The sequence below is a fragment of the Loxodonta africana genome, chromosome 6, assembly GCF_030014295.1.
Source record: "Loxodonta africana isolate mLoxAfr1 chromosome 6, mLoxAfr1.hap2, whole genome shotgun sequence".
NCBI lineage: Eukaryota > Metazoa > Chordata > Mammalia > Proboscidea > Elephantidae > Loxodonta > Loxodonta africana.
The window spans coordinates 43,174,501-43,318,679 of NC_087347.1; the positions used below are offsets into that span (position 1 = coordinate 43,174,501).

The following is a 144,179-nucleotide window of genomic DNA, read 5'->3' on the forward strand; positions in this document are numbered from 1 at the left end:
GCTTAGGGTAGGTGAGAAAAAAAAAGTAGAAAGCAGAAAAAAAAGAAATTTTGCTGGGAAATGTATCCATCTCCATATTCCTATTTCTCATTTCCAGATTCTATCTAGAATCAAACTCCAGAAAAACATACACCTGTACATGCATAATAAATAATCTGGTATAATTAGGGTTGTCCAATTTAGGAAGATAAAAAACAAAACAAAAAACATAGACTGCCAGCCAAATTTGAGTTCAGATGAAGGGTAATTTCATTTGTCTCATGGGTGTTATATTGTACCATGGAACAGATTTATAATAAAGTATGCATGGTCTCATGAGACATACATATAATAAAAAATTATTCATTTGAAATTCAAATTTAACTGTGTGTCCTATATTTTATCTGGCAACCTGGGTACAGTAAGTTATTCCCTCCTATGCATAGTAAATTTTCCTCTAAGAAAATTGTTGTTCTTAGGTGTCGTCAAGTTGGCTCTGACTCATAATGACCCTAGGTACAACGGAAGGACATACTGCCTGGTCCAGTGCCATCCTCACAATCATTACTGTGTTTGAGCCCATTGTCACAGCCACTGTGTCAATCCATCTCATTGAGGGTCTTCCTGTTTTTTGTTGACCTACTTTACCAAGCATGATGTTCTTCTCCAGGGACAGGTTCCTCTTGATAACATGTCCAAAGTAAGAAAACAGATCCTTTTTTTTTTTTTTTTTTATCGTGCTTTAAGTGAAAGTTTACAAATCAAGTCAGGCTCTCGTACAAAAATTTATAAACACCTTGCTATATACTCCCCCTAATGAGACAGCACACTCCTTCCCTCCACTCTCTCTTTTCGTGTCCATTCGGCCAGCTTCTGACCCCCTCTACCCTCTCAACTCCCCTTCAGACAGGAGATGCCAACATAGTCTCATGTGTCTACTTCATCCCAAAAGCCCATTCTTCACCAGTATCATTGTCTATCCCACAGTCCACTCCAATCCCTGTTTGAAGAGTTGGCTTTGGGAGTGGTTCCTATCTTGGGCTAACAGAAGGTCTGGGGGCCATGACCTCTGGGGTCATTCTAGTCTCAGTCAGACTATTAAGTCTGGTCTCTTTATGAGAATTTGGGGTTCGCACCCAACTGCTCTCCTGCTCCCTCAGGGGTTCTCTGGAAACAGATAGACTTCTTATCTTGACACCTCCTTCCAAGTTGGGAAGAAACTCGTGTTAACCGCCCCCACTCCCAAAAAAATACTATTTTGGAGTCATCCCTAATCTATCTTTGAAATCTCTTTTAAAGATCTTGCCTCCAATAAATGGATGATATCATAATACTTTCATATACAGCCAATGTATGGGTTACTGCTGCTATTCCAAGACATTCCCTGAAAACCTTCTCCAAACCACATTAATTCTGTGCAAGTATTTTCTTACTATTACACTACATTCTACTTGTTACATGTTTTTCACTTCTAGAGAAATTGGCTAACACAAATCTCCTCTCAAATGCTTTCTACCTCCTTGTGAATTCATTAAGTTTTTAACTACTTTTTGATTTGCTAAATGATTCTGATTCTTAGCTTCAAAAGCCTGGCTGTTTAGTGTCAATTTTCTTCTTTCAAATACAGTACAAACATTTAATGTTCTTAAATGATTAAACTAATGAGAATATTTTAAGCAGTATAATCACAAGCTGTATTTACAAATTGTAATTTACAATGTAGCCTTTCAATAAGAAATATTTACTGATCACCTAGTATGTGCCAGGTACATATCAGAAAAATTGTTAAGGAAATAGAATTCTGAGAATTCATTCAAAATCAACTCAAATCCCAGGCTTAGTTTATAAGTACAACTGGAAAATCATAACACGATTTTATGTGCATAACCCTACAATAATATATTTTTAAGACCTAAAATGTTACCTTTTCAGCCAAATAATTTTAACTCAGATTCTACCCATACTATATCAACTGACATTTTACAAACTACATTTGTTGACTAATTTTAACTCAACACACTTGTAAAGTAAGTTTCAATTGCCATTTATAAACTTTGTTTATAACTAAGTCAGAGTCAAATCCAAAAAAGTCACTATAGTAATGTACATTCTAAAAATAAAATGTTTATTAAAAACTTTTGATCTAACAACAAAATACTCATTATCAGTGAACTTTAATATATTTTGAATGTTTACATGTAGCTTAATTTTAATGTGTATATATAGAATTTATATGTATATAATGTCCGTGTGTGTGTGTGTGTGTGTATCAGCGTTTCTTAACTTTCACTCTATTGACATTTTGGGCTGGATAATTCTTTGTTGTGGGGGCTGTCCTGTGCATTGTAGATGTTTAACAGCATCCCTGGTGTCTGTCCATTAAATGAACTACCCGGTTGTGATCATGAAGAATGTCTGCAGAAACTGCCAAATGTTCCCTAGGGAAAGGGTCGGGGGAGATGGGAGAATCATCCTGGTTGAGAACCACTGAGGAAATACATAAATTATATGTATATAAATATGTGTGTGTGTGTGTGTGTATATACATATATATATATATATATATATACATTACAACCCATAATTATCTGGACAGACTGATCTGAAATAGTTTCATGAGCAAGCCTAGAAATCGAATTCCTCTCACTTGCATGAAACTGTTAAATGTAAATATGGTATATTATGGTCAGTAGTCATGGAGATGGTAGGAAGCATAGCTTCAGCACAAACACAATGGTAGATTCAGAGTACAGAAATTGTGTACTTTTCTGTCATTTACCCTACCTGTAGCAAAGAGCTCATTTTCCTAGCTACCGCAGTTCACTTCTTGTGCTGAACAGATTTACCTTTTCCCTTGGGTAAGAGTGCAGCCACTCCAGGGTTCCTGGGATCTTTCTTCATGAGGCAAAACTTACAAGGATTAAGTTAGTGGGATGAACTACATACACCCTCTGACACTGCAGTTGACCTTAGGGTTGCAACTGGTGCTCAACCTCTCCCTCTTCCATGAGTCATTCTAAATTCCCCTCATCCTTAACTATCACCTTATCAGGTCTTGGTGGGTTACCCAATTCTTAATTCCTGAGGCATCTGAACCCTTGGTCATAATATGATTCTCAGGATGTCATTGCTATACTTCTCCATTCAGTTACAAAAGGGCAAAGGAGTACCAAAAAGCACTCAAACAGATCATCTGGGTTCCACATGTAGTATTCCCTGCCCTACCCCCTCCTGCTGATCAGAGTCAATTACAATGCTGTCTCAGTTTTCTAGTGCTGCTATAACAGAAATAGCACAAGAGGATCCAAAAAAACCCAAACCAAACCCAGTGCTGTCAAGTTGATTCCGACTCATAGTGACCCCATAAGACAGAGTAGAACTGCCCCATAGAGTTTCCAAGGAGCACCTGGCAGATTCGAACTGCTGACCTTTTGGTCCGCAGCACTTAACCACTACGTCACCAGGGTTTCTGCACAAGAGGATAGCTTTAACAAAAAGAAACTTATTCTCTCACAGTCTAGGAGGCTAGAAGTCCGAACTGAGGGCTCCAGCTCCAGGAGAAGGCGTTCTCTGTCAGCTCTGGGGGAAGGTCCTTGTCATCAATCTCCCCTGGTCAATGAGCTTCTCAGTGCAAGGACCCCGGGTCCAAAGGATGCAATATTCCCCTGACTCTTGTTTCTTAGTGGTATGAGGTCTCCCCTGTCTCTGTGCTTGGTTCTCTCTTTCATATCTCAAAACAAATTGGCTTAAACTATAGATTAATCTTGTAGATTGAGTCTACATAACTGCTGCTAATTCCATCTCATTAACATCTAAAGACAGGATTTACAACACACAGGAAAACCACATCAGATGACAAAATGGCGGACAATCACATAATACTGGGAATCATGACCTAGCCAATTTGACAGATATTTTGGGGGGACACAATTCAATCCATGACACTGTCTCTTCTTGCCTGTTGGTCCCTAGAGGCAAGGACTCCAAAGTGTACTGGCAGCACCCATAGCTTGTAGTTCAATAAAAACTTTATTACCCTTCAGAAGAGTATCCTCCCTTTGGAGATCAAGACCTCCAATCCTGACGAGCCCAGAGTTGAGGAGATGGAAAGCACACAATCCCTCAGTGTGTCATGGAGAATGACGGTTAATAGGTCCACTCCTGATTCCACCCATAGTTCCTGGACCCATGTATTCTTCCTGTTGGAAACAGCACAATCATGAGAATTCTGATTTAATACATATACTATGTCTTGAAGGATGGCACCTATCCTTTCAAAGGGTTGCCTCTCAGTGAACGCTTCAGCTCTGCTGTTGGAAAGCCATTGCAGCATTCTATGCGTTTACTATCTTAATAAAGTGTAACAATTTCTTTAAGAAACAAACCATACAATTACCTTGCATACATATTTACTGTTGTTGTTGTTGTTAGGTGCAATCAAGTCAGTTCTGACAAATAGTGGCCCCATGTACAGCAGAAGGAAACACTACCCAGTCCTACACCATCTTCAAAATCATTGTTGTGCTTGAGCTCACTGTTGAAACCATGGTATCAATCCATCTCGTAGAGAGTCTTCCTCTTTTCTGATGACTCTCTACTTAATCAAGCATGATGTCCTTCTCCAGGGACTGGTCCCTCCTGCTAACATGTCCAAAGTACGTGAGTTGAAGTTTCTCCATCCTTGCTTCTAAGGAGCATTCTGTCTGTACTTCTTCCAAGACAGATTTGTTCGTTCTCCTGACAGTCCATGGTATAATCAATATGTTCTCCAACACCACAATTCAAAGGCGTCAATTCTTCTTCAGTCTTTATTCATCGTCCAACTTTCACATGCATAGGAGGCGACTGAAAATACCATGGCTTGGGTCAGGCATACCTTAGTCTTCAAGGTGATGTCTTTGCTTTTCAACACTTTAAAGAAGTCTTTTGCAGCTGTGCTTCCACGGGCTTTGATTATGCATCCAAGTGAAATGGAACCCTTTAGAACTTCAGTCTTTTCTCTGTTTATCATGATGTTGCTTATTAGTCCAGGTGTGAAGATTCTTGTTTCCTTTATGTCGAAGTCTAATCCATACTGAAGGCTGTAGTCTTTGATCTTCATCAGTAAGTTCTTCAAGTCCTCTTCACTTTCAGCAAGCAAGGTTGTGTCATCTGCATATATAGCAGGTTGTTAATAAGTCTTCTTCCAAACCTGTTGCTGTGTTCATCTTCATATAGTCCAGCTTCTCGGATTATTTGCTCAGCATACAGATTGAATAAGTATAGTGAAAGGATACAAGCCTAACACATACCTTTCCTGACTTTAAACCACTATGTATCCCCTTGTTCTGTTTGAACAACTATCTCTTGGTCCATGTACAGGTTCCTCATGAGCACAACGAACTGTTCTGGAATTAGCATTCCTTGCAATGTTATCCATAATTTGTTACGATCCACACAGTTGAATGCCTTTGCATAGTCCATAAAACACAGGTAAACATCTTTCTGGTATTCTCTGCTTTCAGCCAAGATCCATCTGACATTGGCAATAACATGCCTTGTTCCACATCCTCTTCTGAATCTGGCTTGGATTTCTGGCAGTTCCCTATGAAAGTACCGTTGCAACCACTTTTGAAAGACCTTCAGCAAAATTTTACTTGTAAAAAAAAAAAATTTTTTTTTTATGATATTAATGATATTGTTAGATAATTTTGGCATTATGTTGGCTATCCTTTCTTTGGAATGGGCACAAATATGGATCTCTTCTAGTCAGTTGGCCAGGTAGCTGTCTGTTTTTCAAATTTCTTGGTGTAGACAAGTGAGCACCTCAGCGCTAAATCCATTTGTTGAAACATCTCAATTGGCTTTCGTCAATTCCTGAAGCCTTGTTTTTTTACCAATGTCTTCAGTGCAGCTTGGACTTCTTTCAGTACGATTGGTTTTTGATCAAATGCTACCTCTTGAAATGGTTGAATATCAACTAATTCTTTTTGGTACAGTAATTCTGTGTATTCCTTCCATCTTTTTTGATGCTTCCTGTGTTATTTAATATTTTCCCCATAGAATCTCTCAGTATTGTAACTCGAGGCTTGAATTTTTTCTTCAATTCTTTCAGCTTGAGAAATGTTGAGTGTGTTCTTTCCTTTTGGCTTTCTGACTCCAGGTCTTTGCACATTTCATAATAGAATTTTGCAAGATCAATGACTTCTTTATAGCAATTACCTTTTTGCAACAAAATAAATGGTGACTATACATGCGGACCTCACTAGATGGAATACACAGGAATCAAATCAACTACATCTGGGAAAGAGACAATGAAGAAGATCAATATCATGAGTCAGAACAAGGCCAGGGGCTGACTGTGGAACAGATCATCAATTGCAAATATGCAAGTTCAAGTTGAAGTTGAAGAAAATTAGAATAAGTCCTCGAGAGCCAACATATGACCTTGAGTATACATCTCACCTTTATTTAGAGACCATCTCAAGAACAGATTTGATGCATTGAACACTAATGACTAAAGACCAGGCAAGTTGTGGAACATCATCAAGGACACCATGAATGAAGAAAGCAAGAGGTCATTAAAAAGACAGGAAAGAAAGAAAAGACCAAAATGGATGTCAAAAGAAACTCTGAAACTAGCTCTTGAAAGTCAAGCAGCTAAAGCTAAAGGAAGAAATGATGAAGTAAAAGAGCTGATTTCAAAGAGTTGCTCAAGAAAACAAAGTATTATAATAAAATGTTCAAAGACTGGAGTTAGAAAACCAAAAGGGAAGAACATGCTCCGCATTTCTCAAGCTGAAAGAACTGAAGAAAAAATTCAAACCTTGAGTTGCAATGCTGAAGGATTCTATGGGGAAAATATTCAGTGATGCAGGAAGCATCAAACGAAGATGGAAGGAATACACAGGGTCACCATACCAGAAAGAATTGGTTGATATTCAAACATTTCAGGGGGGTACCATTTGATTAAAAACTAATGGTTCTGAAGGATGAAGCCCAACCTGTCCTGAAGGTAGTGGAAAAAACAAGCCTCCAGGAATCGAGGGAATACCAATTGAGATTTTTCTACAAACAGATGCAGCTCAGGAGGTGCTCACTGGTCTAAGTCAAAAAACTGGAGGACAGCTGCCTGGCCAACCAATTGGAAGAGAACCATATCTGTGCCCATTCCAAACAAACGTGATGCAAAAGAATGCCAAAATTATTAAACAATATCATTAATATCACGCATTTGTAAAATTTTGCCTAAGATCATTTAAAAATGGCTGCAGCAGTACATTAATAGGGAACTGCCAGAAATTCAAGCCGGATTCAGAAGAAGACGTGGAATGAAGGATATCACTGCTGATGTCAGATGGATCTTGGCTGAAAGCAGAGAATATCAGAAAGATGTTTACCTGTGTTTTATCGACTATGCAAAGGCATTCAACTGTGTGGATCATAACAAATTATGGGTAACACTGTGAAGAATGGGAATCCCAGAACGCTTAATTGTGTTCATGAGGAACCTGTATGTGGACCAAGAGGCAGTTGTTCGAACAGGCCAAGGTGACGCTATGTGGTTTAAAGTCAGGAAAGGTGTGTGTCAGGGTTGTATCCTTTTACCGTACTTATTCAATCTCCATGCTGTGCAAATAATGCAAAAAGCTGGACTATATGAAGAAGAATGGGGCATCAGGGTTGGAGGAAGACTCATTAACAAATATGCAGATGACACAACCTTGCTTGCTGAAAGTGAAGAGGACTTGAAGCATTTACTGATGAAGATCAAAGACCACAGCCTTCGGTATGCTTTACACCTCAACATAAAGAAAACAAAAATTCTTATGCCTGGACCAATAAGTAACATCAGGATAAACAGGAAATACTGAAGTTGTCAAGGATTTCATTTTACTTGGATCCACAATTAACGTCCACGGAAGCAACAGCCAAGAAATAAAAAGACATATTGCATTGGACAAATCTGTTGGAAAAGACTTTTTTAAACTCTTAAAAGGCAAAGGTGTCACTTTGAGGACTAAAGCGTACCTGACCCAAGCCATGGTACTTTCAATCACCTTATATGCATGCGAAAGCTGGATAATAAATACGGAAGATCAAAGAATTGACACCTTTGGATTATGGTGTTGGTGAAGAATATTGAATACACCATCGGCTGTCAGAAGAACAAACAGATCTGTTTTTGAAGTAGTGCAGCCAGACAGCTCCTTGGAAGCAAGGATGGTGCGCCTTTATCTCACGTACTTTGGACATGTTATCAGGAGAGACCAGTCCCAGGAGAAGGCCATCGTGTTCTTTACAGTAGAGGGTCATTGTAAAAAAGGAAGACCCTGAAGGAGATGGACTGACACAGTGGCTGCAACAATAGGCTATGCATAACAATGATTGTGAGGATAGCATAGGACCAGGCAGTGTTTCATTCAGTTCTACGTAGTGTCACTATGATTCAGAACTGACTCAATGGCAACTAACACCACCACCACATATTAGGAGCAAAGTAAATATGTCTTAATAAATGTCAACAAATCCCTAATGACCACACTGAACTTTTATAACAATTTTGTTTCTTTGACTACAAAATATATTGTTATATTAGAAAATAGAGAATGTAAAGAAAAATATTTACACTATTCAAGGCTTTATCTATGCAAATATACGTTTTTTTCCCCACCGAAGAAGATGAAATAATCTTTCCTTTTCTTCACTTATTACATTGTATGTTTCCATGCCATAAAATATCCTGGGAATACAATTTTAATGACTGCACTATATCCCATCATATTGCTGCAATATCATCTGTTTGATTACTTTTCTATTGTCATTAATATTCTCTTTCTCTCTTTACTTTGGCTGTCATAAATACAATTGCAACCAACAACTTGGAACAAAACTTCCTTACGATAGGTTGCTAGAACTAGAATTGTAAGATTAAAAAAAAAAAAAAAAAAAGACCATTTTTTTAAAGCTCTTAATACATCATGTCAAATTCCTATCCCAAAGTTTGTCCTGATTTACTCACCCCACCCAATACACATTGAATTTGCAAGCTAAGTTTTGAAAATCAACAGAAGAAAAACAAAGAAATAAGTTTTCAGAGAATCTATATCACGTATACTCATGTTTTTTTTTTTTTATTTAATTTTTATTAAGCTTCAAGTGAACATTTACCATTCCAATCAGTCTGTCACATGTAGGTTTACATACATCTTACTCCCTTCTCCCACTTGCTCTCCCCCTATTGAGTCAGCCCTTACAGTCTCTCGTTTTGTGCCAATTTTGCCATCTTCCCTCTCTCTCTATCTTCCCATCCCCCCTCCAGTCAAGAGTTGCCAACACACTCTCCAGTGTCCACCTGATTTAATTAGCTCAATCTTCATCAGCATCTCTCTCCCCCCCACTGACCAGTCCTTTTCATGCCTGATGATTTGTCTTCGGGGATGGTTCCTGTCCTGTGCAATCAGAAGTTCTGGGGAGCATTGTCTCTGGGATTCCTCTAGTCCCAATCATACCATTAGGTATGGTCTTTTCATGAGAATTTGGGGTCTGTATCCCATTGGTCTCCTGCTCCCTCAGGAGTTGTCTGTTGTGCTCCCTGACAGGGCAGACATCGATTGTGGCCAGGCACCAACTAGTTCTTCTGGTCTCAGGATAATGTAGGTCTCTGGTTCATGTGGCCCTTTCTGTCTCTTGGGTTCTTAGTTGTCGTGTGACCTTGGTGTTCTTCCTTTGCCTTTGCTCCAGGTGGGTTGAGACCAATTGATGTATCTTAGATGGCCGCTTGTTGGCATTTAGGACCCCAGGCGCCACAATTCAAAGTGGGATGCAGAGTGTTTTCATAATAGAATTATTTTGCCCATTGACTTAGAAGTCCCCTCAAACCAAGTTCCCCAGACCTCAGCCCCTGCTCTGCTGACCTTTGAAGCTTTCATTTTATCCCGGAAACCTCTTTGCTTTTAATCCAGTCCAATTAGGCTAACCTTCCTTGTATTGAGTGTTCTCTTTCCCTTCACCCAAAGCAGTTCTTATCTACAGATTGATCAGTAAAAAGCCCTCTCCCTCCCTCCCTCCCTCCCCCCTTTGTAACCACATAAGTATGTGTTCTTCTCGGTTTTTTTCTATTTCTCAAGATCTTATAATAGTGGTCTTATACAATATTTGTCCTTTTGCAACTGACTAATTTCGCTCAGCATAATGCCTTCCAGATTCCTCCATGTTATGAAATGTTTCAGAGATTCGTCACTGTTCTTCATCGATGCGTAGTATTCCATTGTGTGAATATACCACAATTTATTTACTCATTCATCCGTTGACGGACATCTTGGTTGCTTCCAGCTTTTTGCTATTGTAAACAGAGCTGCAATAAACATGGGTGTGCATATATCTGTTTGTGTGAAGGCTCTTGTATCTTTAGGGTATATTCCGAGGAGTGGGATTTCTGGGTTGTATGGTAGTTCTATTTCTAACTGTTTAAGATAACGCCAGATGGATTTCCAAAGTGGTTGTACCATTTTACAATCCCACCAGCAGTGTATAAGAGTTCCAATCTCTCCGCAGCCTCTCCAACATTTATTATTTTGTGTTTTTTGGATTAATGCCAGCCTTGCTGGTGTGAGATGGAATCTCATCGTAGTTTTAATTTGCATTTCTCTAATGGCTAATGATCGGGAGCATTTTCTCATGTATCTGTTGGCTGCCTGAATATCTTCTTTAGTGAAATGTGTGTTCATATCCTTTGCCCACTTCTTGATTGGGTTGTTTGTCTTTTTGTGGTTGAGTTTTGACAGAATCATGTAGATTTTAGAGATCAGGCGCTGGTCTGAGATGTCATAGCTGAATATTCTTTCCCAGTCTGTAGGTGGTCTTTTTACTCTTTTGGTGAAGTCTTTACATGAGCATAGGTGTTTGATTTTTAGGAGCTCCCAGTTATCTGGTTTCTCTTCATCATTTTTGGTAATGTTTTGTATTCTGTTTATGCCCTGTATTAGGGCTCCTAGGGTTGATCCTATTTTTTCTTCCATGATCTTTATCGTTTTACTCTTTATGTTTAGGTCTTTGATCCACTTGGAGTTAGTTTTTGTGCATGGTGTGAGGTATGGGTCCTGTTTCATTCTTTTGCAAATGGATATCCAGTTATGCCAGCACCATTTGTTAAAAAGACTATTATTTCCCCAATTGACTGACACCGGTCCTTTGTCAAATATCAGCTGCTCATACGTGGATGGATTTGTATCTGGGTTCTCAATTCTGTTCCATTGGTCTATGTGCCTGTTGTTGTACCAATACCAGGCTGTTTTGACTACCGTAGCTATATAATAGGTTCTGAAATCAGGTAGGGTGAGGCCTCCCACTTTCTTCTTCTTTTTCAGTAATGTTTTGCTTATCCGGGGGTTCTTTCCCTTCCATATGAAATTAGTGATTTGTTTCTCTATCCCCTTAAAGTATGACATTGGTATTTGGATTGGAAGTGCGTTATATATATAAATGGCTTTTGGTAGAATAGACATTTTTACTATGTTAAGTCTTCCTACCCATGAGCAGGGTATGTTTTTCCACTTAAGTATGTCCTTTTGAATTTCTTGTAGCAGAGTTTTATAGTTTTCTTTGTATAGGTCTTTTATATCCTTGGTAAGATTTATTCCTAAGTATTTTATCTTCTTGGGGGCTACTGTGAATGGTATTGATTTGGTTATTTCCTCTTCGGTGTTCTTTTTGTTGATGTAGAGGAATCCAACTGATTTTTGTATGTTTATTTTATAACCTGAGACTCTGCCAAACTCTTCTATTAGTTTCAGTAGTTTTCTGGAGGATTCCTTAGGGTTTTCCATGTATACGATCATGTCATCTGCAAATAGTGATAACTTTACTTCCTCCTTACCAATCTGGATACCCTTTATTTCTTTGTCTAGCCTAATTGCCCTGGCTAGGACTTCAAGTACGATGTTGAATAAGAGTGGTGATAAAGGGCATCCTTGTCTGGTTCCCGTTCTCAAGGGAAATGCTTTCAGGTTCTCTCCATTTAGAGTGATATTGGCCGTTGGCTTTGCATAGATGCCCTTTATTATGTTGAGGAATTTTCCTTCAATTCCTATTTTGGTAAGAGTTTTTATCATAAATGGGTGTTGAACTTTGTCAAATGCCTTTTCTGCATCTATTGATAAGATCATGTGGTTTTTGTCTTTTGTTTTATTTATGTGATGGATTACATTAATGGTTTTTCTGATATTAAACCAGCCTTGCATAAAAACCTGGTATAAATCCCACTTAATCAGGGTGAATTATTTTTTTGATGTGTTGTTGGATTCTATTGGCTAGAATTTTGTTGAGGATTTTTGCATCTATGTTCATGAGGGATATAGGTCTAAAATTTTCTTTTTTTGTAATGTCTTTACCTCGTTTTGGTATCAGGGAGATGGTAGCTTCATAGAATGAGTTGGGTAGTATTCCATCTTTTTCTATGCTTTGAAATACCTTCAATAGTAATGGTGTTAAGTCTTCTCTGAAAGTTTGGTAGAACTCTGCAGTGAAGCCGTCTGGGCCAGGACTTTTTTTTGTTGGAAGTTTTTTGATTACCGTTTCAATCTCTTTTTTTGTTATGGGTCTATTTAGTTGTTCTACTTCTGAATGTGTTAGTTTAGGTAGGTAGTATTGTTCCAAGAATTTATCTATTTCTTCTAGGTTTTCAAATTTGTTAGAGTACAATTTTACGTAGTAATCTGAAACGATTCTTTTAATTTCATTTGGTTCTGTTGTGATGTGGTCCTTCTCGTTTCTTATTCGGGTTATTTGTTTCCTTTCCTGTTTTTCTTTAGTCAGTCTAGCCAATGGTTTATCAATTTTGTTAATTTTTTCGAAGAACCAGCTTTTGGCTTTGTTAATTCTTTCAATTGTTTTTCTGTTCTCTAATTCATTTAGTTCAGCTCTAATTTTTAGTATTTGTTTTCTTCTGGTGCCTGATGGGTTCTTTTGTTGCTCACTTTCTATTTGTTCAAGTTGTAGGGACAGTTCTCTGATTTTGGCTCTTTCTTCTTTTTGTATGTGTGCCTTTATCGATATAAATCGGCCTCTGAGCACTGCTTTTGCTGTGTCCCAGAGGTTTTGATAGGAAGTATTTTCATTCTCGTTGCTTTCTAAGAATTTCCTTATTCCCTCCTTGATGTCTTCTATAACCCAGTCTTTTTTCAGGAGGGTATTGTTCATTTTCCAAGTATTTGATTTCTTTTCCCTAGTTTTTCTGTTATTGATTTCTAGCTTCATTGCCTTGTGGTCTGAGAAGATGCTTTGTAATATTTCGATGTTTTGGATTCTGCAAAGATTTGTTTTATAACCTAATATGTGGTCTATTCTGGAGAATGTTCCATGTGCGCTAGAAAAAAAAGTATATTTTGCAGCAGTTGGGTGGAGAGTTCTGTATAAGTCAATGAGGTCAAGTTGGTTGATTGTTGTAATTAGGTCTTCCGTGTCTCTACTGAGCTTCTTACTGGATGTCCTGTTCTTCTCCGAAAGTGGTGTGTTGAAGTCTCCTACTATAAATGTGGAGGTGTCTATCTCACTTTTCAGTTCTGTTAAAATTTGATTTATGTATCTTGCAGCCCTGTTATTAGGTGTGTAAATATTTAATATGGTTATGTCTTCCTGATCAATTGTCCCTTTTATCATTATATAGTGTCCTTCTTTATCCTTTGTGGCGGATTTAAGTCTAAAGTCTATTTTGTCAGAAATTAATATTGCTACTCCTCTTCTTTTTTGCTTATTGTTTGCTTGATATATTTTTTTCCATCCTTTGAGTTTTAGTTTGTTTGTGTCTCTAAGTCTAAGGTGTGTCTCTTGTAGGCAGCATAAAGATGGATCGTGTTTCTTTATCCAGTCCGTGACTCTCTGTCTCTTTATTGGTGCATTTAGTCCATTTACATTCAGCGTAATTATAGATAAATAAGTTTTTAGTGCTGTCATTTTGATGCCTTTTCATGTGTGTTCTTGGCCATTTCATTTTTCCACATGCTTTTTTGTGCTGAGACGTTTTTCTTAGTAGCTTGTGAGATCCTCATTTTCATAATGTTTAACTTTGTGTTTGTTGAGTCGTTACGTTTTTCTTGGCTTTTTTCTTGAGTTATGGAATTGATATTCCTTTTTGTGGTTACCTTATTATTTGCCCCTATTTTTCTAATTAAAAACCTAACTTATATCCTTCTATATCGCCTTGTATCACTCTCCATCTGGCAGTTCAATGCCTCCTATATTTAGTCCCTCTTTTTGATTATTGTGATCGTTTATCTATTGATTTCCATGATTTCCTGTTATGTGTATTATTTTGTTTATTTATTTATTTTTTAGAATTAGTCTTGTTTGTTTTTGTGCTTTCCCTATTTGAGTTGATATCAGGACATTCTGTTTTGTGACCTTGTATTGTGCTGGTACCTGATATTATTGGTCATCAGGCCAAACAATCTCCTTTAGCATTTCTTGCAGTCTTGGTTTAGTTTTTGCAAATTCTCTAAGCTTGTGTTTAACTGTAAATATCTTAATTTCGCCTTCGTATTTCAGAGAGAGTTTTGCTGGATATATGATCCTTGGTTGGCAGTTTTTCTCGTTCAGTGCTCTGTGTACGTCGTCCCATTCCCTTCTTGCCTGCATGGTTTCTGCTGAGTAGTCTGAACTTATTGATTCTCCCTTGAAGGAAACCTTTCTTTTCTCCCTGGCTGCTTTTAAAATTTTGTGTTTGTCTTTGGTTTTGGCAAGTTTGATGATAATATGTCTTGGTGTTTTTCTTTTTGGATCAATCTTAAATGGGGTTCGATGAGCATCTTGGATAGATATCCTTTCGTCTTTCATGATGTCAGGGAAGTTTTCTGTCAGGAGTTCTTCAACTATTTTCTCTGTGTTTTCTGTCCCCCCTCCCTGTTCTGGGACTCCAATCACACACAAGTTATCCTTCTTGATAGAGTCCCACATGATTCTTAGGGTTTCTTCATTTTTTTTAATTCTTTTATCTGATTTTTTTTCAGCTATGTTGGTGTTGTTTCCCTGGTCCTCCAGAAGTCCCAGTCTACATTCTAATTGCTCGAGTCTGCTCCTCTGACTTTCTATTGCGTTGTCAAATTCTGTAATTTTATTGTTAATGTTTTGGATTTCTGCATGCTGTCTCTCTATGGATTCTTGCAACTTATTAATTTTTCCACTATGTTCTTGAATAATCTTTTTGAGTTCTTCAACAGTTTTATCAGTGTGTTCCTTGGCTTTTTCTGCATTTATCCTAATTTCATTTGTGATATCTTTAAGCATTCTGTAAATTAGTTTTTTATATTCTGTATCTGATAATTCCAGGATTGTATCTTCATTTGGGAAAGATTTTGATTCTTTTGTTTGGGGGGTTGGAGAAGCTGTCATGGTCTGTTTCTTTATGTGGTTTGATATGGACTGCTGTCTCCGAGCCATCACTGGGAAACTAGATTTTCCAGGTAATCAGCTGGTACGCTGGCTCCTAGTTCTGAAAACGGTCACTGTCTGCCCGTATTTGTTCGTTTTCCGTTTCTAAGTCTGTGCTTCTTGTTCAGAGTTCGTAGATTGTTATGTATGTGATCGATTCCCTTGTTTTTCTGAGTCTTTGTTGCAAGAGGGATCCGCGGTAGCGTCCACCTAGTCCGCCATCTTGGCCCCGCCCCCCTATATCACGTATACTCATGTTTTAACCATTATTCTATTGTTTAAGTTCTTATAATATGTTGCTTCCAGCACTATTGTGCTAGAAGATGAGCCCCCAGGTCGGAAGGCACTCAAAAGATGACTGGGGAAGAGCTGCCTCCTCAAAGTAGAGTCGACCTTAACGATGTGGATGGAGTAAAATCATATAGTCTACTATCTGGGAATGACAACTTGAAGAGGAATGGTGTTGCATCACCGTCAAAAAGAACATTTCAAGATCTAACCTGAAGTACAATGCTGTCAGTGATAGGATAATATCCATAGGCCTACAAGGAAGACCAGTTAATACAACTATTATTCAAATTTACGTGCCAACCGCTAAGGCCAAAGATGAAGAAACAGAAGATTTTTATCAGCTGCTGCAGTCTGAAATCGATAGAACATGCAATCAAGGTAATTACTGGTGATTGGAATGCGAAAGTTGGAAACAAAGAAGAAGGATCCATAGTTGGGAAATATGGTCTTGTTGATAGAAACAATGCCAGAGATCGAATGATAGAATTTTGTGAGACCAACGACTTTTTCATTGCAAATATCTTCTTTCACCAACATAAATGGTGACTATTACACATGGAACTCACTGGATGGAACACACAGAAATCAAATTGACTACATCTGTGGAAAGACATGATGGGAAAGCTCAACATCATCAGTCAGAACAAGGCCAGGGGCCAACTGTGAAACAGACCATCAGTTGTTCATATACAACTTCAAGCTGAAACAGGAGAAAATCAAAGCAAGTCCACAAGAGCCAAAATATGACCTTGAGTATATCACACCTGAATTTAGAGACCATCTCAGGAATAGATTTGATGCTTTGAACACTAGTGACTGAAGACCAGATGACTTGTGGAATGACATCAAGGACATGAAGAAAGCGAAAAGACAGAAAAGACCAAAAAGGATGTCAGAGGAGACTCTGAAACTTGTTCATAAACATCGAGCAGCTAAAACAAAAGGAAGAAATGCTAAAGTAAAAGAACTGGACAGAAGATTTCAAAGGGCTGCTTGAGAAGGCAAAGTAAAGTATTAATGACAAGTGCAAAGAGCTGGAGATGGAAAACCAAAAGGAAGAACACATTCGGCATTTCTCAAGCTGAAGGAACTGAAGAAAAAATTCAAGCCTTGATTTGCAATAGTGAAGGATTCTATGGGGAAAATATTAAATGATGCAGGAAGCATCAAAAGGAGATGGAAGAAATACAGAGTCATTAAACCAAAAAGAACTAGTCGATGTTCAACCATTTCAAGAGGTAGCTTACGATCAGGAATCAATGGTACTGAAGGAAGAAGTCCAAGCTGCTCTGAAGGCACTGGCAAAAAACAAGGCTCCAGGAATTGATGGAATATCAATTGAGATGTTTCAACAAACGGATGCAGCGCTGGAGGTGCTCACTCGTCTATGCCAAGAAATATGGAAGACAGCTCCCAGGCCAACTGACTGGAAGAGATCCATATTTATGCCTATTCCCAAGAAAGGTGATCCAAGTGAATGCGGAAATTACAGAAAAATATCATTAATATCACACGCAAGCAAAATTTTGCTGAAGATCATTCGAAAATGGCTACAGCAATGTATTGACATGTAACTTCCAGAAATTCAGGCCGCTTTCAGAAGAGGACGTGGAACCAGGGATATCATTGCTGATGTCAAATGGATCCTGGCTGAAAGCAGAGAATACCAGAAAGATGTTTACCTGTGTTTTATTGACTATGCAAAGATATTAGACTATATGGATCACAACAAATTATGAATAACATTGCGAAGAATGGGAATTCCAGAACACTTAATTGTGCTCATGAGGAACCTTTACATAGATCAAGAGGTAGTTGTTCAGACAGAACAAGGGGATACCGATTGGTTTAAAGTCAGGAAAGGCGTGTGTCAGGGTTGTATCCTTTCGCCATACCTATTCAATCTGTATGCTGAGCAAATAATCTGAGAAGCTGGACTATATGAAGAAGAACGTGGCATCAGGATTGGAGGAAGACTCATTAACAACTTGCGTTATGCAGATTACACAACCTTGCTTGCTGAAAGTGAAGAGGACTTGAAGCACTTACTAATGATGATCAAAGACCACAGCCTTCAGTATGGATTACACCTCAACATAAAGAAAACAAAAATCCTTACAACTGGACCGGTGAGCAACATCATGATAAACGGAGAAAAGACTGAAGTTGTCAAGGATTTCATTTTACTTGGATCCACAATCAACAGCCATGGAAGCAGCAGTCAAGAAAATGAAAGACGCGTTGCATTGGGTAAATCTGCTGCAAAGGACCTCTTTAAAGTGTTGAAGAGGAAAGACATCACCTTGAAGACTAAGGTGCGCCTGACCCAAGACACGGTATTTTCAATTGTGTCGTATGCATGCGAAAGCTGGACAATGAATAAGGAAGACTGAAGAAGAATTGACACCTTTGAATTGTGGTGTTGGTGAAGAATATTGAATATACCATGGACTGCCAAAAGAATGAGCAAATCTGCCTTAGAAGAAGTACAACAAGAATGCTCCTTAGAAGCAAAGATGGCGAGATGGCATCTTACATACTTAGGACATGTTGTTAGGAAGGATCAGTCCCTGGAGAAGGACATAATGCTTGCAAAGTACAGGGTCAGCCAAAAAGAGGAAGACCCTCAACAAGGCGGACTGACACAGTGGCTGCAACAATGAGCTCAAGCATAACAACGATTGTAAGGATGGTGCAGGACCAGGCAGTGTTTATTTCTGTTGTGCATAGTGTCGCTATGAGTCAGAACCGACTTGACGGCACCTAATAACAACAAAACATATGCTGCTTCAATTTCTTTTTAAGTCAAAATTGGGCATAAATAAATGTTACAGGTTTAAATTGAATAGCCAGAAACCGGATGTATAAGGAACTGTAACTTTTTTTTTCTATGACTGATCTTACCTTACTCTCAAACTTCCATTGCCACTCATTGTGGGAAAACTATTGATGTTTCTCATGAAAGGTATCACAGTCTCTTCCAGTTTAAAATATGGTCTATTTTAGGCATTCTCTGCCCTAGGGTGGCATCTGGGAGCCGGGAGAAATCTTTTGTAACCTCATGCCATTCATGAAAGTACATTTGGAACTACTTACCTCTGGTTTAGGAGTCACATTCCACATCCCTTTTGGTGTCTGGATATTGGTTTCTGTCAGTGATAATTTTATCCACTAATCATTCGATACTTCGCCTATAAGGAGAAGGAACCTATGTCCTCTCCCGTTGAACCTGGACCAACCTTCTGTCTACCTGGATGAAAAGAATGCGACTTCTGAGGCTAGGTTAGAAAAAGTGATACAATTCCTCCTGGCCCTCTCTCTATGAGGAGATGCATCATTAGATCTTACAGCCACCTTGTAAGACATTTAAGGCTGCCATACTGTGAGGAAACCCACAAGTCTGTGTGGAGAGACTACATGAAGGGGGAGACAGATGCCTAACCAGCCTACAACTGCTAAACAGCTTCCTGCTGTTCTAGCTCCAAACCGTTTTGCCTAACCGCAGTTGCACGATGATAAACTATGAGCCAGAACTCATCAGCCAAGTCATTTCTGAATTCCTTACCCACAGAAACACGAGAGATACAAAATTATTGTCATTGTTTTAAGTCACTAAGTTTTGGGGCGATTTGTCACACAGCAATACATAACTAGGACACTGTCATTGTTGTATTGCTATGGTTCAGTTTGGCCTACTTGGATCACCCTGTACTCATTTCCACTGAGGAGTGGCTAGTTCTCTCTGTTCTCGGAGTGTTATATTAGCACCTGCTCTTTGTTCTTCTTCTTTTACAATCTCTTGTCAATAAAAAAAAATAAATAAATCCCATAAATTCTAAAATACAACCCCTCCTCCCTAACCTCCCGATGACACAATATTAATTAGCTCTTGAGTACTTTTTTTACTTGTTCTCTTTCCTCAATTTCCTTAATCCATCCTCCATACTTCGAAGGATGTTATCATACTAAAAAGTAAAGCGGATCATGTTATTCCTCACTACATACACAATAAGGTATGGACTCAATAGAGCATAAAAAGCCCTTCACAATCTTCTGCCTTCTTAGCATAATCCTCTGCCATTCCCTGCACAATATCCTATGTTTCTGCCAACCTTAATTGTTCATCAACCTGGAACTCCCTCTTTGACTTAAAACGTTTTTTCCTTTGTTTGGATTGATAGTATTTTTCATACCATACTACAATTGGTTGAATGTACAACTGTCAACTACACAGTGAGTCCCCATGGGGCTAGGATTAGGTTTTGTTAATCTTTCTACTTCTAGCAAGTAGCATACTATCTTGCTCTTGATAAATATTCAGATCATGATTGGAGAAAAACGCACAACCAATCTGACCAGTCTCATCACCAAAAAAACTGAAGTAATCAGAAGAGAATTTTCATAGACTTTCGCTTTTACTCACCTACTATAGCATCTTTACCCACATAGGTAGTCTGCCTTGTATACACGCTCCTATCTAAAGCCAAACCCTTTACTTGGGAACTAGATCCCAATACTCTTCTCTTACTCAAGACATGTCTTTAGCAATTCTCTCCCCTCGACAGCTTTCCCCTGTCTATTCAAACTACTTTCCATTTATTTTCTACAAAGACACTCAAAAATCTTAAATGTGGACATTTCTTCATTCAAAAATATTTTCTAGAAACTTGGAAGAACATTTGTTAAATGACAAATAGCTCCTGGACTAAGCAGAAGCAGTGAGGTAAATAAACCAAAAATTTACCCCTCACTTTGAAACACTAAGATCTATAAACCTTCAATAATAATAAAGTACAGCTAAAAACTGCTTCTTTCTGAAGTGCCTGCATTTCTAGTCATTAGTCCCTTACTAGAGCTAGACAATATCTATATTCCCTGGCACTTGGTATTTTATGTTCAGACATTTGTAGTCTGTATCGGAATCGACTCAAGGGCACTGGGTTTTCTGGGTATATGAATTTGTATGCGTGTCAAACCTACATATGTACATTAATTAAAATGAAGGCAATTTCATAATACTAATGCCTAAAAAAGTGTTTTTCTATCTATCACTGTGAAACATCAATGAACAAAAAATTAAAAAATTCCTGACCTTGTGGAATTTATAATCTAGTAAGAGGAGACAAACTGTAAACTCTATTCTCCACACAATGGCCATAGTGATCCTTTTAAAAGGTAAATCAGATCATATTGTCATTTATCTGCCGAAAACCCATCCCATTTCACTTAGAGTAAAAGCCAAAATCTAGATTATGGCTCATAGGGCCCTACATGATTCCAACTCCCTATTAACTCTTTGACCTCATATCCTAGTACCCTCTCATTTGCTCACTCTAATCCAGCCATACCAGTCTTAGCGACCCTCAAAAATACCAGGCACTTTCCAAACTTTCGGTTCCCTCTGACTGCACTGCTCTTCCCTAGGTATCTGCATGGTTAACTCTCTTATTCCCTTCAAGAATTTGTTTACATATGCCTTCTCAATGAAGCCCACTCTGATTTCCCACCAACAGGTGGCAACAGCCCAACTGTCCATCAACAGATGAATGAATAAACAATGTTTGGTACATACATATAGTGGAAAATTATCCAGCTCTAAAAATGAAGTTCTGATACATGCTACAATGTAGATGAACCTTAAAAGCATGCTAAGTGAAATAAGGATACTGCATGATCCCACTTACACAAGGTTATCTAGAACTGGCAAGTTCAGAAAGAGAGAAAGTAGAATAGTGATTACCAGTAGCTGGGAGGAGGGGACAATGGGTAGTTATTGTTTAATGGGTACAGAATATCTGTTTGGCATGATGAAAAGGCTCTGGAAATAGATGATGGTACTGGCTGCATAACACTGTGAATGTATTTAATACCACTGAATTGTACACTTAAAAAGGGTTATTAAAACAGTAAATTTTATGTGTACTTTACCACAATCAAAAAAAAAAAAAAAGCAAAGTAAACACACAATTCAGGGTAGCAGATACCTTTGACAAGAAAGAGGGATGCGACACTGGTACTGGGATAATTCTTGAGTTGGTAGTCGGTTCATAGGTAGTCGTTATGTTATGAAGTTTTTAACTTAAACATATGTTATATATTATTTTGTGTATATAACATGTTAAACATATATGAAGAAATAATTGACCTCCAAGGGGGGCGGGGAACACAATGAGAGGTACCACTACACACCTATTTAAAAACCAAACCAAACCTATTTCCGTCAAGTAGATTCCGACTCATAGAGCCCTATAGGACAGAGTAGAACTGCCCATAGGGTTTTCGAGAAGCACCTGGTGGGTTCGAACTGCCAACCTTTTGGTTAACAGCCATAGCTCTTAACCACTATGCCACCAGGGTTTTCACACACCTATTAGAATGCCTGAAATTTAAAAGACTGTCCATACCAACTATTGGCTAGGATATAGTATATTTGAAATTCTCATACACTGCTGATGGCAATGAAAATGGTACAACCACTTTGGAAAACTGTTTGGCACTTTCTTAAAAAGTTAAACATATGTCTACCGTATAACCCAGCCATTTCACTCCTAGGTATAAGAGAAATGAAAGCTTATGTCCATACAAGGCCCTGTACACAAATGTTCACAGCAGCTTTATTTCTAATAGCCCAAAACTGGAAATAACCCAAATGTCCATCAACAGGTGAACGGATAAACAAATTGTAATATATTAATACAATGGAATACTACTCAGTAACAAAAAGGAATGAACTATTCATACACATTACCACATCAATTAATTTCAAAGTAACTGCAGAGTGACAAAAGTCAGATAAAGTTCATACTGTACAATTTCATTTACATAGAATTGTAGAAAAAACAAACCGATCTTCAGTAACAGAAGGCAGATCAGTGGTTATCTGGGGGTTGGAGGGTGAGAGGAAGGAAAGGGCGAGTCTACAAAGAGGTACAAGAAAATTCTGGGGGATGACGAAGATGCTCATTATCTTGATCGTGCTGATGGTTTCAAGCTGTATACATAGGTCAAAACTTATTAAATTGTGCACTTTAAATATGTTCAGTTTGCTGTATGTTAATTATACCTATATAAAGATGCTTAAAAACAAAAACCTTCCCTGTATGTGACTTCTACTCCTGTCTTCTGGTTTTAGCATTCTTATGCCCATATTACATTACCAAAGCTCTTCTGTATTAACCATACAATTTATTTTTTGCATGACATCACTTTAGCATCCATTAACAAGTGAGGTTTTTTTTTTAATTTTGATTTCATTCCTGAAGTTTAAGAACCCAGCAGGCACTGAATACTTGTATTATTTAACAATAGAATTCATTAGTGGCAAAAGTATACTAAGGCTATGTCATTATGCTAAGCTAATTAAGTAGAATTACAGATGTTTATATATCAAAACTATATACTTTTGAAGATGCTTGAAGTCTAAACCAGCTAATACACAACAGCCAATGCAAGCGCCCTTATGGAGAGACTAAGATTTTCTGTGGGCCTGAAAAATAATCACAGAGTGGAATAAAGCAAAGAAGCAAAACCAAACCCATTGCTGTTGAGTCAATTTTGACTCACAGTGACCCTATAGGTCAGAGTAGGCAGCCATGGCACTTAAGCACTACACCACCAGGGTTTCCAAAGAAGCAAAGCGGGAAAAAATTAACTATAACTCCTTTTTAAATCACATACTCTGTTATCACTCCTAAAATACAAAGTTGTGCTTGAAGATGTCACATTGTCAAAATGTGGGGACAAAAGGATTACTTATACCTTATTATATGCATTGTTTTAAAATGTTGATGGTTCGCTGTTTTGCTGAGTACTAAATGATATATGCATATATAGACCCAAAGCTAATGGTAATAGTAGTTATGCTTAAAACTTTAAATTTACAGGTAGTTATGCTCAAAATTTTCCAGGCTCCAAGCCAAACATAAATCTCTAGTCATAATTCTCAAGTATTAAAGTGTTTATTCAGCATCTTCAAGACGAAAAAAAAATAGCACCATCTCCAGGAAAAGTACAAAAAAGAAACTGACAAGTTTAAGAAAAAAATAACACAGAATCTTTTAATGAAAAAAATTACATTATAACAATGACATTATACATTAAGTTACAATATATATACGCACATTTTTAAACCTCTTTTTAAACCTGGTACAATTTAATAAAATCTTTCTCATACCCACATGATTATGTATTGCGAGAACATATAAAGAAAGATGAAACGCAAGCCGGTGGGCCTCAAAATTAGAAGCTCTAATGAAGCAACAGATTCCAAAACCTATGTTTTCTATTTCTTTTGTGCTTTTTAGGAAAGAGTTACCTTTTTTAAAGCATACTAACTGCTTACACAGAAAATTGCTATTGAGGGACTGGCCCACCGTGGCTGCGTTTATCTGTAATTCACTGTAATATACACAAAGGTCACTTGTAGGCTTGGAACATGAAGAGACAAGCTCAGCTGTAACTGTGACCTTCTGCTTATTCTGAACTTCCAACTCCCCACTACAGATATTACACCTTGTAATATATGACACAAAAGAATATATGTCACACTTCGCTGTAGAGCCGTTAGGAGAATGCCAAATACAGATACTGGAAATTTTATGCACAGTATTTAATTCCCTGTGTATTTAGGAAATAATTAAACATTAAAAATATGTAAACATAGTTTTTAAAAAGTGATGCTAAGCACCTCTAAACGCAATACTGATATATTTTGACTGAACATGCATTTGGAGGACAAATGACTTTTTAAAAACTCATTCAGAAAACATTTTTAAAGAGCTACTCATTGAAATACTTACATGAAAATATTGATAGCTCCAGTTTCTACCTAAAAACCAAAAGAGTATATAATTAGGGATTTAAACCTTTCTTCTTGTTCTCTTTTTTATTTTTTGTTTGTTTGCAGGGAGAATGCATTGTCACTTTGTTTTCATGATAAAAAAAAAACAGTATCAGAAGAGACGTTTACAGGGAATGAAGCGAGAGAAATATTTTTTAACTATGTTTTATTCTTGATCAAGTGTCAAAGTTTGAATCCTCTGACATCTCGCATCATCACAGATACCTGACTAGGGCTTATACCTTAACAAGCATTTCTCCTTAGTAACTCAACATCAGAAAAGGAATGTATCCAAAGAATACAGTTCAATGGGTGAAATATTTAATAGTAAATCACTGCCATTACTGAAAAGTGAAGATCTATTATTCTAAATCTTGAAAAGGTTTTTTATAAAAAGTATAAATAAAAAGTGAAAAGAATATTACCTATAGTGCATCACTAAGGTATAAATTAATGTGGACTTACTCCTTTTAGGCACACGTAGACTAAGAGAAATCTGAGCTTGAGGTAACTAAGAGATGTGTTTAACTTAGAATAGCATAATCAGGTTTGGCAGCCAGCCTTTATAAATGCCTACAACAAATATTTTCAATCCTTAGAAAAAAGAAAAGTAATTCTTATTAAATATATGAACTAAAAAATTAGTTTGTATTAAATAAGGTATAAATAATACACTTTATACTAAATAGGGTATAAATCTGAAGAACAAAGAATTTTAGAATTCTACTCACTACTTGGAAGAAATACAGCCAGAATGCTCCTTAGAAACAAGAATGGTGAGACTTCATCTCACGTACTATGGACATGATATCAGGAGGGCTCAGTCCCTGGAGAAGGACATCATGCTTGGTAAAGTAGAGGGTCAATGAAAAAGAAGAAGACCCTCAATGAGATGGACTGACACAGTGGCTGCAACAATGGGCTCAAATATAGCACTGACTGTGAGGATGTCGAGGATGGGTCAGTGTTTTGTTCTGTTGTACATACGGTCACTATGAGTCGGAATCGACCGGACAGCACCTAACAACAACAACCCATTTCTAATGTATCAGTGTTTTAAACTTACATACACTTCATGTACCTGAAATAAAGTGAATTAAGAACGGGAGACTGGATTTACAAACGTGAAAAGTGACTCATTTTTAAGTATGAAGGTTAAATTCATATTATATTACACATGCTTTAACATTAAACATTAATATATATTTGAAATTCCTTTTTTTAAAAAATAAAATTTAAAATATATCCACCAATGATTCATGGGGGGAAAAAGTCTTTAGGTTGATCTCTTGACAGTTACAGTTGACACTTCTAGTTTACTAACCTTCCAGAAAAGAGAGGTTATAATGAATTTACTGATTAGTACTTACGTAGTATTTAAAGTAAATATCCTCACTTAACAAGCAAATACAACAGATCAGTCATTTTAAAGTTTTAAAAATAACATGAACTAAAATTTTAAACTATAAATTCTTGTCTTGAAATACTGTAAGTCTTAAATGTATCAATTCAGTAAGAACTCTGAAAAATGTAAATACAATTGAAATTCTTTCCTAACCTGAACTAAATCTTCAATATAAAATAAGAAAAAAAAAAAACAAATAAACCCTCTGGCATCATCAAGAAGTTTCCCAAATTATCTGTAAATTTCAGGGGACTCTTATTCCATTTTCTCAAGTGTTACATCTTTCTATTCCTAAGTAGTATTTAACTAAAATAGAGTGTAAATTCATGCTGCATATATTTATTTCTGTTGTTTATCTGATTAATTCAAGTTAAAATTCTCAGTACTTCCAAGATACTTTAAAATTTTGATTAGATGACCATTAGTATGCTATTGGCTCATGGTTATAAGTATACGATGTAGAAGGGAGAAGCTAAAATGCAACTACACAGTTTCCACAGGTGTGATTGCTGGGCTTCATGGTATGATGTAACATCTATTGCTTTATCTTTCCAAATGAGATGCATTACAAATTTTCTCTCACCTGTCTGCCAATTAAAAATTTCTTCACAACTTTAAAGAGGGAATATGTTCTTTTATAACTTAAAAAAAAAAAAAAACCATGAAACCATGACATGCATACACACACAAACATACATTCACACACGTTTGTTGCTGATGTTCATTTTTGTGTTAAACACCAAAATTGGATATTCCCAGGGGATGAGTTAGATAACTGTTTGTGTTCAGACTACATCACCAAGAATAAGTTCGGACTATCTTTTGAAATACTGGCCTTGTTAGACAATCAGAAAGCATAATAATTATGCAAAATAAGTAGAACAAAATGTTTCTTAAGGAAGGTAACAATAGAATTGGCAACAAACATAACAATTTTAAATCAAAGCTGCCCATTGAATCAGTCTTCAATCCATGTATCACACCGTCCTGAAGAATGGCAATATTTTGACAATATTCACCTTCTTTTCTAAGACATCAGAAGTCACCAGAGCTGGAAATTCTGAAAAGCTTCAATAATTTATGTGGCAGATAATTTCTTGCAGGCCAATTTTTTTTTTGCTTCCACAGACAACACTGGTTCTTTGGGTTCTTGCTTAACTTGGCTCACAGAAATGGTATCTTCTGGAGTTTCTTCAACTTTAAAACCAAACATAAAAGAAAAACCCTAAAAATTAATATACTTCATAACATTGCAATCTCTAGAATTATTTATGAATTTAGAAATAAAGCACAAAACAGTTTGGAAAAAAAATCAAGTAACTCAGAAAAGTAGCTGGTGTATTTGAGAACTCAGTGCTTCTGACATCTTAAATCATTCATATTAAATTACTTCAGTATGATTCTAGTAATGAAAAAAGAGAGAAAAAACTATAAAGTTATTCTCATCTAAAGATACTCTGACAAAAAGCTGCCTATAATTTGATAAAATTAAAAAGAACATTGCACATTTAAACTTAACTGTGTTTTAAAATATTACATGAATAGAAGTCAGGAACCTCCTATTAATTAAAAATTATTTGTTTTGCTATTTGCAGGCAGGAACATGTACTATAAATTCATGATGTGTTGACATACACATATATGATCATATATCAAGGAAAATTTTCTCTCCCTTAAGGAACCTGACTATGTAAGTATCTCAGAATAAAAAAAAAAAGTCACATCTTAAATGATAGCTCTGTCTTTGCTGTCTGAGCTATATATTTGCTGTCCTAAAACATTTCATAATGTTATTACCATTCTGATTTTAAAGTGCTTACGGCCAAATTGATCTAAACGTAGCATATCAGCAATACTATTGTAAACTGGCAAGTGAGATGTCTAAGATCAAATCTCTCAGGAATATCTGTATTTCAGTTGCTGTAGGGGACAGAGATTGAGGGGACCATAGTTTCTCAGAAAGTGTGTTGAACACAGCTAATGTTTGTCACATAGGGATATGCTGGAGTTTAGTCCCAGACAAAGAGAACCACTAGAGGCTGGATTTGAATGACCCTAAGAATTTATGTCCAATTTAAGTATTCCCTCAGATTATGATCTAACTTGACAAATCATGGATGTATGGATTCAAAGACAGTCTCCTTTAAAGCAATTTGAGTTAGAGTTCCCAGAAATATCTTGGTACAACACAAAGGGAGGACGCATGTTAGAACGGAAAGAAGCTTTGGAGGCAGACAGACCTGGCTTTAAACCCCTTCTCTGTCACTGGATGTCCACTTTATGCATTTACTTAAATTCTCCAAGCCTTGGTTTCACCATGAAGTATGGGGAACACCACCAACTATCTCATGGAGTTGCTGTAAGGATTAATTCACATACATTCCTTCTTACTATCTCCTACTAAACTTCCTCAGAGGCCCAAATCTGGTAGTTACAACTCCCATAGCCCTGAACAAATTTTCTTAAAATTAATGCTTCCAATAAATTTAAAAGGCAGTGACTCTTTTCTGGAAAGAGTTCTCTCAGTTTTCCTTACCCAAAAGAATGATGACTAAGAATGGAAAGAAATACTCCATATGTTTCAGGAATAACTTCTGTATTTATCTTTGTTCTTCAAAACCAAACTATAAATCTTTTCCCACAAAAGTGCCCAATCCAGGGGCGGGGCCAAGATGGCTGACTAGGTAGACGCTACCTCGGATCCCTCTTGCAACAAAGACTCAGAAAAACAAGTGAATCGATCACATACACGACAATCTACAAACCCTGAACAACAAACACACATTTAAAGAGTTGACCTGAGTGACAGAGACGGAGAACGAACAACTACAGGGAAGCAGCGACTATTTTCGGAGCCTGGAGCCAGCGTTCCAGTCAGGTAACCTTGGCGCCGGGCTTAGGACTGGGCGCAGGGGATCTGAACACGACATCTGTGACTGCGCAAACACGGGGCGCAGCCCTAGCCCCCTGAACTAACCCTGGGACGGGGCCCAGCCGGTCCGCGGAGGCGGCACGGCGACGCAGCTGGCGGACGAGAAGTCCCCGGGAGGCAGCGACTGATTTTGGAGCCGGGAGTGCAGCGACCCAGCAGGGGAACCTTTATGCTGGGCTGTGGACTGGCAGCGGAGCAACTGACCATGGCTTCTGTGGGCCAGACCCTCGGGGACAATCTCTACCCAGCCAGCACACATAGGCGATACGCCCCTCGGGAATCTCAGATAAAATAGTCAGCCCAAGCAAGATAAGCAACTTTGGCTATATCCCGGGGTGCTACTCTCTGCTGTTTTTCTGAACCCTCCCCTCCCCTTCCCAGGAGGCTTCATTAACATTGGAATTTCCTGAGCCAGAGGGAGAATGGCTCCAGCTCCATGGCTTTTCTTTTCCTTTTTTTTTTTCCTTTTTGGTCTTTCCCTAACCCATTCTTCCGGCCTGAGAGAAGCAACCACAAAAAACCCAGGGACCAAAAATCCTTCCCTAATTGGACTAAAAACACCGGGAGTGCAGCGTCCCAGCCGGGGAACCTTGACACTGGGCTGTGGACTGGTAGCGGAGGAACTGACGCGGCTTCTGCGGGCAAGACCCTCGGGGGTAATCTCTACCCAGCCAGCACACATAGTCGACACGCCCCTCGGGAATCTCAGATAAAACAGTCATCCCAAACAAGATAAGCAACTTTGGCTATATCCTGGGGTGCTACTCTCTCCTGTTTTCCTGAAACCTCCCCTCCCCTTCCCAGGCGGCTTCATTAACGGTGGAATTTCCTGAGACAGAGGGAGAACGGCTCCAGCTCCGCAGCTTTCCTTTTCCCTTTTTTTTGGTCTTTTCCTAACCCATTCTTCCGGCCTGAGAGAAAAAAAAGAGAAGCAACCACAAAAAACCCAGGGACCAAAAATCCTTCCCTAATTGGACTAAAAACACAGAACCAGCTCCAGCCAAGCATATATGACCCATATCTCGGGCTTTCATCCCTACAGGGAACAAGGTGGCTATTACAATGCAAAGGCATTTCTGATAGGGATCTGACTGCATTTATTTAGCAAATTTACTGGAAAAACAAGTTTCCCAGGTCTGATATCTCTGCTTATTCAACAGAGCCCTAACTGACCCACAACAGGGAACTGAGGGCTGAAGCTCCCCCCAGACCACCTAGCCTCTTGCCTTAGGGGTCTAAGGAGGGTGACACCTACCAATCTGTAGAGGTACTTGCATTGGGGGCCTAAGGTACAGCTGCAGAGCCCTCCCACCAAGGTGCTTTAGGAATAGAGACACACCTACCTCACTGACACTTGGGGAAAGCCTGTCAGCATCCTGCCCCCCGCTGCAGTGTGAACCCTAGCTGCTAATAGAATCTAGTACACATAACTATCACCACTGCTTCTCAAGGTGGATAGGTGTTAGGGTGCAGCACACACTTGATGACCCAAAATCAAATTCTACACAAGAATAGTGAATAGACTCAGGCATATATATCTGGCAACAGCCCTAACCAGCTGGTAATAGGTCATAAGTAAGTCAAGGGCTACAACAATCAAGACAGCACAATCTAGTAGCCCATCCACGTATACTGAAAGAAAACAAAACAAGACTCAGTGAGCAAACACAGAATAAATCACTACAATACCTTAGTGATGGCTCACAGACAGCAGTCGATATCAAACCACATAAAGAACCAGACCATGACAGCTTCTACAACCCCTCAAACAAAAGAATCAAAATCTTTCCCAAATGAAGATACAATCCTGGAATTATCAGATACAGAATATAAAAAACTAATTTACAGAATGCTTCAAGACATCAGGGATGACCTCAGAAATAAAATAAGGCAAACTGCAGAAAAAGCCAGGGAACACACTGATAAAACAGTCGAAGAACTCAAAAAGATTATTCAAGAACGTAGTGGAAAAATTAATAAGTTGCAAGAATCCATAGACAGACAGCATGCAGAAATCCAAAAGATTAACAATAAAATTACAGAATTAGACAACGCAATAGGAAGTCAGAGGAGCAGACTCGAGCAATTAGAATGCAGAGTGGGAAATCTGGAGGACCAGGGAATTAACACCAACATAGCTGAAAAAAAATCAGATAAAAGAATTTAAAAAAATGAAGAAACCCTAAGAATCATGTGGGACTCTATCAAGAAGGATAATTTGCGTGCGATTGGAGTCCCAGAACAGGGAGGGAGGACAGAAAACACAGAGAGAATAGTTGAAGATCTGCTGACAGAAAACTTCCCTGACATCATGAAAGACGAAAGGATATCTATCCAAGATGCTCATCGAACCCCATTTAAGACTGATTCAAAAAGAAAAACACCAAGACATATTATCATCAAACTTGCCAAAACCAAAGACAAACACAAAATTTTAAAAGCAGCCAGGGATAAAAGAAAGGTCTCCTACAAGGGAGAATCAATAAGAATAAGTTCAGACTACTCAGCAGAAACCATGCAGGCAAGAAGGGAATGGGACGACGTATACAGAGCACTGAGCGAGAAAAACTGCCAACCAAGGATCATATATCCAGCAAAACTCTCTCTGAAATATGAAGGCGAAATTAAGATATTTACAGATAAACACAAGCTTTGAGAATTTGCAAAAACCAAACCAAAGCTAGAAGAAATACTAAAGGAAATTGTTTGGTCAGAAAACCAATAATATCAGATACCAGCACAACACAAGGTCACAAAACAGAACATCCTGATATCAACTCAAACAGGGAAATTGAAAAAACAAATTAAGATTAATTTAAAATAAAAAAAATGCTCAAAACAGGGAATCATTGAAGTCAACATGTAAAAGATCACAATAATCAAAAAGAGGGACTAAATACAGGTGGCATAGGACTGACATATGGAGAGGGAAGCAAGGCGATATAGGACAACACGAGTTAGGTTTTTACTTAGAAAAATAGGGGTAAATATTAAGGTAACCACAAAGAGGTATAACAACTCCATGACTCAAAATAAAAACCAAGAAAAACGTAACAACTCAGCAAACATAAAGTCAAATACTATAAAAATGAGGACCTCACAATTTACAAAGAAAAACGTCTCAGCACAAAAGAGTAAGTGGAAAAATGAAATTGTCAACAACACACATAAAAAGGCATCAAAATGACAACACTAAACACTTACTTATCTATAATTACGCTGGATGTAAATGGACTAAATGCACCAATAAAGAGACAGAGAGTCTCAGACTGGATAAAGAAACATGATCCGTCTATATGCTGCCTACAAGAGACACACCTTAGACTTAGAGACACAAACAAACTAAAACTCAAAGGATGGAAAAAATATATCAAGCAAACAATAAGCAAAAAAGAAGAGGAGTAACAATATTAATTTCTGACACAATAGACTTTAAACTTATATCCTCCACAAAGGATAAAGGACACTACATAATGATAAAAGGGACAATTGACCAGGAAGATATAATCATATTAAATATTTATGCACCCAATGACAGGGCTGCAAGATACATAAATCAAATTTTAACAGAACTGAAAAGTGAGATAGACACCTCCACAATTATAGCAGGAGACTTCAACACACCACTTTCGGAGAAGGACAGGACATCCAGTAAGAAGCTCAATAGAGACACGGAAGACCTAATTACAACAATCAACCAACTTGACCTCATTGACTTATACAGAACTCTCCACCCAACTGCTGCAGAGTATACTTTTTTTCTAGCACACATGGAACATTCTCTAGAATAGACCACGTATGAGGTCATAAAACAAACCTTTGCAGAATCCAAAACATCGAAATATTGCAAAGCATCTTCTCAGACCACAAGGCCATAAAAGTGGAAATCAATAACAGAAAAATTAGGGAAAAGAAATCAAATACTTGGAAACTGAACAATACCCTCCTGAAAAAAGACTGGGTTACAGAAGACATTAAGGAGGGAATAAGGAAATTCGTAGAATGCAATGAGAATGAAAATACTTCCTATCAAAACCTTTGGGACACAGCAAAAGCAGTGCTCAGAGGCCAATTTATATCGATAAAGGCACACATACAAAAAGAAGAAAGAGCCAAAATCAGAGAACTGTCCCTACAACTTGAACAAATAGAAAGTGAGCAACAAAAGAATCCATCAGGCACCAGAAGAAAACAAATACTAAAAATTAGAGCTGAACTAAATGAATTAGAGAACAGAAAAACAATTGAAAGAATTAACAAAGCCAAAAGCTGGTTCTTTGAAAAAATTAACAAAATTGATAAACCATTGGCTAGACTGACTAAAGAAATACAGGAAAGGAAACAAATAACCCGAATAAGAAACGAGAAGGACCACATCACAACAGACCCAACTGAAATTAAAAGAATCATATCAGATTATTACGAAAAATTGTATTCTAACAAATATGCAAACCTAGAAGAAATGGATGAATTCCTGGAAAAACACTACCTACCTAAACTAACACATTCAGAAGTAGAACAACTAAATAGACCCATAACAAAAAAAGAGATTGAAACGGTAATCGGAAAACTCCCAACAAAAAAAAGCCCTGGCCTGGATGGCTTCACTGCAGAGGTCTACCAAACTTTCAGGGAAGAGTTAACACCACTACTACTAAAGGTATTTCAAAGCATAGAAAATGACGGAATACTACCTAACTCATTCTATGAAGCCACCATCTCCCTGATACCAAAACCAGGTAAAGACATCACAAAAAAAGAAAATTACAGACCTATATCCCTCATGAACATAGATGCAAAAATCCTCAACAAAATTCTAGCCAATAGAATTCAGCAACATATCAGAAAAATAATTCACCACGACCAAGTGGGATTTATACCAGGTATGCAAGGCTGGTTTAATACTAGAAAAACCATTAATGTAATCCACCATATAAATAAAACAAAAGACAAAAACCACATGATCTTATCAATTGATGCAGAAAAGGCATTTGACAAAGTCCAACACCCATTTATGATAAAAACTCTCACCAAAATAGGAATTGAGGGAAAATTCCTCAACATAATAAAGGGCATCTATACAAAGCCAACAGCCAGCATCACTCTAAATGGAGAGAGCCTGAAAGCATTTCCCTTGAGAACAGGAACCAGACAAGGATGCCCTTTATCACCGCTCTTATTCAACATTGTGCTAGAAGTCCTAGCCAGAGCAATTAGGCTAGACAAAGAAATAAAGGGTATCCAGATTGGCAAGGAGGAAGTAAAATTATCTCTATTTGCAGATGACATGATCTTATACACAGAAAACCCTAAGGAATCCTCCAGAAAACTACTGAAACTAATAGAAGAGTTTGGCAGAGTCTCAGGTTATAAGATAAACATACAAAAATCACTTGGATTCCTCTACATCAACAAAAAGAACATCGAAGAGGAAATAACCAAATCAATACCATTCACAGTAGTCCCCAAGAAGATAAAATACTTAGGAATAAATCTTACCAAATATGTAAAAGACGTATACAAAGAAAACTACAAAGCACTACTACAAGAAATTAAAAAGGACATACTTAAGTGGAAAAACATACCTTGCTCATGGACAGGAAGATTTAACATAGTAAAAACGTCTATTCTACCAAAAGCCATCTATACATACAATGCACTTCCGATCCAAATTCCAATGTCATTTTTTAAGGTGATAGAGAAACAAATCACCAACTTCTTATGGAAGGGAAAGAAGCCTCGGATAAGCAAAGCATTACCGAAAAAGAAGAAGAAAGTGGGAGGCCTCACTCTACCTGATTTCAGAACCTATTATACAGCCACAGTAGTCAAAACAGCCTGGTACTGGTACAACAACAGACACATAGACCAGTGGAACAGAATTGAGAACCCAGATATAAATCCATCCACATATGAGCAGCTGATATTTGACAAAGGCCCAGTGTCAGTTAATTGGGGAAAAGATAGTCTTTTTAACAAATGGTGCTGGCATAACTGGATATCCATTTGCAAAAAAATGAAACAGGACCCATACCTCACACCATGCACAAAAACTAACTCCAAGTGGATCAAAGACCTAAACATAAAGACTAAAACGATAAAGATCATGGAAGAAAAAATAGGGACAACCTTAGGAGCCCTAATACAAGGCATAAACACAATACAAAACATTACCAAAAATGACAAAGAGAAACCAGATAACTGGGAGCTCCTAAAAATCAAATACTTATGCTCATCTAAAGACTTCACCAAAAGAGTAAAAAGACCACCTACAGACTGGAAAAGAATTTTCAGCTATGACATCTCCGACCAGCGCCTGATCTCTAAAATCTACATGATTCTGTCAAAACTCAACCACAAAAAGACAAACAACCCAATCAAGAAGTGGGCAAAGGATATGAACACACACTTCACTAAAGAAGATATTCAGGCAGCTAACAGACACCTGAGAAAATGCTCTCGATCATTAGCCGTTAGAGAAATGCAAATTAAAACTACAATGAGATTCCATCTCACTCCAACAAGGCTGGCATTAATCCAAAAAACACAATATAATAAATGTTGGAGAGGCTGCGGAGAGATTGGAACTCTTATACACTGCTGGTGGGAATGTAAAATGGTACAACCACTTTGGAAATCTATTTGGCGTTATCTTTAACAGTTAGAAATAGAACTACCATACAACCCAGAAATCCCACTCCTTGGAATATACCCTAGAGAAATAAGAGCCTTCACACAAACAGATACATGCACACCCATGTTTACTGCAGCTCTGTTCACAATAGCAAAAAGCTGGAAGCAACCAAGGTGTCCATCAACGGATGAATGGTTAAATAAATTGTGGTATATTCACACAATGGAATACTATGCATCGATAAAGAACAGTGACGAATCTGTGAAACATTTCATAACATGGAGGAACCTGGAAGGCATTATGCTGAGTGAAATCAGTCAGAGGCAAAAGGACAAATATTGTATAAGACCACTATTATAAGATTTTGAGAAATAGTATAAACTGAGAAGAACACATACCTTTGTGGTTACAAGGTGGGGGAGGGAGGGAGAGTGGGAGAGGGCTTTTTCCTGATTAATTAGTAGATAAGAACTGCTTTAGGTGAAGGGAACGACAATACTCAATACATGGAAGGTCAGCTCAACTGGACTGTACTGCACCAAAAGCAAAGAAGTTTCCGGGATAAACTGCGTGCTTCAAAGGTCAGCGGAGCAAGGGCGGGGGTTTGGGGACTATGGCTTAAGGGACTTCTAAGTCAATTGGCAAAATAATTCTATTATGAAAACATTCTGCATCCTACTTTGAAATGTGGCATCTGGGGTCTTAAATGCTAACAAGCGGCCATCTAAGATGCATCAATTGGTCTCAACCCACCTGGAGCAAAGGAGAATGAAGAACACCAAGGTCACACGATAACTAAGAGCCCAAGAGACAGAAAGGGCCACATGAAGTAGAGACTTACATCATCCTGAGACCAGAAGAACTAGATGGTGCCCGGCTACAACCGATGACTGCCCTGGCAGGGAGCACGACAGAGAATCCCTGAGGGAGCAGGAGATCAGTGGGATGCAGACCCCAAATTCTCACAAAAAGACCATACTTAATGGTCTGACTGAGACTAGAGGAATCCCGGCGGTCATGGTCCCCAAACCTTCTGTTGGCACAGGACAGGAACCATTCCCGAAGACAACTCAGCAGACATGAAAGGGACTGGACAGTGGGTAGGAGAGAGATGCTGATGAAGAGTGAGCTAATTATATCAGGTGGACACTTGAGACTGTGTTGGCATCTCCTGTCTGGAGGGGGGATGGGAGGATAGAGAGAGTTGGAAGCTGGCAAAATTGTCACGAAAGGAGAGACTGGAAGGGCTGACTCATTAGGGGGAGAGGAAGTGGGAGAACAGAGTAAGGTGTATATAAACTTATACGTGACAGTCTGACTTGATTTGTAAACGTTCACTTGAAGCTCAATAAAAGTTAATAAAAAAAAAAAAAAAGTGCCCAATCCAGAACAATTTGTGTGAAAAGAAGTGACATGGTTAGGTCAAGCAGCAGTTAACAGAGTTTACCACTATGTTGATTGGGTTGGTTACAAACTGAAAGTAACAATGTCTTGGATTAAACCCAAGTTCCCAAGTCTTATTAGTTCCCTTTCAAGTTCCATAGAACTGAGTATTAAGTCTGTAACTCAAAATCTTCCTTTTAACCTTTATACCTGCCCACTTCATTCCACTTTTCTTTGTTCATGGGCATGTGTATACAGGGATGTAAAAATGAAAATTTTTCTGTAGTAATTTTTATACTAAAATAGTTTTCCTTTTTTTATTTACTCCTATCATTTATTTTTTTATGCATTCTAAAATGACCTTTTTGATTTCACATCACCAAAGACTCCTGATGGAAAACCAAGTAATCAGGGGATGAATATTTTTGATGAGACTAAATAACTAGAAATAAGGAAAAGAAAAAATAAAGTCTAAAATTTATTAAACTCATGTTAATGAAAATTTTCTCTTCCTCTCATAACTTTATTTCATTTATATATTATAAATCCACTAGATAGAAATGATAAGATTTTTCTGTGGTGTGATATTGTGATGACAATCCATGAAGATAAAACAAACAAAAAATAATATCACAAGTTGATTTTAACTTACTGAGAGTGGGATGGCTATCTACAATCCGTATTGGAATGGTCTGCACATCTCCCAACAGAATCTGAGGAACACTTCCTTCCAGATTTTCTGTATCCTCAACATTCCCAACTTCTACCAGCTGATCCATTGTAACTAGATTCTGATCTGGTCCTGGAGGGTTACCCATGGCAGAGGCAGTATTATTGTTTTGGGTTAGGCATGTGTCTGTCTGAAAGCTATGACTTTGATCAAGCAGTAGAGAATTATTATTCATTACAGCACTTTCTAATGAATCCAGAAGTCTTGAAGGACTGGAGGAGAGGTGGTTATTTATTGATATCAGAGGCGGTGAGTCATCAGGAGAGGTGAATCTTGTTTGTAACTGCAAACCCTTTAAACAAAAAGGGCTGTTATCAAAATGTTTGAATTTACTATGTACAATACTATCATTTTATTCTGACACAAAATTGGAACAAATAAAATGTAAGAGTATAAGAACAAAAACCAAACCCATTGCCATAAAATTGATTCTGACTCATAGCAACCCTATGAGACACAGTAAAACTGCCCTGTAGGGTTTCTAAGGCTGTGTAAATCTTTATGGAAGAAGGCTGTCACATCTTTCTCCCACAGAGCAGCTGGTGGGTTTGAGCTGCTGACCTTTTGGTTAGCAGCAGAGTGCTTAACTACTGCACCACTAGGACTACTTCATAAGAGTATAACCCATTGCCACTGAGTTGATTTTGACTCAGTGATCCTGTGAGAATATGCTTACTAACAAATATTACGTAGGGATAGAAACAAAAATCCAGGGAAAAGTAATACAACTAAATTTTATTGCATTCATAGTCAATTTCAAACTTTTTCAAAACATACTGTATGAATTACCGTCTTAAATCAAGACACAAAGAGGTCAGAAAATTAATAATGAAAACACCTTTCATCATTACAATAATTCTATAACAATTTTCTGAGAAGAAGACCCTCAATGAGATGGATTGACACAGTGGCTGCAACAATGGCTCAAGCATAACAACAATTGTGAAGATGGCTCAGGACCAGGCAGTGTTTTGTTCTGTCGTGCACAGGGTCACTATGAGTTGGAACTGACTCGATGGCACCTAACAACTAACATAACAATTGTCTGAGAATCCCTAGAAGGAGAAATTAAAAAAGAGAAGGGACTCAAATTAGGGTATTTCACTGGATACCTACCTGCAGCTGTGCAAACATTTTGGGCTGAAATGAGGAAAGTGAGGACAGCAAGTGTGCAGGCTCTGGAGATAAAGAACTCCTTGTCTGATTTGCTTCCACTTTGGTGTTAATTGATTCTTCTGGTGAATTTCCTAAGTTATGTCAAAAATAAACTGTTAAAATAGAATCATTTCTATATGCTTCCAGGACACTACCCTTCATTACAAACCTTATTATCAGAATTGGAATACAAAATAAGGTCCAAGGTTTGAACAGGACTTTAAGAACTCATCTAGTCCACTATTTCCAGAAGCTGGAAGAACATCTAAATCACCCAGGGAAATTTAAAAAATATATAGATTCCTATGTTCAACCTTATTGAAAAAAAAAACTTATGTTTTTTTTCCTTTGAAAGACTCTACAACTGTAACCATAACTGAACTAGCCCACTCTCCATGCTGTGATGCTGAACTACACCTAAACTTCTCCAGATAAGTGAAAACTACTGAGCTGCTCAATTACAAAAGATCAAACTTAATTAATCTTTTGTAGACCTAGGACAATACCTGGCACAAAGCAGGTCCACAATAATAGCAGTACTAAATTTCTTTCAATAACTTATTACAGAACAAATGAATAAACACTCCTCTGTTTTTTTAACATCTCAATTTTTTAAAAAATATAATTGCTCTTAGGGGAACTTGAATCATTCTCATGTAATTCTTATATGGTAACCCAAATATAGTAAACTCTTTTAACTGAATCAAAAATCAATGATCTTCGGTGATAGAAATTACATTATTAAGGGTAGGTTTGCACAGCCAATTAACATAATTGCTGTCAATAAGTTGTACACTTGTAACAAAGGTGAACTGGCAAAAGTTGTGCCATAGATATATTTACAGTAACGACAGAAAAAAAAAAAAAAGAATTGCTGCTGAGGCTGCTTATGTACAAACACCTCATAGGATTTTGTTCCTTGGTTTGGCAGTTTAGGGTTATGGTTTCATGGGATATCCCAGTTTATTGACCTAATAACATGCTTAGTGCTTCTGTTCTACTTCCTAGTCTACTGTGTAGTGCTTAGGGTCTTAAAAGCTTGCAAATGGCCATGCAAGGTACAACAATTGGTCTGGAGCAACAGAGGAAGAAGGAGAATCAGGAACAGGAGGAGGAAATGGAATGTGTGGCTAATTGCTGCCATGAGCAACTGCCTCCTTTGCCATGAGACCAGAAGAACTAGATGGTGCCTTGCTATCATTCTTGAATGCAGGGGGAAAATGCAGATCAGAATTGCAAATTCTCCAGGTTTTCAGGAGCCATAGAGGCTAAATGAACCTCTGAAACTATTACCCTGAGATAATCTTTAAACCTTAAACCAAAAATATCCCCTGAAGTCTTCTCAAAAACAAACGATAGTTTAACTTAACTAGTATAGAATGTGTGTCTTGAGCATTGAGCTCTTTCGAGATCTATCTATATGGGATCAAACTGACAACAGCAACTTAAAAGATCAGACAGAAAATTTAGGAGGCAGTGGGTTTATCTTAATGAGGGAAAAATAACTCAGCAAAGGAGGGTGAGAATGGTTGCCAACTAGAAGCATGTAATCAATGTCACTGAACTGTACATGTAGAAATTGTTTCATTGGAATATGTTCTGCTGTGTATATTCTCAACAACAAAAATAAAATAAATTATAAAAATACCAACAATTATCAACAAATATTTATTGCTTCCATACGGTAGCTAAGTAAATTAAAAAATGGTCCTGGTGTCAGACAAGGGTGAATTTAAGTGCTGGCTTTTCTGTGTGATATTCAACATATTGTACAACTTGGTTTCTAAACTTCAATTTCTTCATCTATAAAATCAGGATGATAAGAGTAATTTCCTCAAAGGACCACTGAGAAGATTAAATAGGACTCTTAACATTTCTTGGCATCTTCATTTCCAGTGTCCTACTTCACTATGCTGCAGTTGCCCACTCTGGTCAGACTCTGAACTATTCTATCCCTAATATCTCTAATTCAAACATCCCTTCTCTGATCACAACTTCTTATTGTTCCAGAAATTTTGTTCAGGTACTCTACTACAATTGTTCTTCAACCTCATATGAACTTTCAGTCCACTGATCCTTCAATTCTTCATATTCATTAAACCTTGCCTTTATAAAATTCTCTCCCCATCCAGTTCAGAATCCTAGGTCTATGATTTCAATCACTTTCTTGAAAATACCCTAAACTTCCTTGCCTCTCCATCCTTTCTTTAGTCTTATTCTCTTTACCTAAAATCTCTTCCTTTGCCTAAACATAGGAAGCTAAGTGCTACTGAAGAAGAAATTCACTACTACTACTAATTCATGATCGTCAACCCCAATGCTACCTTCACTTGTATCTGGGAACCTTACAATGTTTCTCTCACTCTCAATTAGGGATACCATTTTTCTCAAATTTGAGCCACACTTTCTGACCTTTCTTTAGTCTTAACACTCTTACTTAAAGAGAAAAGAGAAGCCATCAGATGGAACTTTCGTCAACTTCGTATAGCCAATATTATCAAGTACCTGCATTTTCATCTGTGATATCAGGTCCCGCCTGTCTTAGAATACTTTCTCTCAACCCCAAACTCCCTTCACAGCAAACTTCTTGGAAAAAGTGGTCCACATTGTGTGTACTTTTTCATTCATCTCCTATTTGTTCCTCAGCCCCCTAATATGGCTTCTTCCCAATCCACTCCTTTGAAATGGCTCTAACATTCAAGCTTTCCAAACTTAACCTCGTGATCTTTTTTTCTCTCCCCTGAATCCACTAATATCTCTGTTTGAAGCTCAGGACCCATCTTTGATCATTTCCACTCTTTTACCGTCACAACTATTCAATGAATAACCACATCCTTTCAACTCTACTTTAGAAATAATTTTTAAATCAGTCTATTGTAAGTGCCACCAACCATAGTCTAAACCATTATCATCTTTCTTCTGAACAGGTGCAATGGCCTCCTAAACCGGTTTTGTGTATTCAGTTTTATCTCCAAGCATTACCTATTCTAAACCTACATTAACCTTATGTTTCCTGAACACAACAAACTCTTTCTTGCTTCAGAGGTTTTGTACAAGCTATTGCTTCTTTGACTGGCAACCTCCTATTCATTCTTCAAGTCTCAGCTTAAAAATTCACTTTCTCAAATTCACTTTCCTACTCCCTGGACTAAATTAGATGTCTCTATCACTATTCCCATACAACTTCGAACAATTTTCTAATGGCACTTTTCATGTCGTTGCTTTTGTTAGGTGCCATCGAGTCCATTCCGACCCATAGCTACCCTGTGTACAACAGAACAAGATGCTGTCCAGTCCTGCACCATCCTTACGATAATTGCTGGGTTTGAGTGCACTGTTGCAGCCACTGTGCTAATCCATCTCGTTGAGGGTCTTCCTCTTTTTTGCTGACCCTCCACTTTACCAAGCATGATGTCTTTCTCCAGGAACCAGTCCCTCCTGATAACATGTCCAAAGTACATGAGTATGTGAGACAAACTCTTGCCATCCTCACTTCTTCAGAGCATTCTGGCTGTACTTCTTCCAAGACAGATTTGTTCATTCTTCTGGCAGTCCATGGTATATTTGATATTCTTCACTAACACAATAATTAAAACTTATCAATTCTTCTTCAATCTTCCTTATTCATTGGCCAGTTTTTGCATACATGAGGCAACTGAAAATACCATGGCTTGGGCCAGGTGCACCTTAGTCCTCAAAGTGACATCTTTACTTTCTAACACTTTAAAGAGTCTTTTGCAGCAGATTTTCCCAATGCAGTATGTCGTTGGATTTCTGACTGTTGCTTCCATGGGTGTTGATTGTGGATCCCAGTGAAATGAAATCCTTGACAACTTCAAGACAACACCTGTCTATCAGTTTGTTGTACTGTGGTGGCTTGCGTGTTGCTGTGATGCTGGAAGCTATGCCACTGGTATTTCAAATACCAGCAGGGTCACCATGGTGGACAGGTTTCAGCAGAGCTTCCAGACTAAGACAGACTAGGAAGAAGGATGTGGCAACCTACTTCTGAAAAAAAGTGGCCAGTGAAAAACTTATGGATAGCAGTGGCACTTTTCATAAGAGTAATTATTTAGAAAATATTTGTTTAATATCTTTTTTACTTGCTAGACTTAAGTTTCATGAAACAGGAAAATTACCTGTTCTTTTCTATGCCCAGAATTTAGCACAGTGAGTGAAATAAATGAATAACACTAAAGCATTTGAAAGTTATTCTGTAGGCAAAGAGACTCTTAAAGATAAACAAGTAGAAGAATAAAAAAATAACTGTACTGTATATATATTCATTCATTAATTCATTCTAAAACATTTACTTAGCTGTTAACTTTTTAGCAGGCATTATGCCAGGAACGAAGTACATTATTTGAATATAATACAATCTCTGCCCCTGATGAACTCAAATCATAATGAAAGAATGGGCATACAAACAAAAGTCACCATGTTAAATACAGGGAAAAATTTTTTTTAAATAGTTAACTTTATGCTGGGGTGAAGTTAAGAGAGCATTTAAAGCCAAAGAGATTACTGTTTGAGAAGTGAGAGGAGTGTGCCAAGCAGTGAAGGAGAAAAGCCATTTCCAGAAGAGAAAAGGAAGACATGCAAAAGGGTTGAAATAAGCCTAGAATATTGAGATAGAAATAAGAACAGTTGAGAAAAAGCAAACCCTATGAAATGGATGAAAGTTTCCAGGTCAGGGTATCTCAAAGTTGTTACTACTTTGCTAGTAATCAGCCTCAAATTTTCAGTTGTAAAGAAGCATAAAAACTGATCAATAGAAGGAAATTTAAACGTTTCTGCCAGGTGCCATTGAGTCAGTTCCAACCCACGGCAACCCTATGCACAACAGAAGGGAACACTGCCCGATCCTGCGCCATCCTCACAATTGTTATTCTTGAAGCCATTGTTGCAGCCACTGTGTCAGTCCATCTCATTGAGGGTCTTCCTCTTTTTCGCAGACCCTCTACCTTACCAAGCAATGATGTCCTTCTCCAAGGACTGATCCCCCCTGGCAACATGTCCAAATTATGTAGAGACGCAGTCTCACCATCCTTGCTTCTAAGGAGCATGCTGGTTGTACTTCTTCCAAGACAGATTTGTTCATTCTTTTGGCAGTCCATGGTATATTCAATATGCTTTGCCAACACCACATTTCAAAAGTGTCAATTCTTCTTTGGCCTTCCTTATTCATTGCCCAGCTTTTGCATGCATTTGAGGTGACTGAAAACACCATGGCTTGGGTCAGGTGCTCCTTAGTCCTCAAGGTGACATCCTTGCTTTTCAATACATTAAAGAGGTCTTTTGCAGCCCATTTGGTCAATGCAATGTATCTTTTGATTTCTTGACTGCTGTTTCCATGGGTATTGACGGTGGATCCAAGAAAATGAAATCCTCTGTTTATCATGATGTTGCTCATTGGTTCAATTGTAAGGATTTTTGTTTTCTTTGCGTTGAGGTATAATCCATACTGAAGGCTGTGGTCTTTGATCTTCATTAGTAAGTGCTTCAAGTCTTCTTCACTTTCAGCAAGCAAGGTTGTGTCATCTGCATAATGCAGGTTGTTAATGAGTCTTCCTCTAATCCTGATGCCCCATTCTTCTTCATATGGTCCAGCTTCTCAGGTTATCTGCTCATCATACAGACTGAATAGGTATAGTGAAAGGATACAACCCTGACACACACCGTTCCTGACTTTAAACTTTTAAATAGCTGGAAATATTCTGATAAACCCTAAAATAGTTGCTCTTGCCTCTTTAAACCATGGTTTCTTCATCTGTAATATTTGATTAGATAATGTAACATCTTAAGTTCCTTTTTTTTTTTTTTTTAAGTTCCTTCCAGTTTTAACATTCTTTGATTTTACATTTTAAATATATTCAGGATAACCTACCTTCTGCAAATGTAACTGTCACAGTCTCTCTGAGAATATTCCCGTTATCTGTAGTCCACTGAAGCTGAAATGGGAACATTTATTTCAGTAAATACAAAGCATTTATATTGACAAATATTTTAAAACATCAATACAACTATCATATTCCATTCGGTTATAGTGATAAATGTGTTTTATTTTGTAATTTACTGTCTTCGCTTGTTCACATTTTCAAAGCACAAGCATACCTCACTATCCAAATATACCTGGTTACCAAGCTTGCAAGGAAAGAATTTGGAAAGCAAGTTTAGAGGGCAAGGAACATTGCTAACCAAATGTTTTAGATCCTGAATTTTAGATAGTGAATATTTAAGAGCGTTGGATAGCAAGGAATAGTAACTCTAGTTTAAAAAAAATCTGAATCTATTCAGTAACTGAGTTGGGACAGTAAAAGTCTGGAGAGCAAAGGATATTGTTACTGAGACACTAATGCCATAATCACTGCAAGTATTGTAATCAGTAGTTCTAGTTAATCACAGTAATGTTCAGAGTAGGTAAAATTTTCATAGAAATGACTAATATTCAGTGGAAAGCTACAGTATCACAGACTGAAGTAAAACTGATATCCATAGGTGGCACACGGAAGCGACATCATCACTTTATGTATTCAAGTCTGAACTATTAAACTTACCCATCTATTTAAAAAAGGTGGGGAGGAGGGGGAAGGATATACACAGTGTGTACTCAATAATTATGTCTGTGAAATTAATAAGTAATATTTTTGCAGATAAAATGTTTCCTTTAAAATGAAGATTACTATAATTATACTCAGAGTTAAAAATTCACTTATTTTTCTTCTTGTGAGAGTCATTTAAAAATTTTTAAGTCAAATCATCATCTGGGAACTCCTAGCTTTTATATCTTAAGGAAAAAAAAAATCATTATTTTTTTCTTACATGACAGATTTTACAGATGGCCTAATAGTAACCATCCCTACTAGGCCAAAAATTAATAGTAGCTATGAAAGATTCTGTAACAAGACAAGGAATTTCAGTTGTAATCATACCGTTGCTGGAATAATCTCTGAGTTATATACCATATCTCCATTTCTCAAGGATTTCTGTACCTCATGGATGTGATTTTTTAAATCATTTACAGTTGGAAAAAAAGATAAATTATGTCTTTCAGGTACCTCATCAGGTTTGAACAGTTCCCTTTCCACAAATTTTCTGTGGAGAAAATAAAATATAAGCATAAACCACATGGCAACATACTTTTAGACCAAAAGAGAGAAAGGCTCTCTTTTAGCATAAATATCTGTAAAGTATGGTTTATAACTCCATAGGTAATTTACACTGGTCTACTTTTAATTTTTTTTCATACATTAGATCATAGAATTCATGGAAGTTAAAGAAATGCAGTATTTTTATTGATTAAACATCTAAAAATCTTAAAGTGAGATTTGACATTTTTATAAATTTAATTGAAAAGAACCATTATTTTCAATTTGAATATAACAATGTTTTTGAATGCTTACTGTATCAGGTACTGTGTTACATACTTCACATCAATTATTTCCTTTAATACTTACTGTAATTCTGTGAGGTAGGTGCAACTATCATTTCCATTTTACAGATGAGGGAACTGAGGACTGCAGAAGTTAAATAATTTGCCCAAAGTCATATATCCACCTAGTAAGTAAGAGAGCTTAGATCTACACCCAAGTTATGTGCATAAGCATCATGTTACACTGCTTTCAAAAGGCATCATTTAACATTGTATGAAATATGATATGCTTGAATTTAGTGGAGAAAACAGAAGAACAAAAACACAAAGGGAACAATAAAGTTTAACATATACATGCTTTGTGCACTGCATTCAGTAGACCAAATCACAGAGCTATTATGTCCTTGTTCTTAAGATCCAGGTTTAGGAAACAGTGGATGGCTTTACCAAATTTTGGCCCTGTTCTAACAATGCTCCAATGGAAATAAATATACAATGTCTAAGAAGGGTACTGAACAGTGAAGTCGTGTATTAATGAAATGGTAATTCTAGGAAGTACTCATTTTGTTATTCAGATCATACTACACGATAAACTAAAGGAACAAGTCAGTTAAGTACCAGAAATCATGACAAAGAACATGTGCTGTAGAGTTAGACCTAGATTTCAGGTGTGCCTCTGTGTGTTAAGCCAGTTATTTAACCACTCTGAGTCTCCATTTTCTCATCTGTAAAATGGGGATAAAGATACCAACTTCATAGAGGTGTTGTAAGATTAAATGGAATCATGTGTGTAAAGTACACAGCACGATACCTGGCACACAAAGCAAGTGCCCCTTCTTCCTCCTCATAATCATCATAATGTTCCAGGCTGAGCATCAACAAAATTAGGCTAGAGTGTTACAAATCAAATTGCATTAAACAAGTAACTATCCAAATTCTTTTCTTGTAATAAGATTTAATTGCATTTCAAACACCTTGAAACAAGTATAAATCTACTCTTGGCCTAGGTTTTAAAAATCTTTGGTTTTATAGTTTTTTTACTGTAAAGGTTATTTGTTATATAATTCAACCCATATGTCATTTAGATCTAGTCCAATCTGCCAAACTTAAAAATGGAATGTCTCAAATGAGTAATTAGAATCATAAAAAGCTATATTATATAGTATGGTTTGCCAAGCATTTGCTAGATAATGATCTGTTCCTAAATAGAGTTATTTTAATAAATTAATAAGCCATATACCTTATCTCCTCTGATAGCATATATCCTAGAAAATGTCTATAATGTCAAGTGCATTATTTACACCAACAAAAATGAAAAAGAACAATTTGTTTCTACTGTACCTTAGCTGTTTTCTTACTGCATACACTTGTTCTATTCCCTGTGATACTAATTCTCGAATCTTATACGCTACTTGAGGATGTAGACGTGAAGGCAATGCACAATTCTCATCTCTAACTGCATTTTCCTCTTCTTCGAGAGGTGATATAGGAAAAGAGGAAGGTGAAGAAGAAAGACAGGGAGTCTCTAGTTCATGATATTGATGAGCCTGCTGCGTCGGTAACTGTACATACCACCTGATAAGAGAAAATACTTAAATTTATTTCATTAGATGAAAGCAAGAATCATAATCATTTATGTTAATACTCCAAGAGAAAGGACAACCTTTTAAGGAAAATTATATATGATTACACATATAAAATAAAATTTAAACGGTGATCTACTTTACTCTTCTAAAAATTTAGTTTATATCCAATGAAATAAAGGTCTTCATAAACCTTTACAGAATTTCACTACGGCCCTAAAAGTGAGGGAGGAGCAAGTGTGGGGATTTAAGTACAAATGAAAATGGTATTTTAAATTTCATATTAAGTAGATTTTACCTCAAAAGAAAGACATACTATAAATCATGATCTTTTGAACTATGTACTTTCCATTTATCTACCATTTTGTCCTGAATTACTTTTTTTTTTTGTTGCACCTACCATCCTTCCAACCAAAAAAAGATATAATTTAGAACCTGTCAACGCTGAGCTTTGTGGGAAATTTTTCCCTCACAAGAGCTCAACGTGTTGCTTCCATAGCACTCCCAGCTTCCATTGGCCCAATGAGCAAGAGAAATCAACTAAAAGGTGAATACAGGTCTCTTGTATAGTAGCGCAAAACAGATGCTAGGAAAATGAAATAATCTAGTATGATGCCATTTTAATTGATATTTTTGTACAAAATACAATGACTGATATTGCATGAAATGGAGCCTATTTAAAAATTAAACACAAAATTTTCCTAACTGAAGGATCCAATTATGACCACATTCATCTTTCGTATTCCTGAAAGTTTTTTCAGAGGACACAAAAGCTATATTCCATATATTTAACCCCACCACGCAATACCAAAATCTTCACCTGAACTGACACATAAACCGAAGTAAGAAAAAAAAGCTAATATTCCTTCATATTTGAAACCTGAAACAAACAAACAAAAAAAGTAGAAAACAGTTTTATTTAGGGCTTAGAATTCATTTCTGGCTGCCGTAAGTAACCAAAGATGAGTTAAAAAAAAAAAAAATCCAAGCGGCTGTAAATTCTGCTCCTAATAATAAGTATCTGACCAAAAGAAAACAACCAAACCCGTTGCTGTTGAGTCGATTCCGACTCATAGCGACCCTACAGAACAGTGTAGAACTGCTCCATAGGGTTTCCAAGGAGTGGCTGATGGATTCAAACTGCCGATCCTTTGGTTAGCAGCCCAACACTTAACTACTGCGCTACCAGGGCTCCAAGTATCTGATACAAAGTACTAAATACATAATGAAATGTATTGTTAAAAACGTATTTGTCAGTTTGGGGAAAACTTCTATATGATATACGGAATTCTTTATTAGTTACAACATGTGGCTGACAAATTCAATGGCTTATTCAGTGGCAAATCATTTTAATATCTATAGAACTCCTAGTGACACATTTACCTTCTAAGATCATTTCTTAATAAAATGATTGGAAAACATAGTTACAATTTCTTTTACAGAAAATTCATTTGTAAATAAAAGAACTCTGTAAATGTCGTACCTAAGAACACCACCAGCATCTACCAAGTTCTTCTTTAACATGTTAAAGGCTTTCTCCTGCTCCATTCTGATGATTTTTCTGTCAATTTTGGGATCTGTAGGAACTCTGTATTCAGGAAACTTCTGTACCTTTTTAATATAAATCCTTTTTACAAGATAAAGAATGTGTTTCATTATATTGTAATGTCAATAAAATCTAGCTCATTAACCAGAAGTATTGTATTACTTTAAGCATTTAAGTTTAGAAAAAATTCAATCTATAATTAATCTAGAAAGCACTCCAAGGATTATGTCAAAGATATACTATATTCTCACAGCAAAACAGTATTTAGCAAATTAACAATAATTGTGATTTCAGTAAAAATACCAAAGTATTTATGGACTTTAACATCTTTTTCTGGATTTGCCTCTACTTCTCTGTTCTCCTAGAGGCCATAACTATCTCATGCCCAGATTATTTTAATAGCCTTCTTCTGAGCCTCCAGTCTTTCATTACTTAAATCCACTCGATATATCAATGCCACCAAGAATTACTCATATTTATATTCCTCCTTTGAAGAATCTGTCTACACTTTAACCATGTATAAAATTCTTGGTAGCATTCAAAGCATTTCTTTTATGATTTTAACTTATTTACCTTTAAAAAAGATATAATCATTGTTTTAGCAATTTCATTTCTAGAAATTTATTCTACTGATATACTTGCACAGGTGTATAAATAGGTACAATGTTATTAACTGCAGTTTTGCATGTAATAATAAAAATTACTTTTCACAGCCTACATGTCCATCATTAGAGGACTGATTAAGTAAATGATGGTTCATTCTTATATTTTTTTATTTTATTTTGTTGTTAAATGATTCATTCTTAAATACTATATGGCTACTACAAAGAGACAGTACTTTTATGTACTAATATGGAGCCATCTCTATTTGGGAATGATAAAAAGCAAAGTGTAGAGTACTATATGTTATTATACTCCTACTTATATATAGCATGATTTCTGCGCAGTAAATAACCATTACAGGCATTCAGACTGGGGATAAATCAACGTGAACTCGTAGCAGGAAAGACGGTGCACTACTACATAACTTTAAGCAAAGAAAATTAACCTTACTGAGATCTTCAATAACATTTATGAGGGGAAAAGGGAAATTATATGTGCACGTATATACAAAGAATATCTTTGGAAAGCTGCTCAAGAAACTGGTAAGAGTCATTGTCTTAAAAAGAGACATAAGGAATACGGGCAAGAGAAAGTTTAGCGCTCCAGATAACTTTTAGTACTGTTTAAGCTTAAATAAAATGTACACGTATTAGCTACACAAAAATAAGTGCTTAATAAAAAAAGAAGTTAAAATAAAATAAAGCTTACCGGGCTGGACAAGTGGCTTTGTAGAGCTGACAAGACCTGCTTTCCTGCTCACTGATTTTTTTTAACTGGGAACCTTTTCTCCTTGGCCCATACTGACACTCCATTACCACAGCCCTGCTCCCTGTGGGCCAAAACCAACTATTGATATTAAGTTAAGGGCCCTTCTGTTCTGAACATGAGATTAAAAATAACTTGGTGGTGGCAATGTCAAAATATATACTTTCAATTACATAATTTTAAGGGAAAAAAAAAATCAGTAAGCCTTACTGCAATGTACAAACACATAAATTTAAAAGTTTACCATAAAGTTTACCAAATGTACCACACTATGATAAGGAATTTAGTAAATGCCCACTTATATTTACACATAAATGATTTTTAATAATAGCATATTGTACTAAATAAAAATAAATATAAAATTTATATAAATAAATATAAAATTTGTTAACATAAATTAGAAATTATCAAATGCTAATATTAATAAGTATTAATGTCATTTAAAACTTCATTTCCTTTTATATATATTTATTTTCTTAGATTTAATTGTACTGTTAGAATATGTGGCAGTCAGCCACTAAGATGTCCCCCAATGATTCCTGCATCTTTCTATTCATGTCCCGTATAATCCTATTCCCTTTAGTGTGGGCTGGTGTTATTAATTCATTTCTAACGAATATGACAGAAGTGATAGGATGTTATATATGTTAGATTAAAAAAAACTAACTGCATCTTGCATGCTGTATCTTCTCTTGTTTGGATTGCTTTATCTGGGGAAAACCAGTCGCCATGTCGTGAGGTAGCTCTGTGGAGAGGCTCACATGGCAAAGAACTAAGGCTTGCCAACATAAGGGAGCTTGGAAGCAGATCATTCCCTAGTCAAGTCCCAGCTGCAGCCCAGCCAACGCCTTAATTGCTGCCTTGTGAAAGAACCTGATGCAGAACTACCTGCCTAAGCTGCTCTCGGATTCCTGGCACACAGAAACTGTGAGATAATAAATGTTTGTTGTTTCCAGCCACTAAGTGTGGGGTAAATTTGTTACACAGGAATAAACCAAACCAACCAAACTCATTGCCATCAAGTTGATTCTGATTCATAGCGGCCCTATAGGACACAGTAGAACTGTCCCATTTTTTCCAAGGAGCACCTGGTGGATTCAAACTGCCAACCTTTTGGTTAGCAGACGTAGCTCTTAACCACTACGCCACCAGGGTTTCCTACATAGGAATAGATTAAAAAAAAAAAAAGGTAGAAGTGAAAATTTTACAGCTTAAGATTTAGGGTGAATATCCTACTCTACTACAGGGTATGGCAAACGTTTTAAATATAAAATAAAAAACACCAATCACAAAATGTTGACAAAGCTGACTTTAAAATTTTAATCTTCTGTTTAAAAACACCATAAATAAAAGGAAAGTCACAGTTTGAGAAACAGCATTTTATAACACATATAGCAAAGAATTATTGCGCAAAATATAAATAACCATAAGTTGTTTTAAAAAATAGAGAAAGAAAAGAAACAACCAACCAACCAATCAAACAGAAAATTTAGGCAAATGCTATGAAGAGGCAAAGTAGAAAGAAAAAAAATATGGACATTGAGTAAATAAATACAAAAATGTTCAATTTCACTAATAAACAGGGAAATGCAAATTGAAACAATGGTAGGAAGCTATTTCACACCTCTCAGATTGGCAAAAATAAAGTCTGACAATACTCTATAACAACTGAATCCACTAATGTATCTTAACACCACAAAAAGAGAGAGACATAGGTAGCAAGAGGAAATACACAGTATACCTATTGAATATTCCTGCCAAAAATCAAATCTGCATCTAACCAAGTCTTTAACACTTTACAGGGAATACAGGGGATAAAAGAACTTGTTAAACTACATCACAGAGATGAAATCCACAAAATCCAGAATATGGCAAACTTTACGGGACAAATTACCCAGTTTTGTAAATAAAAAAATGGGGAGAAAGAGGAGAGAAATCTTTCGATGAAAAGAAATTTAAAGGATATGAAAGCCAAATGCTCTCAGGGCACAACCTAGTCAATTAACATAACAGAGTTCACAAAGATAATGTTCTACATCCTATTTGGTGAGTAGCATCTAGGGTCTTAAAAGCTTGCGAGCAGCCATCTAAGATACAACTATTGGTCTCCACTCCTATGGAGCAAAGGAGAGTGAAGGAAATCAAAGGTTCAAAGAAAAAACTAGTCCACAGGACTAAGCCCACACAAACCACAGCCTCTCCTAACCCGAGACCAGAAGAACTAGGTGGTGCCCAGCTACCACTATTGACCATTCTGACTAGGAACACAATAGAAGCTCCCAGACAGAATGGGAGAAAAAAGTAGAACAAAACTCAAACTTCTAAATTAAGCCAGACCTACTAGATGGATAAGAGGCTAGAGGAACCCCCGAGACTATTGTCCTAAGATAACTTTTGAACTTGGAATTGAAGCTATTTCTGCAGGTCACTTCAGCCAAATAATATATTGGATTATAAAATAAACAGCATCACCTGTGAATAATGTGCTCCCGTGAACAATTAACTATATGAGACCAGGTGGTCAACATTTATCCAAAAGCAAATTGTAAGTGAAGAAATGTGAACATTGACTGGGCATTTTTTGACATTAAGGAATTAATATTAATTCTTTTAAAGTGTGATAATAGGATTGCCTGTGTGTGTGTATACATATTTGCATTTATATATATGCACATATATGTGTGTTTATATACATACACAAACATATCAATAGAGTACATACACACATATTAATAAAGAGCACTTATATTTTACAGATATATACTTTAGCAATTACAGATGAAATGATACAATATTTGGGATTTGTTTAAGATAATATGGGGAAGTGGTAGGAATATAGATGAGTCAGAATTGACTCGACAGCAACAGTCCTCAATCCCTCATCTACAATTCTGAAATCTAAAAAACTCTGAAAACAGTTTTCTGTAATTCAGTTGGTTGCAAAGCCTAATCTGAACTCTGTGATGCTGTTTGTAGTCTTTATTTATTCCTCCTAGTGTAATTATCCATAAAGTGTTTCTGCGTTCGATAATGTGATATTGTCTATAGAATACGTGCTAGAAATATTCTATAATATTATCATATTCTCTTTCAAAAACTCTGAATTCTGAAATACATCTGGCCCAAAAATTTCAGACAAGGGATTCTGGATCTCTACGACCATTTTAGAGAACAATCTGAGACTATCTTATAAAGCTGAAATGGGCGTACTTCACAACATACCAATTCTGCTTTAAGGTATAATACATTCTAGAAAAACTGATTACATCTTTTCATTAGAAGACATGTACTGTGGAGTTCAACTACAGCATTTTTTGCAATAGTGAAATGTTGGAAACAACATAAACGATCATCAATAGAAAAATAATTGTGGTTTGGATGTATGCTAGAATAGTATATAACTATACTGAATTAACTAGAGTTGTAAGTATCAATATAGGTAGATCTCAAAAAATAACGGTAAGTGAAAAAAGTTGGAGAAAAATGTCTACGGTTTACTATTCATGTATATTTTTAAAAATCCAAAACGATAAAACACATTGTTGTAAATACACATATATATAGTTGTCGTTAGGTGTTGTCGAGTCAATTCCAACTCACAATAACCCATGTGACAGAATAGAACTGCCCTATAGGGTTTCCTAGGCTGTAATCTCTAAGGGGGCAGATTGCCAGGTCCCTTCTCCCATGGAGCCACCAGGTGGATTCAAACTGCTGACCTTTTGATGAGTGCTTAACCACTGTACCACCAGGGCTCCTATATGTATGGTAAACTATAAAAATATAGACTATAATGTAGTATTTGCCTGTGCAGAGTTAAGAAGGGAGTTAGAACTGGAGAGAGGGGAAGAAGTACTTCACGACCTCGAGTTAAAATAAAATATAATGGTGCATTTCTTTTACAGATTGCAGGTTATCTGATGCAATCCTTTCTTCCCCAAAATGTAAAACTTTTAAGGGAACATGGAGGGAATGCCAAAAAATATCATTCACTTTGAAAAATATCTGCACATTGTAACAATAAAACTGTAGCCCCCTGGGAGTTGTAATATATTATAGGGGGCCCTTAACTGTTCGGAGAAGCAGCTCATTAAATACCAGAAATACTTCCTCTCCCTCCAAAGCTAGATATCCTGATGTTTTTTGGACAAAAGAACTACGATTCCTAAATAAAGTCTATTTAAGTAGCATTTACCCCCAAATTTTCTTGCCATTTTTTAAAATAGCTAAAAAAGTTCACATCTGATCCTGCAAGGGTATTAAATAAGGGTATAAAGTTCTTTCAGAAAGTTCTGGACTTTATTCTTGCTTGGTGTAGGCGACAGGGCAATGTGATAAAGTATTTCCATTACACAGAGAACCAATTTAGGAATGAAAGAACCCCCTGAAACTACATGATTAAAAATAGTAACACAAATATTTATTGATTCTACAAAGGATAGTTCTCTGGGGATTGCCTGAAACTCCATTGCCTTAGTAAATACTAGCTAAATGTCTGAGAATACTGTATGTAATGCATCTGTTGCTTGCAAACTCTATGCAAAAAACAGAATTCTACACAATAACTCTAGATTGTACACAAATTCTATATAGTAACTCCAGAATAATAAGCTATATAATGGACGCAAATTTGTCTGGCAAAACAAATTGAGAGAACAAGAGAATATCTAGACTGGAGAAAAAAACTCCAGAGCAAAGATGCATATTTAAAATAATAAAACTGCTCTATCATTTAAATTTTATTAACTAGATCTACTCCAGATTTCAATATTTTTATTTTCTATGTGTCAGCATAATAGTTAAAGGAAGTACATATTTATTCATTCTGGTACATTAAAATGCTATTTTACAACATAAAATAATTGACTGTATTTACTATAAAAGTTTTCTTTTTAGTTTAATATGAATTTTCATCAATTAACATTCAGTTTTCATTTACCAAAATGAAAATGCATGACCCTAGGAAAACTATTTTCACAATGGATTATGGCTTAGGCGAACATTTTAGAATAATGCTTTAAAAAAAGTACCTGCATTAACAAATGGGATTCCATCATACGGGACATACTGGGATTTCCACATCAAGCGTGTAGCAGGCTTGGCTGGGCTTGGAGATTGGCGGGTCCCCCAAACACTCTGTGTTTGCTGCTTGTGAAATGTTAGGACACTTTCTAGTTCAGTCTCACTAACACAGTAGCCGCGGTATGAATCTCCAATTTTCTGCACATGGAGGAAAGTAAATAACAAAGTTATTAGCAAATATGACTGATGTTTCATTGTATAATAAATGTCATGAGATGTTTGTCCAAGGTGAAAGACCCATTAGCCTTCACAAGAGAATGTCATTCCTTCCCCTAGACAGTGCTCCATTACAACCAGTGGGTCTAATTAAACCAGAATCACCAAATAACTATTCTCTAGGTGTTTGTTAAGGAATACAATGCCACACTCACTGTCACACTATCTTTATTAAGATCTTGTTTGAGAAAAGTAATATTTAGGTAGGATAGTTTGAAGAACATAGAGTGTATCCTTTCTTCCAGATATTTAAAATTCTACCCCTGGATCAAACCAGATCAGCATAAAACTAACCACAAAGTACTGGTTTTCTATGGGACTTTTCACTGAAATTGGTTTTGATGTCATGAGCCTATTTGAAAACCTATGAAAATTGTGACTGTATCTCCTCTGAAAATATTGAAGTTGATTGTTATAGCAATATTTCTCATCCTTGAGAGAAATTCCTATCTGGCCTTAGATCTAAAAATATTTATTGGTTTTCCTTTTATCTTACGAAAATTACTATAATTTATTTTATCTAATGGGCATAGAATTTAGTAACTAAGTTTTCCCTTTTGAAATGCAGCTATGTAGATTATAGACAAGTGTGTGTATGTATATACGCACACACATATGTAGAGGTCATTAAGATGTGTATTTTCTTACTTCTGTTTTAGGGTCCCATTCTTGTTTTTCTGTATTCTTTAGCTCCCAGTTTTAATTTCCACCTTGCTAATATATTTCATGTATCTTTGTAAGCTGTCTTAAATTCTTTCTGAAACAAGGTATAAATAAATCATGTAAATAAACTGATATATCTACATACAATCATTTGAGCATCCCTGTAAGAAGAGAAATTTTTCTATACCAACAGAGAAAATTCAGCTATGATCTCTTATGGTGAAATGCGTACAGACCTAGAATTGACTCCATGTATTTTTCCTCCTTAGAGAGGATATAGTCAGAGATGTGGGAATAAAGGCCCTTTTCTTCCTCATTAGACTAAGTATTTTACCTAGGAAGAATATATTTCACAAAAAAGGAAAGTATCAAATACTGTTGTGGTTGTACTTTTGGCTATAATAAAAAGAGATTACCTAGCCTGCATATTTCTTCCTCATGATATCCACTACAAATAAAAGTAGAAATATATAGTCTAATTGTAACTATTTTTACATAAATAAAATGAATAGAATACATAACACTGTCAATAAAAGAAAAATTCAGAATTAGATACACTATAGTTTTAAATTCAAAAAGCAAAGACTATTACTAAACAACATTAAAGCAAAATATGCAAAAAATTTTTCTTCAGTCATTAACTGAAAATGTTTTTCACTATTTAAATAGCTTGGCAGAAGAGAATGAATCCTTCACTGGGAGAAGTTATTCAATCTGTTGGATAGATATAACCAGTTTCTTACAAGACGTGTGACTTTAGGTGAGTTATATAATGCACCATAGCTGTAGTATAAGGTGATTTGGCCACATGATTGCTAATGCTCTGAAGTTCATAGCATTCTGTGATGCTTATAATAATGGTTTTTAAAATCCACATCAAACAGACACAATTAGTAACTTTAGAAAGCCACTGAGAAACTATGACAGGCTCTCTTCTTTTCCTTGCCATCATGGCATGTGCAGCTGACTTCCATTCTCACCATGTCTTCTTACAAGACTCTCAGGATCAAGAGATTCTGGTCAAGAAACAAAAGTAGAATGGTCCCATCCCCAGTGGATTTGAGTGAAAACTGGTAATAAAATCAGATACAACTCCAAGACAAGACATTAGAGAAAAACTAAGCTGGGGCCATGAGGAGTTGGACATATAATGGCACACAGATTTATGCTCTATCAAGTTCACTAGCATCTTATCATATAAGCCACAAATTTCACTATATGCACAAGTGGACATACTTTATTGGGGAAACTGGATTTTTTTCCTTTGTTTTCATGCTTCTGCATTAACAGGTTGGTTCAGTAATAAATGCGTGAGAACTTTTGTTTGAAAAAAAAAGTATGACAACAAGTGTGTGTGTTGGGGGTGGAATCTTAAAATATATACAACTTAAAAAAGCAACAAGAGTGAGAGTATCCTAGCAAATGTATACCTAAGACTTTTTATTATTACAAAATTTCTCAAAATATTAAAACCGAGGCAATGTTTTTCCTTCCCACATGTTAAGGCTTGTTTAAAGCAATGAAGCGTTTTAAAAGTTTAAATATTTATTATTGCCTGTGGCTTCTATACAAAGGTATGAGGAATGGTCCTTCCCATGAAAAGTATATAGTCTAATTGTCCTGTAACAATGAACAACCCAAGCTATTAAATAATTAACAATGGTAAAGATAATAAATTCCAAAGGAACTTAAGAAGAGAAATAGGTAAAGGCTAAAATAATTACCAGACTATTTACAGTAAAGATATATAGGGCTTGCATTGAGATTTGAACAATAGTTAGAAACAGCAAGTAGAAGAAAAAATAACATATTAGGAAATGGAAATAAGAATGAGTGAAAGCAGAACTGAAGGAAATTTCCGGTGCATTTGTAGAAAGCAGGAAGACTAGACTAACAAGAATGAAAGATGAGATGGACAAAGTACGAAATAAAACAGAATAAGCCAGGGTAAGACCTGATTATGGAAGGGCTTAAAAACTAGAGCTACTAAATGATGTGATAAAAATTACTCTGATCTTTTTGGGAAGTGAGAAAAGACAATGAAAGCAATGTTTAAGACAACTATTAATAGTTATAGAAAAGTACACAGTAGGGACCAGAAATGGAAAAGTCAAAGAAATTAGGTTATTACCATAATCTAACTAAAGATGACAAAGGTAGTTTGAAGAAGGGGGTAAAAAGAGAGAGAGATGCTTTAAAGGAAAAACTGAAAAAATCAATGTGGAAAACGAAAAAATTAGTCTAAAACTTTGTGCCTGGATGTCTAAGGAAATGGTACATGCCATTACGCAGACAAGGACTTTAGGAAGTGGAGCTAGCTGTAGTATGGTAGATGATTTCTGTTTGGATATGGTAAATCTGAGGTAAATCCAAGTAAAATTTCAAGTAAGCAACTGGAAATCTGGGGCAAGAGCAAAGGCAGAATTAGAGAATCAATGATATAAATTTGGGAATCATTTCTATAAAAGTGAGAGCTGAAATAGTAAAAACTGAGAAGAACACATACTTTTGTGGTTACGAAGGGGGGAGGGAGGGAGGGAGAGGGTTTTTTATTGATTAATCAGTAGATAAGAACTGCTTTAGGTGAAGGGAAAGACAACACTCAATACATGGAAGGTCAGCTCTATTGGACTGGATCAAAAGCAAAGAAGTTTCCGGGATAAAATGAATGCTTCAAAGGTCAATGGAGCAAGGGCGGGGGTCTGGGGAACATGGTTTGAGGGGACTTCTAAGTCAATTGGCAAAATAATTCTATTATGAAAACATTCTGCATCCCACTTTGAAATGTGGCGTCTGGGGTCTTAAATGCTAACAAGCGGCCATCTAAGATGCATCAATTGGTCTCAACCCACCTGGAGCAAAGGAGAATGAAGACCACCAAGGTCACACGATAACTATGAGCCCAAGAGACAGAAAGGGCCACACGAACCAGAGACTTACATCATCCTGAGACCAGAAGAACTAGTTGGTGCCCAGCCACAATCGATGACTGCCCTGACAGGGAGCACAACAGAGAACTCCTGAGGGAACAGGAGATCAGTGGGATGCAGACCCCAAATTCTCATAAAAAGACCATACTTAATGGTCTGACTGAGACTAGAGGAATCCCAGCGGCCATGGTCCCCAGACCTTCTGTTGGCCCAGGACAGGAACCATCCCCGAAGACAACTCATCAGAAATGAAAGGGACTGGTCAGCGGTGGGGAGAGAGATGCTGATGAAGAGTGAGCTAATTGTATCAGGTGGACACTTGAGATTGTGTTGGCAACTCTTGTCTGGAGGGGGGATGGGAGGATAGAGAGAGAGGGAAGCTGGCAAAATTGTCACGAAAGGAGAGACTGAAAGGGTTGACTCAATAGGGGGAAAGCAAGTGGGAGTACGGAGTAAGATGTATGTAAACTTCTATGTTACAGACTGATTGGATTTGTAAACGTTCACTTGAAGCTTAATAAAAGTTAATAAAAAAAAAAAAAAGTGAGAGCTTAAAGTCAACAAAGGATAAACTCTCCAAGGGGTAAAAAAGGGTCATATAGGGAATCTTGAAGAATTTCTACCAGGAATTTAAGAATAAATAAATACAAGCAAAGAAAGAGGAAAAAATGGTCAAAAATAAAAAGTGGAGAAGCATGATAATGAAGTTTCATGGAAGGGGAGAGAGTTAAAAGATAAATAATATTGAAGTGTGTTTGTTACGGATTTATATGATCTCTGCTAGTTCTGCTTTAATAGGAGCCCTGGTGGTAAACTGGTTAAGAGCTTGGCTGCTTTAAAGGGTTTACAATTTATAAGGAATAAGGATAGATAAGATCAGATTTACTGTAAACATTACAGATACAGCCTATATTAGTTGTATGTTTTGGGATGAAGTATGGTCATAATCAGTTAAGTGATACTAGGTAAGGATTATTTTTAACTCACCTCACAGCTCCTAAGACGGCAGGCCCATATAGGTGTGTTAGAAGAAAGTGGCTGGAGAGGAGCCATAAAGGGTTCTTCAAGTATTCTGGGGTAAGGGAGGGATATATATAAATACATTAAGTACTAAACATACACACACACACACACACACAAAGACACGCAGAAAAGCATTCAATAGCTTTATCGTCTTAGCCAGCGTCAAAGATCGAGGTCATCAATAAGAAACTTTAACGATAAAATAAATACAGATTGATCTGAAGGATGTATTAATTATCATTTCCTTTAACAATTACTATTCTATTAGCTGCTAAATCAAAGGCCTTAATTTGTTCTTCCAAGTACCCATGGCCCCAACAAATTCAAGTATTTTATCTCTCAAAGCTTATTTTAGACTCTTCTCATTATATAATTCTTTTCCATTTATCAAAATGAGTTAGTAAAGCATCTTCAGGTGACCTGTTAAAAGTAATATGCTATTATGTTCACATTCTAAGGTTAAATGTCATATATATTGACTTAATCCAGAAATAAACTCATAGAACAATTAAAAGAATAGGAAGAATACCAAAACACCCTGTATATATTTCCTTAAATTATCATGAGCAGTGTTATTTAAGGAAAAAATAAAAATTGAAATAGAAGTTAGCAAAAAAAAGCACTTTACCATAGAGGAATTAAATGCATAAAAATTTCAGGAAAATTTTAGGAACTAGAATGGGTATTTCTTTATTTGAAAAACTATTAGTGTCAGGTGTTTTTAGGTTGCTTTAAAAGATAACAGGTAGTGATGACGGCAGCACTGCATGGTGAATGTAATTAATGTCACTAAATTGTACACTTAAAAATCATTAAACTGGTAAACTTTTTATTATATACATTTTACCACAATAAGAAATAATAACAGGAACGTGATACTGAGGAAAAGTAATACTTTGGACATTTACGGATCCTGGAGCAGTTTCTTTGTTGCCAAAATACCATTAACCAATAATTAAAGACATATCTGATGATAGTTTATTCTATTTCCTGAGTTTCTGCTCTTTTCTATAGTCAACCTGCTTTAGATGTAGTAATTTAAAAATAGATTTCCATGGTGATTTCAGAAGATGAGTTCTTCTTTCGCACTAACTCACCTAGTCACTGTCTTTTTGGGCAGTGTCAAGGATGTCTGTGGATGAAGAATGTAGCTACTGGTACTTTCTGCTAGAGCATCCACTCTTACAGTTGATAAGTTTCTGTCACCAGATTTTTCTTCAGAGACATCTTAACAACAAGAACAAGAAAAAACATCAGTATCTTGAATAACATCATAGGAACGTGCCTAACTAGAATTTATTATTTATAACAGGAAAGCGAAGATTGCTGTGAAGTTAAAGATAACAAAACTTATACTGCTTTGTTGAGAACTTCTCTGATAAATTTGCTTACTCTTAATTATAATAAATTATATATTGCCATAATTAAGTTTTTATAACTTAAATAGCTTGGACATAAAAGTGGTAGAAATAATTGCTATATACGAGTTTTATAATAGGAAAATGTAAAATGAATTCTTTTTTGTTTATATACCATGTTTATAGTATTTTCTGCGAAATGTTTTTTTTCTTAAGTTTTTCCTGACTGTTAACATAGATGAAGAATCAAAACTCTAGGGTAAATCTATTAACCTAAACCATTAGCTATCAGAGAGTGACAAAAAAGAGAGTCAAATGGCTGGAAAAGGAAGGGAAGCCAAAGGAAGATAACAAATACAGATACTATCAAACAGGTAAAGAAAATATAATACAAAGAAATGGGAAGCAGGATTCTCCTTTCTGAATCTAAAGAATCAAAGGAAAGATGAGCAAAGAGGAAGAAAAGGTTAAAAAAAAGTAATGACCCATATGGCTAACAAAAATATTGATAAAAATATAAATGTAAAACCTTCTCCAGTAGCAAGTAGCACTATATTCTTGTTACTGTTGTTATTATTACTGTTATTATAATTAAAAAGAATTTATTTCATGCTCACTGGTCCTTTGGGAGGAAGCAGGAGTCAACCAGCTTCACAGAATTCCAAAATGAAATAGACAGCTATCCTACATAAAAGGAGTTGAAAAATGAACTTGAAATTCATTTGGGCCAAGAAACTTTTTCTAATTATTTAGTTCACAATTTTACCTAAACAAATTAATTTTAGCACTGACTTGCACGACGTGATTTTTCTGAAATACATATTTGCTCTTTAAAACATTTATCAAATCCCTTATATACCATTATTACTCACCCCGAGAACTATTCACATCCACAAGCTGTCCCTGAGGTACAATCACTGGTGCCATTTCTGTCTGGGTAGATGGAATTACTTGAAGCACCTGTCCATTTTCTGATGGGTTGCCTACAATCATCTTAGAAGCATTAAAAGAAAAAAAAAAAATCAAATGTATACGCTTACAGTGATTTAACACAATTATTAGTTAGATAAATTATTACATACTTACCTCTTTCTATGTTGGATACAATTATTTCCCCCATTTTATAGATGAAAACAGTAAGGCACACATGAAGCTTTTCCCAAGTATCACAGCTAGTATGAGGTAAAGACAGAATGGGTTCAAACCAGGCAGTGTGACCCTACAGCCTACAGCCCTAAGCACAAAATTAATCAATATACATGCATGCTATCTAATTACTTAGTAATCTGAACGAAGCCTCTGACTGGACTCAATAAATTTGCTATGTATTCTATTAACCATACATGTTTGACCTTTCTGTGTGGCAATAATTTGTCCCATACTCTAAGACATTTTCATGATTTTGAAAGATGGTAACTTATCAGCTAATTAAACAGGATTTTTTTTTTGTACTTTTGCATGTATATATGCCCAGACTAGATTCATAAGGAATACTACAAAGTGTCTAAAAAGTCTGTAAACACAGGGAAAATAGTATATTTATTGTACTTTTTTTTTTTTTTCAGTTTAACAATTGAACCTATTGCCTTCAATTTAAAGGAATGTCAACCAAAAAGGTGTCTGAAGTTGAAGAAAAACCTTCTGAGTTTTTTGTTTCAAGATATACCTAACACACTGTGATGGACTGAATTGTGTCCCCCCAGAATGTGTGTCAACTTGGTTAGGCCATGATTCCCAGTATTGTGCGATTGTCCACAATCTTGTCATCTGGTATAATTTCCCTATGTGTAGTAAATCCTACCCCTATGATGTTAATGAGCCAAGATCAAAGGCAGTTATGTTAATGATCCAAGACTCAATCTATAAGATTAGGTTGTATCTCAAGTCAATCTCTTTTGAGATATAAAAGAGAGAAGCAAGCAGAGAGACAGAGGGACCTCATACCACCAAGAAAGTAGTGCCAGGAGCAGAGTGTGTCCTTTGGACCCAAGGTCCCTGCACTGAGAAGCTCCTAGACCAGGGGAAGATTGATGACAAGGACCTTCCTCCAGAGCCGACAGAGAGAGAAAGCTTTCACCTAGAGCTGGCGCCCTGAATTTGGACTTCTAGCCTCCTAGACTGTGAAAGAATAAATTTCTGTTAAAGCCATCACTTGTGGTATTTCTGTTAAAGCAGCACTAAATAACTGAGACATACACTATTTGAAAGTAAGTTTATCCTGTTTCCAGAGGTTTTGCACACCCAATAAACTATTACCTAACATACTATTCTCCCGTGTATACAGTTTTACTGTTTTACCCAAAGTCTCTGTCATCTGTTCCCTCTAGTGCCAGTAATTCTCCCTAATCGTTCCAACCCACTTTCCCAGACTTCCTTTTTGCTATGTAAAACACAAGAACATTGCTCACGTTGACAGACTGCATTCCTACTTTTAAGAGGGTCATTTAAATCTCAATTTTGGAAAAAAAAAAAAAACTCAGCAATGAAGAATGCCTTACAGTTAAAAACATTTGCCAAAAATCCAGAGTGAAAATTGTTTCCCTCCTCCAATGTTTATCAAGTTTCTTGAGATAAAAATATCATACCTCTTATCACTTCAGCATGACAGCAACTGTAAACTCTGATGACAGCCGCTTACATTTGTTGAGTATGTATTAAGTGGCAGAACTTTACCCGTATCATTACCCCTCTTAATCCTCATCACAATTCTATTAAGTATCTACATTTTATAGATGAGGCAACTGTCACACAGGTGAAACACTCATGCAAGTTTACACAGAGTTATTTCGTGGCGAGATAAAATCCAAACCCAAGTAGTCTAGCACTTCTTAACCACTACCTGTACTGCTTCTCAATGTTTGATAATGTTACTTAAGGGGGAAAAAAAAGAGGCAAAAGCAAAACAAAACAAAAAAACCCACTGGACTTTTTAAAAAAGGCAATAGTAATAGTATCGTTTTAAATTATTTGCCCCTTATTATGAGATAAAATACCCGTGAAAAATAGCATTTTTTCATTCTGAGAAAAATAGAGTGCTGTGATTATTTTCAAATATGAATTAGACACATATAATACTTTTACAATTTTGCTCAATCCTACAAATATTTCATAACTAAGATCTGCAGAATGCCCCCTTAATTTTGAAACTATTATTTCCAAAGTACAATGGAGAAAAGTCTCTTCCATTTTCTCTCTCCTTAGCTCACTCCAGCTGCTACCTAAGAAACTTTTTAAAATCTTATTTATTTTGTTGTTTTTGTTGAGAATATACACAGCAAGACATACACTAATTCCAGTTTCTACATGTACCATTTAGTGACACTGATTACGTTCTGCAAGTTGTACATCCATTCTCACCCTTCTTTTCTGAGTTGTTCCTCCCCCATTAACATAGATTCCTATTTAATTTTTCCAGCTGCTATTGTCAGTTCGATCTCATATAGATAGTTCTTAAAAGAGCATAATGCTTAAGGCAGATATTCTTTACTAGTTAAGCTAAACTACTGTTTGGTTTTAAGAAGTCTTCAGGGGATATTGTTGGTTTAAGTTTTAAAGATTATCTCAGGGCAATGGCTTCAGGAAGTCTGCAGTCCATGAGAATTTAAATCTGAGAAACTATTTTCAGTTCATCTTATTTGATGATAGTGATGACAATATTACTTTTCTTATTTAAAAAAACAGCTAATTATCTTTAATTTTTGCTAGGAAAACATAATTTTGAAGAGTCATCTGCTATAATATATTCAACTTGAGGCAAATCATGAAAATTACCAGAAAACTCTGGTTAATTAGTAGTCTTATACTTACTGGGCTCTTCATACACAGAATTTGCTATATTTGCATCGCTCCACACAGAGAAAAAATTAATTTACCCTTAAAATTCTCTCCCCAACAATTGGTAGCAACTTGGAAGTTTTTAAAAGTAATTTTCCTTATTTCAATGAAAAGCATCTTTTATCTCTTCTACTGAGACAACAAACTTGGTCAAAAATACCTTTAAAGCTAACAGTTTAAAGCAGCATTTTTATCTTTTCACCCTTACCCACTGTTAGTCACATGATACACACACCTACCAGCAAATACCAGCAAGGGTTATGCCTAATTCCCAGTATACCAGTGGTGCCTCCATTGCTTTCTTTCTCTTCAAGAAACCACACTAGCATGTGGCATGCAAGTCAGTGAGTACGATGTTGAGAAGGCAATAACCTTGAGTTCAGTCTCGTGCATATATAAACAAAGAAATGTAAATTACATGCACACTCTGGTACTTCAGTACTAATCACAGGTTATATTATATTTGCAATTGATCTCAAACACCAGTGTGCCTAGACATGGTGACTGAGAAATTCGTTTAAAGTAGTATTTGTTCTCAAAGGAAATCTTTTAAAATCCTTATATAGCTTAAACATGAAGATCATGGAAACAGTATTTTCAGTGCAATATAAGTCATAGTGTTAAGAAATTAAGGGTAATACTATACAACCATATAGAACAATGATGAATCTATGAAACTTCTCACAACACTGATGAATCTGGAGGACATGATGCTGAATGAAATCAGCCAGTCACAAAAGGACAAATACTGTATGAGACCACTGTTATAAAAATACATGAAAATGCTTCCACACAAAGGGAGAGAAAGGATGGGGAGGGAAAAACACTAACTAGATAGTAGTAGGTAAGTGGTAACTTTGGTGAATGGTAAAACAGTACACAATACTGGGGAAGGCAGCACAATTTGACCAAGGCAAGGTCATGGAAGCTTTATAGACACATTCAAACTCCCTGAGGGATGGAATTACTAGGTTGAGGGCTGGGAAGCATGGTCTAAGAGGACATCTAGCTCAACTGGCATAAAAAAATCCACTGCCATCAAGTCGATTCCCACTCATAGCGACCCCACAGGGTTTCCAAGGTTGTAAATCTCTAATGAAGCAGACCACCACACCTTTCTCTCATGGAACCACTGGTGGTTCTGAACCACCAACCTTTCGGTTAGCAGTCTATCACTTTAACCACTGCACCACCAGGGTTCCTCAACTGGCATAACATAGCCTATAAAGAAAATGTTCTACATCTGACTGTGGTGAGTAATGACTAGGGTCTTAAAAAGCCTGTGAGCAGCCATCTAAAATATATCTACTGCTCCCATCCCGGCTGGACCAAAGTAGAATGAAGAAGACCAAAGACACAAGGAAAAGATTAGTCGAAAGGACTAATGGACCACAACTACCACAATCTCCACCAGACTGAGCCCAGAACAACTAGATCGTGCCTGGTTCCATCAACAACTGCTCTGGCAGGGATCACAATAGATGGTCCCAGACAGAACAAGAGAAAAATGTAGAACAAAATTCAAATTCTCACACACACACACACCAAAAGACCAGGCTTGCTGGGTCTGACAGAGATTGGAGAAAACCCAAGAGTATAGCCCGCGAACACCCTTTTAACTCAGTACAGTACTGAAGTCACTCCTGAGGTTCAACCTTCAGCCAAAGATTATACTGGTCTATAGGGTCAACAATAACATACTTGAGAGACGAGCTTCTTAGTTCAGGCGTATATACAAGACTAATGAGTACACCAGCCTCAAAGCAAAGACAAGATGGCAGGAAGGGACAGGAAAACTGGATGAATGGAAACCCGGAATCTGGGGTGGAAAAGGGGACAGTGTTGACATATCACGGGGTTGGCAACCAATGTCACAAAATAATCTGTGTATTAACTGTTTAATGGGAAACTCATTTGTTCTGTAAACTTTCACCTAAATCACAATAAAAAAAAAAAAGGGAAAGAAAGAAATTAAGGTTATCTAGAAGTGAGCATGGTGAAATTTTGTCTTGCTTACTTTTGACCCATCATTAAAAAAGACCAATAGCTAGGAAAGGACATCATGTTTGGTAAAGCAGAGGGTCAGCGAAAATGAGGAAAGCCTTCAATGAGATGGATTGACACAATATCCACAAAAATGGACTTCAACATATCAAAGATCTTGAAGATGGTGCAGGCGCAGGACTGGACAACATTATCACTATGTTATAGATAAGGTTGCCATGAGTCAGAGCCGACTCAACAGCAGCTAACAACAGTGACACTAACGTATTTTGCTAAACAGCATAAAACTGGTTATTTATAAAATATATTTACCATTTGTGCACTAGAATCCCCCAATGACTGAAGCTCATATTGCAGAGGTTGCCCATTTTGGTCCACTAGATGGAATTGCTCTGCAGAAGGAGGCTGTGTCTGGGTCATGGGCACTGGTACCTTCTGTGATGAAAGTGAATTCTCTGCTTCATGGGTCGTAATGGGCACAACTGTCGAAGAACCATTTTGTCCAAAGGAAGGATCCCTGGAGTCTACACAGGTTAGATGCTTTTGCAAAGAAAAAAAAAATCACTTCAGTCTTCGTAAAATATACTGCTATTTTTTTTTAAAAAAAGACTTTTAAAAATAAAAACGGACATTCATTTTTCAGTTAGTTCATTTTATTTTTTGCGAGAGTTGTCAATTCACACAAATATACATAGAAAATTGCTCTTAAATGAAATTATTTTTTATATTTTATTATCCAGATTTTATTGAGATAAAATTGTCCATGAGGTTACAACCTGAAATGATAAAATATAATTCAATGTATACGTTTTTCTTTATAAATTTTTATTGATATATCACCAAGGAAGGTTCATTACTTCAGTAAGTTCATTTATTAGTTTACATAAAGCTCTACATTATAAAACTAAATATATGAATGTGTGGATGATTTAATGTTAAAATTTTTGAACATATTAAATATAACCACTATTTCTTAAGCGTAAAAAGTTGCTAAATGGCATGCTGTTTTCCCACAGAGCAGAAGAAAATTCTGTTGAATCCCTACCTCAAATACCTGAACACCTGTTTTTGACTCTTTGCCATCGTGATGATTGATTCTTAATGAATCATGAGACTGTTCCATGCTGACAACATATTCAATTCCATTTTCTTCTATTAGTTAATAGCTGCAAGAGTTCAAATATCTGATTAACTAAAGCACTTAATGTTTTTATGCAATGTTTTATCTTAATAGATCTCTCATTTCCCTTACTGTGTTAACTTTTACAATTTAAGTTAAATCATTTTCATTTTAGATAAGAACTTCAACATTTTTGTTAAATGACTTGCCAAGGCACCACAATACATTCAAGGCAGAGCAAAGATCAGTCCCCTCATCCTATCCTTAATTATACTTGTGTACTGGTGGTTTATTAAGATTGCTTTTATGTGACAAGGTTCAGTTACACCCTTTCAAATACTTCTAAAATTCTAATCTTACACAGGTTTAATACAAATAAAGGGCTTTAACTTTATGAGTTGGGTGTGCTCCATTGTAGCATTATATAATTTTGGAAAAGATCTAGATAGAATTATATATACACAACTCATATTATTTTGACAAGCTTTGAAAATGAGAACATATTTATACCAAAAAACTTGACTCATTTAGGTCTAGTACAGTGGTTCTAACCCAGAGGTGATGTTGACTACCTCCCAAGTAACATCTGGCAATGTCTGGAGACATTTTTGTTGTCACAACTGGGGAGGAAGATACTACAGATACTTAATGGATAGAGGCCAGGAATGCTGTTAAACCTCCTTGAATGCACAGGACAGCCCCGTACAACAAAGAATTTTCTGGCCCCAAACTGTCAGTGGTGGCAATGTCAATATTACTGTAACTACTAGATACTATATACAAAAAAGAAATGAAATTTTATGTCTCAAAATTGAAGTAACATCAAAATGAAACTAGTGAATATTTTCCATGATAGAGTCCTAACATATGTTTGTAAATTCACGCAATTCGGAATATCTGTAAGTTTTGCCATTTCACAATTCCAAAATACTGTAAATATTTCTGAGATATAAATCATAAGACTACTAAATTAGCTTTATTTTTATAACTATATCTTAAAGCTGCTTCTCCCATAACATTTTAAATGTTTACTTGCATCCTAATCTATTCCAAAGTCTATAGTTACCTCTCATGTGACAGATTTAAGAGCAATTTTATTTTATAATGTCCTGTTTTATTTGTTTCCACTGTGTATATATGACTAAAGAATAATGCTTTTTAGAAGAAATTTAGAAAATAGATTTCTACTATTGGCAATAATTTTTTTTATTGGTAATATGGCAGATTAGATACTACAGAAGGCCCTCTTGCTACAAAACGAAAAAATAAAAGCTGACCTAAAATAAAATCTGGATTGTGTATATTGACTTGGATATAGAAAATAACAAAAATCTGAGGCCACTCTCCCATGGAGGAGGGAGGAGAAGAAAAGCAAGTAAAAGCTGTGGGCCAAAAGCTAAGTGGTAAACTCAAGCAAACAGGAGAATTTCCCCGTGGAAATTCAGGTTTTGTCACTGGGAAAATGTGGCTTGGACAAGAAGCTGGAAGGGAGAACTTGAAACCAGCAAAATAAGGCTAAGAACCTGGAACATTCCAGGACAGTTGTGTAAGCTGGCTTCCGATAAGAATGAATATAGCTGATATTTGGAAGAACACAAAGTCAATTAAAACTCCAGTTTCCTTTCACATTAAGATTGATTGAATATAGGCTCACAAAGACTACTAAGCACACAAGAAAATAAGCCACCATGAGAGTCAGCAGATTTAGACATCCCCCAAAGAATTCGAGTACTGAAACCACCTGATACTGAATATAATTATTTAATGTTAAAATAAATAAAATAATAAATCGCAGGAATATTCAAGCAACCACAGACTACCAAAAGTTTAATTTGAAAAGAATCAAATAGAATTTTCAGAAATGAAAAATATAATTGCTAAAATTAAAAAGGCAATGAATATACTAAATAGCAGATAGATGTGCATGTACACACACACACACACAAATACTAAACTGGCAGATAGATTTTAAAACTACCTAAATGCATCACAAGGGAAAAAAAGAGATAAAAAATGTAAGTAAGAGATTTAAAAGTATGGAAAAATAATGAAAAAGTACAGCATGCATTAATTGGAGTTTTAGGACAGAATACAGAAAATGAAAGAGAAGCAATATTGGAAGAAAAAATGGTTTAGAATTTTCCAGAACTGAAGACATGAATCCACTGATAAAGGCAGCATAAAGGATATCAAGATTAAAAAAAAAATTCGCAATGTACTGAAGTTGCAAAATTCTAAAGAGGAAAATCTAAAATGCTGCCAGAGAGAAGACCAATTACGTATTAAGAATTGACGTTATATTGATGGTAGACTTCTTAATAGCAACAATGGCAGCAGAAGTCATTGGAATAATATTTTTAAGGTAAAAAAAAAAGTAACTATCAATGCAGAATTATATACACCTCAAAACAATTTTTTTTTTCACAAAAGACAGTAAAAGAAATATACTTTAAGGTTTTTTTTAAATGACAGCTTACAATCAACAGGACCTAAATAATATAGTTCTGGAAAACCAAAAGTTATACCAGATGGAAGTCCAGAGATGCAAAAAAGAAAGTAAGCAAATATATTAATACTATGAAAAAAATCTAAAAATGTCTATATATAATAAAAATAATATTCTAGTTTTGAGCACGTGTTATTAACACAGAAATAAAACACTGGAAAACTAAATAAAAACACATGTACCTCTGTAGAAGGTGATGATAGATTAAGTGTTTTAAGATCTTTGTATCGTTTCAAGAAGGGGTGATTAAATTTTAACTTTAGAATTGCATGGTAAAATTTTAAGGTTCAAGGTTTATAAGAACAAAATTTTTAAATCAGTAGAAGGTAAACAAATGGAATAACGCATGAAATTATGAATATCAATTTAATAAAAGGCAAAACAGGAAGAAAAAAGCACAGAAAAAATGAGGCAAACGGAAAGCGAAAGGAACAATAGAAAGACGACCAAATTATTAGTAATTCCAATGGATTAAACTCACCAATTAAAAGCTGTTTATGAAAAAACAGAAAAAAAAAAAAGCTGTTTAAAACACAGCTAAAATGTGATCAGTTGAAAAGTTTAAAAAGAAAAAAAAAAGCCTAGGCAAATAGTAAAAAACAAACTGAGCTGTTCATATGAATTGGAGAACAAAAGCATGTTACTGTGATGATAGACAAAGTGTTACAATGTCCTTTAACTTTTTATTGTATATTAACATGAAACATAGTAGACCTGAAGATAAAAAGCATTATCAGGGATGGAGACAGTTATTAAGTAAGGAGAAAGGGTTCAATTCACCAGGAAGATAAAACTGTTTTACCTTGCAAGCACTAAATAATGCAGGAATGTATAAAGCCAAAATTGATAGAACCTCAACCTTAGGGATACGGCTGAGTTCAGGTCTGGAGCAGGAAATAAGGAGGAGTCTGGAATATCCTGTAATAGCAGAAAGTAAGAAAGCTAAAGACTAATAGATTTGTGTCAAGAAGACTTAGAAAAAGCACCCACTAGCCAAAGATGGAAGATAATGAGCATCAATACTGATAGTATTGCAATACACAGAAATATATCAAATGTTTAAATTCATGAGTTAATAATCATACTAAAAGATTCCACTGTTCACCTTTGGAGGATAATAGGACACTAACTCATATTTTGAAAAGGATGAATAAAAGGTGAAGAGGGAGCCAAACATTTATCTGTCTTTCTCATACAATTCTGTATGTCAGGATACCCAAATGGTTGATGAGAAATTTCTCTTTTTATAAGCTAATAAATGAAGATGGAACAATAGAATTAAAAAAAAAAAAAAAACACTTTACTATACTTCTAAATTATGAGACTAGACAATGATCCCCAGTGGCTAATGACATAACAAGAGAGATACCATCACCTACGAAGTAATAATACTTTAAAAAAAAAAAACCCAATTACAAAATGGGCAAAAGATCTGGACACCTCACCAAAGATATACAGATGGAAAATAAGCATATGAAAAGATGTTCAACATCATATGTCATAAGAGAACTGCAAATTAAAATAATGAGATACCACTATACACCTATTAAAAAAACCTATTAGAATGGGTAAAATCCAAAAAATTGCCAATCCCAAAGGCTAACAAGGATTCAGAGCAACAGGAATTCAATTCATTGATGGTGGGAATGCAAAAAGGTATAGCCACTTTGGAAGACAATCTGGCAGCTTCTTACAAAGCTAAACATAGTCTTACCATACATACAATGCAGCAATCAGGTCCCATGTATTTTCCAATTAAGTCAAAACTTATGCACCCACACAAAAACCTGCACACAGATGTTTATAGCAGCTTTATTCAAAACTGGAAGCAACCAAGATATCCTTCAGTAATGGGTAAACAATGAGTATATTCCCACACATGGAATATTCTTGAGCAATAAAAAGAAATGAGCTATCAAGCCTCAAAAAGACATGGAAGAGCCTTAAATGCATATTTCTAAGTAAAAGTAGTTAGTCTGAAAAGGCTATATACTGTATGATTCTAAATACATGACATTCTGGAAAAGGCAAAACTACACACACCGTAAAAAGTCAGTGATTGCGGGGGTTTGTGAAGTGGAAGGGATAAATGGATAAAACACAGGGGTGCTGTAATTGTGGATGTATGACATACATTTGTCAAAACCCATAGAACTACACAACACAAAGAGTGAACCTTAATGTAAACTATAGACTTTTGTTAATAATAATGTATCAATATTGGTCATTAATTGTAAGAAATGTACCACACTACTGTACGGTATTAATAATAGGGGAAACTATGTGAGGTGATAAGGGTGGCAGTGTGGAGGGGAAAGGTATATGGAAATCTCTGGTCAATTTTACGTAATATATAAAATTGTTTAAAAAAAATAAAGTCTATTAATTTAAAAAAATCAGGCTGACTGTGAACTAAAGACTTAACTCACCACAACATATGAACTTGAAAACTGCCTTGAAATTTTTGGTTGAACAATTGAACAATGTCGGAATTCGGGTATACACAAATGTATGTATTTTTTCACTAAACTTTTTAAAGAAAAACAGTGCTTTGTCAGTAAAACTATAAATAATGGTAGAATTGTTCTAGTGTCATGTTGTTTGGGTTTGAATTCCAGTTTTATACTTACTTGTCGAATCAGTTAACCACTCTAAGCTTTTGTTTCCTCATTTGCAAAATGAGAACATTTTATCTACCTTATAGGGTTCTTGTGAAGATTGAATAAAATAATGTTTGCAAAGGGCTCAGAACAGTTCCCAAGACACTGTCAATGCTCAATAAATGACAGTTATTTTCATTATCTACGATTATGCAAACTGAGGTCAAAATTCCACCTATCTGGAGCCCTGGTGGCGTAGTAGTTAAGAGCTCGGCTGCTAAAGAAAAGGCTGGCAGTTCCAACCTACCAGCCGCTCCTTGGAAACCCTACGGGGCAGTTCTACTCTGTCCTATAGGGTCGCTATGAGTCAGAATCAACTCAACAGCAATGACTCTGGTTTTGGCTTTGGACTAAATAAACCCTTTGGGTTCTTGAAGACAAAATTCCTTCTGTCATCTCATTGATGTAATCAAATCTTATTTGAGCTTAAAAAGAGGCTTCTAAATATACTTTTCTATACTTTGAAAAACTGCAAATATTTTATACTTTTAGATGACTAAGAAGCTCTATTTCAATATTCTTATTTAGTTAAAGATCCACACATTTCATAAATGTATATTCACATAAATGTAGTAAAGAAAGAACATGGAGTCTGCCTAGACTCAATAAAAGAAGACAAATTTTTAACTTCTCTGAACTTTAATTTCTAGTTTTTAAAAGGAGGAATTAGTATAAGTGATGTCTAAGATTCTGTGTTTCTAATAGCTGACTCTCATGATGGTATTTTTTACACATTTCACAATTATTTACTGACTGGCTTCTTTGGGCAATGAGTAGAAAACTAACTCTATTGAAAAAGAAAACATTTAGAAAGTTAGATTGAAAAGTGAAAATAATGTCCAGCTGAGATTATTAAACTGAAATATTAACTGTCAAGAATATAATTTAATTTCTAAAGTAAACTGAATACATTGAACTATCCACTGTCTGAACACGATGACGAGCCCTAGTGGTGCACCGGTTAAGAGCTCTGCTACTAACCAAAAGGTTGGCAGATGGAACCCATCAGTGGCTCCTTGGAAACCCTGAGGCAGTTCTGGTCTGTCCTACAGAGTGGTTATGAGTCGGAATCAACTTGACAGCAAAGCGTTTTGTTTGATTTGGTTTAAACATGAAGACATCAAGGTCAAGAAATATTTCTGAGGGGTCTTTATTTTTATTTTTTAATATAAGCATAATTACATTAAAATAGATGAACTAAGATTATGAATTTAATTGTCATAGATATAATTTAATGTTTACTGAATGCATGCTATGTTTAATAATTACTACCTAGAATATTAATAATCACTCCATTATCCTGTGAAGGAGAACCTATTATTATCACCATTGTACAGAAAAGTGAGGCTCATGGCTTAAGGTTATAAGGTTATCATTTATTGAGCACTTACTATATAAGGCACAGTGTTAAAATGTTTTACATATATCACTTTATTTAGCTTTTTCAAAACCTTATGATTTAGTTTCTTGCACCAATTTACATTTAGGGAAACTAAGACTCAGGCAAGTTAAGTAACTTTCCAAAGATCACAAATATACTAAGTGGCTGAGCCAGGACTCAAAACTACATACGCTGATCCCAAAGCCCATATTCTTTATTACTGCTAATAGAGATTCTTTAAATGTCACAGTCAAAGCTCTCTCCCTCCTTCATTAGTCAAAAAACCCATAGCTTTAAAAAAATTTTTATAGGTTAGCAAATAAATTAAAGATACTAAAAAAAGCCTCTTTATTTTTGTTCTCAACTTCTCCTGGTTGAAATCTCATTAGAGGCAGTCCCCAACATATAAAATGCCCTCTTGCAAGCAATCTAAAGACCTCTGATCCCACCTACAGCAAGAGTTCAGTATGCAGGCACTGCAGCCACTGAGAAAACAGTCTGTAGAACAGATTTAGCAGTTGAGCTTGGGAAGGAGTTGTATTAAATGTAAATAGTTTAGGGGAAAGAATTCTAAAAACTTACTCCCAGTTTCCTAATAGGTGCTCTGACCCCCCTGCAAGTTATCCTGCCTGGCTAAAAAAATTTTCTCACTGTATTTATTTTCACTTACCCTATCTAAAAATTTCATCAGTGAAATTTGCATTGGAGTTAATAAGCATTTTCTCTTGAAAAGAAAAAGCTGCAGAGAGTATCAGTCATTAACAAATTTGCCTAAGTTTATACAAGGATAGCTTTCTTCCTTTAAGATCAGTTAAAAACAGCTATGCTGAAGGAATGAAGTTTAATTTGGAGGTGAGAAATGTGAGGCTCAAAGCACTACTAGGTCAAGGCTACACACTGCTGTGAAGACTTAGGGCAGCATGAATGCCCTAAAGAAGTGAGCTCGTATAGCGCAGGGGACAATGTTGATGGAGAAAGACTGACAAACATAAACCACCCGTTTCAAAATTTTGCTGATACTGAGATTTTGGCAATGTAAGAAAGATAGCTTTTTTTTTTTTTTTTTTTACTGCCTTCTGGAGATGTAGAATTCAAAATTCTCCTTTTGGTATGTCCTACAGTACATCTATAAAAGCTTTTTGCAATTACACCAGGAAAATACTATTTAAAGTAATTCTAAATGACGAAGTGAGTTTCAATATCTGACTATTGACCTAACCCACTGTTGAATTGGGGATTAAAAGTACATTTTTAAATGGCAGAAAGTCTTTCTTTAAAATAATTTGAATGCAGTGAATAGCATTACTTCCTTTTCCCCCATTTCTTCCATTAACCTCTTCAATCTTCATAACTGCAGAGTTGCTTAAAATACCCAATTTTCCCATCTATTCTCAATGGCAAGGTCAGTACTTGCCATAAATCATTATCCCTAACTCCCAATTAACTAACTCTGTTAAAGTCTAGTTTTTCAGAGGACATTAATGTTAAAAAGCTAGGTATAAAACGTTCTTTTCCAACTGGTAACCTAAAACAGAAGAAAGTACCTACACAAAGTGTAATTTGATTTTTTTATTAATATGTAATAGAATAAGAGTTAACTTTTACGGAGCTGTTACTTATAATCAGTTAAAAATAATTACCTGCAGGCAGTAGTTCAAGTTTAAATTCCAGGCCTCAGGCATTCTACTACCTCCAGAAATGCCCTTTCTTGTCCTCTGAAGTTCTTCCTTTTGGGGGCACTAAATTGTGACAGCTGTAGTTTCATTTATGTCAAAGCTATAATTACGTCTTCACAATAGCCTTTTCTCCATAATGAGAAAGTATTCAATGTACATTTTCCTACACATAAAGAAAATTATCAGATTTTATTATGCAGGTTTCATTATTAAGTAACCATTTACTAGTCAGGTATACTAGAACCATCACTAGGCTCAGTTCAAGAGAACTAAAGACTAGGGCTGCCTATAGATAAGTCCATGCATCCTGGCATAAGTGACTCTCTGTGCCTGTTTCGTTATATAAAATTAGGAATCGAACTAGACTTTTGTTTCAACTCTCACATTCTCTAAGTACCACTGAAACAAAGACCTTCACAGCAACTGAGTATTTCTCCTCAAAGAAAGTATTTAATAATAGGGCATGTTTTGGAGCCACAAGGAGAGAATAAACACCTCCTTTCCCCTCAAAAAAAAAAAAAAATCCTGGAATTGATTTGACAAGCTTATTTTTTAAGAAAGAAGTACTCAGATTGGATAAAGGGAGCAAAAAGAAACAATAAAGTATTAAATATGGGGTCCAGACAGTTAATGACTGAACTTCAGAAAACACACTAAGGTATTAAATTTCACTTTCTAGAATGTTTCATATCACATTACACAAGTAGATTTTATCTTATATCAAACACGAAGATTAGAAAGAAACCGTAAAATTTAGAAGTTTGATATTATAGGGAGAAAAGGCTTTTTTATTGTTTATTTTATACAGTGAATGCATGGCACAGGGAAAGAGACTATTCAGGCTGTGGTCACTCATATCTGTGTAGAGGACAATATTTGGGTTGCTGCTCTGTTTTGATTTTGTTCAACAGGAATTCTAGTTGTTCAGAACTTTAGAGGTGATTTCTCAGCTGCAATTTCTAAAAAAAAAAAAAACAAAAAAAACTACCTTAACATCTAGTTATGCTATTCAGCTTCCCCATAGGTTTGTATTTACAAATTTATCCATTAAAACCAATAATCTGAGATTAAATCCACAAACAGAATAATTTTAGCATCAAGCCACTTGAATTTTAGTCTTAAGAGTTTCTCTTAATTCCAGATACCTTGGTTAGTGTCTCAAAATTTAAAGGATCTTGAAATCTATTCAATATCAGCATCGGATCTCATTAACTACAAGTCTTTTAGAAAACAAAAATTCCTTCATCTTTTAGAGGTAGATAAATGGCATATGTTTTTTATGATTTGTACGAAATTACTATAAATAAGTGATGTCAAGGATTAAATCAAGACTCCTAATTCACAAATACTTTAAAAATACATATAATACTTATTTTAACTTCTCAGAACAGCATGAAAAAAAATTTAAAGATGATGTTCATAATGTCTCTTGTCTAAGGTTTACCCTCTCTGTAAAGCTTCCACATTAACTTTAGTTTCTAACCATTTCTCACCCTGTACCTATATACCTCTTTTTGCTTTTTTGCTCTTCAGTTGAGAGCTTTATAAATTATTTCACTTAGTTCTCACAATGACTCTGAGGTATGCATTATTATCTCTATTTTCAGATAAGAAAACGAAAGTTATCTAGTACTTTGCTTAGTATCACAGAAAGCACAACAGTTTCAATTTAAAACCAAGTAGAAAAAAAAAAAATAGGACTCTAAAATCCATGCATAGTCTTTATACCACACCACACTATGCCATCATATATGGGGGGGGGGGGGCGGGGAATGTAATAAAGAGAAATATATTTCCAAGCTAGACATCTGTGGTTCTCCAGACAATACGTCTTCATGAGGACCACGGTAAATCAACTGTGTAGGAAATCATTATAAACCAAAAGCTTGTTCTAGAATAAACACTTTAAGAAAAACACAGTGAAAACATTAACCATCCTAGTTTTAGCTTGCAGGCAACTTCAAACAGAACATAAGTCACTGCCTGTTGTAAAAAAACAAAAACACCATAATAGGTGTTCAGTTATTTTGGAACATTTAGTAGTGTAAGTTTTCCTTAACTAAGGTCTCAGTCAAATGGAAAAAAAAAATGTATTTTAGTGAATTCCACATTTCTCCTTTGCAAATTGTAGTTTTATCTTAAGCATATATTCAGGTTCTGTATTTTACTGATCGTATTTTTCAATTCAAATTAAGATCAACCTGTATTGACTCTAAGTATCAGGTATCTATTTTGATAAAATTTAAATCAATGATAAGTTTAGAAAGCATTAACTCGATTAATCATACATTTTTTCAAAATATTTTAATGAATTATATACTATCAATAATAAAGAAAATCTGAAACAGAATCTAATTATCTGAAGATTTATCTCGGATTCCATGAGTTTCAATATGTGCGATTCTACTGCGGAACTAAAAAATCACTTATCATTAAAGGAGAATGTTTAAAACTGGCAACTATATTTCCACGTCTACCAAACTCAGAAACATGGATTCAGTGATAAGACTTAACTGAGAAAGTGTTTCAAACTTATTTAATATGTAAAATCCTCACCACTGAAATTAAAAAAAAAAAATTACCACCTCTTAAATCAGCAACCTCAAGTGTTTTCTTTAGATTTCAGCAGTTTTCTTATTTTATTCCTCCTCCCATGCAGTCTCCCTAATTTGCTCAAGTTGGCAGAACCAGTTACCAGTTGCCATCACACGGATTCCAACTAATGCAAGCCATGTGTGTCAGAGTAGAACTGTGCTTCGTAGAGCTTTCAATGGCTGATTTTTCACAAACACATCACCAGACCTTTTATCCAAGGCACCTCTGGGTGGACTCAAATCTCTAACCTTTTGGTTAGCAGCCAAGTGTATTAAACATTTGCACCACACAGAGACAACCTGGGCACGGATTCTAGTTAAACTGACATCTACATGATAATGATAGTAATAATAGATAACATTTACTGAGTGCTTCCACTGAAGCATTTAATTCTCACCCAGTAAAAAAAAAAAAAAGACCAAAATGTCCCACAGGGAGGTTAAATAAGTAGCTGAGGCAGGATTCCAATCCAGGCATTCTGGTTCCTGGGCCTGCATTCTAAAAATGTGAAAAAATTGAAAATAGTTCTGGTTTCATTGTCACCACTCTCTGATAAAAGACTACTTTTAGAACTGCCTAAATCATTTTCTATGACTGATTTAAATATCAGGCGTCTACTTAATTGCACATCTTTAAGCAACGCAGAAAAGCTTTAGCTGCCTTCACCGGTACACATACCGCTCTACCCAGAAATTCTGCAATCCAGTTTCTCCCTGATTCTAAACTGTCGTCTCTTAAAGTATTCCTCTTGGAGCTTTTCTGGCAAAGGCCTTAAAAAATAACTTTGGGATGTGGACAGTATTTCTCTATCCATTCTTCCTCAAAAAAATAACTAAATCAGAGGAATTCTCGGGAACACTGATAACAATCCACAGGCCTTTGAGAAAGTTAAAAGACACACATTAAAAAGTGGGGGAAAAGATGTGGGAGGACGCCTTTCGCCTTATAAGCATATGACATAAAGGGACTCAGAAAGGAGGAAAAAGCTAAAACACCGCAAAAAAACGGGGCGGGGGCGGCGTAAGGGACCACCGTTTGGCCGCTCCTGTTTGAGGGGTCCGGATCCTTCTCCCGGCGACAGCGCGTCCTCGGGCTTAGCAAACCTTTTCAAGACACCTAACATCCTCCTCCTCCTCCAGCCTGTCTCCCCAGAGCCCGCGAGCCCCCTCTCGGGCCGGGGGCAGTAGGCCCCGCCAAGTCGGACCCCGAAGAGGCCCCAAAGCGGGGCACGGAAGGTGCCGCCAGCGCCCAGCTGCAGCAGGGGACCGGGGCCGGCGGGTGCTCAGAGCCCGAAAGGTCAGGGGGTGACGGGAGGAGGAATGAGGAAGAAATGGGGTTGTGAGGCAGCATCCAGCCCGTCGGCGCATATAGCTCTGGCAAACCTTCGACTCCCCCAGCCTCGTCACCGCGGAGGGCCCTACAGGGCTAAGAGGGAAGTCCACAAAGTGCCGGAGCAGAGGGGGTAAAATTCAAAACGAGTCTACTCAACCTCGTCTTGGCTCCGAGGCCCCGCCATGGAGACCAGCACAGTGCGCAGGCGCACCCCTTCGGGAGGGCGCAGCGCAGTCCCGTGAGTTAAGACCCCTATCGGTCACCGTCGTTTGTTTCTGTTCTGATTCGTCGGTTTTTTTCGTATTCCCTCCCCTCACCTGGATCTAAAACTCGAAGCTAGAGGCGAGAGCCCAGTAAAAATCTCGGACTATTGAAGTTGTGGTTGAGGGTATACGTGAGAAAGGAAACTGGGCAAGGCTATAGTAAAACAAAGCTGAAGGCAGAGATAATTTAATAAATATCTGGCTGGGAGTCGGGAGGATTTAATATAACTATCATGAGGGCAGCATGGCAAAAAAAAAAAAAAAAAAAGAGACTACAATTCCCACTGATCACAGCGTCTGAGAGGCGCTGCTTTCTGGGGGTTGTAGTCTCTAGGAGCCGTGTTTTAAGTACCGTGTCTAAGGACCACTTCTTGAAAATTAAAAAATAAATAAATAAATAAGATTCGAGCTGGGGCTTTTTGTATCTTGCGAATTGATCACAGGCCTAAATAACCCCATTAACCATTGCAGTTGAGTCGATTTTGACTGATAGCGGCCCTCTAGGACAGAGTAGAGCTGCTCCCTAGAGTTTCCAAGGCTGTAATCTTTACGGAAGCAGTCCGCCACATCTTTCTGCAGGGAAGGGGCTGGTTAAGTGGTTGGACGGTTAACCACTGCGCCACCAGGGCTCCTACAGACCTAAATACATTTAAAGAAAGCCAAGCGATCAAAGGGACACTCCGCCTTTAAGATCAGGCTTAACTGATCGACGATCCTTAACCACTGCACCTCCAATGTTTCCAATCTAGGAATAGGCAGTTGATATTTGTGGGCTGAACCACTGTGGGAGGGCGGCCTCGTGGTGCTGCTTTCTGAGGAGGCCCTAGGGAGGAACGTGGAAGCCAGGCGCCCATGGCATCTTCCTTTCTGTGCAGTCTAATTTTGAGCGGCTTCTTTTCGTAGTACCAAGAGACTAGATCGCCCGTTCTCGGTTAGCCCATACGCTCCTCTGGGCAAGCCTTGTGTATACGCCTTACGCCACCGCCATGGCTCAGCTCCAGACACGCTTCTACACTGACAACAAGAAGTAAGTGAGCGTCCCCTTCTCTCCTTTCCTCTCCCCTCCCTGGGATCCTTTCGGCTTGACCTTGCGGATCTTTGTTTGTTTTTGCCGTCGATTCACCTTTTCCCCTTTTTTTGGCGGACTCCGCTTGAGAGCGTTTTCCTCAGAGAGAACCGGTGCCTTGTGAAGATTTCTCAGGGCTTGGCCGGCTATCTTCCGAGATCACCTCCTTCCTGTCCAGCTTCGCATTCGTGAGTTGTGAATGCGGACAGGCCTGAAACGCTTCCTGGATGAAGTACGCTATATATGTAACTTTAAAATAAACAGTTGCCTTGAAATTTAAGAAGAGACTGGTGGGCCGTGTCGTTACAGCCTATCGGCTAGTGGTCGCCCGCAGTTTCTGAAAACACAACTTCATTTTAAGTAGGTAACAGACGATGCTTTTCTAAATCAGGCTAGAAAGTGGAGCTCTGAATAAGGGGTTGGAAAAACTGATTTTTGGTAAGAGTGTGAAGTCAGTTCAGGTACAGATATGTGTATTTCTATATGCTGAAAAAAAATTTTGCCGAATGCTATTCGCCTTATCCTTCTATGCAAATCTTTATGATTTAACTCAAATTGTCTCATAACATTCTTTTTTCACTTTGTTAACTCAAGCAGTTTCTCTAATTCGAGGCCCAGTGGCACCTAATGTCTGTCTGAGTAATTGAATAGCCTGCAGTTCTCACTTACATACTTAGTCTAACCACTACTCAGTCCCTGGAGAAGAGCATCATGCTTGGTAAAGTAGAGGGTCTGCAGAAAAGAGGAAGACCCTCAAGGAGATGGATTGACACAGTGACCACAACAATGGGCTCAAGCATAACAATTGGGAGGACTGCAGAACCCGGCTGTGTTTCTTTCTGCTGTGCACAGGGTCGCTATTGAGTAGGAACCAACTGGATGACACCTAACAACAGCTTCTATTCAAGGAGTGTGGTGATGCAATAGCATGACCGGTGTATTTATTTTTTTATATAATTTTATTGTAGTAAAATATATGTAACAAAAGACTTGTCATTTTAACCATTTTTAAGCATCCTTTGGCATTAATTACATTTACAATATTATGCAGCTATCACCACCATTTCCAAAACATTTTTATCACCCCAAATTCAGTACCCTTGAGTAATAACTTCCCTGGTGTCCCCAGCCGATGGCAGCCGTTAATAAACCTTTGCCTCTATGCATTTACCTGTTCTAGATATTTCATGTAAGTAAGATTATACAATGTTTATTTTTTTGTGTCCGGCATTTCATTCAGCAAGTTTTTGAGGTTTATCCATGTGGTGGCATGTATCAGACCTTCATTTCTCTGTATGGCAGAGTAATATTGTATTTTGTGTGTGTGTATGTGTATGGCCTCTATAAGTCAGAACTGACTCAGTGGAAAAGGGTTTGGTTTTTAGTTACACATACTGCATCTTGTTCATCCATTCAGCTGATGAACATTTGAGTTGTTTCTACCTTTTGGCTGCTATAAACATTCATGTACAAGTTTTTGTGTGGGTGTATATTTATATATTGCTGGGTCAAATGGCACTATGGTTGACATTTTGAGGAACTGTCAGACTGTTTTCCAAACCCACTGCATCATTTTACGTTCCCACCAGTGGTGAAAGAGGGTTCTGATTTCTCCGTATCCTCTCAACACTTTTTATTATCTGTTCTGTTTGTTATAGGCATCCTACCTACCTGTGGAAACCCTGGTGGCGTAGTGGTTAAGTGCTAGGGCTGCTAACCAAAAGGCCGGCAGTTCAAATCCGCCAGGCGCTCCTTGGAAACCCGGTGGGGCAGTTCTGCTCTGTCCTACAGGGTCGCTTTGAGTCAGAATCAACTCGACGGGAACAGGTTTGGTTTTTTTGGTTTACCTGTCTGTACCTGTTGCCATTGAGTCGATTCTGATTCATAAAACCCTATAGGACGTAGTAGAACTGCCTCATAGAGTTTCCAGGGAACAGATGGTGGATTCACACTGCCGACCTTTTGAGGGGCTGAGCTCTTCACCATTGCGCCATCAGGGCTCCATGACCATCCTTGAAAAAACCCACCCATTGCTGTGGAGTCAATTCTGAATCATAGTGACCCTATAGGACAGAGAGGAACTGCCCATAGGGTTTCCATGGAGTGCCTGGTTGATTTGAACTGCTGACCTTTTTGGTTAGCAGCCATAGCTACGCCACCATGGTTTCCATAGCCATCCTAGTGGGTATAAAAGGAGCCCTGCTGGTGCAGTGGTTAAGAGCTAGGCTGCCAACCGAAAGGTTGGCAGTTTTAACCCACTAGCCACTCCACAGGAGAAAGATGTGGCAGTCTGCTTCCCTGCAGATTTGTATTTATAGCCTTGGAAACCCTATGGGGCAGGTCTACTCTGTCCTGCAGGGTCACTATGAGTTGTAATCCACTGGAGGGCAGTAGATTTAGTGGGTGTGAAGTGATATCTTTGCAGTTTCGATTTGGCTTTCCTGACGACTAATGATGTTGATAATCTTTCCATGTGCTTATTGGCCACTTATATATCCTTTTAGGAAAAATGCCTATTCATATCTTTGCCAGTTTTTTAATTGGTTTGTCTTTTTATTATTGAGTTGTAAATGTTCTTTATATAGTCTAGATAAAGTCTCTTTATCAGATATTTGATTTGCAAATATTTTCTCCCATTCTCTCTTCTGAGAATCTTCTAATCTGCCTCCTGTCTTTTCGTCTCTAATCCATTCGCCACAGTACTGTCAGAAAGCTCTAACAAAATTTTGATGATGTTATTCCTTAAATTGGACTGCTGTTACCATGGTTTCTCATTGCCAATGGAAGGAAGTAAAAACTCTTCCATGGAGCGTATAAGGCATTCCATGCACATCTCTTCAGCTTCATCTTTGGTCACTGCCTACAGCAAAATCATACTTTCTGGGATGGTTTTAATGGACAATTTAAAACCTCCTAGCTATTGCTCTGCTGTTCCCCCTGATTGTATGCACCTCTCTTTCTACCTACCCCTCTCCCCACCTGGTAAAATTCACTTTTCTAGATGTAGCTTGAGTTACCTGCTTTGTGCATCTTTTCAGGCCTTACTGCCCCACACTTATTTTCTCTGTGTGAAGTGGCCTTTGGTTTTTTTGTGCCCCCATTTTATGTCTTTATCATGTATGACTTATCGTCATCACTTCCTGTTCTTACATAGTTCCCTTGTGTTTGATTACCAGACTCACACCCCTTCTGAGGACAGCAACCATGTCTTAATTCATCTTATTTGTTCCATGTAGAAAAATGTCTGGCATGTAGTAGGTATCTAACAAGTGTTTGTAGAATAAATAAATGCATATTTATCAAAATATCTGTAGAATTGATCTTGACATGTCATTTCCTTTTCCTAGGTATGCGGTAGATGACGTTCCTTTCTCGATCCCTGCAGCCTCTGAAATCGCAGACCTTAGTAACATCATCAATAAATTGCTGGAAGCCAAAAATGGTGCGTATATATGCTCTTGATAAGTTAGGAAAAGGCAGAATGCCACAGACTACACTAAAATACATTACATTTTTATTTTATTTTTTTCTTTTTGCCTCATTTTATAATTCTGTATGAATTTGAGGAAACCCCGGTGGTGTAGTGGTTAAGTGCTACTACGGCTGCTAACCAAGAGGTCGGCAGGATCTGCAGTCTTTTTTGCTAGCAAGCTGTAGTTCTCGATTCAGAGATGAAGGTAGTCCTTGACTTATAATGTATCCTAGTTACAACAAACTGCACTTAAATGACCGTCAGTGTTTAAACGAATAATTTCTTTTATAAGAATCAGCACAAAGCTGGTTCCTGTGAAACCGAGGTTACAGACGTCCCAAATGTCTAACTTTTCCAAGCTCCTGTATCACTCTATCATCTGTTAACTACTCCGTCTCACCTCAGTACTGTCCCTCCTGTCTTTGGGTACCCTAATTTACTGCAATGGCTTATGTGGTTGTGGAGGCTGGAAAGTCCCAAATTTGTGGGTCAGGCATAGATTTCTCCCCGGCCCTCAGTCTCTGCCCAAAGGCACTCAACTTTCTAGCTCTGTGGGCCAGGAAGCCCACCATACTATCTCCTGTGGGTCTCCTTCGGATCTCTGCTGCAGTCTTTCCTCCTCTGGTGGTGGTGGGCTCTCCTCTCTGGTCTGGAACTGGCTCTCTTTTAAGGCAAAACTGACCAGTCCCCTTGGTGGACCACAATTATCTTATTTGCACAGTACCATCCAGTCACATGGGTGGGAGTCACAAGACCATGGCTAGAAAGGCCACACAAAAAAGTAATTAATGGCACCTCAGTGTTTCTGTTTTGTTTTGAACATACAATGTTGCAGTGCATAATTTGCTATTATCAGTCTCAAAATGTTCACCTGCAGATGTTTAATGTTATGATTTACTGTCTTAACAATCCCATATTATGATAACTTAGAAAAAAAGATATATTTTACTTACTTCAGAACCTATTTACATTGGAGTCACCAGAGCGGAACCCCATCATAAATGGGGGACTATCTATATTCAGATAGCATTTCCTATTGGTCTTTATCTTTAGTTTCATCATGGATGTATAGAGATTATGATGCATAGTTACCTTTATAAATTTCTAAACTGTCGTATATTCCACTTGTTGAAAAAGTCTTTTAACTAGAATAAGAGTTCTTTCAGTTAAAGCTTTACAATACCGGTATATGGTTGTTTATTGTTATCCAAATAGTTGTAAATTTTTCTAAACTTGTGGACTGAATGTTGGTTAGTTTTTTGTATAAATGGAATAATTCAGTCACTGCCTTGAGCTCAAGATGCAAATGATTCAGATTTCAAATTTTTTAAATATAACAGATGAAATAGTTGATGAGGGAACATTCTTGTTTCAGAATATTACAGCTAATAAATGCATAAAGAATGACATAAATGGACTGTTAACCACTTAGTATCCCCAGACAAAATAGTAGATGTAGGCAGAGATTATCATTTGTGGCTAAAACTATTAATTAGGTAAAAGGCTGACAGGGAACATTATGGATGGAATCAGACTGACATCACCTGAGGCCAAAAAACATAAGAAGAGACAACCACTTATCTTGTCCTTCCTGATGTTTGCAGTGGGAAATACACAATACTGCCTGTGAAGTATTCTTGCTAAAAAAACACCCAAACCTGAAACTTAGTCAAGCCATTAGGTCCAGCCACCAGTTTACAGGCTGTATAGATGATAGAGGGATATGTGAAAGGCCACCTCGGAGATGCAATCAGCCAAAAGACAGGTGACCCAATTTCTGCAAAAAAAAAAAATAATAAAGGGGAAGAAAAAATGGAGTGGGAACTGTTAAAGATGAAACAAAACATATTAACCAAATATAATGTGTGGATTTTGGATGCTGATTCTAAAAACCCCACTATAAAAAGACATTTTTGAGACAGGGAAATACGAACATTGACTGGCTATTTGATTAAAAAAGAAAAATTGTTAAATTTTTAAAAATTGTGGCTCTATTTTTTTAAGTTCTTATATTTTAGAGATGCATACTAAAGTATTTGTAGATGGAATGATATTATTTCTGAGGTATGATTTAAAATAAAAGGAGTGGAAGGAGGAATACAGATGATTGCCCAAGAGTAGATATTTACCAAAGTTGGTAATGGTGAGGGATACATGGGGATTCATTATATTATTTTTACTTTTGTATAGGTTTGAAATTTTCCATAGAATGAAAAGTTTTTTTTTTTTTTTTTTTTTTAAAGCAAAATAATAATTATACCAACAGTATTTCTCTTCTTAAAAACCACATAGTATACTAGTATACATGGCCTGATTGTGCCATAGAGAAATTCTGGAGAAACTCAGAGATCACACTGGGATAATAAATACCTGTTTGTTTTAGAATTTCTTTAGTATACCTCTGCCAACACCACTTGAACCAGGTCCTGAGAGTGATGATAATTTTATTATGTGTTTTCTTTAGAGTTCCACAAACATGTGGAGTTTGATTTCCTTGTCAAGGGCCAGTTTCTGCGAATGCCCTTGGTCAAACACATGGAACTGGAAAACATCTCATCAGTAAGTTCAGATACTTCTGTATGTTATTTAAGGCATTATCAAGTAAACTCCTTTTAGAATTAGCATAAATTTATCTTCAGTACCCAAGATTTTTTTGATTATTGTTTTTTCCTAGATATTTTGAAATTTAGTTTCAATATGTTTAATATTGAAGTCCCTACTCTTCTGAGAATGTGCATAAATGAAGATAGAAAAATGCCTTCACATTTGTGGAAAAATTGGCAAGAAAGGGGACAGTAAATATATGTATACTACTAATGTATCAGAAAGGATTCGTCTACATTCAGCCATTTCAAGAGGTAGCATATGATCGAGAACCAGTGATATTGAAGGAAGAAGTCCAAGCTACACTGAAGGCACTGGTGAAAAACAAGGCTCTAGGAATTGATGGAATACCAACTGAGATGTTTCAACAGACAGATGCAGTGCTTGAAGCACTCTCTCATCTATGCCAAAAAATTTAGAAGACAACTACCTGGCCAACTGGAAGATAGCCATATCTGTGCCCATTCCAAAGAAAAGTGATCCAACAGAATGCCGAAATTATCGAACAATATCATTAATATCGTATGCAAGTAAAATTTTACTGCAGATTATTCAAAAATGGTTGCAGCAATACATGGACAGAAAACTGCCAGAAATTCAAGCTGGATTCAGAAGAGGATGTGGAATGAGGGATATCATTACTGATGTCAGATATATCTTGGCTGAAATCAGAGAATACCAAAAAGATGATTGCCTGTGTTTTAATGACTATGAAAAGCATTTAACTATGTGGATCATAACAACTTATGGATAATATTGTGAAGTATGGGAATTCCAGGACACTTAATTTTGCTCATGTGGAACCCTGTACATAGACTAAGACGTAGTCATTCACACAGAGCAAGGGGATACTGTGTGGTTTAAAATCAGGAAAGGTGTGTATCAGGGTTGTATCCATTCACCATATTTACTCAATCTGTATGCAGAGCAAATAATCCAAGAAGATGGACTATATGAAGAAGAATGGGGCATTAGGATTAGAGGAAGACTCATTAACAATCTGGAATATGCAGATGACACAACCTTGCTTGCTGAAAATGAGGACTTGAAGCCCTTATTGATGAAGATCAAAGACTACAGCCTTCAGTATGGGTTGCCCTTGAACATAAAACAAAAATCCTCACAACTGGACCAATAAGTAACAACATGATAAACAGAGAAAAGATTGAAGTTGTCAAGGATTTCATTTTACTTGGATCCACGGCAATGCCGATGGAAGCAAGAGTCAAGAAATCAAATGACCTATTGCATTGGACAAATCTGCTGCAAAAGACTTCTTTAAAGTGTTAAAAAGTAAAGATGTCACCTTGGTCTAAGGTGTACCTGACCCAAGCCATAGTATCTTTGATCACCTCATGCACATGTGAAGGCTAGACAATGAATAAGGAAGACCAAAGAAGAATTGATGCCTTTGAATTATGGTGCTGGTGAAGAATATTGAATATACCATGGACTCCAGAAGAACAAATAAATCTGTCTTGAAGAAGTACAGCCAGAATGCTCCTTAGATGCCATGATGGTGAGACTTCATCCCACATACTTTGGACATGTTATCAGGAGGGCCAAGTCCCTGGAGCAACACATCATGCTTAGTAGAGGGTCAGTGAAAAAGAGGAAAACCCTCAACAAGATGGATTAACACAGTGGCTGCAACAATGGGCTCAAACTTATCAATGATAGAGAGGATGGCACAGGATTGGCAGTGTTTTGTTCTGTTGTACATAGGGTCACTGTGAGTCGGAACCGACTCGATGACACCTAACAACAGCAACAGCAAAGTAGAAGGGTCAGCAAAAAAAAAAAAGGAAGACTCTTAATGAGATGGATTGACACAGCGGCTGCAACAACAGGCTCAAACATAGCAACAGTTGTGAGGATGGCACAGGACCAGGCAGCGTTTTGTTCTGTTGTACATAGGGCAGCTATGAGCCTGAACTGACACAGTGGCATACGACAACAGCAACAGTGTAGATATGCAAAATGATTGCGCACATATAACAAAACTTAGGGGTTAAGTCATTGTGATTTATAGGTGATTCCCTTTTTCTTCTAATTTTCAAACTTCCCATAATATGCTCTTATAATTTAAAATATAATCTGTAACTGCTTTGAAAATTTTATGATTAAAAAATTTTTTTGTGTATTTTGTTCCCCATCTTTAGCGTAAGTTTTCCAAGGTTATTAATGCTCCCTAATAATATTAAAAAAAAAAAAATTTTTTTTTTTTTTTTAATAATATTACTGTTAGCATGTCATTAGGTCAAATAAAGTTTTTTACTTTTTGTACGACTTAATTCTCAGGGATTATGAAGGAGATATATTACTTGGAGGCTCCTTTATCTTCATAATGTAGTATTTAAAAACTCTACCACCTGATTGGCTTCTGGTTTTTCTCTGTGACTAGGAAGAGGTCGTGGAACTAGAGTACGTGGAGAAGTATACTGCGCCTCAGCCAGAGCAATGCATGTTCCATGATGACTGGATCAGCTCAGTCAAAGGAGCAGAGGAATGGTATTACCAGATGCGTGTTCTTTTATCTCTTTTTTAATGCCACCTTTTTTAGTCTTTTTAAGTCCACTATGTGAATATTTTTCTCTGATTTCCGATTCTTTGTAAAACTAATATTGTGATGTATGTATAGGTGACCATGTCAAACAAAGAAAGATACTTGTTTCAGTGTATTCAAAAAGAAACTGGTTATCTATTAATAGGTTTTCTTTTTTGTCTCAAGATGTAGTGACATTTGTCTTCCGAATAGGTCATGTGTCTTGGGACATTTTGAGTATGATGCTTTTAAGACCAAGGATAATTTGTTTCATAGAGGAAAAATAACTTTTATAGCTACAGCTTTCCTGACCTACTACCATGAAGATGTAGATTATGCTTTTCTAATGACAAAAAGGGCCAACTGGAATCATGTAAGAAGGTGTGGATGGTGCAGAGCAAACCTCCACTGGCCTTGCTGGTAAAGGAAACACCTCAGAAGTGGATCATAGCAGGAGCTTGCTTCTTAAAAAATATGTCTCCCAGGAATTATTACACAATTTTTTTTTTTACTTTAAATGGTTTTACTGTTTTAGTCATGGGTTTTAAGTACAAAGGACTATAAGGCTTTCTAAGCAATTTGCATGGCATCCCTGAGAATTATAGTATTTACAACAGTAGTAAACTGTGAAATCTAGGGTTTGTCAGTTACATTTTTATTTTAGGAGGTCAGGAAAAGTCAAGTGTAACATCTGATTTACTATATTTTGAAGTCTTTATAATTAAAGAAGACTTTAAAAGTATAATCCTTAGGTTGACTTTGTCATTGCCTTAAAAACACAATTGATTTTCAGGGTTTGAAAATGCTTCTTTTTGTATTTCATAGTGTTTTTTTCTCCTTATAGGATCTTGACTGGCTCTTATGATAAGACTTCTCGAATCTGGTCCTTGGAAGGAAAGTCAATAATGACAATTGTGGGACATACAGATGTTGTAAAAGATGTAGCCTGGGTGAAAAAAGGTTAGGACTCTTTGCCTAAATTAAAAAGAATCCTGTGCAGGGATTTGGAAAGAAGTCATTTTCAGTGCTGGAGCAGAGTAGGGAGCGGCCAGGAACTGTTTAATGCTTAACTTATTTTAAGGTCTTTCAACAATATAGTCTTTTAGAAGAAAACAATCATATAAAACAATCCATAAAGTTGGTAGAAATGAATCGTCCCTAAATTTATATCAAATAATATACATTTTCAAGTTAATATTGAGTACATTAAACTTATATCTTTTAACAGTATGTTTGAAGAAATTTCCCTTTACATTGTAAGTTAACTTTCTTTTTAAAAGCCAGCCTAATGAGCTCTTTTATCTTTTTAACATGTTTCTTAAACAAAAAAAAAAAAAAAAATCATTTCTTTGGTTTCAGGACAAATGCATTTAAAACTTTTGCACTAATTTGTTTCTTATCCTGTGTCCTCCTCTTTTCAGATAATTTGTCTTGCTTACTACTGAGTGCTTCTATGGATCAAACTATTCTCTTATGGGAGTGGAATATAGAGAGAAACAAAATGAAAGCCCTACACTGCTGCAGAGGTCATGCTGGGAGTGTGGATTCTATAGCTGTCGATAGCACAGGAACTAAAGTAAGTAGCTGGTGTGTTATTAGGACTGTATTAACTTAGAACTTGAGCTACTTAAAAATGTTCTACATATACACATTGTGATTGGCTTAGTGACTAAAGAACACGCTTTCAAACCAATAGTAAACACACATGCAAAAAGAGACATAAAGATACACTTCATTCTGTTTCCTTTGGTTTAGAACCAAGTATAAATCACAGAAACTTTAAGAAATCAGGTAGATATGCAATTTCTTTGTGTATCCTTCTTAATCATAATAATGGACATATATTTAATCTATCAACTACTCACAATGCTGTCGTAAATTTAAAATGCCTAGTTTATCACCTAAGCCTTAACATACAGTAAATTAGTGTTAATAGAGTTTGGTTTACTATCAGTGCCGATCTCCTTGTCACAACAAAATGGTAAATGTTATTTGAAAGGAAACAAAGATGCGGGCCACGCTATATTGACTCTCAAGGAGCTATAACCCTCTTAACCATTAGAAAGTTCCCTAAGCCACATTGAAGTATTCTGGATTTTGGAGTGTTTCTTCAGTGTATCTTTGCCAGTTAGGCTAAGAGAGGACATTTGATGCATTCAAAAGAAAAGATTTATGATTTTTCATATTGAGTCCAAAAGAAGTTTACATGTAGTTGAAACAAGACTTAAATGAATGAACTGTACCCTGTCTTTTGGTTACAAGAGACAGAAACTCTTGTTAAATCTCTTTAGACAAAGGAAAATTTATCACAAGAAGAGTGATGACGCAGTTGGGCCTCAGGAACCAGTAGAACAGAGTCTCAATCGTGGCTAGCATGCTCTCTCCCTCTTTTATCTCCCTAAATTGGGTTCATTCTCTCATAGATTGGCTTTAAATCTGGTCTTCATTATTTCCTAAACTTTACCTTCCATGCCATCTTTCCTAGAAAAAGACTACAATCTCTGTAACACAGTTTTAAAAGAAAGGTCTTGAGTGAGTAAGAGACCTGTTGGTACAGTGTCAGTCAGTTGTCCACCCTGATCTCATCAACTGTGAGCAGGGATTGAGGGTACAGCTTCCAGGAGACTAGTAAACTAGGCAGACGGTACCTTAGTAGAAAAGGATTTTAGAGCCCATGCCCCACAGAAATTAAGCAAAGTAAAGATTTAAGTTAAGTAGTAGAAACAAAGAGGCAAGTAATATGATGAATTATATTACATACTGTTTTTTTTTTTCCCTTCATATACATGTGTTTAGTTTTGCAGTGGCTCCTGGGATAAGATGCTAAAGATCTGGTCCACAGGTAAATTTTTCGTTTATTCTGACTTATTAAACATGTTTTAAGAATTTCAGTGAAAGAGGACTTTTTAACCCATATTTAGCCATAAAAATGGACCAAAACTTTTGAGGACACACGTAAAGGAGCATATCACCCTCACAGTATGGAGAAAAATTAGTACACTTGTGTTTCAAATTTTTTTTCTACCACACTGAGACACTTCAGATTACTTCAGATATTAACAGCGTGTTTGGTGCAATAGGGCGTAACTACCTTGTTTCACAGAGTTCTCTTATACCAGGACGTGGGTTTTTATTTAATTTTTTTGTTGTGGTAAATATATATGTAAGAAAATTTTTACCATTTCAACATTCTTCACATGTACCATTCAATGACATTATGTTTATCACATTATTCAGACATCATCATTATCTGTTTCCAGATATTTTCATCATCATTAACAGAAGCTCAGTGTCCTCTAAGCAGCAAGCCACCCTTTTCTCCTCCCTCTTGTCCACCCCTGCTAACCACTAATAAACTTTAGTTTCTGTACATTTGTCTATTCTAGATATGTCATATCAGTGGGATCATACAATGTTTGACCTTTTGTTACTAACATTTCACTCAATAGGTTTTCAAGGTTCATCCATGTTGTAGCATATACTGGGACTTCATTTCTCTTTTTGGCTGAGTAATATTTCCTTGTGTGTACATATCATAGTTTATTTATCCATTCATCTGTTGATGGACATTTAGGCTATTTCCACCTTTTGGCTATTATGAATACTGCTGCAGAAAACATTGGTGTACAAGTATGCATTTGCATTCCTGCTTTCAGTTCTTTTGGGTTTATAGCTATAAGTACAGTTGCTGGATCATATGGTAATAATATGTTTAACTTTTTGGGGAACTGCTAAATGTTCTCCACAGCAGCTGTGTCATTTTACAATCCCATCAGCAATGGATAAGGGTTTTGGTTTTCGACTTCCTCACCAACACCTGTTGTTTTCCATTTTTTTAATCATAGGCATCTTGGTGTATATGAAGTGATATATCATTGTGGCTTTGATTTGTATGTCCCTAGTGACCAATGATGTTGAACATCTTTTCATGTGTTTGTTGGCCAATTGTATTTCTTTGGTGAAATGTCTATTTAAGTCTTTTGCCTGTTTTCGATTGGGTTGTTTGTCTTTTTGTTGTTTGAGTTGTAAGGTTCTTTATACATGTTGGATATTAAACCTTTATGAGATACATGGCTTCCCAAAATTTTCTCCCAATCTGTAGGTGTCTGTTCATTTTGTTGATAAGGTTCTTTTGTGAATGAAAGTTTTTGATTTTGATGAGAAGGGACCTGGTGTTTTGATTGCCTCATCATCCTGTTGGTGAGGAAGGAATTCCTCTGCCTTAGGGTTATGGGAATGGCCAAACACATGACACCTAATACTGGACAAATGAGATCAACAGCTGTCTGTTAGCCATATATGCTCACAAACCCTGGGAGAGGAGGATACTGTGCCATGCAGAGGGGTTGCACTTGGTGTCTTAGTTATCTCTTGCAGCTTTAACAAAAATACCACAAGTAAGTGGTTTTAAAGAACAGAAATATATTTTCTCACAGTTTTGAAGGATAAAAGTCCAAATTAGGGTCTCAGCCATATCAATTTCTTTTGTGAACCTTTCTCTAAGTTTCTGATGTCTGCCAGCATCCTTGGTGTTCTTTGGTGTTCCCTGGTGTCTCTTCCCCCATGTGTGTGTCTGTGTCTGTTCTGCTCTTTTTATAACTCAGAAGTGATTAGGTTTAGGATCTGCCCTGCTCTGGTATGACCTCATTAACATATCAAAGGAAATCCCTATTTCTAAACAGAATCCTATTTACAGGTACAGGGGTTATGATTTCACATTTTGGGGGGCACAATTCAATTCATAGCACTCAGAAACAGAGTGAACAAGTAGGGCGTGTGGAAGTCCAACTTTGTAGTAACGAGAGGGTGAGATGACCCCTGGTTTCTGTGGGAGGATGTGATTGACTTACCTGAATAATTCCACAGGTTGTCAGGGAACTGAAGTCTGATACTCAGGGATAAAGTAGGCACTTTATGGTCCCCATGATAAGGCAGGTTGTTTGCCTAGGGTACCTTATTCATTGGGCAGGGTGGAAGAACTTGTGTTTAGGGCATTTGAGACCCTCCTGATTTTACTAGATGTCAATTCACCCCATAATAATTTTACGCCATACACCACACTGGGAATAAACAAAAATACTTTCTGAGTCACTTTGATATACTTTACTGTTGGAGGATTCTCTCAGTTAAACTGGTTTACTTTATGTTTTAATTTTAATATAATTTTACTAAGCTTAAGTTTATTAATTTGAAAATATAGAAGAAATATAGAGGGGGAGGAGTGGAAGACTCTTAGAGGAAGGTGCTTTAATAGTAAGAAGATACTGATTGGAAATAAGAGGGAAAAAAACATAAAACATAATTACATCTTAAAAACCCAGTGGTATAGAACTATTTATTTTACTGACAAACAAACCAGAATACCTCCATCCCTTCTAAGGGAACTGTGGTATTACAGTATAATTCCCTAAATAAAGGTCACATAATTGAGGTGGAGGGATCAAGAAAAGTTTAAACCCTGTGAAATAATTATCTGTAAAATGGCAGGAAATATATAATTCATTTTAGTAGATTTTCTAAAAATGATTAAACAACTTTGAGGCAGAAAGTGGTTTAGTTTAGAAAATTTTCCTTCTGAGGAATATTTTAGTTTTTGATAGTGTGCTGGATAAATGAAATAATGTATATGATTAATTGTTACCCTTAAAGGGCTTATCATCTAGTGGGGGGAAACAGATTAATATTTATAAAAGTAATAAAGCATGAAAATCTGTGGTTTTCATCCTGAGTGTGCTACCTACTCAAATGGCTTGTAATAATAATTAAAAGAAATCAAACAAAACAGCAATCTGTAAAACACTTAATTCTTTGTGAGAAAAGTAGAAGTATGTAGTATTTATTAGTCAAGGAGAATAAACATAGCTGAGATGTATTTGCTTTTAATATGTATTTATTTACCTTGTCATGCCACCTTTATATTGGAAATAGTTTGGTCAAAACTCTCCTAGAACTAATAGTAAACAATTTTGCATAACTATTGTAAAGCAATAAATATTCATAATGATGGTAAAGACAAAGCAAGATTTCTAACTGGTTGAGCTTCAGTTTTTAATATACTTTTTCTAATTTTTGGAAGATTGGTGATCCAGGTATGGTTTTTCGATAGTATAATTTTCTGTTAACAAAAATAATGAGGACTATCCATTCCCTAGCCAATTGAGATAACATGGAACTGTATACCTAGAAATGCAAAGAATTCTTTGAGACTTTGCAGTTAATATAAACTATAAAAACCTGTTGCCGTCAAGGTAATTCCAACTCATAGTGACCCTATAAGACAGAGTAGAACTGCCCCATAGGGTTTCCAAGGCTATAAATCTTTATGGAAGCAGACTGCCACATCTTTCTCCCATGGAGCAGCTGGTGGGTTCAAACCAGTGGCCTTTCAGCTAGGAGCCAAGGCTTAACTAATACGAAACCTATACGTTAAGAGAATGTAAAATTTAATTCTCTATAATGCAGTCCCGACAGATGAAGAAGATGAAATGGAGGAATCCATAAATCGACCCAGAAAGAAACAGAAAACAGAGCAGTTGGGACTAACAAGGGTAAGTCCTTGACTTAGGTCAGTATTGTCAAATATATGGTAAATTAATATAATCTGCCATTTATATTTCCTTTTGCCTTACCTTGCTGCTTCAACCATAATTATGCCTTCTTTTAATAGGTTTGTAAAGTTTTCAATTATAAACACTGTATTATGCTACATTTTCCTTGTCTTTGAATTCCTTATCATTGAGCCAGGATTACAGATTGGTAGGTTATTATTTAGCTATTATATTTGATTTCATGATGCTGGACACCCTTGAAGTGCTAATTGTAGTGAAAATTTTGCTATAACTAACAAATACTCCAAAAAATTGGATTTTTAAGACCAAAAGGATAAGACCGTTATCAAAAACAGTTATTTAACTTTTCTCTGCGTTTTCTTTCAATACCTGATATCTACCTGTCATTTACTTCATATATTAACATGCAGTAAGGTGTTTCGGTTTTGTGAAAAACATTTAACATAAAATTTGCCATTTTAACAATTTGGCAATTTGTTATATTCTCATTGGTGTGTAACCATCACCACTATACAGTGAGGTTTTTTCCTACATATTTCTCAAAATTGCTTTTTTCCTTCCAGTACTAAAAGATATTTGGATTGTTTCCACTTTTTGGCAGTTACGAATAAAGCTGCTATAAACATCTGTGTATAACGTTCTTATGTGAACCTAAGTTTTCATTTCTCTCGGGTAAATACCTAGGAATGAAATTGCTAGTTCATACAGTCACGTTCACCTGCTGTTTTTACCATGCGATTTTCTATCCTAGAGCCCTCTGGTTACATCCATACTCCCCTACTTTTAATTTTGTTTTGGATCACAACAGAGGCTGTTCCATCCCTCACTCTATCAGGTTCCTTTACTTCTTTCAGGAAAATTTTAGAACTGGGAGGGAGACCTGACAAACTATCTGGCATATGAGCTTCAGAAGTAGTAACTACTATTATTGGTTCTATTACTCTGAAATGAAAATACTTTCTGCTTTCGGGAATCTTTCATTTCTAGACTCCCATTGTGACCCTCTCTGGCCACAAGGAAGCAATTTCTTCAGTTCTGTGGTCAGATGCTGAAGAAGTCTGCAGTGCATCTTGGGACCACACAATTAGAGTATGGGATATTGAGACTGGCAGTCTTAAGTCAACTTTGGTAAGATTTATAAATTCAATTATCTGATTCTCTGATTGACTTTGATCTTTTAAGTGATAAACTTCTAGAGATGGTTACTTTTAGCCCACCATAGTCAGCATTCTTTCCTTCTCTTTTTCAGACAGGAAATAAAGTTTTTAATTGTGTCTCCTATTCACCACTTTGTAAACGTTTAGCATCTGGGAGCACAGACAGGCATATCAGACTGTGGGATCCCCGAAGTAAAGGTGAGTCTCCTAAACCTTGGGGGAGGAGGGTGTGAATAACACTAATTTCTCACTAGAGGTGTGTATAAAAATTTAATTTTCTAGAAATATTTCTTGAGTTTGTTCTAATTCTTCTCTTTTCTAAAATTCAACAATGGTTGTCTTTTTGCTTTATTCAGACGGTTCTTTGGTGTCGCTGTCCCTAACATCACATACAGGCTGGGTCACCTCAGTAAAGTGGTCTCCTACCCATGAGCAACAGCTGATCTCAGGTTCTTTAGATAACTATGTCAAGCTGTGGGATACAAGAAGGTAAATGCTATTTATGATCTACAAAAGAAATATACTGATTTTCTGTTGCATACAGGAGAAAGTGAAGTAAATACTGAAATGATTATTCAAAGGCAAAGGGTAAAAAAAAGTTCTCAGTCATACTACCTGATATGGTAAATACAAAGGTTTTTATAAAATCCATCTCTCTTATATTGAAATTATTTCATAAGATAGAGGGGGAAAGTAGAGTTTATGGATATTATCCTGAGCTTTAATGTAAATAAATATTTTAGAAGTAAAAAAGAGGGAGAGTGGTCCCTGCATAAATAGAACTGTGATCAGATGATAAATTAATAAAGAATTTAATAGAAAATTAAATGAAAATACAGGTACTCAAAGTAATCAGATATTAAAGGTTTCTTCTGGGCTAGTGCTATGATAATATTTTGTACAGAATGTCCCCAATGAATGCACAGTTTATTTATATCTTACAAGTAGAATGGAAAGGCATAACCACATACTTGTTTCTTTGTTGTTATTGCTTTACCTTAAATCTGCCTTCTAACATCCTTACACTACTTATGATACATGATTTTCTTAACATCTAGAGGTATATACATGTTAATTGAGTACTTTATATAGCACTTAGCATATAGTTTGATTGTAATAAGTGCTATGAAGAAAGTAAAGCAGAGTAAAGGGATACTACTTTGGGAAAGGCCTCTCTGAGAAAGTGATACTTTAGTAGTGAAGTGAACGATGTGAAGGTATGAAAAACGCAAAGATCATGGCAGAGGAAACAGCAGATAAGGTGGGAAGAATCTCGGCATGTTGGCAAAATAGCAAGAAGGCCAGAGTCGGTAGAGTAAAGCAAGCAAGGGGGAAAGTGGCAGCACAGGCAGGGTATAGTTATATTGGGTAGGACTTCATAGGCCATGGTAAGGTGTTTGGGTTTCATTCTAGGTACAATGGGAAGGCCATGGAGGGTTTTGAGCAAAGGAGCAAGAATGGAAGCATACCAGCTATTGTAACTCAGGAGACAGATAATGGCAACTTGGAATGTGGTGGTAGAATCAGAGATGATTCTAGATATATACTGAAGATAGCTCTGTGGCAGGACCGACTTGTGGATTGAATATGGAGATGGGAATCAAGGATAATGCCCACATTTTCTACCTGAGCAACTGAGTGATTGATGGTGCCATTTACCGTGATGGGAAAGAGTAGAAAAACAGAATCCAGAGGGAAAATCAAGAGTTTTGGTTGTTTTAAATTTGTAATGCCTATAAGGTATCTACATGTCAGGCAACTGGAAAACTGGACAAGCAAGTTCAAGAGAAAAGTTTGGACTGAAGATATAAATTTGGGAGTTATTAGCATGTAGATGGATAGACAAAGGGTATTTAAAGCCATGATTTGAGGACAAAGGAAAAGTAGTCAACAAAGTATGAAAATGGGCCTACTTTTAAATAAAATACATTTTTATAAGTAAATAACAGTTTTCCTGAATATATTTGTTATAGCAAATCTCTGTAGTATACAAATAACATAGGAAAAACAGGAGAGGTTCGAATAAGTACTCAAATTTTTAAGATTAAGCCGTTCTTGAGGCAAGGATTATAAACCCCGTAAAGTTTTCAAAAAAGTACATTATTCATATATGTTTATTTTAATACTGTGAAATGCATGTAAAATGTTAATATTTTCATCTTTTAGCTGTAAAGCTCCTCTCTATGATCTCGCTGCTCATGAAGACAAAGTTCTGGGTGTAGACTGGACAGACTCAGGGGTAAGAATTTATTAGTTATTTGGTGAAGGGAAAAATACATTATTGGAATAAAGCTGGTGTTTGTGTTTGTAGAGTTACTAGTTTTAATACATCTGATATTTATAATTCTGTATTCTATGTTTTCCCTTAATCACACATCTCATTTAAAGAAAAAACAAATCTGTCCTTTAATAATGGAAGCAGTAAAATTTTGAAAAAATGTTTTTTTAGGTTGAAAATTCGAAGCAGTTAATTTTCTCCTGGGTGTCTTAACAAAACATTTTAAGTCCATAAACTTGATAATTCACAGTAATTGGATCAAAATATTTCCTAAAAATATTTTAGGAAAATCTTACATAAAAAGTCTCTATTATAAGATGTAATTGTTTTTTTTTATTATAAGATGTGTTTAAAGAGCTATAATTTAATTATTTTTGTTTATACACAAGCTTTTATTGCTTAAGAAATTCTTTACAAATGCAGGTCCTAGGGCTATTTGAATTTGTAATATCCATTTACCTGCAAACAATTAATGTACTATCCTCTAAAAACTTCATTTTTTAAAATAGATAACTGTACCACCCTTTAAACTTCTTTCCTTTATTACATTTCTTAGCTAAGGTTTCATAGGAAGTACGATAGCATATTACATCTTAACTGAATTCAAATGGTTATTTTTAAAGCTTTAATATACTGTATAGGGTATAGTAGTGAAAATTGATGCAATTGGTCCCTATTAAGTACTCTCAATGCAAGTTAACTACTCACCCACAATTCTAATAAAAATCATCAGTATTTTGTTAGCTTAGCTAGCACATGAAATAATTGTATTTACTTATGTGTTTGTGTCTTTTTCTCCCCCTTTACGCAGTTACTTCTGAGTGGAGGAGCAGACAATAAATTGTATTCCTACAGATACTCACCTACCACTTCCCATGTGGGGGCATGAAAGTGAATGATTATTTGACTGTAGAGATTCTTCCTATAAATGAAATCAATAAAGAATCCTCAAATTACATAGATCTGCAGGTCAACTCTTCAGAAAACAGCCTTTTAGATTAGTTTATATAAAGTTTTCACCCCTGATAATAATTAACATATCATTGTATTTTTTTTTATTTTGTATTTATAAAATGAGAGTGTGTGTTTATAAAATATAAAATGTAGCCTGCATTCTCTACCTTATGCTAAACTCTAGAAATTAAGCTCAGTTTTGTATTTTGTTTTTTATTTTCCTTTTCAAAGGTATTGGTTTGAATTAAGATTTGTTTCTGAAATACTATAATATGCACAGAATAGATATACAGTAATTAATTGCACAGCTTTTTATTTCTGATGGAGAAGGTTTTTTAAATTAACTTTAAAAAAGCATATACCCAGTGCCGTCGAGTCGATTCCGACTCATAGCGACCCTATATGACAGAGTAGAACTGCCCCATAGAGTTTCCAAGGAGCGCCTGGCAGATTCGAACTGAAAAAAGCATATAAAAAGGCTAAAATCTTTAATATGGAAAAATTAGAATATTTGTTTTTGGCAAATTAAGTGATATCTAAGTGTAAGAAAAGAAGTCTTTGCAGGTATTCAGAACATAAAAAAGTAGATTTTGCCAGTTTATTAAGTATTCATTGAAATATATTAAGTAAAGTACTTCCAAATTAAAGATATGCCAGTATCTTTTAGAAGTTGCATACAGATTTCATGGTAATCAGGAATCACCTCTTTCCCTAATGTGTCCTAATATGTAGATAAGAATAGATTCTTTAAACAAAATCTTTCAGTCAGTATTAGATAATAAACATTCTACAGATTTTGATTATCGTTAGCATTTATCTTTATACATGTTAAACACAAAATATTTAAAGTATTTCTTAAAAAGTGACTTCCATCTTTAATAGATTGGTATTCCTCAAGAATACCTTATAACATCTTAGTATTATATAGGAAGCTACTAGACTGTTTAATGTAGTATGTCTCAAACAATGTTCCCATTATGGAGCTCTGGGAAACAACATCTGTACCTGGCTGCAGGAGAGAGCCAAATTAACAGTGGCCTAAACCAGTTAGGAGTTTTCTCGCAAGCTGAAGTCCAGAGACAGTTCAGGACTTACACAGTGGTTTTGTTCCACATTACTTAGGGACTCAGGCTCCCCCCACCACCAGGACACGGCCCTCATTCTCACACAGACTAAGAGCCAGAACTCTAGTTATCACATTATTTCTTATAAAAGAAAGTAGATTTTAATGCCAACAAAGTAAGTAAATGTAGCCAGGATAGTCATACACAAAGTCCTTATTTGCCTCATTTTGTACGCACTGGTCTTATTTTCCTATCTGTAGTCTTTGGAAATCTAACTTTCAGAGGGCAAAGATGAATTCATATTCCTGTTCTGGATGGATGGTCCCTGAATGAGCCTTAAGGGCAGAGTTAAGAGTGTCTTTCCTCACCTACTGAGTCTGGGCTGATCAAATGTATGCATACACCAGGTGCTTAAAGGAAAACAGGCCTATTTATTAGATGCAATCGACAAAAAAGGAAGTGTCATCAAGTACTGGTGCTTCACCTATTCTCCACCCTGGTTCCAAAGGCAGGATACATTCAGCGTTCAGGCATTCTCCCTTGGGATGAATATAACATTAGTGAGCAAGTCTATTGGATAAAGATTGCCTCCGTTAGATCTCTGCCAGACTCCTCCCCTAGGAAAAGTCAAATGGTTAGGTCTTACTTCCTGAACAGGAAGAATATGAGACACCAGTTGAAGTGTGGAAGATTCAGTCATCTTGTAACTTACTGCTGTCCCACCCACCTCCACTGTCTTTCTTCAAAAGACGGCAGCAGTCTGTCTCTTCGGTGGCCCATCTTCCTCTATTTAGTTATATCAGAGATAAAGGCTTTTACTGGCACAATAGGTAAGGGCTGAAAGGTAAATGGGTTGAACCCATCAGCTACTCTGTGGGTAAAAAGACCTAGCAATCTGCTCCCGTAAAGATTACAACCTAGGAAACCCTATGGGGCAGTTCTGCTCTGTTGTATTGGGTCCCTGTGAGTTGGAATCAACCTCACAACAACAAATTTGCTTCTAAGACTCACTTGGAAAAATGGGTCGATCTGTTTTTGCAGAGCAGAGAGAAGCCAGAAACCTGACAGTGCAGTGCTCAGGACCTGCCAGCCAGTACAGGGTTATTTTATGCTGTCTTGCCAAAGTAAATGGAGTTCACAAACAGGTTGCTGCCTGCTTTCTTACCTCATTAAACAGTTTTAGGAAATGCCTTTTCTATTGTTTAACATAAACTTCCTAAATTTGAGTTCAAAGTATACCTAATTGCTGAGTAAGTCCGTTCAAGGAAAAAAGGTTGAACTTCTGTCATGTACCAGGATCTCTGCTGGGGTGGAGGAATGGGGGAAAAATACAAAAATGTATAAGACATAGATGCTACTACCTTCAGAAACATCCCATTTTCACATGAGAGCTAACCCGTTAAGAAAGTAGTTATAACAATGTCCTAAGTGCAAAGGAAGATGTAAATGTAAGGCAGAAAGGTAGTACAGAGGAGAGCAATTCACCTTGTGAGGAGGGCGTTTGCTGTTAAGAACAGCATCACAGAAGAGTGACATTTGAGCCAGGCTTGACAGACAATTGGTTGTTGGCGGGGGAGGAGGAGTGGGATATTCCTGGCAGAGGGAGCTGCACAGAAGCACCAGAAATGGTAGCTCAGAAATAGTGTGAGGAAGGAAATAGGCATAATAGTCAAATGCCAAGTCATTTAATTTTGTTTTCCTCTTAAATAAAGCTGCCTTCCACGTCTTATCTAAGACATGACTAGCTTTTTATACTGAAAAACATGAAAAAAAAAAAAAGCATGGCTTTGATGATTATCCAGAGATCATTAGGGTAGAAACTTGAGTTATTTAGAATTATTCTATGTAGAACATATATTATCAGTGTTAATTACGTCCTATCAGAATGTTTCCTAGCTTCATCAGGGGGAAGGAACAAATGAAAGTTTAAATTGAGATAAAAATTGTAATTGTATAATTGAACACAACAAGTACCATCTGGGAATTCCTGATAACAACACTGAAATCTGTTCATATGAGCCAAAATTCTTTTGACAGATCCTAGTTTTGAAAACGACACCTAACAACAGTTTTGAAAAATCCGTCACTTATATAAAGCAAATGTAAGGAGAAATATTAGTCTTTGGCATCATTATATCTATCCTATTCTTTAAATATCCCTGGTGATGCACTGGTTACAGTGCTTGTCTGCTAACTGAAAGGCTGGCGGTTCAAATCCACCAGCAGCTCCACGGGAGTTTAAAGATTACAGCCTTGGTAAACCCTATGGAGTTCCACCCTATAGTCTTACAAGGTCACTATGGATCAGAATCAACCCCACGGCAGCAAGCAGTGAAAATCCTATTCTTGAAGGGAAAAAATAGGACATTTTAAGGTTCTCCATGTGCAAGGGATATCCAATTAACATCTCTTTTTAATAGAAGCCACTAATGGAAATCAGGTTTCATTAGACACGTGAAATCCAAACTTCCTAATCAAAAACTCCAGGTATTAAAACAACAGAAACTTGTCACTTTTAATACTGGCATTTTTTACTATTATAGACTTTTAAGTATTAAACATATTAATAATGTTAATGGTATTTTGTTTAGATAAATCGTCAATGTAGAAAAGGTTTTTGTTGTTTCTTTAATATGATTAGGCTACCTTTGTTCCAGTATCAGTTCTACAGTTTTAAGCTTTGAGGAAGTAAATTATTTTCTGGTGGTGCCTATGAGTTAGAAATAAAGTTGTCCCCACTATAAGAGTCCTGTGACATACGTACTATTCTATCTGCATTTTTTAAAAAAGGAAGATACGTGTTAGGGCAAGTAAGTTACTTGACTTAACAGCTGGTAAATGGCAGAGTCAGGATTTAAATTCAGATTTATCCAAGTCTAGAGCTCAGGGCCCTTAACTCATACAGATTCTGGCAATTCTTATGTAATACATAAAATGATGTTTTTTAATGTAAAGAATTAGTGTAAAAATGTCTTTATATAAAAGACTATATAAATTTGAATGGCATTTATTAATACTATATTACCATGATGTTACATTCAGCTTTACATTTTTGCCTTTCAATTTTAGTATTACCACCCTTTGAGAGCTACAACTTGGCAACACTGCCTTGTTTTTCCAGGTCTCTCAGGTTTTCTGCCTGACACTGTGCAGTCTTTTCTGTCAGCCTCCATTAGTGGAAAATACTTGCGTTTTCCTTCTCTGACAGTGGTCTTACTTACATGGGTTCCGGCTTCCACAGGTTATACTGTATGTACAGTTAGTAAAGTTTAAGTAACGTGTTTGGGGCTTATTAATACCAAATTTACTTCAGTGGCTGGTTGAGGGAAGGAAATACTTTTATATATATATCTCTCTACGATATTTCACTTTAAAAAATAAATCATCTTTAATAATACTGTCTCTAACTTTTAACTCTAGGCTTACTTGATTAAACAAAACTATGGAAGAGCACGTTTAGCTTGCAATATCTAAGTAATCATTTGGTGTGGGCACCTGGAAAGATCTCCGTAACCTCACCAGTTGCACTAGTGTACTTCCTGTAATGCTTCTCCTGATTTCCTTGGTAAAATCAGACAGATGGCAAAGTAGAACGGTTTGAAGAAATGGAGCTGTTTTCATTATCTCAGGCTCAACAGGTCCCTAATCTTTAAAACAGAAGAATAGTATGAATACATTTTCTAATACCAGTTACAGTTTTATTTAGGAGACTAACCAAAGGTTTGCATAACACAAAAATAAACGTAAAGATCTTTCCTAAGGAAACTAGGATTACAGGTTTGGATCCCAGATTTATGGACCCTCACATTCCAAGTCATCTAAAGGTCTCTTTTCCTAGTTAGCTTGTAGAAGTCTGGGGGGGCACTGGTCATACTGTTACATTGTTACCAAAATAAGGTTCTTGCCTCTCACCAGTCAAGAAGGAGCAGCTAAGGCACACAGTTTTCCACACGAGCAAAGTTTTATTGAAGAGGCTTGCAAGCAGAGATGAGGAGGACCTAGAGCAACGCATACCCCTTCTCACAAAACAAAAGACAGGCCTGAGTTTTTAAAAGCTCTTGGGTAGGAAAAGAGTCATGTTTATTCATAGGCACAGGCAGGAACAGTTAAGGTGCGCAGGCAGCAGCTTTCCAAGATGGCTCCTGTCCTGGAGGCCTCTGGGATTCGTAGCAGGACTTATCATGGGGTGTCGCGCCTATGCAGTCTCTCGCTCCCTGGATTTGATTCCCCGGCTGGAGCTGTAGCCCCTCGCTGCCTCTGGTGGAAGGTCGCACAGTGGTCACAGGTAGATGTTCTGCGCGTGTCCCTGGGCCTGGTTTTCTCCAGCTGCTTCTGAAAGGCAACTTTAAAGAAGTATGCAGGCTATTTTTATATGCCCTGCCCCATTGTTCTGGGAAATGGCTTTGTTTCTGCGCCCTGGCCCATTTCTTGTTACTCTGTTTGCAGATTTGGGGGGCCCTCTGTTCCTTGTCTTAATAAGTCCCTAGGTTCCACACCCAACCCCCTATTACCTCCCTGATAGTATAGTCTATTTCTCTTTTACTTGCTTCTCCTCTAACCACACCAGTCTCTTTGCTGTTTCTCATACAGGCACCCTCCGATCACAGGGCCTTTGCTCTCTGTCTTAATATGTTGATGGGAAATATGACAGTTCTGTAAATGTTTGTGCTTCTAAGCGAAATTAAATCCATATAAAAGTATGTTGTTATTAGGTGCTGTGAAGTCGCTTCCAACTCGGTGACCTCACGTATTACACAGCGAAAGGTTGCCTGGTTCTGCACCATCCTCACGATCGTTGCTATGTTTGAGCCCATCTGTTGCAGCCACTGTGTCCATGTTGTTGAGGGTCTTCCTCTTTTTCGCTGACACCCAAGGACTGGTCTTATCAATCCAGTCAAGTTGGATCTTATCAGTCCAGCGGCTCAAGGAAGATTATTCATTCAACAAACATTTATTGAATACCATGAGTAAGACCTCATTCCTGCCCTGGAGGGGCATCACTAGCTCTGCCTTATTTGCTGAAACCATTCCTACACTCTGGCACCACTTGCGTACTTTTCTTAGGACTTGTGAAGGAAAAGTGATGTGTAAATGCTCTATTTTTTGATGGCTTGGAGACATCGTGTATCTTTTTGTAATTTTCCTTAAGTAAACAAAACCAGCAGGTTTACCCCATACTCTGACTTCTTGGTGTGTTCTGGGAGGACCTTTCCCTGCTTCAGGGGGAGGGGAGAGGATTCAGTTCTTTTTAGGCATACTGTATTCTTTAGTTGTTCATCAGCCATCTCATTTATTCACTGATTGGATAAACATTTATTTGGGGCCTAGTATGAGGCACTGTGCTAGGAGCTAAGGCTCCAGAAATACACAAGGTTTTCATTTTGGAAAAGTCAGCATGTAATGGAGGGAAACAGGCAAGTAATAATCACAATACAGTATAGTTGTTGACTGGGAGTGGAGGTATGCCCCTTAGGAGGGTATCCAGACTTAGCATAAATGGGTCAGGAAAGTTGCCCCAAGGAAGTGCAGTAATTAGCCACTGTTGCCAAGCAATTCTTTGGACTTTGAGAATCTGAGAAAAGCTGTAGACTCCTCAGAAAGATGGTATTTACCAAAATTTTGCATATAGTTTCAGAGTATTCACTGATTCCTTGAACCCCATAAATCTCTGCACAAGAATCCTTGTTCTAAAGACATCTTAAAATTTTCAATCCAAATTTACCTTCTCTATTATTAAACAACCCTCCCTTTTTCCTCTTCTAGAACTACTTTGTTCAGGTTAAGGTGAGTACTTTGTAATATTAATATTCTAGAATCTCACCTCAAGTGTAAGCTCTTCCTGGCTAGTCTGTGTCACAATTGCAATTAACTTTCTGCAGACTTTTTAAGGAAGTTGATTTTTATAGTCACTTGAACACTTTGAAATAATTTATCAAATTATCTCTCGACAGTAATCGTTTTACTTTTGCCTTCGTTCCAAATTTTTTCTAAAATTGGTTTTTAAGTTCAGATTTTACCGTTTCTCTAGAAGACTCATTTATGGCCAAAAAACATGGTTATTTATATATGTGCATTTGAGGTCAGTTATTAACAGTTACTAACTTAATCCTCTTTAAACTTTTAACATGAGAGTTAAATACAGCGCGTGAGCCTCCACCTCGCGCCAGATCCTGGTACTGAGAAGCGCCCGCGGATTTAGGAATGACTCTGAAGTACGGGCTCCTAATAGGGGCACCAGAGGGTCTGACAGGTGCAGTGGGGGCTCGGAGACGGGAGGGAAGAACCTGGCTAAGGGTGCGGGGGGCTCAGAAAAGGAGACGGAGAGTTCGTTCCACTCACCCATGCTTCAAAGGCCTCACAACCAGTTCCTTATGTTCTGATCAGTTGGGTGTTTTCATTCCAATTTATAACGAGGAACTCGGGAAATGAGAAACAAGAGAGGGTTACGGAGTTCAACAACGGACTGCGAGAGCTGCAGGCTCGAGCTGGTCCGGAGCCGGGGTCCCCGAGGGGTTTGAGGGCGCGAACCCGACGCCCGGCCGAGCCGCGGCAGGCGCGCAGCTCCCGGCCCCCGCGCGCTCCAGGACGCCGGGTTTAAATCTCCCGCCTCCCGGAGCCAGAGCCGGAGCCCGACACCTCCACGCACTGGAGCGGAGGGGCACAAGCTGCGGGAGCGGCCTGGCTGGTCGCGGTGCGGCGGGCCGGCGCGAACGGGCGCCGAGACGGCTTCCGCGGGGCCGAGCCTGACCCGGGGCGGCAGAAGACCGGCACGTCGTGGCTCCAGCGTGGTGGTGAGCACCTACAGCCCCTTCCCTCCTTCCCTTCTAGGCAGAGGCTCTGCCAGGTCGTCTGCAGACCGAAAGGGACTCTTTCCGGGCGTCCCAGCCGGAGGCCAAAGCCTGGGTTACCACGGCAACGGCCGGGTGTGTAGGGGGCGGTCGAGCCACGGCGGGAGACGCCCACCACGCGCTCACGCGGCCTCTCGGGGTCTCGCCCGCCTCCTCCTTTCGCTCGAGGACTCAGGCCCCCCGGGCCTCATTTTCCGGCGAGATCCTGGTCTGAGCTCCCCCGGACTCGCTCCGAGAGAAGTGGCAAGGAGAGGGTTTGGGTGTGACTGGGTTCTGACCGGCCGAAAGGAGCTTTTAGCCACCCGCCCGGGTCGCGAACGTGCGCTGCGGCCTGAGGCTTGTTTGGGTCATTTCTATCGAAGGTGGAGATCTCTTCCCCTAGAGGCAGCTGCTCACAGCATAAGGTGCTTTTCTGCTGACCTCCTTTTTTTTTTTATGTTATCCCTGTTTTTATTTCATTATTATTTTGTAATGGGAATGCCTTTTTAAGAAACGAAGCAGCAAACGATTGGTAAAAGCAAAACAAACGTGCGGCTTGAGGTGAGCGCACGGAACGCACGAGCCCCGGAGGTGTTGCGCGCACAAATCCTGCTGCCGGAGGCTCCCGGCACTGATCCGGTTTGTGGGCCCCGGAAACGGGATTCAGCTGGTCAGGTGCCCAAATGATGTCAGTGGTCAGATACCTGGTGCTCTGAGAAAGATGGAGAAGGGGGAGAAAATCCGTCCTGGCAACTAGTCAAACCCGCGGTACTGTGGGTTTACCGGGTGGGATTATTCATGTAATAGATCGTCTCGATGCACAGAGCAAGAAAGCTTTTATAAACCCTGGATCACTGTGAAATAGCATATCGGAAAGATGTTTTTCCATGGCTTTGGGTTTTCTCTCGGTATTTATGTATTGATTTATTTGGTTTTCACGTAGTGGAAGGCGATATTACTTTAATCATCTTCACATCAATATTTATAGAATAGCCACAGGTGCCTCGTCCTTCAATAGGAGCTAATTATATATTTATTGGCCAAATAAACATCTAACGATATGTATATGTTTTTATACGACCAAATTTTTTATAGTTTTATGTTTATCTGCCCAACATAGCTAGTGGTTAAATTTCTGTATTTAATAGTGCCAAATTATTGTACATCTAGTCATTGATGCACCAACCTTGTGCAAGGCATTGCTCTAATTCCCAACAATTATAATTGTTGAACAGATCGTTTTAATTTTTGAGTTAGAAAAATGGACAGAGGTCAGCCAGTCCAAACTGCAAAAACTGCAAACATGGGACTGGTGGGGAAAGTAGGAAGCCACATTTTTATTGTATTTGAAAGGCAATAAGACAAAATTTATGCAATGACTGACCTAGAACCAAACATTAAATATCAGATATAAAATAGTATATTGTTTTGCTCTACTATATTGCAGTAATTGGTGGTTTCATTGTGTGATATACCCTATATTTAACTTTTTTTCCTTATTTTTACAGTTTGCTTTTTCAGTAGTCAGTGCACTGCCTTTAAAATTTTATTTTTGTATTCTTTAACAGCAACAGATGGATTTCGTGAAAAAATTTAAATATGTTTGTATCTAGAAAAGTTTCCTCCTGTGAACTGGCTTTTGTTGTTTAAAAACACCTTTATAACTTTTTCCATTTTGTCTGTTGTTCATTCATCTCTTAATTTTTACCTTTTTCCTGAAGTCAGACTTCAAAGTTCTGCTTGGATCCAGTATTCACATTAAAAGTTGGTCACTTTCTATATATGTGTCTCTATTATTATGTCGGAAACGCTGGTGGTGTAGTGGTTAAGTGCTACGGCTGCTAACCCAAGGGTGGGAAGTTCGAATCTGCCAGGCGCTCCTTGGAAACTCTATGGGGCAGTTCTACTCTGTCCTATAGGGTCGCTATGAGTCGGAATTGACTCGACAGCACTAGGTGTTTTTTTTTTTTTTTTTTATGTCATTGTTGACTCCTTTACAAATAACACTTTTTTTTTGTTGTTTTATCACTTTTTTTTATTGTGGTAAAAATATATATAAGAAAACATTTGCCAATTCAACAATTTTTACACATACAATTCAGTGAGATTGATTACCATCATCATGTTGTGCCACCACTACCGCTATTCTTTTCCAAATTATTGCACCACCATTAAACAGAAACTCAATGGTCCCCTAAGTAATGATTCCCGCTTGCCCCTTTCCTCCCATCCTTGGTAACCACTAATAAGCATTGGTCTCTCTGCATTTGCGTATTTCATATAACACGTTTTTTTTTCTTCTTTTTTGTTGTTAACTTAGTTGAGATAAAAAAAAATAAAACAAACAATGCAGTATCTGTATTTACAACAGCTGACATTTTTTGGCTATATTTCTTTTCAATATTTTTTTTAAATAAAACATTTCCAGTAATGCTAAAGGTCCTTTTCTACCCTGCTCATTCTCTCCTTGCCCACTTTGATCCCTAACCAGATAAATACCATCATGAGTTGGTGTCCATGTTTGTATTTTTTTTAATGTATTTATATTTTATATGCATCCACTAACATGGCACAAGTCTTTATATTTTAAATATATTGAATATATTCTGCAAATTGTTTTTTCACTCAGTATTTGTTTAATTATGGTAAAATGTATGTATTTGCCATATCTAAGTGTTCAGTCCACTGGCATTAATTATATTCACAATGTTGTTGAACTGTCACCATTATTTCCAAAATTTTTTCATCACCCCCAACAGAAATTAAGCAATAACCCCTCAGTCCTCTTTACCCCCAATACCTAGTATCCACTAATCTACTTTGGTCTCTCTGCATTTACCTACTCTAGATTAACAGGATCATACCACATTTGTCCTTTTGTGTCATTTCACTTAGCGTAATGTTTTCAAGGTTCATCCATGTGGTAGCATGGATGTTGTGCTTTAAGTGGAAGTTGACAAATCAAGTCCGTCTCTCATACAAAAATCTATACACACCTTGCTATGTAATCCTAGTTGCTCTCCCCTCCCCAATGAGACAGCACACTCCTTCTCTCCACCCTGTATTCCCTGTGTCTATTCAGCCACCCTCTGTCCCTTTCTGCCCTCCCATCTTCCCTCCAGACAGGAGCTGCCCACATAGTCTCATGTCTTTTTGAGCCAAGAAGCTTCGCTCTTCACCAATATCATTTTCTTTCTTACAGTCCAGGCTAATCCCTGTCTGAAGAGTTGGTTTTGGGAATGGTTCCAGTCTTAGGCTAACAGAAGGGGACCATGACTCCCGGAGTCCTTCTAGTCTCAGTCAGACCATTAAGTCTGGTCTTTTTACGAGAATTTGAGATCTGCATCCTACTGCGCTCCTGCTCCATCAGGGATTCTCTGTTGTGTTCCCTGTCAGGACAGTCATCGGTTGTAACCAGCCATCATCTATCTTCTGGTCTCAGGCTGATGGGGTCTCTGATTTATATGGCCCTTTTTGTCTCTGGGGCTCATAATTACCTTGTGTCTCTGGTGGTCTTCCTTCTCCTTTGCTCCAGATGGGTTGAGACCAATTGATGCATCTGAGATGGCCACTTGCTAGCGTTTAAGACCCCAGATGCCACTCACCAAAGTGGAATGCAGGATGTTTTCTTAATAGATGTTATTATGCCAGTTGACCTAGATGTCCCCTGAAACCATGGTCCCCAGACTCGTGCCCCTGCTCTCTGGCCTTCGCAGCTGAACTTCATTTTTCTTTATGGCTCAATAATATTCCATCGTATGCATATACCACAATATTGTTTACCCATTCATTTGTTTCTGCCTAATGGCCATTGTGAACAATGCTGCAATGAATGTTGGTGTACTAGACTCAGTCTTGTTTTTAAAATCTGTTTGGGTTGATGTTAATAGACCTAGTCACTAGTGTATTTGTTTTATATAATATTCTGTCATGAATATTCCATATTTTTACCCATATTTTTTAATTGTTTCCAGTTATTTACTGTTACTTCTATTATTTTGTTTCCCATTTCCCAGCCTTTCTATTTTTTACTTTTTGCACAATGCTGAAATAAACAAGCACATTCATTCATTCAGTAAGCATTGATCATATACTGTGTGCCCCACACTACTTGCTCATAAACAGATGAAAATCTCTGCCCACATAAAGCTTTAAATACCTATTAGTGGAATTTCTAGATAATGAAGTAGAAGTGTATTTAGTTTTATAAGGAACTTCCAGACCTTTTTATAAGATGATTATAATATTTTGTGCTTTCATCAGCAATATGTGAGAGTTGCAGTAACTTACATCCTCACCAATTTTGTTGTTATCCTTTTTCATTTAAGTCATTCTGGTGGGTTTGTGCAATGGTATATCATTGTGAGTTGAGAATTCATGCTTTCAGCAAATATTCTTTTTTTTTATTGCTCAGTAGTATTTTATCGCATGGATAGACTACAATCTGTTCATCTCTTCACCTGTTGATAGATATTTGGATTGATGGACATTCTAATTTTTGGCCATTATAAATAAAGCTGGTATGAACGTTTGTGTCCAGGTCTTTGTATGGGCATATATTTTCATTTCTTTTGGGTAAATGCCTAAGAGTACAATTGCTGAGTTTTATGGTAAGTGTACTTTTAACTTTATAAGAAACTATCAAACTTTACCAAAGTTTTTATACCTTTTTACATTCCTAGCAGCAAATTATGAAAGTTCTAGTTGTTCTCCATCCTTGCCAAGAGTTGGAATTAAGTTTTAGTTTTTATCTTTTTTAAGCAAATTTAAAATGGGTGTATAATGGTATCTTTTTCTGGTATTATTATTTCCCTGATAAGTAATGATGTTGAGCATCTTTTTATATGCTTATTGGTCGTTTGTATATATTCTTTTGTGAGTTTGCTCAAATCATTTGCCCATTTAAAAAAATCAGATTGTCTTATTACTGAGTTATAAGCATTTTTGATATATTCTGAACACAAGTCTTTCATCATATGTAGCAGATATTTTCTCCTAGACTTTTCATTTTTTAATGATGTCTTTCAAAGAGCAAAAGTTTTTAATTTTTATGAAATCTAATTTATCAATTTTTTGTTTTATGGTTCATGTTTTCTGTAGTCTAAGAAATCCTTGTCTACCCCAAGGTTGCAAAGATATTCTTTTCTAGGAATTTTACAGTTTTAGATTTTATGTATATTTTATACATATCAAAGTTTGTGTACAGGTATGTATATCTTTTTTTGACATATGGATATCCAATCATTCTAGTACTATTGGTTAAGAAGACTATCCTTTATGCCATTGAATATGGTGCTTTTGTCAAAAATCATTCTGCTGTGTATTTGTGGATCTGTTTCTGGATTTGCTCAATTAATTTTTCTTAGCAGTGTTCTGTAGTTTTCAACAGTAGTCTGGTACTCAGAGAAAAAACTAGTCCACAGGACTGATAGCCCACACAAACCATGGCCTCTTCTAGCCGAAGATCAGAAGAACTAGATGGTACCCATCTACCACTACTAAACATTCTGACCAGAGACACATTAGAAGGCCCCAAACAGAATGGGAGAAAAATGTAGAACAAAATTAAAATTTCCTGAAAAAAGGCCAGACTTACCAGACCTATAGAGACTAGAGGAACGCCTGAGATTTTTGCCTAAAGATACCCTTTGAACTTGGAACTGAAGCCACTCCCGAGATCACCATTCACCAAATAATAGATTGGGTTATAAAATAAACAATATCACCCATGAGTAATGTGCTCCCTTAAGCAATCAACTACATGAGACCAAATGGCCAACATTTACCCAAAAGCAAAGATGAAAAGGCAAGGAGGGGCAGGCAAGCTAGATCAATAGAAACAAAACAAACAAAATGGGAATAAAGAGAATGCTGACACATTGTGAAAATTGTAACCAATGTCAAGGAACAATTAGTACAAAAATTATTAAATGGGAACCTAGTTTGCTATGTAAGCTTTTCAATTAAAATGCAATAAAATATTTTAAAAAATAGTCGTCTGATCTTTCATTGAATATTGCTAAATATTTCATACTTTTGGATATCATTGAAAATGGTAATAGGTTTTAAATTTTATTTTTCACTTGTTGCTAATGAAATATAGAAATGCAATAGATTTATGATTGACTTTATATCATTGCTAAATTCACTCAATAGTCCTAGATTCTTTAAGATTTTTATATATATGATCATGTCTTTGCTGAATAAAGACAGTTTTAGTTCTTTAAATCTTTTTGCCCTTTTTCTTGCCTTATTGCATGGCAAGAATCTACAGTACAATGTAGAATAGAAGTGGTATGAGCAGTCATTTTTACCATGCTCCCGATCTTTAAAGAAAATATCTAGCATGCCACAGTTAAGTGTGATGTTGTTGTTGTTAGGTGCTGTTGAGTTGGTTCCAGTTCATAGTGATCCTGTGTACAACAGAAGGAAACACTACATGGTCCTGCACCATCCTAACAATCGTTGTTATGCCTGAGCCCATTGTTCCAGCCTCTCTGTGAGTCCATCTCGTTGAGAGTCTTCCTCTTTTTTGTTGACCCTTGACTTTACCAAGCATGATGTCCTCCTCCAAAGACTGGTCCCTCCTGATAACATGTCCAAAGTATGTGAGACAAAGACTTGCCATCTTTGCTTCTGATGTGCAAATATGATGTTAGCTGTAAGTTTTTTGCTGATGTTCTTTTTCATTTCTAGTTTGTTGAGAGTTTTTTTTTTTTTTAAATCATGGCTGAGTATTAAATTTTGTGATATGTTTTTTGCAATGATATTAGGGTTTTAACATTTAAATCTTTATCCATTTTTTGTCTCAACATCATTTATTGAATATACCCCTTTTCCGCTGATTTGAAATGCCTCATTAATTGTAATGGACTGAATGATGGCTCCCAAAGATATTAGGTCCTAATCCCTGGAACCTGTGAATGTTATCTTAGACAGTAAAGTTTTTGCAGATGTGGTTAAATGAAGGATTTTGAGATGAGGCGATTATCTTGTATTATTCAGGAGAGCCCTCAGAGGCATCACAAGCGTCCTTATAACATGAGAGGGGCAGAGAGAGGTTAAACACACAGAAGAGAATGGGATGGTAAGACAGAGGCAGAGATTGAAGTCATGCAGCCACAAGTCAAAGAATGTTGGCAACCACCAGAAGCTGGAGGAGTCAAGGAATGAATCCTCCCCTAGAGCCTTCAAGAGAGTGTGGCCCTGCCAGCTTGATTGAGGATTTCTAGCCTCTAGAACTGTGAGAGAATAAATTTATATTATTTTAAGCCACCAAATTTGTGGTCATTTTTGACACAGGAAACTAATGTGTATACTAAATTCTTAAATAGTTTTCAGTCTCTGTGCATTTCTTCTACTGATGTGCCTGTGGGGCCAGTACCACTTCAATTACTACAGTTCGAGTTCAGTTTTGTTTTTCAAAATAACTTATTTTATCAAAGGTATACATATGCATGACTTTTAAAAGTCAAATAGTGTTAAAGGATCATAATGTATAGAAGGAGTCTTCAGTGGCAGTCTCTAGCAGCACCTGCCTTCAACCCTGTTACTCCTAAATCGTATGTTTATATTGCTGCTTAAAAAAAAATACTGCCACATTTTTGATTGATTAATGTGTGGCATTATCTACTGACTTACAGCAGATGAGGACTTAGCTATCCTTTAGCACCAGCGTACCCACCTGTCCTCCCCGTTGTCCCAACAGATAATTTTTATTAAATCAAGTGTTTACTCTGAACTATCAAATATTAAAACAACTGAGTCACTATAACCATGCCTCCTTTTGTGAATGTCATTTGTCTTCACTTTTACTGGAATTACTAATGGCTTTTTTTTTCTCATTAACCTAGTTTTCTTAATGCCTACTATTGATCTTTCCTTCTAAAATCTCTGCTGCATGACTATCAGTACATGTTTCCATATGTGCAAACAATATCAGCTATGTTCCCCCGCTCCCCTCATAGGCCTCTGCGCAGCTGTCATCCTGGGCCTTCCCTTCATTGCTCTTCTGGGTTGCGTTTTGCTCTTCATTTTGCTCTTCTAGCTTGCATTGCTGCTTTTGAGAAATCTGCTCTTATTCTGACTCCAAGTGCTTTGTATGTGATCTACTTTTTCTATATTAAAACTATTAGGATCTTTTTATTTCTGGTATTCCTGAAAGTAATGGAGATTTGTGTCTTTCAGTTACAGGAAAATTTCTTGAATTGTTTCTTCCATTAGGCAATGTATAGATACTTTTTAGTCAAATATTGGACTTTTTGGACTGAGTTTCTGATTTTATCTTTTTTTTGTTCTACCTTCTGAGGTAGTTCTTTTTCAACCCTTTTTTTTTGTTTGTTTCAGCTGTCCTATTTTTTTTTTTTTTTAGGAGTTCTTTCTTATTACTCTTTCTTAGTGATATTGTTCTTTTTTTTCATGGGAGCAGTATTTTTACTTACCTAAGAATCTTAGTTGGAAACCCTGGTGGTGTAGTGGTTAAATGCTATGGCTGCTAACCAAAAGGTTAGCAGTTCGAATCCACCAGGCACTCCTTGGAAACTCTACTGGGCAGCTCTACTCTGTCCTATAGGGTCTGTACGAGAGAATATTAGAGGGTGGTTTTTTGTTTTATTTTTCTCTGTATCGTCTTTGCTTTCTATTAGCCGTTTTCTTTTTTTCTATTGGTTTGGGGTGGGGGTCTTTCATGTTAGAGACTTGCTTCAGTTATCTGTGATCTTTGGCTCTCCATTTATATTTAACAGTAAGACTAACAGCCGCTTGGAAGCATTGTATGTATGGGAGAATTTGTCGACTGGTGAGTTTTGCTCTAGGGTGAATAGACAGGGGACCCCCCTTTTTGGAATGCTCAAGTAACACACTCTTTCTCTGAAACTTTAAATTTTTTTCCAGAGAAGATTATCTTCTGGTTTCTCTGAGAAGTGGAGAGCATGTGTGTATTTGTGGTGTGAATGCTTAGCTACAGGAGCCCAAGGAAGGGGAAAAGAGCTTGACATTAAGTGAATCAATTTGTAAACTTTCACTTAATCTTTCTGCTTTCAGGCCCAACCCTCTACTGAGTCTACATACCCAAATCCAGAGCTTTCCTGGTTAGCTTTCTTCAACTCCCATTGAGTGGCACAGATTAGGGAGAGGCTTCAGGCCGCAACCAGGCTGTATACAGACTGGCAGTGAATCCTCCTTCCACTTCCAAATGGTGTGTGTCTCAGAGATTCTGCTAGGTAATTGGTTAGTTACTTAGGTTATTACTTTCTCTGCTGTCTTTCAAATATTTACTGAAATCTCTCTTCTGCTCGTGTCTCTATACTTACTCATTTATATTTACGAGTTAACTGATTACTTTTTTTGTTTTACTCTTTTATTTTTATTTTAGTGGGGATTTGGGAAAGGAAAGCAGATGTGGCCAATCTGCATTCTTAATTGGACACCTTTGTAGTGTATTTCCAAGGGCATCCAATTAAAAGTCAAATCCTCTTTTCCAGGTTATTCTCTGGGATGAGCTTTGCAATCATTTTGTCAATTAAATAAAGATAGTTTTAAAAACTTACATTTTATACATTCTTGTTTAATTATAGGTTCTGTGTAATAATAATTATAATAATTCCTTATACTTTATGGTTTTCAAAGCAGTTTTACATGTGTTATCCCATTTGATCTTCATAACATGAGAGACTGCATTTGGAGACACCAGGCATAGCAGAAGGCTGGGGGAGGCGTCCTGAAATTTGTGGTAAAATTGGCAATAGAATTCTAAGCTTCGTAGGGGATTAGTTTTAATATCATTTTTTGACCTAAGAATTTAGTGTTTGATACTTTATCAAGAACATTTGACATACAATTTTCTCATCCATTCTTTCAAAAAACTAAAATAATATTTTATTTTCTGGTTCAGTTTTTCTCTCTGATAATGTTTATATTTTGAATGTCTTGCTGATTTATCAACATTTTTAAGTCTTATTTTCTAATTATTTAAATACTGTTTGTTCTTTCTGAAATTATAAATCAAAATTAATATATCTGTCATGCATTGAATTGTGTCCCAAAAAAATATGTATATCAGTTTGGCCAAGCCATGATTCCCCGTATTGTATGATTGTCCACTATTTTGTCATCTATGTGATTTTCCTGTGTGTTGTACGTTCTGTCATGTTAATGAGATGGATTAGTGGCAGTTATGTTGATAAGATCTACAGGATTAGATTGTGTCTTAAGCCAATCTCTTTTGAGATATAAAAGAGAGAAGCGAGCAGAGAGACATGGGGATGCCATGCCACCAAGAAAGAAGAGCCAGGAGCAGAACACTTCCTTTGGACCCAGGTTTCCTGTGCAGAGAAACACCTAGACCAAGGGAAGATTGATGACCAGAATCTTCCTCCAGAGTCGACAGAGAGATAACCTTTCCCAGGAGCTGGTGCCCTGAATTTGGACTTGTAGCCTACTAGACTGTGAAACAATAAATTTCTCTTTGTTAAAGCCATCCGCTTATGGTATTTCTGTTATAGTAACACTAGGTAACTAATACTGTATATCATTTTTTTCCTGTTTCTTAAAAGTACAGGTTGTAATTATAGCATAAATTCAGACCAAACAGAGCAAGCATTAACATGTTTGGCTATTAACATTAATAATCTATTTAGTATCTTTTTTAGTTTGTCAATTAGATTAAACATTGACTAAATAGATTCTTACTATGGAAAATACTTTTGAAGAAGTTTAATTTTAGTCTGTTTCTTGTAGTCACTCCATGGATTCCTTTGGGCAACCCAGATCAGAAGATAACCAGTCAGTAGTCAGCAGAATGCAAAAGAAATACTGGAAAACTAAACAGGTCTTTATCAAAGCAACAGGAAAAAAAGAGGATGAGCATGTCGTGGCGTCTGATGCTGAACTGGATGCGAAACTTGAGGTAAATTTGAGGATTTTGTTTTTCGTTGCATATAAAAACCAAAAAACTAAACCCTATTGTTGTCGATTCCGGCTCATAGTGACCCTATATGTATAGCGTATAATTGTTTATTATTTGAGACTACAAAGGAAACTATATAGCAAGCTTTCACATTGAAGAGCTTACAGGGATAAATACATACTTGTTAATAGAATGTTTAGTTGTGTTTGGCTGTCAGTCACATCTTCTGGATAGAAGGTCATTCCGACAAATTGAGAGTTGGCAGAGCTGGTATTCACTACATTCAATAAATCATGAGCTAAATAATTTCTATGGCACGTGTATTATAGTTTTAAGCTAAATATTAACAAATTTATGATATTCCCACTTGGGACAATATGTTCATCTTATATCATGTCATAATATTTTAATAGTGCTTTGATGTTAGGTCTTATACCTCACTGAAATCAATTAATTGAAATCAAATAATAAATGAAGATTTCATAAGTTGGAGTTTTTGTTGCTATTATTAAGGGCTAGAATTATTGAAGTACTTCATAATGCTGATTTTGGCTCTGTTTTAAGTACATGCAACAATGGCCATGAAACTAAGCCTGTAAATGTTTTATACTTTTAAGTAATTAAACTAGCTACAGGGAACTCTCAGGTAATTTAACTAATTAAAATGAAAAAGCCTGGATTTTTAAATGCAGTTTTACTAGTTTTATGTACATACACTAATTTAAGGTAACTGCTACAGCACTGGGTTTTCTTACAAATACGGTGAAGCAGGGGTTCTTTTATGTTTGGAATATAATTATGTTGGAATTCTTAAAAATATAGATCCAATTAAATAGGTCTTCATCTACTAAATGTTTTCTTCATTTTTTTAAAAAGTGAACTTCAGCCATTGCCATGATAAATATGCAAATAGATGACAAATTAACAAAATTTAATTATTTCTGTTCAGAAGTATTCCTTAGGAATCCCGCCCATACAGGGAAAATCTAAATGTGTTTTCTATATCAGAAGTCAAAGCAAGTGAAGAACTCATAGCCAAAGAATATAGACATTTCTAAAATAGATATAATACTTAGAAGAAGAAAATGTCTACATTTGAAGTGCTTGTAATAGATATATTTACTTATGGTTCTTAAAATTGTTCTAATAAAATTTATTTTTCAAGGTTTTTCACTCCATTCAAGAGACCTGCACTGAACTTTTGAAGATAGTTGAAAAATATCAGCTAAGACTCAATGGTATGAAATCATAGATATCTCTCGGATAATTCCCATTTAAAATAAATATTAGTTTGCATTTTTTTAATTAAAGATTTAATGTAAAAGTATAGTTTATTGAACTATTTTGTGAAGTTTCTTATGGTAAAATATAAATATTCAGAGTGATCCATTCTCAAAGTCCCTGTTGTTGTTGTTAGGTGCCGTTGAGTCAGTTCCCACTCATAGTGACCCTATGTACAACAGAACGAAACACTGCCTGGTCCTGCGCCATCCTCACAATCATTTTTATCCTTGAGCCCATTGTTGCAGCCACCATGTCAATCCACCTCGTTGAGGATCTTCTTCTTTTTCACTCATTCATCTTTCTGATGTTCAGTTCTCCTGCTGGTTTGATTGTTTGCTTCCATCATTTAAGAAGTCCCTCTCTTGACCCCTCCTTGCCCTTGCAGTTACTATTTCATTCCTCTGTTCCTGTTTATAGGAAAATTAGAAATAATTGCCTGTATGCATGGTTTTCAGTTTCTCTCTTTCACTCACCTCAGCAGGTTTTCATCCCCACCACTTCATGGAATTGTTCTTAGCAAGGTCATGAAGAACTAAACTCAGTAGCCAATTTTCAATCCTTATTTGACTTATATTATTTGTCACAGTTGATTATCCCTCTTTCTTGATACAACCATGCTTCCCTGGTTTTTCTCCTATTGGTCATTCCTTCTTAAAAAAAAAAAAAAAAAACCCACTGCCATCGAGTAGATTCCAACTCATAGTGACCCTATAGGACAGGGTAGAACTGCCCAGTAGAGTTTCCAAGGAGCACCTGGAGGATTCGAACTAACGACCTTTTGGTTAGCAGCTGTAGCTCTTAACCACTACACCACCAGCATTTCCCATTCCTTCTCAGTATCCTGCTTTTGCTGAATTCTCCTCTCTCCTAGACATCTTAAGATTGGAACTCAGTCTTTGGATCTCCTCTCCTGTTTTAAATACACTGGCTGCCTGGCCCTACTGGACCTGACCACCGCTTTGATGATGGTTGACTCTTTCTCCTCTTCAGCCACATTGGTCTCCTCCACAGCAGGCATTCTCCACCCCGAGATACTGCACAGTGGACTCCCTAACTTCCTAAGTGTTGGTCAAATGTCATCTTTTTAGTGAGGACTTTCTTGACCCCATATCTACAGTGCAATGCCTCTCTCCCTCTTAATTCTCATTATAACAATAGCACTTAACAATATCCAACATTCTATGTATTTTATCTGGAAACCCTGGTGATGTAGTGGTTAAGTGCTACAGCTGCTAACCAAGAGGTTGGCAGTTCAAATCCGCCAGCTGCTCCTTGAAAACCCTGTGGGGCAGTTCTACTCTGTCCTATAGGGTCGCTATGAGTCGGAATTGACTTGATGGCAGTGGGTAGTGGGTATGTATTTTATCTATTGTTTTTCTTTCTACCACTAGAATATGCTCTTTATTTGCATATCACTCAGTTTTCATCCATTTAAAATATGTATGTTTATCTTAATCTATTATCTATCTTTTTTTTAACATTGCGCTTTAGGTGAAAGTTTACATAGCAAATTAGTTTTCCAATTAATGATTCTTACACAGATTGTTCTGTGACATTGGCTGCAATCCCTGCAATGTCTTAGCACTTTTCCCATTTATTCCCTGGGTTCTCTGTTTCCATTAGTCCGGTTTCTCATCTTTGGTTTAGGGCAAGTGTTGCCCTTTTAGTCTCATATAGTTGATTGTTCTAAGGAGCACATTCTTCACAGACGTCATTGTTTATTTTATAGCTCGGTCTATTATTTGGCTGAAGATGGCCTTCAGGAGTGTCTTCAGTTTCAAGTTAGAAGACTGTGTTAGGTCAGTAGTCTCAGGGGCTCCTCCAATCTCTTTCAGACCAGTAAGTCTGGTCTTTTTTTTTTTTTTAATTGAATTTTGTCCTACATTTTTTACCCATTCTAACCAGGACCTTCTATTGTGATCCCAGTCAGAGTGATCGGTAGTGGTAGCCAGGTACCATCTAGTTCTTCTGGTCTCAAGGTTAGAGGAGGTTGTGGTTCATGTGGACCATTAGTCCTTTGGACTAGTTGCTTCCTTGAGTCTTTGGTTTTCTTTGTTCTCCTTTGCTTCAGGTGGGAAGAGACCAATAGTTGTATCTTAGATGGCCACTCGCAAGCTTTTAAGATCCCAGACACTACTCACCAGGCTAGGATGTAGCATGATTTTTATGAACTCTGTTTTGCCAATTGACCTGGATGTCCTCTGAGACTGTGGTCATTAGCCTTCAAGTCCAGTAGTTCGGTCCCAGTGTCTAAGTTAGAATATGCTCCCTTTAAGGACAGGAATCTCTTTTATTTAGTTCTTGACCCCAAAGCCTAGAAATAATGTCTAGCATATAGGTAGTACTCAGTAAATATTTGTTCAGTGAATAAGTGAATTTCTTGTGAAGCTACATAAATTAATCTCTTCACTTTATAATTAGAGGTTGTATATTTTCCCATTAAAGCAAGGAATCCAGTAGCATGATTACTCAAGTAGTTTTGAGTACCTGCTATGTGCAAGGCTCTGTGCTTTTCCCAAGGAAATAATTGTAGAAACAATTTTTTGTAAAATAATAAGAGATGACACAACATAGTATAATTGAGTTCAGAATAGTGATACAGGCATAGCTCTGAATCCCTAGGAGTGAAAAATAACTAGATTAGAGTAATTGGAAAAGGCAACTCTGCAGATGATAATTGAGGTAAAACTTACAGGGTTTATATAAGTTGAGTATATGGAGAAAGAAGAGACTTGGAGGCAGGGAAATGAGCTTAAAGAGTGAAAACAGCCTACGTGGGCAGAAAAGTTTGTAACTGGGAATTGTAGAAAGGGAGAGACTGGAAACCCTGGTGGCGTAGTGGTTAAGTGCTATGGCAGCTAACTAAAAGGTCGGTAGTTCAAATCTACCAGGCACTCCTTGGAAACCCGGTGGGGCAGTTCTGCTCTGTCCTGTAGGGTTGCTATGAGTCAGAATCGACTCGACAGCAACAGGTTTGGTTTTGGTTTAAAGCAAGAGAAGAATGTTAGATTACCAACTCGTTGCCATCGAGTCGATTCTGACTCATAGCAACCCTTTTGGACAGAGTAGAACTGCACTTTTGGGTTTCCAAGGCTGTCATCTTTAAGGGAGCAGACTGCCACATCTTTTTCCCATGGAGCGGCTGGTGGGTTCGAACCACCGACCTTTCGGTTAGTAGCCACAAGGGCTCTTTAGATTGCTAAACCAAAAAGCGAACCAAACCCAAAACCAAACCAAACCCAGTGCCGTCGAGTCGATTCCGACTCATAGCGACCCTATAGGTTAACCCTTAGATTACTAAGGACCTGAAATATTTTACCAAAAAGTACAGCCATTAATCACATTCATTGGACCAAGGGAGTCCTGTGACAAATTGGAAAAGTAAAGAAACATTGGCAAATTTGTGTGTCCTGTGTTTTGCCCTGTAACCTCTAGATCGTTTGGAGCATTTTAGGACCAAAACCCAAACCAAACCCACTGCTGTCAAGTTGATCCCAACTCATAGTGACCCTATAGGACGGAGTAGAACTGCCTGATAGAGTTTCCAAGGAGTGCCTGGCAGATTCAAACTGCCAACCCCTTGGTTAGCAGCCGTAGCACTTAATCCTTATGCCACCAGGGTTTCCCATTTTAGGACAAGAAAGGAATACACATACATAGCTTTCATTATGTCTTTCTTTTTGAAATTATGTATAAATATGTGATTTCTTGAAGCATATTCTGTTAATACATCTTCTGTTGGGAATAACATCAGACAAACCACGTAGAGTAGTCAAGTGCTGTAAACCTTAATGGGAATCACCTGAGTGGGTGAAGAACACATGGGGCTGGGACTTCTGTCATTTTTGGCAGGCATATCCTGGCAGAGCATCAGCACAGATTCAGCGTCATCTCCTACCCTTTCTGCACTGGTAGGAGTAAGGCTCAATGATGATTCATGTTCAAATTGATACTTGGTCTTAATGAAGTGTTCCAAGTTTTCATAGGGCTTTCTGGATCATATACAAATTAATTTTTTTCTGGTAGCTTTCATTGAGGTGTGTTTTATGAAGTTATGATTCAAAGAAATGTATAATCTGTGCATCTCTCAAGTGATGATGATAGCCCGTTGCCGTAGAGTTGATTGCAACTCATAGTGACCTTGTAGGATAGAGGGTTTCTAAGGAACGGCTGGTGGATTAGAACTGCCAGACTTTGAGTTAGCAGCTGAGCTCTTAACCACTGTGCCACCAAGGCTCCATCTCTCAAGTAGTAATCAGAATATTAATGTGAATCCCCAAATTCCATCCACTCTATGTTAATTGTTGATAATGTAGCACATGGTTTTATTAAAGATAATACTACAGAATGTATAGATAAACCCCCATAATGCCATCCCCTTGTCCTGGGGTCACCCTCGTAGGCATGACAGAGAAGCTGTAGGAGTGGCGAGAGAGTAAGTGAGAAGGCCTGAGTTCTCTTGCTGCCTCAGAGGTACCCAGGGACTTACTTCCCTTTCAGTTTTTAACTTCAATTTTTGTATCAGTAAATTAGGGTGAAATTAAGCATGATGTGTTATCTTTTTTTTTTTTTCACTTTAACCTTACAGTTTGAACACGTTATGGGCTTGCCCCCTTGTTAGTCTTATTGTGACTAGTGTGTCTTACACTCGATCAGTGCTTCTAAAACTGTATGTGGTGACGGATCAGTTTTTTGGGTTTTTTACTTTTAATCTGTTATAAACTGATATTTTTTGTATAATACTGTGAAAATGCTTTACTAGAAAAATGAAATACAAAAAAGACATGCAAATATAGGCTCACATATTTTTATTATCAGATTTAATGTATATAAAATAGGCAAATTGGTAAAAATTTCTAAACAGCTACTCTCAGTTTCTGTACTTGTTATAAGTCAGTTACTGTCAAGCCAATTCCAACTCATGGCAACCCCACGTGTGTCATAATAGAACTGTGCTCCATGGGTTTTCAGTGGCTGATTTTTCTGAAGTAGATTGCCAGGCCTTTCTTCCAAGGTGCTTTTGGTGGACTTCGGCAGCCAACTTTTTGTTTAGCAGCTAAGCGCATTAACTGTTCGCACCATACAGCTGGAGCTAGCAAATATCTCTGAACCGGCACTGGTCAAATATACCAATCAAATGGGCAAATCCTACCCAAAAGCAAGACAAGAAGGCAGGAAGGGACAGGAAAACTGGACAAGTGGTAACAGGGAACGGAGGTAGAGACAGGGAGAGTGCTGTCACTTTGTGGGAATTGCAACCAATGTCACAATGTAATATGTGTATAAATAACTTCTTGAATGAGAAACTAACTTAAGCTGTAAACTTTCACCTAAAGCACAATAAAATTCAAAAAGAACAAGTTAAGAAGTTTAAATAAGAAACAAATACTTTGTAAGCAGCAGTCCTGTTAGATAGAATGCATCTCTGCACATTTCAAAATGCATAATTCATGGTTTTGTGTTTATTTTTTATAATTTCGGGTTTGTATGGGGTTTTTTTTTTGGTCACTAAAGAGCAGTGTTTACCAAATTGAGGTCCATAGATTCACTGCCTCAAAACCATTCGAACTGCTTGTCAAAAAGCTGAGCCCCATGCCCCACCCCAGAGATAGAAAATCAGAATCTTTGCAAACAGAACTCAGGAATTTTCATTTAAAAAATAAGTCTCTCTTCTTCCTCCTCCACGTAGTTCCTATGTATAGAGAATTAATACTGTGAGAATTTTAGTTGTGTGTGTGTTTTAAAGAAATGATGAAATGAAAATAACTATGCTGTAATCTTTTTCTAGTTATATCGGAGGAAGAAAATGAGCTAGGGCTCTTTTTAAAGTTTCAAGCAGAACGGGATGTAACTCAAGCTGGCAAAATGATGGATGCCACTGGCAAGGCACTGTGTTCTTCAGCCAAGCAAAGGTTTACCATGGTTTTCATCATCCTTAAATCTGTAGTGAATATGACAATTTTGACATGTGTACCTAAATTTGCATATTAGTAGAGGTCACTGATCATTCCAATAGAGGATTAAAGAAAACTATATTGTAATATATCATTGTTTTAATACTTAACCGTTAATTATCTTGTATTTAAAACAGTTGTTGTAAAAATTTGAAGTTCCTGGTTGCTTAATCCCTCGAAACACCCTTTAAACCTCTATGTAAATTTCTTTAGTGGTTTTACGTATCCAGGTCACAGAACTACTAATACTTAAGTGTATATATTTTCATTGTATTCTTTTCACTTTTTCTTGATACTATACTACCCGTGGATACCCTGATGGCATAGTAGTTAAGAGCTACAGCTGCTGACCAAAAGGCTGGCAGTTTGAATCCATCAGGCACTCCTTGGAAACTCTATGAGGCCGTTCTACTCTGTCCTATAGGGTTGCTTTGAGTCAGAATCGATTCAACAGCAGCGGGTTTGGTTTATACTACCCATGGGTTGCTTGGAACTTTTTTTTTAAATGGGAGACTTTTTTTTTTCTTCTTTCTTACATACTTTCTATTTATCATTTTACAATTTTTTAGCATAAAGATACCTTGTATAAAGAACCTCCTACAATTAATAAATACAGCCAAAATCATTGTGTTTTCAGAAGAAAAATAAAAACAGGCCTGTCAGACTGTAATGCCAGTGTCCAACTTAAGGGGCTTTATTCTGAAATACCATATCAGTGCAAAAGTGCATCTTGAAGGAAGAGACAGAAAATACTAAGTACAGGACCTTTCTATGCCGTTGAGTCAAAAGCAGAGCAGACTAGTTGGACTTAACTCCTGTTTCTTTTCTTTTTTTTTTTTTAATTGTGTTAAATATATATGAAATAAATCTTTCTTTTCTTGTTCTTGTTCTTAGTTGCTAAGAACACAATTCTCATTAGTTCTAGCATTTTCTTTGCTCTTCTATACTAAAAAAAAAAAAAAAGAAGTTGCCATCCAGTCAATTCCGACTCATAGCGGCCTTACAGGACAGAGTAGAACTGCCCCACAGGGTTTCCAGGGAGTGCCTGGTGGATTCAAACTGCTGACCTTTTGGTTAGCAGCTATAGCTCTTAACCACTGTAACAACACTCCTTCTATACCCAAGCTGTCCCTAAATTGTCCAATGAAAGACATCCTGTTTATAGGATTATGCTTTGTGAATGTAGGGTCTCTATTACCCACGGAACTCTTTTCTAAATAGCATATTTATTTGGCAGATTACTTGTATATGGATTGACATTCAGAGTTTGCAAAAATTATGCATTTCTTAAAATAAGGAGAGGAGGAGATATAAACAAATTTTTATTAACAATCTAAAGCTAGCTCTATGATCCTTATTTTCTTTTTAAAGTTCCTCAGGTATTTTAATAACTTCCTATTTGTAGACTCATCTTGACAGCAAGTAATGTTTTATGGCCATTTTATAGTTTTGTTTTGCTTATGAGATGTGTATTCCTCTGATTTTTATCTCTCTGCCATCAGATTAGCCCTGTATATGCCCCTGTCTCGTCTTAAACAAGAAGTGGAAACATTCAGTCAAAGGGCAGTGTCTGACACCTTGATGACAATTAACCGGATGGAACAGGCACGCACAGAATACAGAGGAGCTCTGCTGTGGATGAAAGATGTATCCCAAGAACTGGACCCAGACACCTTAAAACAAATGGAAAAGTTCAGAAAAGTATAAAAATATATTCTTTTCCTTTTCTTGATACCTGAATCACTGGAACTGCCAAAGAATAATCAAGATCATAAAATGGCAGACTATTTTGGGGAAATATATGTTAGATTAGAAATTCTCGATTGCTTTAAGATCTTGGGTTGAAGGACAAAATGTTGCTGCATGTTTTTATTCTTTTCCCCACCCCATCAGCCTCTTTTATTAATCTCTTCATCCTTCTCCTAATAGATCTAAGCTCTTAAAATGTTGCTTACCTGGAGTTTTAGGATTTGTTTGCAGGAAGAAAACAGTTTATTACTAAGGAAAAAATTTTAACTTAAGTAAAATTTTATGTAAGATAATTTTTAACTATAAGAAAAGATACAGCTTATCAAATTTTTCATTCTGCCACAATACAGTGTTTGACCACAAAATTTTAAAGCAGCAATCTGGGTATGGTTATATTTTTTTGCTAAATGAATTCCTTATTATAAGTTATATCCCCTAAATTTAGCATACATGAATAATAAAATTCATTCACTCCTTCATAAATATTCAGAGTACCTATAAGAAAAACAGAGCCCTGGTGGCGTAGTGGTTAAACGTTTGGCTGCTAACCAAAAGCCTAGCAGTTCAGATCCACCAGCCACTCCTTGGAAACTCTGTGGGGCAGTTCTGCTCTGTCCTAGAGGGTAGCTGTGAGTCAGAATCAACTTGACGGCAATGGGTTATAATAAAAATAATGATATTTAATATTGATAGAGCCTGTACTCTGTACTGTCTGTCCTGAGCGGCTTAGTTCATTGATTACTCCTAAAAGCCCTGTGAGGTAGGTGGACACATGGCCTCAGGCCATAGCAACCTCTGTATTCCATCCCCTTTATAATCCTTGACAATTAGAATATAATTGAAACCTCTTATTTGCACCCCAAAAGCCCTGCAAGGTCTCTCCCTGACCCCTCTGCAGCCTCCTCTTGTACTTGCTCATGATGATCAAGCCCTACCCTATTCCTGCCTGCCTGTAATCACGAGAAGCACTTCCCAGTCAGAACCTTTGTCCTTGCTCTTTCCAACACCTGGAATGCTCTCCCCAGGGTCTCAGCATGGCCCACTTAAAATTTTTCTGTCTCAGTTCAAGTGTCATGCACAGTCTTACCAAGGGCTTCCCTGATCATCTTATCAAAAGTAGTCACATTTCTAGTCACTTGTCTTTTTATCTTTGCAACATGAAATTTTCTTATAAATCTATTTACTACTTTTTTCCTGTGCTTCTCCACTTGGGAACAGTGGGGAAGAACATCGTCTTGTCCATCACAATAACCCCAGTGCCTAGAACAGTGCCTGGCACATAATAAAACTAAACCCCTTGCTGTCGAGTCGATTCCGACTCATAGCAACCCCATAGGACAGAGTAGAACTGCCCCATAGAGTTTCCAAGAAGCACCTGGTGGATTCGAACTGCTGACCTTTTCGTTAGCAGCCGTAGCACTTAACCCACTATGCTACCAGGGTTTCCTGAAATGTGTATATATGGCACATAATAGATGCCTTATAAATATTTGTTGAATGAATGAGTATATTTAAAAGTTGAGTAGACACATGTGATTCACTATATAGCTAAGAAATATGATAGAACTGTTTTTAAATTTATAAGTGTACCTGCACTATTCAGAATATTATTCTTCCTCTCAGCATTTTAACTGATGTCATCTCTGGATTTATTCTTCTACTCTTAGCTAAATATTATATTATCCATGAGTAGTTTTGGATGTTCCTTTTTACTTAGAATAAGTATTTTCTTCTTAATTATATACTTTCCACTTACCATTTCCTACTTTGCTAGCATAGAGCTATCTGCTGGAAAGGATCTTCTGCAGTTACTAAAAATAGCCAAAATCTTCATCGTTAATCGCAAAATAATATAGGAAGAAGGAATCTGTTTTCCTTATTATAATTTTATGTGTCTGAAAATATTTATTATGAACCAGTATGCTATGTTTATATCTGTCTTATCAGAAATAATAATGAACATTTTTGTGGTTACAGGTACAGATCCAAGTGAGAAATAGCAAAGCTTCTTTTGACAAGTTAAAGATGGATGTTTGCCAGAAAGTGGATTTACTTGGAGCTAGTCGCTGCAATATGTTATCTCATTCCCTCACTACCTACCAGGTACCCAACTCCATGGTCAGCATGTCCTTGCAGTAAAGATGAGTGGTGAGATTCCTTTTTAAAAGTTGTCTAAAGGGTGTGAAAAATTGTATAAATGATCAGATTTCTTTGACTTTGCTGTAATTGACTTACTGAGGTTATCACAGTGAAGTAATCATAAAATTCTAGACGTTAAAGGTTGCTACTGTAGCTTCGCATTATGTTCCTTAGTATCCTAGGGGTTCATTAAGGGAAACCGAGGGACCATATGGGGTTGAGGAAGGGAGCGGCAAGGGGGCAGGATTTGAGGCCCATTAGCCCTGGTTCGCCCAGAGCTGCTCCACTGGTTTTTGAACTTTGATTGGAAGCAAAGATGCTGTGCCCAAAAAGTTTGAAACCTTTCTTTTGTTCTGCTGTCATCTTATGGATGAGCAAAGTGAAACCTAAGAGAATGAAAGCAAATGGCAACGGTGGGCTTAAAAACCTATTTTCTAACTTTAGGTTGCGTGTTCTCTTCATTCTGCCAAGTTGCCATCCCTCACCAGTTTAACCTCAGAAATCTCACTTGTGCTTATACTACCTCAAGTGTCCCATGTATAGCATACAGTAAGTTAGATACTAGTGAATAGCAGTGATTTGTTTTAATATATATTTGTAAACAGCAAAATAGTCAGGAGAATAAACTGTATGTATGTAATAAAAAGAAAAGGACATTCATGGCTGCTTTTAAGGAATCTACCTAATTCAATTCAGTACTGTGGAATTCAGGAATCAAAAAAGAATTCATTTGAGAAAAAATAGCATACGACAGTCTGCATAGCATAATGTCTGAAACACAGTAGCTATTAGTTCCATTCTCCTTTGTTCTCCCCACACATCCCTCTCACCTTGAACAGGAACCTTGAAGCAGCAAGGAAGATGTCCAATTACCTGAGTTAGCCTGAGAATGATTTTCTTGTTAAGTGTTTCTTGAACTCTAGATGAAAGGCCAAATTTAATTGTAAATATTATTTTTCTCTAATAAGTGCTTATATATGCCTGCCAACATAAAGATTATATATCTGCTCCTGTCTTTATAGAGATTGCTATTTTCATGCTTTTAACATTTCTCTATGGATTACTTAGAAAGTGTTCTAATCCATCAACTCTTATTCTCTTGACTGCAATTACTCTCTAGGTGGCTCAAGTGTGCATTCCAGTGCCATATACACATAGGCACACATTCATGTAGACACAGATGCCAATTCTTACACAGAATTACTATTTACAGTATTTTTTTTGGTTTCACAAGCTTGGAAAATTGAATTTAGTTCCTGGTTCTTGTTATTTGGCAACAGCTCATCTTTTTTTTTTTTTTAATTTATCTACTATACATACTCGACGGCACTGGGTTACTATACATACTATTCATAAGGTTTTCACTGGCTAGTTCTTTTCAGAAGTAGACCGCCTGGTCCTTCTTCCTAGTCTGTCTTAGTCTGGAAGCTCAGCTGAAACCTGTCTGCCATGGGTGACCCTGCTGGTATTTGAATACTGGTGGCATAGCTTCCAGCATCACAGCAACACACAAGTCCCCACAGTACGACACACTGACATATTTGTTGTTGTCGTTACATGCCATTGACTCGGTTCTAACTCATAGCAACCCTGTGTACAACAAAACGAAACACTGCCCAGTCCTGTGCCATCCTCACAATCATTGCTATGTTAGAGCCCATTCAGCCACTGTGTCAGTCCATCTCGTTGAGGGTCTTCCTCTTTCGCTGACCCTTTACTTTACCAAGCATGATGTCCTTCTCTGGGAACTGGTCCCTCCTGATAACATGTCCGAAGTTTGTGAGATGAAGTCTCACCATCCTTGCTTTTAAGGAGCATTCTGGCTGTGCTTCTTCCAAGACAGATTTGTTCATTCTTCTGGCAGCCCATGGTGTATTCAATATTCTTCACTACCACCATAATTCAAAGGCATCAACTCCTCTTTGGTCTTCCTTATTACTGTCCAGCTTTTACAAGCACATGAGGTGATTGAAAATATCGTGGCTTGGGTCAGGTGCACCTTAATCTTCAAAGTGACATCTTTGCTTTTTAACATTTTAAAAAGGTCTTTTGCCCAATGTAATACATCATTTGATTTCTCGACTGCTGCTACCACTGTTGTATTGTTGTGTGCTGTTGAGTCAATTCTGACTCATAGTGACCCTATAGGACGGAGTAGAACTGCCCCATAGGGTTTCCAAGGAGCAGCTGGTAGATTCGAACTGTTAACCTTTTAGTTAGCAGCCTGAGCTCCTAACCACTGTGCCACCAGGGGTCTATTAAAAAAAAAAATTAGTGAGGAAAAATAGCACTGAAAAAATCATGTAGGGAAGCAGAAATAGTGTGACCTTTTCTTTTTCCTCAGAGAACACTGCTTGGATTCTGGGAAAAAACAGCTCGAATGATGTCCCAAATCTATGGGGAATGTGTTAACTTCTACCCTTATGATTTTGTAGCTCTCAAGGTACATTTCTTTTCATGTTCTTTTTTTGGATGTATTACACTTCATTTGGGTGCTAAGATTAAAACTATTTTTCTGCAAGGCCTAATTTCAAATTTACAAAACATTGGGAAACATTTTTCTGTGCTCCTCAGCCAAGTATCTGCACTTCTCTGATTCCACATGCTACCAGCAACGCTAAGAAAATACATGGGATTACCAATGGCAGGCTCAAGATATTAGTAGGGCAGGAGGAGAAAGAGGAAGAAAGTGAAAGGAAGAGGTAAATACAATGGAGATACCAAACCAAAAAAAACCAAAACCCACAGTGGTGAGCATAGCTGCCTTCCAAGCAGTTGACCCGGATTCGATTCCTGGCCAACGCAATGGGCTGACAATGGTGATAGAAAAGAAAAAGTTAATGGCAAGGAAAAACTTAAGAGGAACAAGTGATAGAAAGTGGTCATGTGTTCTCAAAAGTGACCAGATGACGTACCTGACAATTTTAGAAGTTAAAAAAAAAAAAAAAAAATCTTTTGTTTTACTTTTACACTGATGTCACAGAATGTATCGTTCTTTAGAATTTTTATTCTCATTTTGTTTGCACAATACAAAAACTATGTCAGTTGTGGTCATTATGTATGATTACAGCCGAAGGAGCTAACATATTAGAGCAGTCCTTTCTTTACCATGTGCACAGGAGCGGTGATCTTTGCCTGTGATTGTAATGCTTTTAACATTTGCATATCTTCCTGTCATTCTTTGCAAATGACTTGTCCAGCAGAGTCACCCTGTGCTCATCATTTCTTCACTTCTGTTAGGCTAAATTTCAGTACCTTTCATCAATCTGATTTTTAGTAGAGTTCGAAACTATTGCTTGTGGATTTGCTCAAGCCAGATGTGAAATCTCTGATCGGGTCATCTTTTACAACTATACATTCATGGGGTTTGGTCTAGATTTTTAAATCATGTTTCGATGTGGCATCTTCCAGTGTGAAAGATGCCCTTGAATTGGTTTTATTTTTTTTTTTACTTCTTCTGTAATAAATGGTTCACTGGGTAGCATACTGTGTGTTTAGGCAAATTTGATGTCTCATTTCTGCTTAGAATTAAAGTTGAAAATATTTAGCTGTATTTAGAGCATTGTACTGCAGGCTAGGAACACAGCAGAAGTCTTCTTTAGGCATATCACAAAGAGTTAACCCTGCAGCTAGCCAATAGTGTGTGTGGTTCCCGTAGGCAGCCAGGATAAACAAGTACGCAGGGCTAATTCAAATTACATTCATACACATTTCTCATATCTGTCACTCTCTGGTTCCAAAAGTATTCCTATTTTATATTCTTTAGAATTTTAATTCTCATTTTGTTTGTAGAGAGAGGGAAACATTCTTTCCATCTAGTTAACACTGAATTTCTTATCCTTAGCGACTACAAGACACTTCAAGCAAGCTTACAGAAGACTACAAAGAAGAACAAATAGAAAACAGTTCTCTTACTGAAAACCTGAATAAGTGAGCAGGCAAAAGTTATATATAGTGTTATGGAAGTCTTCGCTACTATTGTACCATATATTTGGAAAGAGTTCTTTTTTCTCTGATTTACTGAATACTCATATATATGTCATTCTCCCAATCAATACTAAAAATTTATTTTGAACCGTCATATATATTTTCTTTCCATTTTTTAACATGGTAGGAAAAGGAGATGACAGGAGCACAGGACAAATTGAGGTGATTACTCCAGACTGTAGTTTGGGAGACAGAGCCTTGTAATAAGAGCCATAAAAACCTCTATCCAGTGACTCCCAGAAGGGACAGCTGGAGAGAAGAAAGGGTCAGGTGCCAGCAGCTGCGTGACAACAGCCCAGAAGATCTGTGTTAAAAATCTATCTGTAGAACAACACAGACGTGACTGGGATTGGCTACCTGAAAACGGGGGCTGTTTGTGCACATCCTTCTTATTGCCTGTGTCCTTCTTATTACCTCTTCCCTTTGTTTTCCTCCAGGAGCCGCCACTTACGACTCATTTTAACCAGATTGCACTGAATATAAAAATGTACCCAGACGTAAGGCCAAAACAGTGACAAATCATATATTCTTGAGGCAGATTTTCTTGATGGGAAAATCTAAAACAGATTTTGGCTAACTTAATAACTGTGTTAGGATGTAGATTAAATAATTAAATGTCTAAATTAAATTTATTAACTTAGTTTTACATTGATATTTAAAACCATGTTACATGAAATATTAATTTTTATTAAATTGTATTTTTCACTCACATTTTACAAGTTTTACTCAAAAATCTTCTTGTGCATTCTCAGCATTATGATGGCTACTTTTTGAGTGAACTAACAGATTCCAAGGCTCTTCACTTTGTCTTCCATCTAAGCTGTTTCAAAAACCATATATGCGTACTGTCATTGGAAATTTCATTCCAATCCACAAGTACTTACTTGCTTTGTAGGTTTATTTTTGTGATAATTGCAAAATAAATATTGTATTTTTTTAAGTGTTTTTAAAGGCTTATTAAAAACAACTTCCAGCACTAACAATAGTGAGGTAATACCCCAGAATGACTAAATCTGTGTGAAATTTCTTTGTCTCACTTTTTCATATTTCATCAGATGAAATATCAAAAATACGCAAAATTAGTATTGATTGAGAATGTTTTTGGCTAGTGTATCTTCTTTTGCAGGCATGACTGTTGTTCAAAATAGTGTACTTTATTGTTTCTGAAGGTTTTGTTCCCCTAGTTAGTTCTCAAGTGTTCTTCAGCAAAACCCTTCAATGCTTGAAAACTAAACTCCGAAGTCTGTGGCGTTGGTGTTTCCTTTTAAGCTTGGCAAAATTGACAGATGTTCTGTGTGACACAGTACCTCACACAGTGCCTATAATGCTGAACACGTTGCCTGGCTCTTGGTTGGTACTCAGTAAATGTTTACCGAATGAGTGGTGGGATGAAGGGTTAATTTCACAGTCCACGTAGATGTACAGAAGAAACAGGATATTCTCTCAGACACAGATTTGCAGGACATCTACCCGACAGCTATTTTATTTGTCTCTTCAAATTTTCAAAATATTTTAAACCACATGAAACTGTTTATTGAATGTGAATCTGAAATGAATTTTAATCAAAATCTTTGCATTTTTTAAATTTTTCACTTCAGATTAGTTTTGTTAAACGAGGAAGCAAACTTGGAAAGTGAACCAGGTAAGATGGTAAAATTCATTACTTTGAAATGATCACATTTTAAATAACAAAATAGTTTATCATAGCTTTTTAAGAGATTGTGTTAAAATCCATTTAACTAAAAAAGACCTGTTAAGTACGTCACTTTATAGGTCCCCTCTGTACAAACACTTTTTAGTTATCTTTTTAAAAGTGCCTAATGAGAGGGTCCAGTAATCTTCTTTAGGAATTCTGGTCTTCCCAAAGATAGGTGTTTTTAATTGCAGAAATCCAATTCACAGATAATAGTGTTGCATGATTAAACTTCAAGCTTTCCTCATACTTTAATTGTATAATTATTTTTTAATTATAAATATGTTATATATACCCACCCAAAACCAAACCCACTGCCGTCAAGTCAACTCTGATTCACAGCAGCCCTATGTGTCAGAGTAGAACCGCCTGGTAGGGTTTTCAAGGCCGTGATTTTAGGGAAGCAGACTGCCACATCTTGGTCCCAAGGAGGGGCTGGCGGGTGTGAACGACCAGCCTTCTGGTTGGCAGCCAAATGCTTGACCACTGCACCACCGGGGCTCCTGATTATAGATACAGCCAACATATATTTGAATCACTGTGGTAAAAGATAATTGAGGCTTTGGACCCAGAAAAACCTGGGTTTGAACCTGGGATTTTTAATCAAGTCATTTCTGCTTCTCTCATTTTTCTTACCTGAAATGTGAGTAATTTGTGTCTACTTACAGTAACATTAGTGTTAGAGATAATATTTATAATCTACATAGCACATAGTAGGCGCTTTATAAATGAGAGGTATTTTTAAGTATATACTGAAATAGAAGTTGTACTGATAAAAAAAACCATTTAAGCCATAATAGTCATGAACTTGTATGTCTAACATAGCTTCAGAAGGGTAGCAGCTTGTGTGTGTATAACCCTGCACAGAGAACATGTCTTAAAGTCACAAAGGAAGTATAATGGACACCATCCCTTATATTTTCACCGACCATTCATAGCATTATTTTATCTTTTTAGTCCTGCTGCATCAATAGTTACGTACTTTTTAAATTTCTAGTTACTTATTTGTGCCTTCTCCCTTTTTTCTTGACTGATCTTGCTAAAAGTTTGTTATTCTTTCAATTAGCAAACTTTTGGCTTTGTTAAATCTTCCTACTGTGTGTTTGTCTTCTGGTTTATTAATTTCAGTTGTTTATCTTGTCTCCCATTGTAATAGGGCATAATTATTTTTTCCTTGATATGGGCCTAAAACTTGGAAGTAATTTTTTTCAAAAGCAGTGCTTTGCAGGGATTTTGGTTCATATGTTCTATTTTTTAAATGTTAAAATATTTTTAAAAAAAAAGACAGAATATGCTATTTGATCACAAGAGAGTATGCTGTCTTTTAGCACATCTGTCTGATCTTTCCCCTCATATGAGACCACTCCTACTCAAGCGCCAGTTTAGGTGAGAAACGTGGAGGTGCTGCTTACTACTATGTGCTGCTCTTACAATAAAGCAGCCTTTGAGTGAAAAGTAGACCATATCCATTCATTCACGCCTTCCACATAACGTGAACAGTCATTGTGTCAGAGGCACAGAGTTCAGGCGGAACAGACTATAAAATAGCCTTCACAGCGTATAGAATAAGAATAGGTCCACCAGGGAAGGAATAGCTTTGGAACTTTTCATTTTCAAAGGGACATAGGTATACCAACTACTGTCAGTATTCAGTACTATTATAAAGCTGTTTGTTACATCAGCAATACCAATTTGTTGTATAAAATTAATTTTGTGCGTGTGTGTATGTGTATATATATATATATATATATATATAATATATATGACTCTTTAAACTTTTATTATGTCTCCCTTCTAGATGGACTTGGTCAGTTCCTTCTAATCTGACTTGGTCAGTTGGGCACTTTGGCTTAATTATTATAAATAAGTAAATAAGTATGCTAAATTTATTGTTTTTCAACTTATCTTTTATCTGCTTTTTTCTAGCAACTGAAGTTCACAAGGAGGAACATTTTCAAATGAGGGATTTTGGAACACCTCCGTTTTCTAACTCTGAAAATGGTAAGAAATTATAATTTCACTATGTATATGGATAATTTATTATTGGAAATTCTTCAATTTTTATCTAGTATCTAATTTTTATCATTAGAAATTGTATAGGTCTCTAAACAGGGATGCAACGGTGTACTTCTACTCTTTAGCCAATCTTATTGGAAATTAAACAGTTCTTTGTTTTGTGTGTTTGGCCCCAGTCGGAATGTACCCATCCAACTGTGTGTATGGTTAGGGCTGTGTCTGTCTTACTCTGTCATGTATCTCCACCATCCAGCAGTGTAGGAACTCAGAAAATGTTTATTGAACAAAACGGATACAATTTGTACACCCAGTGTTTTGAAAAACTAGCAAATTATTAAATGTCATTATTAAAGAAATTAAAATCATTATTTAATAAACCAAAGACTGCCCCCAACAATTCTGATTTCCTTATCTGTTAAATGAGGTAGCAAGACTATATCGGCTTTAAAGTACTTTCTAGTGTTAAAAACTACCTTGAATATCTTCCTCAAGCATTAAATGGTCTTGCCACTCTTGTTGAAAATCGGCTGACCATGGACGCATGGTTTTATTTCTGGACTCTCAATTCTATTCCGTTGTTCTATATGTCTGTCCTTATGCCAGTATCATACTGTCTTGATTGCCACTGGTTTCTATTATGTTTAAAATCAGGAAGTGTGAGCCCTCCAGCATTTTTCTTCTTTTTCAAAATTGTTTTGGCTATTCTTGGTCCTTTGCAGTGCCATATGTATTCTAGAACCAGCCAATTTCTACAAAGAAGTTAGCCAGGATTCAGGTAGTGATAGTGTTGAATCTGTAGATAAATTTGGAGAGTGTTGCCATCTTAACATTTATTAAGTCTTCTGATTCATGAACATAGGATTTTTTTCATGTATTCTTTAATCTATTTAACAATATTCTGTCATTTTCAGAGTGTAAGTTGCACTTCTTTTTTCAAATTTTATTCCTAAGTATTTTACTCTTTTTGATGCAATTATAAATGTAATTGTTTTCTTAATTTCATTTTTTAATTATTCATTGCAAGTGTAGAGAAATACAATTAATTTTTATATATTGATCTTGTATTCTGCAGCCTTGCTGAACTTGTTTATTCCAGTAATTTTTTAGTGAATTTCTTAGGATTTTCTATATACAAAATCACATCATCTGCAAATTAAGGTAGCTTTATATCTTCTTTTCCAATCTGTATGTTCTTTATTTCTGTTTCTTGCCAAATTGCCCTAGCTAGAACCTCCAGTACAATGTTGAATAGAAATGATAAGAGCAGACATTCTTCTCTTGTTCCTGTCTTTACAGGGGAAGAATCGACCCTTTCACCGTTAAGTATGGTGTCAGCTGTGGGGTTTTTTTAGATGCCCTTTATCAGATTGAGGGAGTTCCCTTCTATTCCTAGTTTATTGGGCGGGGACAATGGCATGCTTCTCTCAGAGTGATACTTCCACTTTAGGAACTGAGCACTTAGTGGAGGTGAGGCAGTAGCCTCAGTCTTCTTGGTTTGCGTTTCCTAACATGGAACCATTGCCTTAGGACTCAGGGCAAGGGAGATCAGGCCCCAGTATTCTCAGCAGTACTGCACCCAAGGTTGAGCCTTCATTCCATGATTGGGGCTGGGTGGAAGAAGGGATCCCCTACCTCTTGGTCATACTAGCCCAGAACTTAGCCTGAGCAACAGGTAACTGAGGACAGAATGTGAAATGCTGACATTGTGCTCCTTCCCAGAAGATAACTGACTGGGAGCCAACCTGGAGTAGAGTCTCCATCTCTACGAGTTAGGAGGGGGAAAGAAGGAGTAGGTCTCAGTTCAGATACCACAGCCTCTCACTATACTCCCCAAATTTTAGCTGATTTCCTTGAGTAAATGTTCTTCATTTGCTATATGTTCTTGGGACCATTTCCAGAGGCTTTAAACAGTTGTTTTTAAATCGTTTTCACTAGATTGACTGGGATGCAGGTCCTCAGAGCTCCTCCCACTGTCATGATGGAAGTCCTTCTCTTTCACTTTTATTGATAAAGGTGTTTAGGGATATGCTTTTTTCTCTGTTCATTGCTACTTAAGTATCCTATGGATTATGATATGAAATGTTTTCTTCATCGTTATTTTTAGAAATTCTCTTCCCCTTTCACCCAAGAATTGTTTAGTAGAAGGTTTTAAAATTTCCAGATGGAAGAGTCTTTTCGGTTTTATTTTTATAGTTTTACTGCACTGTAATCAGAATGTTGTTCGTAATATTTCTCATTTAGTAATAAAGAAGACTTTGTAAAGTTTCTTCTTTAAGGAACTTACTGATTTTTTTGTACCTTAGTGTAATCAATTTTGTGAATTTTCAGTGTGTACTCGAGAAGAAGGTATATTTTCTGTTATCAGGGTTTTCCATTTAGTCAAACAACTACCTTTTTGATACGTGGCTTAGATTTTTTTCATATTTTTACTAATCTTTTGTGCTCTTAACTCCCCCCCCCTTTTTTTTTTAACTGAGAGTGGTGTATTCAAGTCTCCAGTATTGGTTTGTTTTTAGCTGTTTGTCCTTGCGTCTCCCTTACTTTCTGTTTTATATAGGTGGTTGGTTATTTTGTACATAGATATTCATAACTTTTATACCTTCATTGAATATGGCCATTTCAATCTTTATCCTGTCCAATTTGAAATATTTTCACATAAACTTCCAATTTAGTGGTTTCATTAAAAATTATGGTAATAAAGTATGACAACAATGAAACAAATTTGATTTGTCCTACTGTTATTTCCTCAAAAAGAAAAAAAAGTTTCTGTTTTTATTTTCACTCAATAGTTGCAAAAGATCTCCTTGTAGATTCATTGGAAGGAGAGGATTTTGAGAAGGAATTTTCATTTCTGAACAATCTCCTAAGCCCTGGTTCTTCAAGTACTAGTGAATTTACCCAAGAATGCCAGACTGCCCTTGGAAGCCCCAATACCAGCCTTACGTCCCAGGAGCCTTCTGTGGGGTCTGAGCCTCTTGCTCATTCTTCCGGATTCCTTCCTTCACAGCTCTTTGACCTTGGCCTTCATGCTGCTGGAGCTTTCAACAGTAAGTGTCTACAAAATACATGTGCCTTATTTTACCTTTGTAAAGCAAAACTATGTACTTGCTAATGCTAGAATCGACAAGATCAATTTTATCTTCAGTAGTTCTAGATAAACTCTGCAGTCACAACATTCAGCTAGAATAATAATGAATATAATCGGCACTGGAATTTCTGAACAAGTGAACTAAGGGCAGCTTTCCTGTCACCTCCACCAAACCCTGAATTTCCGTCATTGACTTCCCCCAGCATCTTCCCTATGTAGAAAATCAGTGTCTTGTTTAAAATGCCTGATCTGCTGTTACCTCTACTTAGGGCAGGTGGTGCTGTTTGTGGAAAACAAACAAAAAGTAAAACTTGATGCATTCTAGTTCCTGCGGGCTCAGAGATAATAAGAGAAAAAGGGACAGCTCTGGAGGCTGGTTTCAGGGCAGCCCTTTGGGCAAGGCAGCAGGAGTAGAGGGCTGTAGTAGCAATTGGGTGCAAGGTGTTTTCCTAAGGAAAGGGTCACCTATGTTGTTTATATCTTTAGGTCTCCCTCTACTCATTTGCTGCTCCACCATCCTGTACCCCCTGAGCCCCTGTACCCACCTGAGCCCCTTGGGAGTCAATATGGTAACCATCCATATTGGTTACCAAGTCCTGTCAATTCTGTTTCTAAAACATGTCTGAAATTTTCCCCTTCTCTCTCTGTCCCAACTACCAGAGCCATTTAGAGTCTCATTTGGTTTCCTGGGTTGCTGCAAGAGACCTCCCACCCAGCTGGTCTCCCACCTCCAATTCAACCTGCACACTGCCTCTAAAGCTCTCTCTCCAAGAAGCAAATCTGATGTCAGCATTCTGCTTATGTGTTTTTAAAATGAAGCACCATGAACTACATAAAACCTGCCTGCGCCTGCATTTCCACCCTGTTCTTCCTTCTTTCAAAACACCATTTTCTATCACTTACTGAGTAATCCCAGATCCTCCAAGGCATCTTTCTTTGTGTCGTTCCTTTGCCCTATGGAATTCAGTGATGAAACGTGGATTTGAACCTGAGTATTTGAGTTCCTGTCCAGTGTTTTTCCATGACTGCCAACCCTGGAGGCTGTCCTCAGGATTGCCAACTGGAAATGATTTCTCACTTTTCTGGCCTCCCATAGCTGTTTGTTGTATCTGTTTTTCATGGTTGTAATGATAGTTTACCTCTTATACTTGCCTTATATTCTTGTCTCTCGTCCCGTAGTAGATTTTAACCTCTAAGAAAAACCCTCATGGCACCTAAGAGTGTCATAATACACTGTACTTTGTATTATATTTGTTTATGCTCATACTGTATCTGCAAGACCATCATACTTTATCCAATCTGCAAGCACCTCAAGGGCATGATCTATGAGTCGATTTGTTTTTGTGCTTTTTGTAACAGCAGCATAAAGTTAGCTCAGTAAATACATATTGGTAAAATAATCATCCAATACAAATTTGTTGTTTTAGTAGCCTAAAAGTAGGAAAGGACACTATTCTGTGAAAAAGAAGTGCTCTATCTAGGATAATTCAGGTGTTCTGCTGCAGTAAAATTTTAGGAAACACTTGGTCTTGCATGGCATATCGATGGCCTGATAGTTACAA

The 144,179-nt window shown here is 36.9% G+C and overlaps 3 protein-coding genes and 1 long non-coding RNA gene across 17 annotated transcripts; 3 read left to right on the plus strand and 1 right to left on the minus strand.

Annotated features, from left to right (window-relative positions):
• Positions 1-682: 682 nt before the first annotated feature.
• Positions 683-81,504, minus strand: CARF (calcium responsive transcription factor). Of its 14 annotated transcripts, none has more exons than XR_010322247.1 (18): positions 81,160-81,504; positions 77,040-78,034; positions 68,778-68,898; positions 68,045-68,272; positions 62,767-62,887; positions 61,634-61,763; positions 60,501-60,585; positions 55,653-55,842; positions 50,566-50,686; positions 49,192-49,335; positions 47,467-47,700; positions 45,686-45,848; positions 44,641-44,704; positions 38,715-38,845; positions 37,521-37,890; positions 26,939-27,116; positions 24,474-24,502; positions 683-4,178 (listed from the first exon to the last, which is right to left on the minus strand). XR_010322247.1 is itself a non-coding variant. In XM_064286793.1 (16 exons), the coding sequence occupies exons 3-16, from the start codon at positions 68,853-68,855 to the stop codon at positions 26,998-27,000; spliced, it is 2,052 nt and encodes a 683-aa protein (XP_064142863.1). In that variant the 5' UTR covers positions 68,856-68,898; positions 77,040-78,034; positions 81,160-81,504; the 3' UTR covers positions 21,704-26,997. The 14 variants fall into 14 exon arrangements, 9 of the variants coding, with proteins under 9 accessions (XP_064142865.1, XP_064142866.1, XP_064142862.1 ...); XR_010322248.1 differs by lacking the exon at positions 683-4,178 and adding an exon at positions 18,380-18,925; XR_010322249.1 differs by lacking the exon at positions 683-4,178 and adding an exon at positions 21,735-22,666.
• Positions 81,505-81,573: 69 nt separating this feature from the next.
• WDR12 (WD repeat domain 12) lies at positions 81,574-104,775 on the plus strand. Its single transcript, XM_003406127.4, has 13 exons — positions 81,574-82,292; positions 85,679-85,773; positions 88,268-88,362; positions 90,812-90,918; positions 91,797-91,912; positions 92,374-92,528; positions 93,749-93,794; positions 97,415-97,500; positions 98,509-98,649; positions 98,771-98,876; positions 99,035-99,167; positions 100,845-100,917; positions 101,768-104,775. The coding sequence occupies exons 1-13, from the start codon at positions 82,252-82,254 to the stop codon at positions 101,843-101,845; spliced, it is 1,272 nt and encodes a 423-aa protein (XP_003406175.1). The 5' UTR covers positions 81,574-82,251; the 3' UTR covers positions 101,846-104,775.
• Positions 104,776-118,256: 13,481 nt separating this feature from the next.
• On the plus strand, positions 118,257-129,913 carry ICA1L (islet cell autoantigen 1 like). The gene is made up of 4 exons (XM_064286798.1): positions 118,257-120,707; positions 121,873-121,945; positions 127,780-127,903; positions 129,448-129,913. The coding sequence occupies exons 1-4, from the start codon at positions 120,546-120,548 to the stop codon at positions 129,650-129,652; spliced, it is 564 nt and encodes a 187-aa protein (XP_064142868.1). The 5' UTR covers positions 118,257-120,545; the 3' UTR covers positions 129,653-129,913.
• A 5,787-nt stretch (positions 129,914-135,700) lies between these two features.
• LOC135231538 (uncharacterized) lies at positions 135,701-139,498 on the plus strand. The gene is made up of 3 exons (XR_010322250.1): positions 135,701-135,763; positions 137,419-137,462; positions 139,440-139,498. It is a non-coding gene; the product is annotated as an uncharacterized LOC135231538 (long non-coding RNA).
• The last annotated feature ends 4,681 nt before the right edge of the window (positions 139,499-144,179 follow it).

Excerpts from the sequence above, each read along its gene's own strand:
- WDR12 (XM_003406127.4), top strand. The coding sequence starts at position 82,252 with ATGGCTCAGCTCCAGACACGCTTCTACACTGACAACAAGAA. Across the intron at positions 85,774-88,267 it reads ATTGCTGGAAGCCAAAAATG|AGTTCCACAAACATGTGGAG; the intron begins GTGCGTATATAT and ends TGTTTTCTTTAG. Across the intron at positions 88,363-90,811 it reads AACTGGAAAACATCTCATCA|GAAGAGGTCGTGGAACTAGA; the intron begins GTAAGTTCAGAT and ends CTCTGTGACTAG.
- ICA1L (XM_064286798.1), top strand. The coding sequence starts at position 120,546 with ATGGATTCCTTTGGGCAACCCAGATCAGAAGATAACCAGTCAGTAGTC. Across the intron at positions 120,708-121,872 it reads AACTGGATGCGAAACTTGAG|GTTTTTCACTCCATTCAAGA; the intron begins GTAAATTTGAGG and ends TTATTTTTCAAG. Across the intron at positions 121,946-127,779 it reads ATATCAGCTAAGACTCAATG|TTATATCGGAGGAAGAAAAT; the intron begins GTATGAAATCAT and ends ATCTTTTTCTAG.
- CARF (XM_023542260.2), bottom strand. The coding sequence starts at position 68,855 with ATGGAACAGTCTCATGATTCATTAAGAATCAATCATCACGATGGCAAA. Across the intron at positions 68,273-68,777 it reads CAGGTGTTCAGGTATTTGAG|CATCTAACCTGTGTAGACTC; the intron begins GTAGGGATTCAA and ends TCTTTGCAAAAG. Across the intron at positions 50,687-55,652 it reads AATCCCATTTGTTAATGCAG|GGAGCAGGGCTGTGGTAATG; the intron begins GTACTTTTTTTA and ends TTTGGCCCACAG.